General features: G+C 40.5%; 2 protein-coding genes across 3 annotated transcripts; both read right to left on the reverse strand.

The window, feature by feature from the left end:
- Nucleotides 1-2,869: 2,869 nt before the first annotated feature.
- LOC127003986 (uncharacterized transmembrane protein DDB_G0289901-like) lies at nucleotides 2,870-16,485 on the reverse strand. The gene is made up of 5 exons (XM_050871070.1): nucleotides 16,322-16,485; nucleotides 7,664-8,556; nucleotides 7,232-7,359; nucleotides 4,937-5,072; nucleotides 2,870-3,051 (listed from the first exon to the last, which is right to left on the reverse strand). Exons 1-5 carry the CDS (start codon nucleotides 16,332-16,334, stop codon nucleotides 2,926-2,928), a joined length of 1,296 nt encoding a protein of 431 aa, XP_050727027.1. The 5' UTR covers nucleotides 16,335-16,485; the 3' UTR covers nucleotides 2,870-2,925.
- Nucleotides 16,486-25,125: 8,640 nt separating this feature from the next.
- LOC127003987 (AP-3 complex subunit delta-1-like) lies at nucleotides 25,126-121,273 on the reverse strand. 2 transcript variants are annotated; one of them, XM_050871072.1, is made up of 27 exons: nucleotides 121,067-121,273; nucleotides 114,659-114,754; nucleotides 113,847-113,975; nucleotides 110,592-110,732; nucleotides 104,716-104,985; nucleotides 99,503-99,576; nucleotides 99,125-99,174; nucleotides 98,781-98,830; nucleotides 95,054-95,102; nucleotides 68,113-68,258; nucleotides 65,635-65,783; nucleotides 64,244-64,477; nucleotides 60,040-60,202; nucleotides 59,659-59,873; nucleotides 54,463-54,613; nucleotides 51,243-51,384; nucleotides 50,628-50,746; nucleotides 50,375-50,508; nucleotides 46,701-47,010; nucleotides 46,362-46,487; nucleotides 41,429-41,662; nucleotides 40,898-41,035; nucleotides 40,617-40,748; nucleotides 34,361-34,525; nucleotides 31,416-31,535; nucleotides 31,165-31,299; nucleotides 25,126-29,618 (listed from the first exon to the last, which is right to left on the reverse strand). In XM_050871072.1, exons 1-26 carry the CDS (start codon nucleotides 121,160-121,162, stop codon nucleotides 31,201-31,203), a joined length of 3,732 nt encoding a protein of 1,243 aa, XP_050727029.1. In that variant the 5' UTR covers nucleotides 121,163-121,273; the 3' UTR covers nucleotides 25,126-29,618; nucleotides 31,165-31,200. The 2 variants fall into 2 exon arrangements, with proteins under 2 accessions (XP_050727029.1, XP_050727028.1); XM_050871071.1 differs by having other exon boundaries at nucleotides 25,126-31,299.
- Nucleotides 121,274-121,896: the final 623 nt, after the last annotated feature.

Genomic DNA, 121,896 nt, shown 5'->3' on the forward strand with positions numbered 1-121,896 from the left:
ATGTTCGCTTTCTCTCCTTTATATAATTTCTCCTCCTCCTTCGATCCTTTAATTCTCTCTATCAAGGGACGCGCTCTACTTTTTCTTCTTGTGACCTCTTCGCTTTATATCGCTTAATTAATTCTTTGGTTTACCTCGATTTCTTTTTTTACATTTAATTCAATACGTACGCCACTATGCACGTTTTTGTACCTACCATCTTTTTCAGCATATTTCGACCCCCAAGCACACATATATTAACAATTAAGCTTTCGTAGGAGTATGGGGTATTTCCAGTAGTTGAATATATGGTCTTTCCGGTAGTTTGACCATTTTTCTGTACCGTGAACATGAAAAAATACTCATGAGAACGCATTTTCTAACTTTTTTTGGGGGGGCCTTTAGAAATTATTGATGTGAGAGCAGGAAGCGGTACCGAGGTTGTGGGGGTTGAAGGGGAAGTTGGTAGGGCTGGGGAGGAGGTTGTGGGGGTTGAAGGGGAGGTTGGTAGGGTTGGGGAGGAGGTTGTGGGGGTTGAAAGGGAGGTTGATGTGGTAGAGGAGGTTATGGAGGTGAGGGGTGGGGGTTGAGGAGGTTAATTGGTAGAGTTAAGGATCGAGGAGGTTGTGGGGGTTGAGGAAGTTCTGGAGGTTAAGGAGGAGGTTGTGGGGGTTGAGGAAGTTCTGGAGGTTGTGGGGGTTGAGGAAGTTCTGGAGGTTGAGGAGGAGGTTGTGGGGGTTGAGGAAGTTCTGGGGGTTGAGGAGGAGGTTGTGGGGGTTGAAGAAGTTCTGGAGATTGAGGAGGAGGTTGTGGGGGTTGAGGAAGTTCTGGAGGTTGAGGAGGTTGTGGGGGTTGAGGAAGTTCTGTAGGTTGTGGGGGTTGAGGAAGTTCTGTAGGTTGTGGTGGTTGAGGAAGTTCTGTAGGTTGTGGGGGTTGAGGAGGAGGTTGTGGTGGTTGAGGAGGAGGTTGGTGTGGTTGAGGAAGTTATGGAGGCTGAGGTGGTGTGGGGGTTGAGGAGGAGGTTGTGGGGGATTGAAGAGATTCTGGAGGCTCAGCTAGAAGTTGTGAGGTTAAGGTGAAGGTTGTAGAGGTTGAAGAAATAGTTGTGAGGGTTGAAAAAAGGAGGTTGTGAGGGTTCATGAGAATGTTCTGAACTTCTGGAGACTGATGAGATGGTGGTTGACAACGGAAAGGAGGCCGAGGGGGTTCAGGAGGATTATTTACTGCAAGGGTTTAGGTCAAAGAGGAGTTTGGAGAGGTTGAGGAGGTATTGTAGTTGTAATAGAGGGTGGGGAGGCCAAGGAAGTTGTGGAAGTTAATTCATAAATAAGAGATCCAAGGTAATATTATATGTAGCCAACGTCTCTCCACATAAATCCCTTAACTCTTGCTTACTGATCTTTCTATTTGTACACATGCACAGCAGAAGTTCAACAACACCAATAATTTGATGACAAAGACTGCATCGACCACAGCACTAAAAGTAGATTATTTCCTTCACTCTCTAAAAATAAGGGATCAGAAACGTCATCAATAAGTAAAGCCATCCAGAAAAAAATTGACAAACCAGATGTGTAGCTTAACTGTCCTACCACATTGCACTGTTTGAAGCTGAAGCCCATTCCAGCATCCCCTAAATCTGTTTCAGTACCCAGGGAGTGCTAGCATCCAAGGTAACCAAATACTGCTCTGGGCAAGGGAACACCATCTGCAGCATTAAGATGGGGAGGTGGAATTTAAAAACATGGTAGCAGTTTAAGCCAAGTCTATGGTTCAAGGAATGAAGAATGAAAGTAGAGGCTATAGATAATTAGAAGTGGTTTACCAAGTGCTAGGGAAGGTATTTTAGACGAATTCAGCCTACCATCATATATTTGTAGAACATGGGGCCCAGTTCTTATCAGACACCAAGCAGATATGTCAGTTATCAGCCTCTTAATCAAATTTCTCTACTCATCTTGATTTATATGCCATCATTGCTTATTTTTCATCTTTAAAGTACTTTTTTTTTTACACAGACAGCCAAGGGGAAAACCCACCTCCCCAAATGCAAAAAATGGTAGATCCAAATAGAAAATTCAAACAGCTGTAATGGTGTGTCTTGATGATCCCCTCTTGATTGTTTTAAAGCATATGAAGTGGGAATACATGAAAGGGCTAAAAGAAACTCACCGTGCTGTTCATCCTCTCTTTTGGGCAAGTTGATAAATGGGTACCTGTGGAGACCTGGGGGAGATAAACTATGGTAACACAGTTGTCACACTTGCAGTGCCCTGATGTGGTGGGTTTGAACTACCACTGGGTCATTGGTCATTTATACCGAGATGAGCAGACCACCTGCAGTTCAACATAGGTCAAAACTTTACATAACTAAACATTATTATGATGTGATAAAACCAAATCGACTGTGCGATTACTATTCAGAAAAAGGGTGTGCCCTATAGCTACAATAAAAATAAAAATTAGGATATGAGCAGAAATGAGTTACTTAAGTGGATGATGTAATTTGAACTCATAAGAGATTGGCTACAAATAAGATGTTGAAGATGTAAAGAGAAGTGGTCAAATGTGTGAAATGAAATACATTAAATTGTTTTGGACAGAGATGAAAATGCGAAAAGTTGAATTGGTAGAGGGTGAGTCTATGTGGAAGGTATGATATGATAGTAAACCAACAATAGGATGGAAGATTCATGCCCAACTTTACACATGCACAAATGCTTGACAGAGGGGGCAGGCACATACAAAGCAGAAAAAGGGGGATATTGATGTTGAAAAAAGGTATTGTATAACAGGAAGAACAGGAGGCTTCAGCTGTTTTCTTAGGGAACAAAATAGCAGAGCTATAAAGATACCTAATTCTTCAATTCCAGACTTCCTTAGGGATAACTGAAAAAGGTTTTGTTCTTTTTTTTTTAATGAACTTTTCCACAGTAACCACAATGTTTAGATGATGCCAATTTTGTTGGCCACATCAAGGGCATCGTAGTCAGGGGCAAGCTTCACGTATGCTTTCTTCAGGCCATCAGGTCTGTGGAGTGTGTTGACACGAGCAGCATCAATCTCGTACAGCTGAAACACACCAGTCATGAGTATAACATTCAAGTGCATAACAAAATTGTAAGGAGAAAATTCAGACAGGAAAAGATTATACATGAAAAGGACAATCTACCCATGACAATTCTTTATATCACTAGACTATTAAGTAAACAATGTCAAAATATAACAGGTCAATAGATTCTGATGGCTGTTGTGCAAAAATAAATAGTTGTCCCCCGACACCCACAGATACATATTATCATGACGTATCCCTTGAACATTATTAGTAGGAAACTAAGGAGTTCACAGGATAGCCACCAGATATGGCATACTGTTCACTATTTTGATGATTGTGGTCCTTCAGAAATAAGAAATGAGTTTTAGTGAGCTCATGACTAAGTAGATTGATGGTGCATTCATCATTCAGAAATTTTGTGAATCCATTTTTTTGTGAAATTACTGAGCTGGCAGCCACTATGTAACCCATTCCAACATATCAAAGATAATGCTCATTAAGACAATTTGATTCCTTTACTTTTAACCGGGATTTTTTTTTTATCACAGCAAAGGAAGCAAGCAGCTTAAGGACACAGAAAAAATAAAAATAAAATATAAAGTATAAAACAAGTAAAATAAGCTTGAAGTGGGAAGCTATGACATTAATTGTTCTGGAACTATTAATTATAGTGATGATGAAAAGGTGTATCTGTAATGAAACCAGATTGGCAAGATCATTTTTGTCTTGGCTTCCGCTGCTCCCCAACACCTATCTTTTCTTCTCAGTCGTTAGCTATTGGTAACATATGAGGACAGATAGGTGGTGGGACTGTGTGGCAGAGCGGCGGAGATGAAAAAGGCCCGCGGGAGCCAAGGCAAAAACAATCTTGGCAATCTGGTTTCACTATAATTGAATAAAATAATTATTCACTGTGGCTGAAACCAAGCTGTCATAGCCTAAGAGAACCATGTTTGGGTGCATTGGGGCAGTCAAGAAAAAGCAATTCCTTTTTTTTTTTTAACTATTCTAGCTACATTTCCTCTTATCAGACTTGCTTTACCTTTCAAAACAACAGCACCAAAAAATATATTTGTAGTAATATATATATATATATATATATATATATATATATATATATATATATATATATATATATATATATATATATATATATATATATATATATATATATATATATATATATATATATATATATATATATATATATATATATATATATATATATATATATATATATATATATATATATATATATATATATATATATATATATATATATATATATATATATATATATATATATATATATATATATATATATATATATATATATATATATATATATATATATATATATATATATATATATATATATATATATATATATATATATATATATATATATATATATATATATATATATATATTCAGAATTCAGACCAGGGCCTTTTTGGATCACAATTTATAATTTGGATCATTGGAATCCAGACAGACAGACTTTTACTATACCTGTAAAACAATTCATATCTCTGCATTTCTCTGTAAATTCTTTTCATATTTTCCATTCTTTTCACACTAACATTCATTCCCCGCCCTTTGATACATACTCCCTTCCCCCTTAGCAATTATTACTAGCTCACTCTTTTCTCACAGATATGAGCATTTACAGTGATGCTGGTACTGTGAAATATAAGAACCATGACTGCTGCTTGGGGGATAGGAATAGGGATCAGGAGAAACCCTGGACAGCGATATAAGCTGTGTTGCTCCAAGAGGATTTTTTGCAATTTAAAAAATAAAAAAAATTAAAAAAAATAAAATGTAATAGTGAAAAAATAACTAGAATATGATTATAATTTCCACAAAATAAACCTCAAGTATTTGTAAAGAAATACTTACTTTTTTGACAGCATACTTGATCTGGTATTTGTTAGCAAGGCGGTCAATGATGAAGACCAAGGTATTGTTGTCTTCAATCTTCTTCATTGCAGACTCAGTTGTAAGAGGGTACTTAATGATATTGAAGGCATCCAGTCTGTGGGAATTAATTCATGTAAAAGAGGCAATCTGTAGTGCTGACATATAGAGTCTGCATCATAAAAATTTGCACAATGAGGGAAAAGAAGGCTACTCAGCTTCAAGTAAGCAGAAAGACAAAATGATTTACCTGACTATCAGTCTTACATTTATGGGAAATTACAATTCTACTTGAAATCTAAAGGCTAAACTCTCTCAAAGACTGAGCAATACCCAGGCCAAGGAGCCCAAAGAAAAACAGCATTTTAAGATACGACAACAAGGACATACTTATGCAGAGGTCACACCACATCATAGAGGACTCATAGATCTTACATGACAATACCATATTTCCCACCATATAAGACGCACCTATAATTTGGCAAGATATATTTAGAAAATAAAAAACTCCACATTTTCCCTGAACTTAACCTGTATGCAGTATTACATTCGGCCATCTTACTTACAATTATGAATATGATACTGTATATTGCTCTGTGCCCTTCTCTGTGTTCAAAGTGTTACACTGTTGGTTGAAGAATTACAGTGCTCTTACCCCAAGCAGCTGACTTTCACCAAGCTACTGAGAGAACTAATAGGTAATACGGGGATGCTACGTTCGATGGGCAATCTTGGTCTTGATCTTGACTTTCAGGGACCGTATACCTACTTTCAAGTAGAAATAGATGTTGATTAATTTTTTAATCATATTATGTTTTAATATAATTATTTTTACGATGAGAAACAAAAATGTTTACAATAAACACTTTAAGTCATCCACGGATATTCGTTCTTTCGAACACGTATCACAAAAAACGTCAGCTGACCGGGCCACTGCACAGCAGAAATACCTCCAGACTAATCCTCCCAAATCCGCCCCACGATCACCTAACAGCCATGTCAGGCAGCACCATGCTCCATCAATATTGTTCCCGTGTAATAGCCGCTTTAACCATCACCGCCAAAGTACCCAGCACACTGGTGACTGGTGCGCCGCAGCAGTGTTGTGTGTTGCGTTTAGTGTTCACGACATGCCTTGGCTCCCACGTGTGGCGCGTCTTCGTCTTCTTGTGACCTGTATGGTCATGTCCTCCTCTCTTCTGCTTATTCAAACGTTCCTTTTCTATTGCCTCACACTATTCAATAGTTAAAAGTTTGGAAAGTTTTGTTTAGTCGGCGCAACATGTGTGGTCATATGCCGGAGAGAGACAGAAGGGGAAGGAATTATAGAAGAGAACAGATCCCAGGAGACGGGACACAATCCCCGACCTGGTACCCATTCACTGCTGGGTGGACAGGGGCATAGGGTATCGGAAAAGCCGTCCAATTTTTCCAAACCACCCAGGGAATCGAACCCGGGCTCTCTCGGTTGTGAGCAGTGTGTGCTAACTACTGCACCATGAAGCCCCCCCTTCATTAGTTAAATCAATTAAAATTTGTACCTTCAGTGTATACTGCGCAGGGATAACCTTTTTGGCATCTTGAGTGAAAATAAGTGTGCGTTACACGCCGCAAAATACGCCATGTTTCAATCTGGGGACATCTGGGAACTATTGTGTCCAATGGAGGTGTTCTGGGTGCTGGTTTCGTACCAGTAACAATAACCTCTAGGCCTACCAAAACCTAACCATAGGCGTATAAGACGCAGGGTGATTTTTCAAATCTTTTTTTTTTTTTTTCTAAGTGCGTCTTACATGGAGGGAAATACGGTACTTATTTTAACATTTGTGCCAAATGTGAGACTGACCAAAATATATGCTTAGCTAAGTAAAAGTAAAGTTGGGGGGGAAATATGCTGGGCTATGCATTGCATCAACACTCTTCTTCAACTTGGTCTTTGAGTCTGTTGTATTTAAGAATAAGAATCCATTATCCAGGTTACCACTGTTAACCTTCCCCAGGTACCCATCTGTCAACAAGCCCTAAAGGGAGGATGAACAGCTACTAACTAAATCTTCACTAACCAATTAGACTAAATACCTTATAATTATGTAATCTGATTTTCTTCAACTTTTCTCAAAAGTAACTTCTGCCTTGGTGCAATCCATTATTTATCCATTTTTATATTTTTTTGTGTTCTAAAAATAATCAGCCTCCACAGTCTGCTCCTCTTCCTCAAATTTAAAAACTAGGCAAAGATGTTTGCTTTTACATCTATTAAACCCATAACTAACATACTTGCTCTTCCTTGGCACTGAGCGGCGAGGGTACTTGGGGTTACGTGTAAGCCTCAGGGTCTTTGGGCGACGGAACCGGACAGTGGTTCTGATCTTCTTCACTCTCGTGCCATGAGCGCCCTTCACAATCTGTTGAAAATTCATACTCATCAAGTTAAGAGTTACAGCACAAGAAAAGTACTTACTGACAACTGTGAAAAAAGTTGAAATAAGCAAATAGCATAAACTGGAATATATTCATGATGTGTATTTTCTCCATTATAAGCACTGTAGTAAGGAGAGATAAGTGAAGCAGTAGGAGGATGGAGGGTGGCTGGAAGGAATCAGTTGTGTATGTTTGGCTTAAAATTCCTATGAACTAAATGTTTTAAATCTTTGTTGGCATGAACGTCCATAAAGTGAGGGTTGCCTAAACTAGAAAACTGTCACTAACCTTGAGAGCCACTTTAGAAGCCTTCTTCACGGCAACCTTTTTACTGGTCTTGAGTCCTTTGAGTCTCCTGTCCTTGGAGGCAGCAATGGTCAGCTTCTTGGCTCCCACTCTGGGACGTGCAGCCCCTTTAGCAAGAGGCTTCTTTCCAGTGGCACCCTTGGCAACTCCCTTGCCTGCAGTCTTCTTGGCTAGGCCACCCTTGGCACCAGCTTTGCCAGCGGCTGCTCCTTTGGCTCCTGGTTTCTTTGGGGCTGCTTTCTTGGGAGCCGCTGCTCCACTGGCTTGTTTCTTGGCAGCAGGTCCCTTGGCAGCAGACCCTGCTGGCCTCTTCGTTCCAGTTGTTGGTTTAGCTCCTGCACTCTGCTTGGCACCAGCAGCAGGCTTAGCAGCAGATGCCTTTGCTCCCTGCTTTTTGGAGCCTCCTGTAGCTCCACCTGCTGCCTTCCCACCAGCAGCTGCAGCACCTTGCTTGCCACCAGCTTTTCCTGCACCTGCTGTTGCCTTGCCACCAGCAGATTTCCCTCCTGTGGCTCCAGCCTTGCCACCAGTTTGTTTCCCTCCAGCAGCCGCTGCAGGCTTTCCTCCTGTGGCTGCAGGCTTAGCTCCTGTAGCTTTTCCTGCAGCAGCCTTGCCTCCAGCAGCTGCAGCTGGCTTGCCCCCAGTTGCTCCACCTTTTGCTCCAGCTGCAGGAGCAGGCTTCCCACCAGAGGCAGCAGGTTTAGGTGTTGCTGGCTTTGCACTTGCTGATGGTGCTGACTTTCCACTGGCACCTCCAGCTGGTTTAGCTCCAGTTCCAGATGACTTGCCACCGGCAGCTCCACCAGTCGGCTTGCTCTCCGAAGCCCCAGCCGCTGGCTTGCCACCAGTGGCTCCTGCTGCCGGCTTTTTTTCTTCTGCAAAGAAAGAACAACGATAACAACATGAAACATTAAATCATTGATGTACAACTTTTAAAAGGCCCTCTAATTTAAAGATCAGGAAACTAAGATGGTTCAGACATGTGATGAGAAGAGACTGGAGAGGTGCATTTAGTAGTGTGTCAGGCATCAAGGTGCCTGGCCAGACTATAAGGCACACCGAAGAAAACCTGGAGGAAATGTGTGGAGGACCTAGTTGCTCTGTGTTAATGAAGAGGCAGTTGGAGGACAGTCAATGTTGGAACGCAAAATAATAAACAGTAAACCCTCGATACAATGGACCCGCTTATAACGGATTTCGGATATAACAGACAAGGTCAGACGGTCAGAAATCCATTGATACCGACTGAGAATAATAGTTTTAGAACCACCCGCTTCTGGTAACTACAATAGCGTCTGCTAGCCACCTTGCCCTCCTACCTTTATCTGTTGCCCCCTCCTTTGGTTACCATAGTATTTTTCAGCCCACCTGACGAAATATTTTCCTCCTCGTGGTTTCCATTCAAATGAAGAACGTATTTATACCACAAGAAAGTCGTATGTATCAATCCAGGACGCAAATGTAATGGAAAATAGCCAAGTGTTTGTGAGTGTCGGTACTGACACAGCTTAAGGGGGTCGAGGGGGGCTAAGCCCCCCAGTTAGGTAGGTTAAGGTAAGTTATAATTGGTTAGTAAATTTATTCGGGACTCACTGTGGGGCGCGGAAATACCAGAGTTGCACCGATAAGCGATTTGGCCGATTTCCGATTAATCGGTTACCAATAATCGGCCGATTATTTAGAAATTGTAAATGTGATTGATCTTCATCAATTACGGTTATGGGTAAAATTTTACAAATGTGCCAATCTCACACTGGCAGGCGAAAGTCTTTCTTTTTGTAGTTTTCGGTGTTATGAAATATTATGTAAACTGTTCGTCAAAAATCATTAAATGATTGACTTTTCAATGCCTGTTGTACACTCGCCGCAGCTGCAGCTGCAAATAGCTTGCAGAGAGATGTTCTACTTGCTTACTGTTTAACATTTCACTCACCGCTCAAAGATCACAAGGGAACAAACTAGAACAAAACAAGGCAAATTAATGTTTTTTTTCTGCTGTGTATTCCCCCAGTGCACATGTGGTGGACCGCAAAGCGACTTCTTTCAGCGAGGAAGTATTACTCGCAACACCGGCCACCGAAATGGTCCATGCATGCCGATGCCCTGTCCCATCCCGCGCAGCATATTTCCGCCCACCCACACCACGTCCTGAATAATTTAAGGGGTCCGTTTCAAGGGTTTACCTCAAAAAAATCGTTTTCTGCGAAAATTACGTAGAATAACAGAAAGCATGGCCTTTTCGATGGTATACTATCATATATGTACATGGATAAATTGGGTCAGAAAAAATGTTTTATTACCCGTATTTACCGTGCCAGCACATCTCACGAGGTCTGAGGGTCCATGCGTGTACACGTGTTACTCTTAATAGAAAAATCACCAAAATTTGTTTTCTTCACAGATTTTTTTGAAATTTTCTACACCACTCGCTTATTCCTAGCTGGCAACTCTGGATCGTGAGTCAAGAGCCATGGGATGCTCTCTGCTTCCTCACATGTCTCGGCTCTCAACCCGTCTTTGTCACGCATGGGTATACAGCGTTTACCTGCAGAAATCTTGCAGTTTTCGTGCTTGAAAACATGCCATGACCTTCTAAAATGTCCCAGAGGAGGAGAGAATGTGCAATAGCTGCCAAGAGGAGGCAGCTAGAGACATGAAGAACCTCTACAACCACTACAACATCTGAGCCTGGTGTTGAGGGGGAGCTAGCACCTCCTGATACCCCCATCAAGAATGGATAATATACTTGTAAATGAAGGGGACCAGATGCCTGGGAGTAATACTTTATGCAGAAAACTCTGACCTATACAGCCTCCAGCACCGTTCATACAAAGTGATATAAATCACGATTTAGAAAAGTGGCTTTTTCTCGATTCTAAAGTTGCTCGCACATATTGCAAAAAACTTCAAAAGTTTTGAACGTATCTAAAAAGTTTTTTCACCAAAAGAAAGAGCGTAAAAAGATGGAAATATCAGAGCCAAATTTTTGCTCTATATATCTTCAAACATTAGTTATAAAATTCTCTGTAGAATTTTTGGGGGAGGATCTTTTTTCCCTGGCTCATATATATATATATATCTATATATATATATATATATATATATATATATATATATATATATATATATATATATATATATATATATATATATATATATAAAAGGTTTCCAAATGAAGACAATACAACAGTGTATACGTTGTTAGAAAATCATGTAACTTGGATAAAAACTTTAAGACTAGTTTCAATTTTTTTTAAGGGTGGAAAAACTGCAAAAAATGCAAAAACTGAAAAACTATTCTTCAAATTCCGCTGAAAATTGCAGACCCATCTCGGAACAACTCCAATTAATATATAATTAAACAATAAAAATTGTCCTAAAGGTAAAAAAAAAAAAATTTCAGTGAAACGGACATCTTAAACTAACCAAACACAACCCAACCTTACATAGCCTACCTAACTGGGGGGCTCAGCACCCTTCGACCCCTAAAGCTGTGTCAGTACCGACACTCACTAACACTTGGCTATTTTCCATTACATTAACATCCTGGATTGATGCATAAGACTTTCTTGTGGTATAAATATGTTCTTCATTTGAATGGAAACCATAAAGAGGAAAATATTTCATCAGGTGGACTGAAAAAGACTATGGTAACCAAAGGATGGGAAAACAGATAAAGGGAGGAGGGCGAGGTGGCTAGCAGACGCTGATGTAGTTACCACGAGCGGTTGGTTCGAAAACTATTCTGTCAGTCCCCGTGGATTTCTGACCATCTGACCTTGTCCGTTGCAAGCGAGTCCGTTATATCGAGGGTTTACTGTACAATGATTGTTCATCTTTCTCTTCAGGGTGTAAAGTATTCTTGACTCAAATATGATTGCCGATAACAATCCATTCCATTACCTTCTCCCCCTTATTTCTGGGGGGAGGGGGGGAGGGGCTGGACTTGCCCTAATTGTTTCCTAGATATGTATTACTCTACTCTCAAGCACTTTTCTACCAATCATTTGAAGCACCAGAATCATACAGTACTAAGTACCATAGTATGCAAAAATGAGTTGAGCATAGCACTGTATTTACCAAATATCCCTCTATCTAGCAAATGAGTCAGAGATACAGAATGCATGCTGTAATAAGGTCGAAGATCCCATGAAGTAAACAAAACTTTCACCCCTCCATTGCACAGCCTCAACTCAAGCTAAACTCAGATCTTGGAAATATAATGTATTAAGCCAGTGAACCCTACACTATGGACCAGAAACTTGCCCCAGCCCTGTCATTAAGCCGCAAATTTTGGAAAATCAAACGCTTTGGTGTGAATCGCCATAACTCCCTAATTTCTGGGGCTACAGAAATGTGTATGGTATCAATCGACGGCAAAATATATATATTTTAATATGCGACCAGGCTCAAAAACCGACTCGGAAGGGGGAAAATTTGAATAAATTAGCAAAAAAACGACTGAAAAAAAAAATTGAGTTCCCAGCCTTGAAACCCACTCATTTTTTTAGAATTTCAAAAACTTATATATTTAACAAATAATTTAGCCCTACCAATGTGCTTTCCAATATGATGCATAACATTTCCCTACTCCCAGTAGTTTCGTTGCTAGAGCTCGAAATGTAAACCCTTTTGAGAGCGATTTTGACGAACTCCAGACACTTTGCTGTTTTTGTCTTGTGTGGCATTGCTATTACCTCTAGAAGCCTGTAATTTGGCATGTAGCCCCTCTTGGCAATGTAGTTTGACCAGCTTGAAGGATTTTTTCATAGCTCAATTACAAGTTTGTCGTTGTGCCGTCACAAAATAGCCTGTTTTTCGGCCCTTTTGCCACGATTTGGACACGTCCTAGTTTTTAGCCTATAACTTTTTTTATTTATTTAGTGCTTTCCAATTTTTTTTCTGGTTATTAATCTGTATTAATAGAGCTTTCATTTGCCACCAATCACGCCTTCCTAGCTTCAGTAGTTTTTGCTCGAGCTTGACCAGAATTCACAACGAAAATTCACCGAATCCGACTCATTTCACGCGCCGCGACGAAAAACCTTCCTGACGCCACAAAAATTAATATATCTGCATAAAAAGTTACATATGAACACTGCAATATGTTGACTATCTAGTATTAACCCAAGAACGTCGGCAGACCCTTTTCTGGGCTTGCACGAGTCGTGGCTGTGGTACGGTAGACCCTAAAAAGGGCTCACCATAAAACCCATAATTCGAGCTAATTGTAGGCAGTGGAGACATAGAGCAACCCACCATACATGCCCTGGGTCATAGTGGTGGGTGAGTGATCTTGAGATGGGCTTTTTTGTCATAGGTGGTGCTGTAAGGTCATGGCAGACTGAATTAGCTATCCACACAGTAATCACTTGTCAAATTCTTTAAAGTAGACAACAAGCAACTCTAGGCTAGATGCCATGCATCACAAGACTGTTTAATTAGTAACAAACACCACCCAAAAAGAATGGAGTTTGAGTAAAAGTAAATATTTTTAACAGCTTTATGGTCATGAGAGGAGTACTCTGATGTACGTTCCATGCTCTTTTCTTAGTCTCAAAATGCAGTGTAATTTTGCCATTTCTCGGCTTTCCCATAGCCGAAGCCCACGGGGTAAAGCCATTTTAAGATATCTATATAAAAAGTTACTATTTTTACATAATCGTTTCCCAATATAAATCAACCTATATTAAGCCTTATTATACGTTATTTTTTTTTTTTTAATATTCAACCATATTTTTTCCCATTTATGAATAATACATTTAATATATATATATATATATATATATATATATATATATATATATATATATATATATATATATATATATATATATATATATATATATATATATATATATATATATATATGAAATGATAGAGGAACTAAAGAGAACTCTTTGAGAACTTCCCTTGATTTCCAGTGTTATGGTCTGTGGTAGTGTCTGTTTTGTTGTGTCTGTTACGTGCATATCGTATATTATGCTTTTAGAGGTTGGGGCTGTGGGGGCTGTTACTACGCTCTCAGGTTCCGTTGGTCGATGGTTCTTGGTGGTTGGTGGTTTCCTTGTCCAGTGGTTGGGTTGCTGTGGTGAGGGTTAATGGTGTGCTATTGTGGAAGGGTTATTGGTGTTATTGTTTAAAAATTAGGTAGGGACTTTATAGGTCTCTAGTATGTCCCCCCTATTTCTCTCTCATCCATGTCCTGTTGCTTGTCTGGTTCTGGAGTTGGCTGCACCTTTCTTGCTTTATTGTTCAGTGGGAGAGGGGACTCGTCGGGCCTCTGCCCCCTGCACCTTTTCTAGGGTTCTCTAGGGTGGTGTGGGGTGGGGACTTGGGCGCCTCAGGATCCGGGATCGGGCCACCAGGGCTAGGTAGAGAGGAGGAGGATCTTTTCGCTGAGAACTTTCTGTTGACCCAATGAATGGCTGTTTGATTGTTTGGGCTGTTGGCTATAGTGGCTGGTGGCTGGGCTGGTTTGATTGTTTTGGTCGTTGAAATTTTTTTTCTTTGACTTTTCTTTGGTTTTCTTGAAGGGTCTTGTTGCCGATGGTTGTTGAGGGAGGAGAGGCCAATGCATTGTTTTTTGTTTCTCGGAGTTAAAAGTTAAGTTAACTTTACTAGCTTCCAATCATCTCCGTGCACCATGTGTCCTCTCTGCAGAATTGTGTCCTCCCCTCAGGTGTCTGAGTAGCGTAGTATATTCAAGGCCATCAAAAAGAGGCTGCAGCGATTGATTCCAGACTGGTCAGCATTTTGATGTGGATGACAAACACTAGCTGGCCCAGAAACTTCCCTGAGAACGGGGAAGCACACAGGAAGCCATTCAGAGTGGTATATATATATATATATATGGTATCAAAAGAATGCAAATTAAATGTATTATTCATAAATGGGAAGAAATATGGTCGAATACTAAACAAAATAGAAATAACATGTATAATAAGGTTTAATATAGGTTGATTTATATAGTGAAATGATTATATAAAAATAGTAGCTATGTTGCATTGGCAACTCAGCACGGATCCATCAATCTCATTGGCATTTTGCAATCAAAAGAGACAATGCCACAGCAAATAAAAACAGTACATGATTTACATTACCAATCACAGCCTTTTATTTCATATGGGAGGAGGAAGGAGGCGAGATATAAATCAGTCCAAGATCATGTCTCGGTAAAGATTCATTTTATCAGCGTTACTAATTTTGAGATGCTGACTGCTTATTTCTGAACAAACTATGATGCTGTTAATCATGGATAGTATTTTTCTCTGGAAATCACTAAATGATTGATTTTCAATGCCTTTTGTGGACCCATCGCCGCAGCCACAAAATAGCCCGTTTTTTTGGGGGTGGGGGAGAATATTTAAATTACTCCAACTGAACTTTACATGACCTAACTAAAAGGGGGGGCACTTTGCCCCCCTGGACCCCCCACATGTATATGTGGCATTTCTGCGAGGACGCGAGCCGGTTGGACCGCCGCTGCGTCCACTGCTGCCGCATATGGGTGTACTTCGTCGTGCTTTAGCTTTCGTCAATAATATCAAACTATTAAAAAATCTCTATCATCATTTCTAGCAGTTTGCGACACATATATAGGGTTCAAAATGCATAGAATAATGAGATATAACTAATGAGAAGTGCGAGAAGAGACGGGGAAGAATGTATCCCAGTCCCTCCGTGACACCCCGAGGCAGCCGCAATAAACTCACTAACTTTTCAAAAATCGCAAACAGCGTTTCTAGCAGTTTGCGGCGCACATAGATGGGGTTCAAAATGCATAGGATAAAGAGATCTAACCGATGAGAAGTGTGAGAAGTACCGCTGAGATGGGGAAGAAAGTAGAATATTGTGAAATACAGAAACAGTAAGCAAGTTGAACCTCTCTGTAAGCTATTTTGCTGCTGAAGCGGCGGGTGCACAAAAGGTATTGAAAAATCAATCAGTTAGTGATTTCAGGAGAAAAATACTATCTCCATGATAAACAGCATTCTATTTTGTCTAGATATGAGAAGTCAGCGTATTGAAATTAGTAGACTACCCTTTCGTAAATAATCCCCCAAAAGTGTAATTTTCATTGAGGCAGGTGTGCTTCTGTAGTAATACCCTTTACAGCAGGTGGATGACTGCCCAATGGCACTATTCCTTCCTTCCACAGCCACGCGCTAGAGCCACCCAGACCCCATCATAAACAACGAGTAATTTACAAGACACAGATAACATAATGGTGGTCAGCACGCTGATAAACACATCAGTATAGAGTCGACCGCCTGGGCAGAGACGGGTGCAAGTCTGGAAACACCGAAACTAATGGCTGCTCATGAAACGAATGGACGAACGATATAAGACATTATAGTTTTCCGGTTCAGTTGCGAACAGCCGACTCTGCTTTCCTTAGACGGAGGCGGCGCAAACCATCGGCAAGTCCTGGCCGCAGCTGGCCCTCGGCGGGGCGGTGTGCGGCCTGGCGAGGTTGCACGTGGTTCCTTCACATCATTATTCCTTAATACTGGAAACGCAGCGCACTCATACCCCGCAGAACAGTACACCCGCACTCTACACCTCACTTTAGATAGCCGGGGAGGGTGAGGGATAGGCAAGTCAGGAGTAATTAACGAAAAATCTCTGGACACTCACTCTTGGGCGGCATGGCGAGTATTGTTACTCGAGGAAGGGACGCAAGGCATGATGGCCGCCGACAGCCGAGCCTCGAGATGCGCCGCCCGGGACACTCAAACCAGCCCCTGACTCTTCTTCTTTCTTCCTAGTCTCTCCCTTTCTGTCTCTTCTCTTCTTTTCTTTTCTTCCTTCTTCCTCCCTCTCTGTTTCCCTCTTCTCTCTTATTCTCACTATCTTCTTTCTCTTTCCCTTTCTGTCTCCTCTCGGCCGGGACACTCAAATCATTCTTGTCCCTGTCTTTTTCTTCTTTTTCTGAATCATCCTTGTCCCTGTCTCTTCTCTTCTTTTCTCTTCTTCCTCCCTCGAATTCTGTCTCTCCCCCTTATCTCTTCTTACTATCTTCTTTCTCTTTCTCTTTCAGTCTCCTCTCGGGACACTCAAATATCATCCTTGTCCCTGTCTTTTTCTTCTTTTTCTTTTTTTCTTTTGTCCCTTTTTGTCCTCCCTTCCTCCTTTCTCTCTTTCTGTTTCTCCCTATTAATTTTCTCTTCATCTCCCTAATTCCTTTTTTCTCCCTTTCCGTCTCTTAATTTATTTTATTCTCTTCTTAATATATTCCTTCTCCCTCCCCTTCTGTCTCTTCTTACGCTTTCTCTCTCCTTTTCTATTTCTTCTCTCTTCGCCTGTCTTCCTCCTCCCTCCGTTTCTGTCTCCTCGATCTCTTCTTACTATTTATTCCTTCTCCCTCCCCTTCTCTCGATCTCTTAATTCTCTCTCTCTCTCTCTCTCTCTCTCTCTCTCTCTCTCTCTCTCTCTCTCTCTCTCTCTCTCTCTCTCTCATTTTCTATTTTTTTCTCATTTCTTCGTATATCCTCTTCCTCCCTCCCTTTCTGTCTCCTCTCAACTCTCTTCCTCCTCCCACATTTTCTATCTCTTCTTCTCTCTTTTTACTATATCTTCCTTCTCCTCTCGGGACACCTGAATCATCCTTGGCCCTGTCTCTTCTTTTTCTTCTGTCTCTTCTTCTTTCTTCGATCTTCTCTCCTTTTCCTTCTCTCCCTCTTCTCTCTTCTCGTTATATATGACGTACGCTATGACGCTATATTATATCCTCCTTCTCCCTTCCTTTCTGCCTCTTCTTACTATCTTCTTTCGGTTAAGATTCGTTTTAGGTCCGTGCCAGCTAGTATCTCATCACCTACCTTATGAAGCATCACTATCTCTTCATATATCTTTTCTACAAACCTTCTTGCAATAGTCATGGAAACGCTTTGAAAATGGCGACGGCCGCGGCGACGCTGCAGCTGTTGTTGCGATAAATACCTCCTGGCTGGAATAAGTCACATATACATGTTGGGTGGGGGTTCCAGGGGAGGGCGTAGCCCCCCCCCCCCCTGGTTAGAAGGGGGGGTCGAGGGGGGCGCATCCCCCCCGTTAGTAGGTCGTAAAGTTCTTCGTAGGATTTGTTGCGCAAGGAAGGGATCATTTTCGTTGCCCGACGCTGAACACCTTTGCATGGTGGGGAGACCAAAACTGTACCGCATATTCCAAGTGGGGTCTGACTAAACTGTTGTAGAGCGGGAGTATTACATCTTTATTCTTGAATAAAAAGTTTCTTTTAATGAAGTCCAACATTCTGTTCGCTTTATTTGCTGCATCGATGCATTGCTGTGAGAATTTGAGGTTTGACGCGATTTTGACCCCCAAGTCCTTGACGCATTGAACGCTTTTGAGTTTAAAGCCGCGCATTTCGTAATCGAACTTCTTGGCTTTAAACTCAAAAGAATGAGAGAGAATAAGAATGAGAAAGAGAATGCGAGATAATGAGAATTAGAGAATAAGAATGAGAGAGAATAAGGAGAGAATGAGAATGAGAGATCGAGGGAATTAATGAGAAAACAAATGAGAGAGTGCAATAAGAATAAGCATGAGAGAATAATAATGAGAAAATGAGAATGAGCGGGAATGAGAATGAAAGATTTACATAGATTTACATAGAAAATCAGACCACACAGACCCCATGGTCCAGACTTGGTGGTCTGTCCTTAAACCTAAGTGATTTTACATTAATCAGAAGACTCCAAAACGTTGCATTTCTACTCTAGTTGATATTAAGTTGAAGGAAGTGACGGTCGAGCTTATTTTGAAGGAGTCAAACACTGGACCACTGACGGTGGAAGCTTATTCCATTCTCGCACTACAACGTTGGTGAAGAAAAATTTGGTGCAGTCTGAATTTACTTGGCTACATCTGAGTTTTACGCCATTGTTCCTCGTGCGCAAAGTGTCATCGATCATAAACAATGTTGATCTGTCTACATTCGTGAAACCATTAAGTATTTTAAAGAGAGAACATGTTAAGGGTAGAAAGCCTTTCTTCGTAGGATTTATCATTTCGTTGCCCGACGCTGAACACCTTCTAATTTAGCAATATCCTTTGCATGGTGGGGAGACCAAACTGTACCGCATATTCCAAGTGGGGTCTGACTAGACTGTTGTAGAGCGGGAGTATTACATCTTTATTCTTGAATACAAAGTTTCTTTTAATGAAGCCCAACATTCTGTTCGCTTTATTTGCTGCATCGATGCATTGCTGTGAGAATTTGAGGTTTGACGCGATTTTGACCCCCAAGTCTTTGACGCATTGAACGCTTTTGAGTTTAACGCCGCGCATTTCGTATTCGAACTTCCTCGTTCCAACTTGAAGGACCTGGCACTTGTCCATCTATCCGATGAAATTTTGTGCAAATCCTTGAGGCTTTGCCTGTCTTCGTCAGTGAGAACCGAGTTGCCAATCTTTGTGTCGTCTGCAAATTTACTAATGCGGTTATTGAGTCCAACATCCACGTCGTTGATGTAAATAATGAAGAGCACTGGGCCAAGGACCGAGCCCTGAGGGACGCCACTAGTGACCGGCGCCCACTCTGAGTTAAATCCGTCAATCACTACTCTTTGTTGTCTGTTGCTCAACCAATTCGCGATCCATTGGTTTACTTGACCGTCAATACCTATTTGCTTTAATTTGTAAAGTAATTTATGATGCGGGACTTTATCAAACGCTTTCTGAAATCAAGATAGACTACGTCCAGTGATTTGGTTACGTCATAAACAGTGAAGAGGTCGTTATAAAAGGTTAATAGGTTTGATAGGCAGGATCTTTTGTTTCGGAAGCCATGTTGTGAGTCCCCAATCAATGAGTGGCTTTCAAGGTAATTCACAATTTTGTCTCTAATTATGCCTCAAGTAGCTTACCTACAACCGAAGTTAGACTAATGGGCCTGTAATTACCTGGTACTTTTTGTCTCCTTTCTTGAAAATCGGTGTCACGTTGCCTTTTTCCAATCTGAAGGGACGATGCCTTGTCGCAAGGACATATTGAATACGGTTGTGAGGAGGAGAGTATTTCGCTCTTTGTTTCTTTCAGCAGAGTTGGATATACTTTGTCAGGTCCAGGACTTTTATTTGTTTTAAGTGAATGGAGAGCTAAGGACTTCATCGGTTGTTATTTCAAAATTAGGCAATGCATGCTCGAGATTTACAATAGAACTGGTGTTGGTGGTAGCGAGAGGAAGACTGTTAGTATTAAACACCGAGGAAAAGTAATTGTTTAAGAGGTTTGCAATGTGTTGGCTGTCAGTCACTAGTGCACCGTCGCTGTTTGTTAAAGGTCCAATACCACTTTTGATCGCCTTTCTGTTGTTTATGTAACTGAAGAAAGATTTCGGATTATTTTACAGTTGGCTGCAATATTTTCTTCGTATCTACGCTTTGCCTGACCTACTAGTCTTTTTACTCGTCGCCTGGCATCATTATAAAGTCTAATGTTTTCGGGCGTGCTTTGTTCTTTCTTTAACCTGTAAAACAATTTTCTCTCATTGAGTGATTGTTTAATTTCGCTATTAAACAACGGTGGGCTTTCTTCTCGCACAAGGGGACAAATGTGTTCTGCTGGTGAGTAAGTGATTTTTAGGCTTAGCCAGGCTTCCTCTACGTTGCCGTCATCTGATAGTTGTATTTCTGTTAGTTTTGTCGGATTTCTACGAAGTTAGCTCTTTTGAAATTGGGCACCTTTACTTTATTTTCAGTCACTGATGATTGAGCTTTAATGTCGACGCGCACTAATTTATGATCGCAAGAACCGAGGTGTTCTCCTACCGTGACACTACTGATTAGGTTATCTTGGGTCGTTATAACAAGGTCGAGTATATTATTTTGTCGAGTAGGCTCAGAAACCATTTGGCTTAGATAATTTTCTTCTAGAAATTCGATCATTCTATGTGACTCGCCTTCTGTACCTGACAGTGTCGCCCAGTCGATATGGGGGAGGTTAAAGTCTCCTAATATCAGTGAGTCGCTGTTATTAAGTGACTGCCTTAAGACGCTGTACATTTCAAGGTCGTCATCGAGTGATTGCCCGGGAGGTCTGTAGGTGACAGATATATTTAAGTTGACTTTTGCAATGTTTACTCGCACGCACAAATGTTCAACGTTACTGTTTCCCGGTGTTTTGTCAGTGGGTTGCAAATAGCTTTTGACATAAAGGGCGACGCCACCGCCTCTACGGTTTACACGATCTTTGTTGAAGAGTCTGTAGCCATCTATGTTGTATTCGGAACTTAAATCAATATTTGTGGTGTCGATAAATGTTTCGGTTATAGCAATTATGTCAAAATTTTTTGTTAAAGCAAGACATCTCAGTTCATCAAATTTGTTTCTTAGGCTACGCGCATTGAAACTAAGGATTTTTAAGTTATCTAGAGGCTTAGTAATAGAGGTGGTGGTACTTGCGGGATCACGGTTCCGGGTTTGTTGCGATCACGGTTCCGGGTTTGTTGAGAATGAGAATGAGGGAGAATGAGTTGAGGGAGAATGATAATGATAATGCGAATGACTGAATGAGAATGAGAACGAGAGGTAATGAGAATGAGAGAGAGAGAATAAGGGACAGAATGAGAATGAGACAGAGTGAGAATGAAAGGTGAGAGAGAGAGAGAGAGAGAGAGAGAGAGAGAGAGAGAGAGAGAGAGAGAGAGAGAGAGAGAGAGAGAGAAAATGTGGTTGAAGGCTGCTTAAATTGGTCCTATCACTATCAATTGCACTTATTTCACAGTCATCATGTTTTGGAAAATAATTAACTTTGTGCTCATAGCATTCCTGATAGCACCGAAAGACCTCTACACTCCAGCAATTTGATCTGTTTGTGTGTAAAAATCATGGAAAAGGAATTACAGATGATTTCCTTGAAATTACTACTAGGCAATCATTCGCATTCTTTTGTGTCGCTCTTTTTCTAGCCCAGTTTTGTTCACCTCTTAAGTAATATTTCGCCACAAAAAGCATTGTATCTTACTGAAGAAATGTTATGCTGCCATCCCTACCTCTATGGATATGCCCAAAGGCAGAGCAAGCCGGCATTGAGACAAAATGTTGAGGTGTGTGGGTGTCGCGCGTTCAGCCAGTCAGGTAATGTTTTGGGGGCGGAGGCAAGCTGGCTTCACTTTTGTGACGTCATGGCCTCTCCTTGTATTCTTCCTCCAAGGGAGGGGAGGCGTCTTGGAGGAGGAATAATTATTCTTCCTCCAAGGGAGGCGTCATGCAGGAAAAATATAAGGAGAGGGCATGACGTCACAGAAGTGAAGAAGTCTTGGGCTTCGCTCCGCCCCCTCCCTCAAGTCCACCCATAACATTGCCCGGCTGGCCAGATGCGCGACACCCACACACCTCAACATTTTGCCTTCATGCCGGCTTGCTCTGCCTTTGGTTGCGCCCACAGAGGCGGGGATGGCAGCATAACGTTTCATCGGAAAGATAAAATGATATTTGTGGTGAAACATTATATAGGATGCGAGAAAACTGAGCTTGAAAAAGAGACACAAAAGAATGCGAATGATTCCTTGGTGGAAATTTCAATGGCTTTTACACACAACAGGTCACAATTACTGGAATGTAGAGGTCTTTGGGTACTATCAGAAGTACAATGAACACAGCTTTTTTTCAAAACATGTAAAATAAGAGTTTAAACCTGGGCAAGTTACAGAGTCGATTCAACCCACGGGCTCTCATTTGCCTGACAACGTTAATTCTCATTCTCTCATTCTTATTCTCTCATTATCATTCTCATTACCTCTCTCATTCTCATTATCATTCCCCCTCATTTTCAATCTCTCTCTCTCTCTCTCTCTCTCTCTCTCTCTCTCTCTCTTTCCCTCACATTTTTCCTTTCTCATTCTTTCTCTCACATTCTCTCATTCTCATTACCTCTCTCTCATAATTACGAGTCTCCCTCATTCTCATTCTCTCTCATTCATATTATTCTCTAATTCTCTCTCTCTCTCTCTCTCTCTCTCTCTCTCTCTCTCTCTCTCTCTCTCTCTCTCTCTCTCTCTCTCTCTCATTATCATTCTTCTTACCTCTCTCATTCTCATTGACATCTCCACCACTCTACAGCCATTTCTCTCCCTAAAAACATGTAACCAACCCCTCTCAGTAATTGGTGCCTGACCTGTATGTTGCATTTTCTCCATTTACTGGTTAATATACCTCTAACAATGACATGCATGATTGTGTAACACGGTTGGTTGATGTCAAGTCAAATATGTAGACTATTATTTGCACATGGGTAAGTTTTTCTCCTTTCTGCCCCAATACTTCCTTCTGTTTCCTCGTAGTGAGTTTTTATCACATCTGAGACGCTCTACACTGAAGGCTGTACATCCTTCGAATATACATTGAAAGTAAGGCCATGGTCAATAAATAATGAATACTATACAGAGGAAGTGTGAGGGATCAATTATTAAGTAAGGTGTGGAACATTTCATCTCAGCTTTTACGGAATAAAGACAAGCGAAATGCTGGTGTTTTTTTTCTATGAAAACCTGTACATACATCCTTAATATATATATATATATATATATATATATATATATATATATATATATATATATATATATATATATATATATATATATATAAATATAAATAATATACTGCAGCAGTTGAATAAGTAAAACCATATGATATGCGGAAGAAATAAGGCAGACAAGCTCTCTCTTTTTTTTTTTTTTTTTTTTTGGTATTTCGTTGGGGATATACCCCAATGGAGGAAGGCAGAGCATGCCGCGCAACCCCCCAGACGGCCGGTAGAGAGATACCCAATCCTTTCAAGGAGGAGACCCAACAACGGGGCTGAGGGTGCCGGAAAGAGCTCACCTTTCCACCCCCATGGTAACTGATAGGTCTCGAACCCATATGCTCCAGGCACCACGCCGAAGCGCAAGGCCGAGACTCTACCACGGGACCACGGGAGCCCCCTTACAAGCTCATTTACTCTGACAATCTGGGAGCGAGAAAGCCAATGTTTTGAGTGGACTTGCTGGCTCAAGGCCACCGGCTAAGCTACGCCTACCCCTACCCCCCATGCTTCACCTCACAGTGAAGAGCGGCGCCCGCTGAGGGCCACTCCATGTATTCTTCCTCCAAGGGAGGCGTGAGAATGCTGTGTAAAAAAACAGCTGCTCTATCTGCAGCGGGATATTTGAAAGGTCAGCTCATTACTAAGTATTACAAATATTATTGGCCTGGTCATGAGTGTGAGTGGCTGTAAGTTGCATATTTTGTAAATCAGATTACCTGTGGAGTATGGTTGTGTCGGGATGAAACAGGGGGGGGAGTAGTGTTATACTCGAGGCCTACCCATAGGGGGCGGGGAGGGTGGGGGGGAGGACGACCCTCCCCGCATCTGCTAATAGGTCTACTTTCTGAAAGTCAAAATGAAAAAGTGGAGCAAAAGTCCCAGTTTTGTTTTGACAGCTGGAAAATGATCCCAGAAATGTTAATTTTTCAAAATCCTGAATCATTCCACCTGATTTGGCTCACTTCACTTGCCACTTGCCCCTCTTCAAGTGGCTACAAAGGTCCACATTCAGTGGAAAAGGACCCCCTTCCTTTTACAGCTCTGGGTACACCCCTGATACTGGTGCATTATATTAGTTCAGGGGAGTTCTAGATCAATTTACTTTGTTCATATGGGCAGACTCCACAGGAACCTTCAAGAGCAGTGGTTTCCAAACTTTTCTGGTTGTGACCACATATTCAGTCTTGCCATGGCCTGGCGACCCTAAATGCACAAACGTGCGGTAATATTTATTTCCAAATATTTTTTTGTTATACTTTCATCCTCTACCTCCTTGCTGTCTGCTCTGCAGATGACTATTATACGTAAAAGCTACTTGTATGACGTGCGATAATGTATGTGTATTGGTGCTTTATTACAATGCTGCTGATGTTAGTGTGTTTAAGAGACTTCATGCTGTGCTACTGAAGTTATTCAACTACATTACTGAAAAATCTAAATCTGACCTAACTGTGATTTAAAAAATCAGCCTTTATAATATGGCATAAATTATAATTGTCTATTCCCAAGACCCTCCAACGACCCTCAGAAACACTCTAGTGACCCTCATTTGGGCAGCAACCATGGGTTAGGGAACTGCTGTTCTAGAGAGAAAACGGGTATATAAGGGCAACTGAGGAAGCACAGTCAGTCAGTCATGGTGGCACACCAGTAGGACCTTGTCGGTTACTCACTTACAGTTGTGACTGTGACACTTGTACTGATGTGGGTCTCAGCTTTCAATAACCAAACACCTCCTGCTGGCTAAATTGTTTCCTGTGTGTGCAACCCTGCAGAACCCACTGCAAGCATACGCAAGGAAAAAATCCATTAACGCACATGTGTGACAGTATGTGACTGCATGTTCTTCATATGACTGCTACCATTTTCAAGTACAGTAGTATGTTTTAGGAGGACAGGTAAAGAGAACCATTATTATGAAATATATTTACACAAATTTTCAACAGTTCCTACTCCACCTTCTTAGTGCCACACTCTGGGTCCTCCTGCTGCCTCTGCCTTTCTGTGACAGCCACTACAACTCTATCTTGCTTCATCCTCGAGCACCTACCCAACAGTATCAAACTACCCCCATAGATACTTAATAGTACAGCCTACCTCGCCACATATTTATCACTTATGTACATTTTGGTTCATATATCCAGTATGCTTAAAGCACTATTTATATAGTAGGGTTTAGCCATTATGATAAGCATGAACAGACAAATGATTATAATGTGACATTACCCTTTCATGTGAATATATGTACATGCATTCACACCATTACAAACTGATAATGCTAAGTGTGTAATTACTGCCACCACTAAAAGGTGGTTCGTGGACCCAAATAACCAATAAATCAATGCCTGTCTATCAAAACTATATTAAAAATCTTAATCATAACAGTAAAAAATTATACACAATTGAAAACTGCTAGCATTATGCTGAAGATCAGTACTTTCAGAGATTCAAAGTATTAAAATTAAATTGGAATGTAATATTGTTACAAATTTAAGGTGATTATATAGCAAATTGAAGAACTCAATCATGTTAATCAAACATTAAGAACACTATTCTTCATAAGAATACAATAATACTTTTACAAATTAATGAGAAAATTACACAGGAGCCTGATAATACAGTAAATAGTTTAACATTGCATGTATTTTTAGTGTGAGTGCAGGCAGATAATCTGGATGGTTTATGCAAAAAACTACTGAACTAATCAGAACAAAATGTAATTGTCCCTGATTATGGTTTTGACATTTTTCTGGTAGTTTAAGTGCAAATAATCTGAGCACAAAAATACATTCTAAAATGTTTTCAATTCTAATGCATTAGTGAATGTCCTTGGATGCATCATAACTCGCACTAAAATCCTAAATGTAAGTATACATGCTGCTATATTCAGAAAGATATTTAATTAATTTCTTTCCAGTGTACTCATTCAACTATTAGTAAGCAAAGGCACAGTATTTTTTTTTTTTTGTTTCATATTGAAGGAAACATGATCGATATCCTCATGGCATTGATTATTGTTGCTGTCGTTCTCATTTTAAAACCACAAAATGCATAGAACTGTGGTTTCCGTATCTCCAGTTTTTTTGGTACTTTTAACCCGTACAGCATCGTGTGCGTAAAATATACACATTTTCATGGTCATTGGAGCATCGTGTGCATGTGGTGGCAGTGGCTGAGTGGTCAGCCAGTGGGCGTAGGGGATCCAGGTTCGCGTACCACCTGCCACTACAAGCTGATAATTTTCAGTAATCACTGAGTGGTCTAAGATTACCCACATGCTCCTGAAGACCCTTTATCAACCTGGACTCTAGATTCTCCCTAAAAGAGGATCAAAGATGAGCTCCACGGGCAGCATGAACCAAGTAAGATGGCACCACCATGAATACTTGCCTGCACCATTACAGGTGGGGCTGACCATCAGGCCCCACCAAGAAAATTAACTGGTGGAATGCAAAGAAAAAAAAAAAGCATTTATTTCCCATGTGATTTCCCACCATTGAGTGGGCTGTAGGTGGATGGGAAGTGTCCTACTCCATCTTAGGATGACTTAGTAAGGTTATTCAGGCCTATCAGTGTGTCTCTTGCCCCATGTAGCAGCATAGTGAAGCCCATTATGGAGGACACTACTGGTAAGGGGAGATGGTCAGGTTGTAAGGGAGACTTTGGGAGCGCAGGGATATATTAGACTTGTGGGGAAGCATTATTTTCACACTGCCACATCTACAGGTGTAACAAAATAGGGAGGTAGAGAGAGAACCGGAATTGAATGTGACATCAGCGGGCAGGGGCTGGAGTAGATTTCTGGGGATGGGAGGGTGGGACAAGAGTGCAGGGAGTGTCTGGTGAGTACTGATGGATGGAGTTAATAACTATATTACTAATATATGAAGGTTGCATAAAAATAACTACTCTCATCCAGTGTGAACAGACCACAAAGGAGAAAAAGAACACTGGTAAAGATTGCACACCTTTACAACTTTATGTTGCAAAAATAACAAAAGCAAAATTCACTTTTGAATTAACAATATATATATATATATATATATATATATATATATATATATATATATATATATATATATATATATATATATATATATATATATATAAAGCGTTACACTTCATACCAAGTCATTCAATGATGGGCAGAAAAGATGGAGGCTAGTGTATTAAACTACTATTAATGGATCTGCCTTTTCACAGAAATTTTCCTCTGCTCTAGCCAACAATGGGCCAAAGAGACAAGGTAAAACATCAGAATAATATATGCATTAGTTTTCTAATTAACACTTTACATTAAAATATAGTAAAAGAATTTCAATAACCACACTCCACCATATATCAAGAGTGGACAACCATAAATTCAAGTACTGATAAGAATTTGTTTTATGTCCACCTTAACAATCATACAATAATTTATAACTATCATCAATAAATCAGGAGAAAATAAGTATAAAAAAACAGCACCAAGCAACATTGCACTTGGATAGTGAAGCAAACTTATAACCTCGATAATTATATAATGAAATTAAGTGATATGGAAATTAGAAAGGAAAAATGTAATTTTGGAAAGAAAGTTTGAGTAGTCAGGGAAATGTATGAAGTAAGAATGCTTATGTATGGGAGGTAATGCAATCAAATGTTCCATACCGTGAATTGTAACCAAATGTTCACTTGCAGATGATAATTCTCAAATACAGTTTTCTTGAAAGTCCTACACATAGCATATCTACATTCTATTTGATTATGAAGCAGAGAAAAATGGAATAACACTCCAGTTCTTAAAAAAAAAAGGTGTTATCATGCTTCAGACACTCAAAAACTTTTCCTTTGATGAGAAATTGCCATGTTTAGTCTAGTCTTCTGTGCAGAGTATAGTTAAAACATGATACACTGCTTTCATGCAAGCGGGCATAAATCACCAGCCAAGATACACTACTGGAAGATTCTCACAACTTATTTTTTTTTATATTATACATAACCTCCCAAGATGGAACAGCTTTTTACTATTTTTTATTTTAATATACTATGAGCTTTTAGAATAAAAAAGTATGCATTAATCCACTATCTAATGCATTTTCAAAATTTTAATCAATATTGTATTAAATGTTGTCATGGTGTAAGGATGGAATACTTTGCCACCACGACTGTAGATCATTTTACTAGGCAAGGCACAGGAGATGCTCTCCCAAATGAAAGGTGTGTGTGTGTGTGTGTGTGTGTGTGTGTGTGCATCATATATATATATATATATATATATATATATATATATATATATATATATATATATATATATATATATATATATATATATATATATATATATATATATACACACACAGTCATCCCTCAAATAGTACGGGGGTTAGGGACCCTGGACCCCCGTACTATTCGAAAATCCGAATAAAATTAATGCCCCCCTTAGAAACACTAATAAGGGATCCGGGTCCCGCCTGACTCAGCTGTTACCCACGGGCCCAAGTTGCCAGTTATGCATTTTCTGCTGCAGTCACAGTGCAGTGTCTATATAATATGGAGTCATAATGTCGTATTTTTGAGGTGCGGAGTCAATCTCAAAAATTACCGTTTCGTATCTTATTTCAAGTATGATTTAGAGAGCAATAGAAACTGGTAGTAAGAGAGAGTGTGAGTGTATGACGAGGCTCGCTTGCTGACCCCTGCAACAATAAACTAGCAATCAATCAGGGAGTGCTGTCAGGATGGCTCCGTTGCCAAGCGTGGTAACACTACACCAGAAAATGCATACGTAACCGGCAACTCTGGCAGGCGAGTAGAAGCTGAGCCAGGCGGAACCCGGATTCAGGTGTTATGCTCTCCCTACCGTAACTGAACTCATACCAAAACGTAACTTCTCCTAAATCTGAATTCTTCTGCAAGGTGAATACCTTTCTCGAACGCTTTGTGGTGTTTTCAACAAGTGTTTTGGCTTGTCTCTTGGGTCTCATGTTCATGTTATGTGGTAATGGAGAAGTGTAGCTCAGGTTGTGCACACACATTCCCTCTTGTTCTTCCACTCGTTCATCAGAAAATCTTCAGTCCACTTTTTTACAGTCCCTTGTTTATTTATAATTCATAATGAGGTTACCCCTCTCTTCTCTTCTCACATGAGTATGGGTGTGAAACAATGTGACCAAATATAATGCATTGATTATTCCCTTCTCCTCTACCTGTGATAGTTTTTGAAGGCAAGGCATGATGGTATTACAAAAATCCAAAGGAGCCTCACATTATCATAAATATAATGCTAAAACTAAATTGTTAGGATCTAACAATATAAATTGTTTGCTAATAAAATGGGGCAGTTGTGATGTATTACATTAGACATTAGGATGGCTATTTTTATTGCCTTACTTCATCAGTCATTCTTCTGTGGAAACTTTCACTGAAAAAAAAAAAAAAAAAAAAAAAAAAAAAATGTTAAGCACTTACAAAGGAAGGACAGGCAATGCAACAACAAAGTAAAATGGTAACTGAATATAACAGCAGAAGCAGCACAAAGTTATTACAATGCCCACTAAAATATCTTATCATCATTCATAAGACTGCTATGATACGTAGATTAAATTGTTCAGCACTGATGACCCAAAGTTTATTACAACACCCATAGTACTAAAAAAAATTAAAGGATTCAAATATTGTTTTAATGACAGGCAAGGTGATTTGGCTAACCACTAGGAAATTCTTTTATGACACTGGAAGTAGACATAAGTTGTGTGACGGCTCTAGTGGGAGGGAAAAAGTGTTCCAGTGACTATCATCTGGGTAAGACTGTTGCTCATTTAAGAACCAGTCATCCAAGAGTCACTTCCCAACTGATATCATTTCTCTTGCAAGGTGCAAGATTTTCCCAGATATTGGCTAACCCATCAACACTCAATGAAACTCTTCATCAGCTGATGGTTCCATATTTACGGATTCTGTTGCCTCAACACATCTTACTATCTAGTGATAAACTTTGGCAATATATGTGAACTTTTTTTATCATAATGCTTGTCTTAGTACTGGTATGCTCTGAATTATAAAAAAAAAAAAAAGAAAAAAAAAATCTATATATGGTAGTGAGCATTTGCAGTTCACTATCCCCCCAAAAAAACTCTGTGAAAAGAAAAGAGCAATTTTTTTTTATTGAGGAATTACAATAAAGCCTTGACCTTTGTAAACAAAATAACTAAACAAGTCTATTAGGACTTTTAACAGAAGAAATGAGGAAGATGAAGTTTGTGGTGGTAGTGGTGGTGCTTATCAGGACAATTTTGCCTTTGTAATGTCCTTGCACATAGAGGAATGTGTTGGTATAGGCGACATTATTAATGATGACTAATGATGATATTGATGGATACCTACTCCCTTCTAGGAAAGCAAATAGTAAGTTCTGAAGGTGCAGAAAGTTGAGATGTGATGTACTAGTTAGTTATGTTTCCTTAACAAATGGCTGCTTATCCTAAGGTCCCTCACAGCTGAGATTTTCTGTGAGCAATGTGGTTAAGGAAGATGCAAAATCAAATATGCATATAGAAATTGAACCACAACAGATTCTGAAAGAACACTGTGGTGGCTCGGTGCATTGTGCAAGTCATGTATTTTAATTAATCATGAAAAATGGAATTTTATTTTTGGCACATTTTGCCTTAGATGAAAAAAAAAAAAAAAAAATTCAAAAGAATTTCCTAAACATAAATTAATCATTTACATTAACTAAAAAAATATCAAATTACATCATTCATGAAGAATCATTCCTGCCTTTGTCTAGACAAGGAGAAGCAGTGTGTGTGTGTGTGTGTGTGTGTGTGTTTTATATATATATATACTATATATATATATATATATATATATATATATATATATATATATATATATATATATATATATATATATAAAAAGAGCACCAAGTAATAGCATGTCTAAAAGTCACATTAATTTATATTTACATAGATGATCTTGAACTCCCCCAGCCAGCTGTCACACTACTTGGTCTGTGAAAGAGTACTCTTGAGGTGGTCCAGAGCATTAGAGAGCAATGTCCCCTCTGTGCTCTTCCCATCAACAGTTAAGCGGCCAGATGTCTGGAAAATAATGTAATGTTTAGAACACATGACAAAAGGAGCCACACTAAGATGCTGCATATTATTTGTATTGAAATCTTTAAACAAGAAAAAAACAAAACAAAACAGCCTGTTACCTGGTACTTGACAAGTACACACACGTGGTGGCCATGAAGGGAACGCCCATACATCGAGGCTGTCTGGTCCACACTCTCTACCACAGCTAAACTCCCACCTCTTGTCATTTCATCCAATATCTATAAAAAATAAGGAATATATATATATATATATATATATATATATATATATATATATATATATATATATATATATATATATATATATATATATATATATATATATATATATATATATATATATATATATATATATATATATATATATATATATATATATATATATATATATATATATATATATATATATATATATATATATATACAGTAATCCCCCCTCCATCGCGGGGGTTACGTTCCAGACCCACCCATGATAAGTGAAAATCTGCGAAATAGAAATACTCTATTTAACCCTTTCGTTGCTAAACAGTCGCAGCGAGCACTAGCGTAACTTGCCGGCGGTGCTAAACGCTCGCTGCGAGCTGCAGTCACACTCAAATTTCTCACACCACAGCATTGCCAATTCAGTGGGTTTTCCACAAAATTTGGTGGAAAATCATATCAGCCTAGCGCGGAAAATCTACGGGCGAGCAATTGGTGGATGTCGTTGTCCAATATAGCGGCATTTTTGCATATCTTCACCTATCACCTGACTGACATTTTGACCAAATAGTTGTAAATTTTGCAGTTAGCAATACTGCCCTGCCAGCACCCCATCATCAAAAGATCTAACTAAGTAGTTGCCTTACGGCTGACCGTCACACACGTGTAAATGTACGTCTTCACAGGCAACACCCCCGGAACGTGCCTGTACATTCGCAGGAGAGGCTCACATTACCAAATCTTATAGATTTTGGCCTCCTCTTTCCAATGGTGTTTTTGTTTTTTAGCTGTGATGAATAGTTTTTGAGATACTGAGGCTAAAAGAGCGAGCACTAGCGTCACTTGCTGGTTGTTCTAAAAGCTTGTTGCGAGCACCAGTCGCACTCCCAGCAAAAACCACCCCCTGAACGTGCCTGTATGTTCGCAGGAGAGGCTTTCATAACCAAATCTTATAGATCTTGGCCTCCTCTGTCCAATGGTGTTTTTCTTTTGTAGCTGTGATGAATAGTTTTTGAGATACAGCGGTTAAAAGAAATCCCCTTCCCCGCTGGGGTGCCCGAGCGCGCCTGAGGGGATAGTCTCGTTGCGAGCGCTTAGCAAGGAAAGAGTTAAAAACACCCTATGCATGTTTTTATAACTTTTATGGTACTTTTAAAAGCATTTTAAGGTTTTTAAACAGACTTTTAAAACAATAGAAACACGCCGTACACTGTAGGGAGACACACGGAACTGAGACAGAACAAGGCGAACAGCTTCTCTCCCTGCGAGATGCGAAGCAGCGAGATGCTTCTAGAACACAACAGCCAATCAGCGGCCGAGAAAACAATACCGACGCTCTGATTGGCTGAATCGGTACGTACGGCCATTCTATCGTGATGCGTGTGATTTAAACTCGTAACAATGCTGCATAATGCTGTGAAATGGGGAAAATATACGCAATATCAAAATTCATAGGTCTTACAGTAAAAAAAAAAAAAAAAAAGTGTAATACCGGGACTGCGAAAACTGAACCGCGATATTATGGTGGTTTACTGTGTGTGTGTATATATATATATATATATATATATATATATATATATATATATATATATATATATATATATATATATATATATATATATATATATATATATATATATATACAGTAAAACCCGATTATCGAAATGGAAGGGAAGCCTCTTTCGGATAAGCCGATTTTTCGGATAATCCGGATTTATGGCCGCCACTTTGATCGCCGCCAGTTTGATCGTCGGCATTGTGTTCTGCTGTATGGTAAGGACGACTTTCTTCCTTTTCCTGGTTTCTTTCGGCATGGTGATGTAGAAAGAAGTGAGGTCGAAGCACAGGTAGAACGCGATGCGACTGCCCAGTGTGAAGTGTGTGACGCGACTGCCGCCGACTGACGATGTAAACAATGAAACCAAACAAACTGCCACGCTAAACAAAGTAGTACGCTTAAAACATGTGATGTAAATGTTTTATTGTATGTTTCTCTGTGTGTCTCCTTGTCTGGACCAGTGTATGTTGATACTTGTGAGCGTTGCAGATCTGAATTGTGAATGTTGCAGAGTGCGATTGTGAATGGTTGTGCAAGCTTGCAAGTGTGACCTTGATGCATCGTGCAGGTGGAGACACAGTATGATGACTCATATTATCGTGCAACTCGTATGTTGGAAGGGGAATGTGGCATGGAGTGGAGAGGGGAGTCGTGTTTGTGTCGTTGTCTTGAGAGTACGGTGTGAGAGTAGTCGTGCAGTAGTTTGTTCGTTCGCCGCACCAACGTCCTTGCTGGTGCGAAGGTGCGGACGTGGTGTTGTTGAGAGTTTGTTTAATGTTTTTTGTCTAATACATTGATCTATTCGTTACAAGCTATTTCGGCAATACGTATTAGAAAGCATATTCATTTTAACTGTTCTTATCAATTTTAAATGTGTTAATATAGTACATATGTAGTTACTTTTATTTATTTTTGATGTTTTATAACGTTTTAGTATAGAAAAAAAAAAAAAAAAATTTTAATTGCATTATCCAGATCAATTTCGGATAATCCGGTTTTTCGGATAATCCGCTTTCGGATAATCGGGGTTTTACTGTATATATATATATATATATATATATATATATATATATATATATATATATATATATATATATATATATATATATATATATATATATGTATATATATACATAAGGAAAAAAAGTCCATTACATAATTTTACCCTATTTTCTGGGCATAATGAATATAGTTCAAGGTGATCAAGTGAACAATCTCAACCTTCTGTATCCTAGCAGCTAAATTCCTTTCTGTCATCATGGTGGTATATAAATGCAAACTTTACCTCTGGAAATGAAAGCTGACAATTGGGCACAGTGAAGGAAGATCTCGCAGTCAGCTGGCCTGAACCAAGCAGATCTGTGAAGGTGGAGCGGCTTGCAGTTTTGCCCGAGAGGAAGGTCATCACAGGAAATTCAAACCGCACATTTAACTCACTGCTTCCTCCTTCCTAAATACCAAGTAAAAAAATATTTCCATGTTAGATGATGTTTAGGTGTGGTATATACATATATTTAAAAGAGCCCACAAATCACTGCTCCTATAAAAAAAAAGAGTTAAGAGGTGTGGTCCCAAGTGAGGTCAATTTAGGGAGGAAAGGTGTCCTGATACTTTCCCCTCAAAAGAGTTCAAGTCGTAGGCAGGAGGAAATACAGATGAAGGAAGATTGTTCCAGAGTTTACCAGCATGAGGGATGAAAGAGTGAAGATGCTGGTTAACTCTTACGTAAAGGATTTGGACAATATAGGGATGATGGCAAAAGGTGTTACGAGGAATATTAAAAGGTAAATGTAAAGGCATACGCTGTAGCAGCACGTGGCCTCAGTGCTCAACTCCATAACATTGGCCCTTGAGCCTGTGGTGGGAGGGAGCCCATTACCCCGGGACACAGGGCCAGTGTGACATCTGGGTTACCAAAGTTTACCTTCCCAAGGTTTCCCCAGGTACTCATTTATCGACCAGCCCGAGATGGAGGATGAACAGCTGGGTGAGCTGCACGCTGACTGCCCAGGCCGGGATTCGAACCCGGGCCCGCAGAGTAGAAGCCAGGCACGCTGACCACTAGACCACGCGAAAATTAGGAGGAGGAATATTAGAAATGAGTGAATATGATATACCGAGGAGATTTATGCTTGTGATAATTATGAAGAATGGTAGGCTTGTGAAGATGGTTTATGTCAAATTTTAGGGCAGGAGTAGCTAGAAAAAATAAGATGGATTGAAAGAAATGAGAATTATACTAAAAAGGCAAAAAGTGTATGGGCAGGGAGAGCTATGACAGACAAGAGAGGCATTGCAAAGTATTCATGGGTGGGTGTGTATGACCCAGTGAGTGAAAAAAAAGGCAAGTTAAGGTGATGATACTTTTGGAGGATTTAGGTCAGTGTTCAAAAAGTTTTGGGAATGAAAGAATAACAAATTTTGTATTAGGAGACATAAATGCTAAAGTTGCAAGTGTGGAGATTGTGGGTGTGGTTGGGTGTCGCTGGAGAAAATAAGAATGGGCAATACCTTGTGAAGGTTTGTGCTGTGAAGCATTTGTTCTTGGCAAACATTTTCTTCCAGCACAATTTGATCCACGGGTATAAGTGGGGGAGAGGGAAATGAAGAGAATCTGAACAGATCATTTGGCTGTGGATAATAGGTTGAAAAATGATGTATTGGATACAAAGGTCTTGAGAGGAATTTTTGTTGGTTCTGGGCAATTTGCAGTAGAAGCAAGAATGAAGAAGAAATAGGAATATAAAAGGAATGAAGAAAAAGAAGATGAGAGGAGGAATTGGCAAATGAGAGATTGTATGACAGCAATAAGTAGGTGAAGGAATTACTGAAAAGAACATGAATAAGAATAGAAAACACTGCTGGAGTAAGTGAGGTGATCAAGACTTTTATGAGGTATTACACCTCCATGGTGCAGTAGTTGGTGTGCCTAACTTTGAATCTGCTGGCCTGGGTTTGAATCCCGGGCCAGGCATTCGGCATACAGCTCACCCAGCTATTCATCCTCCCTTTCAGGCTGACTAATAAATGGGTATCTGGGGAAACCTGGGGACAGTAAACTGTGGTAACCTGGATGTCACACTTGCCCAGTGTCCCGAGGTAATGGGTTCTTATCCACCACAGAGTCAAGGGTCAACCTTGAACTTTGGTTGGGATAATAGGCGCACCTGACATTACCAAATGTGGGGTACAAACTTGGCGGAGGGACTGTTTTTTGGGCGCCATTAAAGGTAATGGCTAAAGAGTAGCTTAGCTGGATATTTTGTTTTTATTTATTAATGATCCACGAGACATACAAGAGGTATATCAAAGTATGTGCTTATCTTTGTATTCATTCATACACACTCTGGTAATATTTCTGTGGAGTCTGATTCACTTATTAGAGTGAAATTCTATTGTGATAAACAGTCACAAATTCGTGTCACTAGTAAAAATGAAACTAGTAATTTAAGTTTTGCCACCATGAAATATACACAAATAGATAAATATGAAAGCTCACGAAGTCACAATGAGTGACATCACCTGCTTTACGCAGTAAAAGTATGCTATTTTAGGTATCTGACACCTGCAATATAGCAGGCTGCTGCTGCCTCGGCCACAGATTATTGCCAGATTGTCATACTCAGCCGATTATATTTCCCGACTTCCTGCCCCAAAACTGTCTTTTGGGCTCCAAAAATGAAACTAATTTATAGTTATCGTTAAAAGAGTAAGATTCTGACGTTTCTTGGCAATAGTTGGGCATCAAACACCGTTAAATACTATACTCTGAGTACGACAATCTGGCAACGGTAGCTATACATATTTTCATATTATTGTTCTTGTTCTGTTGTTTATTGAATGTTGTGTTAAAAAAAAAGAATATTCATAATTTTAGCTAGTTATTGGTTATAAGGATTCTTTACGAAATACACGTATAACATTACCTTCTTTAACTTAGGAAACGTCCTGAATCCTGGATCAGGTATGGTATTGTCAGGTGCGCCTATTGAAGTGGTAGTTAGAAATAAGGTGTGTAGAAAAAGAAAGAAAGGGAGTGGTGGACAGAAGAGATAAGAAACATGGAGTTGAGAGAAAAGAAGGATTTACAAGGAAGAGATACAAAGTATAGTAAACCCTCAGTTCTACGGACTAATTGAGGGGGAACTTAGTCAATTGGTAGTGGCAGAAATTTAAAAACACGTATGATAATAACGATGAACCTAATAAATGTAAATATAGTATTTATTGTGTATGTTGTCTGCATGTTGTCTATTTAGTATATAAGTATATGTAACTTGGATGTAAATACATGTAAAAATATAGATAGATGGATATTGTACTGATCCGTGCCGCACAGCACACTTAGTGAGGGACTGTGAGCCACTGAGGCAGGCAGGTTACCAGAGTGGCCCTGTGGGCAGCTACGGATTTACATTGAGGCTTATGAGGCTGCAGCCTCAGGCCTCGGACAATCAGGAATTAGGGGGCCCCTGATGATTAGAAAACAGATAATAAATAAAATGATAAATGAATAGAAATGTTAAATACAATAATCAAAAAAAGTCTTAGAACACTAATATAGGTAGGCTAGTACTGCAGGCAGCCATAACTCGACTATAGAGTCAGCAGGATTTGGTGACTTTATACACAACAGATGCAGGCATAGCACAACATGCTATGTTTGTGGGTGGTGTAGGAGATTCCACTAGCCAGCCAGCTCTGGAGAAGTTGCTTCCATCAGAAAATGCTGGCTAGCTCATGTACCATGTTATGTTTATGATTCATGCAGGTACAAAACAGTATTGTGTTGAACAATTTTGTTTAATATGTTACCCATTCATGAAGGTGCGGATTTCATGGTTTTCATATGTGTGCCTCCTCAATAAGCATTTTCAATGATTTCAAACAAGTGCTTGTCTGACATTTGGTCACACGGACAAACTAATCAGATGGACTCTGCTGACGAGATGGTGACATAACGAAGAGGGGTCTGTGATGCGTCAAGTTCACATACGTGGTTGTATATGGGTCTTGAGAAGCTCACTCAGTCTTGGTTATGTAATGTTAATGCAGGGAGTTACAGACTGCTGAACCTGACTTGTAAACTTTCACTGTTAAGTGTTCGGTCTGCTTAGCTCCAATAACATTATACTGAGTTTGTTATGGAAATATATACAACATGAGACAGAGTTTATAAAATGCAATTGGCAATTGATGCCACTGATTTCATGTATCTGCTGACTAGGTCATTTGTACACCTGGGATGAATATGTGAATTATACAGTAAAATATTTTCATTGTCTTCTATTGGTCAAGTTTGTAATCAAACTTATCTCTTTGTGACTGGAAAAAAAAAAAAAAAATACAGTATAATAACAAATCAGTCCTTTCAATATAAATTAACCCCTTTGTTACTGGACTTCTGAAATGTTGTACTTGTGTATAACATGACTGAATGTCTGCTGTGGAACTGGTGTTGTACATCCCAACAACATAATTATAATAGAGTGGATGGAGCCTTTCTGAAAATCTGTTCAGTATGTATTGGTGAACACTCATACACTGTATAGTAGCTTATGGCATCCAAGCAGTGACGTCATGCCACCCTCTATGGCACTGTAAGAAGGCATGAATATATTCCAAGTACTTACATTCAATTCATATGGCCACTATACCTTGTTTATTACTTTTCTATATACAACCATACCTCTGTTTACGAGCTTAATTCGTTCCGGAATTTTACTCACAAACCAAATAACTCATAAACCAAAATGAGAACATACTGTAGTGCTGAAAACACAAAGTTCACACACTAGAACACAAATGCAAGCAGACATGAGCGCACGAGTGCTACCTCTGCGAGTGTAAAAGACTGAGACCCCATTCCCATTGTTTTCCGCTCTGAGCGCTCTTGTTTTGCAGTGAAGAAACAGAACCCACACTCGCGTCAAGTCATCGCTCATAAACCAAGGCATTTATTGTGATTTTTTTTTGCTCGTAAATTAACACTCATAAAATTAGGCACTCATAAACTGAGGTATTACTATACATGCCTTGATCTGTATCATATATAATATACGTAGAAAATTACTGCTGCTGGCACCTCAGCCATGCATCCCTGAGTGGCAGTGCTGCCACCCAGGAAGACAGCAAGAATAGAGGCAAGCAGGAAGAAAGCCCAGCAGGATGAAGTGGACAGATTGGTGTACCTGTTACTGAGACCAGGAAAAGACCACAAAAGCAGTGCAGTGTGTCACAGACAGGACAAAGTGAAGTAGTCATGGAAATATTGCCCCTCATGCCCTGTTGCACCTGGTTTGGTTGCTCTGAGGAACACTTCAAGTCAAGATTTATCATTATTATCTCATTCTTAAAGTTCTCTATGTTCCTCTTGGTGCTTGGTCTGTAAATGACTGTGCAAGTTGCTTGTTCCACAGCCTTTTCATGAGGTAGCTTTTGCACATATTAAGCTGGTGTCACACTGGGCTTTTTTCTTCCAACCATGTTGGCAGTAGGTGCAACGAATGGATGTGACAAGGCAAAGAGTGAAAAGATCAGCATGACAAACCAGTGGGTAGGCTGTTTAGGGAGCACAGCAAGGATGAGAGCAAGTAAATATGATGTAGTATGAGAAGTGAGGAAGTGTGTGGCCGTCCCGAGCATATTGTATGGAATGGATGTAATTGCGTGGATTGAAAGTGTGATAGAAGAACTGGAAGTAGGACAGAATAAGATAGCAAGAATGGCACTGAATGCACCAAGGTTTGCAGCCGTAGAGGCTCTTAGAAGTGACATGGGATGCAGTAGTTTTAGGGAAAGACACATGAAAGCAACATTGAGGTATAAAGTGAGATTGGAGCAAATGGAGGATACAAGGCTAGCATGAAAAGTATACCTATGGAATCTTAGGAATAGTAAATGGGCAATGAGATGTGGACAAATGATAGACATAAATAGTATGCTAAATAGGTGGGTGCATCAACCTGCTGAGGCTAGGCAGAATGTGTCTGAATGGAAAATAACAAACAGGAATGGAGAGGGGTTTGAATGGGATGTTAGAAAGTTGAAGAATGTAACAGATAAAGCTGTGAAAGAGGATGCACTGAACAAGTGGAAGAATGAGATGGAGAGAAAAGAAACCCTTGACTGGTATAAGGAGATAAAGGCCCCAAAGTATGAGTGGTATGAGGGAAGCCTCGGATGTGATCTTTTTTTCCGAGCTAGGGCACAGTGTTTGAATGTGAATGCAAAGTCTCTCTCTCTCTGTTTGTTTGTCAGTCTGTCTGTCTGTCTCTCCAGCTGAAATGCACAGTGTCTGTATTCAATATATCCACATAACATCCGCATCCATGGTTGTGGATGCAGATACGGATGAAAAATATTATATGGATATCAGCGGAACCAAATGCAGATTCGGATATCCAGTCCACCTCTAGTAGTCCCATTGTTATGCAATAAAAAAAAAAAAAAAAAAAAAAAAAAACACCAAAATCAAATTGACTTAATATTTATGTTTTGAAAAAACTTTGGTTTAATTTTTCAAAGATTGGCAACTTTACCTGAGAATAGGAAATAAAACCCCTGAGTTTGTGAGGAATGGTAACGTCCTCTGCAGTGAGGGTCAGTTGAGCCTCTCTGCTCTCCTCTGAATTTAGGCTCCATGGAAAGCTGATGACATCTGATTGAAGATCCTGAAAAGAAATAACATTTTTCTACCACAATTCTTAAAAGCATATGAATAGTGAACACTAAAATAGCTGCAAAAAATGTAACATGAAATATACATACTCCTTGCAGTCACTGTTAGCTTGGGAAGACAAGAGATACAGCAGCACCTTACCATGCGGACCACCTTCATAGTGCTGGAGTCAGGAAGGTTAAGCCGAAGGTTACTGATGGTCTTTGGTGAAAGATTGACAAACTTAATGGACACTAGAATTTCACTCATGATCCCATCCATGGCTGCTGTTGTGTACATCTGTAGTAAGAGGAACTATAATCAACCAACATGCTCAGAATATCATATCATCACATGAGCAAAAGTATACAGAAAATCTGCTTTTGAGAGTTAAAGAAGTTTGCTATTGGCCATGTTAAAAAACTATCCCTGTAATTTTCCCTACCTTTTTTTCAGATGAAATAATATTTCAAATAACATTGCAAATAAGCAATGACTCCTCACTTGCAACATTCCTATAGTACTACTTCTACCTACCTATCTTTATCATCTCTCTCAGCAAGGATGGTAGTGGTAATGAGTTCCCAAGAAGAAATGTTTACATGATACAGCTGAGAGGTGGGTGAAGTTAAACAGACACTTTCAGGTTTACAAGCAGTTCAGAAACTCTTCCTTAAGTTTGACTCTACTCACCATCCTCAAAACAGAGTCCTCAGCTAATAATCTAATGAAAGGCAAGGGTTGTGTCCTTTCTGGTTCCTGAGACACAGTTCCATTGGTCTCCTCATATTCTTCCCTGTTCCGGCTGGATACTTCTGCTTCTTCCTGTATTCCTTCCCGACTTTCCTTCTTTTTGCTTCTCTTTTCTGATTTATCTTTTTCCTTTTTAGTTTTCTTTTCCTTTCCTTTTGATTTCTTAGGTTTTGCCTGTGAAAGAAACTTTCTGTAAGATTATAACTAATAAATGTGAGTATAAAACAAACATACTACAGGTAACTCTCGATTTACGCGAGTGTAGCGTTCTTGAAGAGGTCGCGTAATTCAAAAACAATGTAAATCAAACAAGAGGTAGGTTTCAGTCGAAAAATAAATACCGTAATTTTCGGCGTATAGCGCGCATTTTTTCACATAAAAAATGCCTGAAAATTTAGCCCTGCGCGTTATACGCTGAATGTACAAATTTTTAATGATTTTTTTTCTTCTTTGGGATGTTTTTAAGGGTCTGTTTTTCGTCTTATCCAATAACAACGTCAAACTTACCTTTATTATTGTTTATAATCCTTCATAGTCCGTAGCTGTCCTATAATATGTTACCATAGAATACAGGGCGATCTAATAACTACTATACAAAGACTAAATCGGTGGAAGATTGTCCATGCCTTGCTGTTATCCCGTTTTTCCGTCGGGCGCCATTTGTATGATCTTGATCTTGATGTCACAGGTGGCTTAAGATTGTATGACTAAGGAGCAGTACAAGCTACATAAAAAATCATATTGGAAAAAAATGTCCATGTGTTCATTATTAATTATTAATATTAGTGAGAATAATGGGGTGAATATGATATCAGAAACTGTACATCATGAGTCTTGTACGAGGAGTTATTTCACGCAATCCCAGCCTGGCCGCCATTTGCATTGTTTACAAACCACACAACCACACCCACACAACAAACAGCTGCATGCCTCGTGTCACCAGAACCGAGATATCCACTCGGGCACTCATTCTCAGCCTCTCTCGTGTATGGAAGAAATGAGGGACACCATGAGGGGCTGGCTAGTATTGGTACCGGTACCAAGCAGTCTGGTACCGGTACCGTACCGTATTGCTGGTACCGTTAGTACCGGTACCTGCCCACCCCTATTGTTGAGTAGCGTGGCAGCGTAGGTACTGTATTGTTGTTCAGTGGCGCGCGGGAAGAACTGAGCTCAGCTGTGTGGCCGTGTGAGTCCAGTTGCGTGAGACATCTGGTGGCCACTCCATAAAATATCGCGTATAAGTGAAAAAAAACGCCTAAATTAAACATTTATTTGGATTTTGGACCCCACGTTATTTAAAAAACGCGTAAACCAAACTCGCGTAAATCGAGAGGTACCTGTACATTTATACTTTTTTCCCACCAAAGGAAGCAATTAAGGGCAAACCAGTGAGAAAAAGAACCCACAAAAATAGTGCTCTCAAAAAGAAAAAGTGGTAGAGCAGTCTATTAGATTGTAAAAAATAAAATAAAAAGTTTGAGAAGTGTTTTGGTCCCCCCCCCTTAAAATAGTTCAAGAGATAGGAAGGTGGAAATACAGAAGAAGGAAGACCGTTTCAGGGTCCACCAGTGAAGGGGATGAAAAGAATGAAGATGCTGGTTAACTCTTGCATAAGGGACTTAGGGTCGCTTTCACAGTCGTCTGGTACGCACCCTAACCAAAGGCCCTACCATTCTGGTAACAGGCATTACCATCACCTCGATCCGCTTTCACAGTCGCTGTTTTCGTGGTATCGGTGACTACCAGTGTGGTAACGATCATGACAAGACGAAGGCGCGTGATTCGGCAGTGTTGGTATGCCGAAGTGGCGGGAAATGTCAACATTACATCAGCTGAGCGGAGGATTATGAAGGAGTAACATAAAAAATAAACGTACAAAAAGTAAACGTGAAGAATAAATATAAAGAGTAACTGTGAAGGATAAATATGATGAAAAAATGTGGTGCGTCTCCCTGATACACCGCTCAAATCTGCTGATGGCATAATATTTCCTAGGTGGAAAAGGTGAAATAATGGTGAGAAGTATTAATTAAAGTTCTCTTATATTGGCAGATGTCAGCAAGACAGACTCTTCACCTATATCAATTCCATTTGTTCATCATTCACACTTATTTATCAGACTTCACATTTATTCTTTACTTGATAGGGCTGATTTCATTATATATATGCCCTATGCAAACATATTAGGCTAACTAGAATAATATGAGTTTGACAAAGAAGGCATAACAGGTGAATAATGGTGACAAGTATTAAAGTCTTTCCTTCTTCTTTGTTGTGTACTTTTGCAACAATAAACCATCAATCAATCAAACTGAAATTCTCAGCAGGACGTTTACTGGTCAGCAGGTGAAGTGAGTTCATGTCATTCAAATTCTTCTAAATTTTTTCTCATATTACCATTGAAGCCGTGCAACGTGTTGCTGTATTGTTTAATATTTTTTCACATCTATTTAAAGAAATAATATAACTATTTGAGAGCAAGAATTTGTATTATTTGCTAATTAATGTCATTGGTAAGCTCCATTGGGGAGCCCCGGCGGCTACCAGAGCTCCGTTAACAGAGGGTCCAATCTCTGGTACTGATGCAAACAAACAGCGGCGCGAAAGACGACTGTGAAAGTGGATTTCTTGTTGGTAGCGGCGATCGCTCCTTATTGGTAACGATCAAAACAAACAAACATGACTGTGAAAGTGGCCCTTAGACAGCATAGGGGTGAGATAAAGCAGAAAGTCTTTTACAGTGTGGCTGCAGGAGGGGTGGTGGCATGTAATTATCAAGTTCATGAGTTAGCATGAAAATAGTGATAAAAATAGATGGAACACTGCAATGAAAATCAAAAGGTAGAAGAGACTCTGTGAGAGTAGGGGAGCTGATGAGGCAAAAAGCCTTAGATTCTACTGCCCAAAAGGGCAGTATGCATAAGATGCATACTCCATACAGTGGCAGGCAAGGTCCTTGTATATGGTTAGTGACTGAGAGGGTGAAAAAAAATTGCAGGGAATGATACAAAATGCCTAACCTCAAAGAAGCTGATTTACCAATGGTGAGTTATAAAGTTTCAAGTTAAGATTTTCAATTAAAGAAAGGCTGAGAATGTTTAATGTGAGTTTTATTGAAGAATGGGAGATTGGTCCGTTAGTGTTGAAAGTCCGTTATAAGCAGCAAAAATAAAATAAAAATAATAAAAACGTAAAATAATGACAACGAACCTCATAAACGTATGTATTTATATATACTTTATTGTGTAGGTTGTGGGCACGTTGTCTGTATAACCACACAGCACACTTGGCGATGGACTGCGAAGCACTGAGGCTGCCAGGCTGGCTGGCAGTGGGGCCATGCTAGGGGGCCGTATTGTGACGGGTATGAGTAAAATTTTACAAGTGCGCCAACCCCACACTTTCAGACGAAACTTTTTAGGGGTAGTTTTCGATGAGTTATGAAATAATCTGTTAACTGTTTTTATTACAAATCATTAAATGATTGACTTTTCAATGCCTGTGCTACACCCGCCGCACCCTGCAGCTGCAGCCGCAAAATAACTCGCAAAGAGAGATGTTCAACTTGCTTACAGTTTCTACATTTTGCTCACCACTAACAAAGATCACAGGTGGACAAACTAGAACAAAACCAGGCATATTAATACTTTTCCTGCCGTGTATTCCCCCAGTGCGCAAGCGTGGTGGACGGCAGTGACTTATTTCTGCGAGGAGGTATTTCTCGTAACACCGGCCCGTGCCGCCACCATGTCCCATTCTCCGCAACGTGTTTCCGCCGCCCCACACCCCATACTACCCCATGTTGTGTATTTGCTTGCTCCACACCTCGTGCCGAATAAATTTACTAACCAAACACAACGTAACCCGACTTACCTAACTGGGGGCGTAGCCCCCCTCAACCCCCTTAATTTGTGTCAGTACCAATACTCACACACACCTGGCTATTTTCCATTACATTTACGTCCTGCTGGATTGATGCATAAGACTTTCTTCTGGTAAAAATATGTTCTTCATTTGAATGGAAACCACAAAGAGGAAAATATTTCATCAGGTGGGCTGAAAAGAGTACGGTAACCAAAGGATGGGGCAGCAGATAAAGGGAGGAGGCTCAGGTGGCCGGCAGAAGCTATTGTAGATACCAGAAGTGGGTGGTTCAAAACCTATTCTCGGTCGGTCTCTGTGGATTTCTGACCCTTCGACATTGTCCGTTATATCCGAAATCCGTTTTAAGCGAGGGTCCGTTATATCGAGGGTTTACTGTATATTGTGTGTGTGTGTGTGTGTGTGTGTGTGTACACACACACACACACACACACGTTTGTATGACATGAATTACCGCATCGCCACTTGTGTTGCTGACGTTGACAACGCTGCTGTCTCTCCTGTCTCCATGGCAACAAGTCCCCCCACCCATCCTGCCCTATCCCCTTACCCTCCCTCCCACACTGACAGAGGAGCTTCCATTCACGCTAAAATACGCAATTACACGAAAACAATGAGACCTATTACAACTTTATTTTGCAAGTAAATGCAATGTCATCCTCCTAAGACACTGGAATGCTTTCTTTATTGATACTGTAACCGCGACCTTTTTTAATACTGCTGAACCACAAGGATAGCTCGCCACAGCCCAGTAGAAGTTTACTGGTTAATGAGTGAAAATAAGGTCAAAATAGAGGTTTCGTCCAATTTTTGTACCCATTATAACTTTCCCTAAATACTTATGAATTTACATCTAATGAATTCACATCTAAGGAGTTTTTTGTAATACCTATTACTTGTTAGATATGAGATCTTACTGTACACACTATTCATTGTCTAGGAGTTGTTGGAATAAACATGGAAAAAACAAAAGTATGTTATAACTTACCTTCTCTGTTTTTGCAGTCTGTGCTACACCACTCTCCAGCTCCACATCTTGCTCCTCCTTCCCTGCTGGCACTTCAGGTGCACCAGGCTCTTCTCTAGACAACCAGAAATCCAGATCATCTGCCATCTGTAAAGAAAACACTCAAAATCTAAACAGCATTCTCAAATTTCAATTTTTACCAGTACTCAAAGGCTACTATTGGATGAAGGTATCAGAATATCACTGAAATATAGTCAACAAACCTGAGGAGGAAAACAATATACAAAAATCAAATCCCCATGACCGATACGATATCAAATACTGATGGAAACGATGCAGAAGAACACTGACATTACTGACCTTCTCTTTGCTACTGTCACTAATTCCATTCATATGGGTATCTGCTTCTGGAGTCTCTAGTGTTTTTTCTTGGGACTGATCAACTAAGCCTAAAATGAGATTATCTTCTCCCTTGGACGTTTTTTTCTTTCTCTTTTCTTCTTTTTTAGCCTTTTTAGACTTCTCTTTTTTATCCTTTTTCTCTTTTTTACTTCTTGTCTTCTTCTGGCCTGCAGTCTCAGAAGACAAGGTTACTACTTCCTCAGCTGCTCTTTGAGGCTTTGCTTCATAGTGACTTCTGGTTGGCAGAACCTCATTTGGAGCCAATGGCCTGAGAAAAGATTATTGTTTTACCATCAATGCTCATTAATATAGAGGAGGGATATTTTTATTTGAATACCTAATCAATTTATATTGAGACCCTAAAATGTTAAATAATGATAAAAGACTAAGGTGCATATTCTTTAAGTCAGAAAACCATAATAAAAAAGGTCCACATTTCTTAATGAGGGAAATTATAGTCCTGAAGTAACAACCATCTGAACTCTGAGTCCAGGATATTGTACAGAAAAATAATTTACAGATTAAAGAACTTCTGATATAATGTTTACTTGATTCATGTCATGTGGCATTAAAAGAGGTCATATTTCAACTACTAGGCACCGAAACTGATAGGACATCAGCATTATCCTGCCAACTCTGTCATATGCATCAGAGACATGGACATGGAATGCAGCACAGCAATTGAGAATATGTGCAGTGGAAATAAGTTATATAAGAGGTGCACATGGTGTTTCAGGATGGGATGGAAAAGTTATGAAAGCATGTATGAGCAGTTTGATATGGGTGTGACAGCGAAAGGAGTGGGGTTTGGAGTGGTGGAGTGGGTGAAGTGTGGTTCTTTGAGATGGTTTGGACACGTGATGAGAATGGGGGAGAATTAATTTGTGAGGAGAGTGTTTGAGGGAAGGATTGAGGGGAAGACCACCTGTGAAGTGGATCAACAGGGTGAGTGAAAATTGGAGTGAGAGAGTTGGAAGTAGCAGGATTGAGTGTGCTGAGAGGGAGTGCCAGAACAAGGAGAGATGGAGACACTTCTGCCATGGCCACCCCCTGGAGGGAAATTCCCGCGAGGGAGCAGGGCGTCATAGATATAGATAGATAGACATCAGTATTTCCAAGACTAGAAACAAATTAAAAACTGTACTTTTACAAAACAGCTATGTTAACTTCCAAAATTTTGGTCTTTCATAACTATTATCATCCAAATTAGAATCAGAGGAAACCTTTTTCCCATCACTATGTACAGTAGAATGTTGATTTTTTATCTAAATAAAGTAATGAGAGGGTCATTGCAACACACAGACATAGGTACACAAGCACTTCACATGCTGGCTTTCATTCGACACTTGCCTTGAGCTTTCATTTTCCACACAAATAAATTTTTCATTATTTCATGCCATCAAAATAATTTCCATCCACATTTTAGTTTTCATTGGCAGATGGTGAACCTTATCCAGTGATATCATTGTCCATGTCAGTGTTTGGTGTAGAGTCTGGCCATGCTTTGTTGCTTGATAATGTATTATACACTTGACATGAGAAGAGTTAATGTGAGACATACTGATTTGAGAGAATCAATAGCTCAGAGGGTGAAGAAGCGCTAAAAGAGGGTGCTGATCACATGAAGAGAATGGATGTAAAAGTTGTGAAAAAAGTGTATATCAGTGAACTGGACTGCAGGAGTTGATGTGGAATGCCTAGGAGATGGTATATGGTAAATAAATGCAAAGAAACATGGAAGTGAGAGAAATGGTGCATATCAGAATGGAGTGGAAGAAATTTACAAGGTTGAAGATTTGACTGGAGGAACACATTATTTTTTATGAATGTATGAAAGTCAGTCAATATGGCCCTCAACCATGAATATATATGTGAAGGGACTCAATAAAACTGGAATAAAACTAATGGAGGGGACATGTGAATTTAGTTGGCTTGATTGGAGGGTAAGTGGGAATGTGACCTACTTGAGTGGACAATCTTTCCTTAGTCTATTTCATGAGTTATTATTATATTTTTTACAGTAAAGGAAGCAGATCAAGGGCAAAAATAAATAAAAACAAAGTCTCCTAGTATTGCTCCTATAAAAGAAAGTAGAGAAGAGTGACCTAGAGAGGTCAATTTCAGATGGAGTGTGGCATTATGGACCTACCTACTTTCATCCTTTGTTGCAGATGGAAATGGGACCTTGCTAATATTTGTATGTAAGTACAATGTTCCCTTGTTTTATGAAGGAGTTATGTTCTTGACATCCCCGCGAATGGCCAAAACCACAAATACTTGTGCCGCTTCTACGCTTGTCCACTATTACTATTAATTCTGTCAAGGTTAACACTTTTCTACTTCTAGTGAACACCTTGTCTTTAATGTGGCTGAACTATGTCTGGGAGCCATGTGGAGAGCTTGTGATGAGACAATGAAAATACTAATTGCAACACTAATGACTGAGTAAGACAACATGTGACTGAGGAGTGAGGCAGCAGCAGTGGTGGCATTGTTTACATTGCTACCAAACGGGTGATGGGAATTTTAAATCTACGTGTATGTTTAACCCTTTCCTTGAGCGCAGGACAGGACGTGACTATCCCCTCAGGCGCAGCCAGGCAGCCCAAATGGGGGTCTCTTTTAACCTCTGTAACTCAAAAACTATTCATCACAGCTAAAACCCAAAAGCACCATTGGAAAAAGGAGGTCCAGATCTATAGGAGTCGGTTATGTATGCCTCTCTTGCGAACGTACATGCACGTTCAGGGAGTGTTGAATGTTAACACTAACGTCGGTGCGTACGGGATGATCAGCCATATTGAGGGAACTGCGGACTTCAGATTCTGGCAAGGGAGTATTGCCAACTGCAATATTTACAACTATTTGGTCAAAGAATCAGTCAGGTGATAGGTGAAGCTATGCAAAAATGCCACTATATTGGGCAAGAACATCCACCAGTTACTCGTCCGTAGATATGCAGCGCTGGGCTGATATGATTTTCCACCAAATTTAGTGAAGAACCCACTCAATTGGCAATCCTGTGTTGTGAGAATTAGTATTGGAACGCTTTTATATGCTGGAGATTTGAGTGCGGGTGGAGCTCGCAGCGATTGTTTAGCACCACCAGCAAATACGCCTAACGCTCGCTGCGAGCGTTTAGCAATGAAAGGGTTAAGAATACTTCACATTTAAATTTTTTTAGAATAACCCCCAAATAATCAAATCCTCAAATAAAATAAGGGAGCAGAATGAATACATGTTGAGTTGTGTAACTGTATTCCTATTACACTCTGCTAAAGTGACACGAGGAAGATTTAAGAAGGGAGTTTTGTAGATGACAAGAATCTACCAAAATTAGGTAATGTAATGATGATGGGATTTGGCCAGATGTTTGTGGGAAGGAGTATGTGATAGAGGAGGGAATGCAGAAATACCAGGCACCAAAGACTGATCCCTTTAATTTGATACATTCACTCAACTTTTAAAGTGTTCTTGATTGAGAATACCGTCTTAAAACATCGTAAGTCAGTGATAAATCAATATCTTGTATGTATTTTTTTTCAGTTTTTGTTGTACACGAGCAATGTTTAAGTGGAAAAATAGTTTGAATATAATATAATAAGTATATGCAAATTGCACGAATCACATACTCATCCAAGTTAATATCAAGAGCTCTGTGCGGGTCATCCTCTGGCCGTTCATCTGCATCATTGTCATCAGAGTAGTGAGCTCCTTCTGGCATCTCCCCAACATCTCTATTTACAACATGCAATGGAGGTGATTCCTGCAATGAAAGAGGCAATAAAAATTACTTCACTCTCTAATGGGAACAATGTTCCTGTACTCATTAGTTCCAATCCAACAAATAACAACAGCTGCTTGAGTAATGAAGGGATGATTTACCTCATCACTACTGGACACAGCTCGGCCTTTCTTCTTGCTGCGCTTCTTTTGTTTCTTGTGCCTCTTTTTGGAGTCTTGCCAACCATCAACCATTTGGTATTTGTCTAATGATGTCATACCTGATGATTAAAAAAAAAACAAGTTATCTAATTATCATCATCATCAATTACCCCAATTCCTGTTGCCATGGTTGGGAGTTAAGATAAACTCTTTTAAGGCATGCTAAAAATCTAGTAGCAAGAAAGGGTAAAATACACAAAAGTCAAACTCCTGACTTGTCAAGAAAAAAAAAAGGGATACTTAAAATTTAACTTTGCAAGTAGTTTTAGTGGGCACATGAAAATGTGAAAAGGTGGCATAATGAAAGCTGAGTGCTGAAAGTGTTTGTAAGCAGTGAGATAGCTAAGGGATTATTTGTCCCAGCCACTCAATAAAACTGAGTCCAGGGACAAGTGTCAAACATTCATGATGGACATGGAACATTGATACAAAAACAAAAGAGAATGATACCTTGTATATATTACATGGAAAATATATAAAAAAGTATCATTTACAACTTCAAAACTAACAATAATCAGCTAATTTATTTAGTATCAATGGTGTCTAAATATTTACCTTGTATTTTCAGAGGAACATTCATGTAAATATTTTCTATAGGTATTTCATCTGGTCTGACAATCTGTGGTGGCAGTGCATTGGAATGGGACTTCACATAATATGGATTGCTAGCCTGCTCTGCTTTCCTCGCATCTCTTAGCTGGAAAAAAATAAATAAAATAAGTAAAAGAATACACAAAGTTAAAAGAAGACTAAATGAAGCCAGTCCTTCTACACATGGCGACTCCTAAAAACTATCTATTCATAATCTGTTTTTCTTGATCATTTACAAATCTAACCTCTTTCTGAAGATTTTGGATGTAATTGAACTACCAACATGATTGTTTAGACTTTAGAGCATAACACAATCTAAGCTTAGCAAGAACATTATGGGATTAGCAAAGCAAAATCTTGCCATTACACAATCTTTCCACAAAACCATGTTCAAGTAAAAACTGAACAGTGTGTAAATGCTACAAAATGATGGACCTAATAAATGATTTGTGAAATGATTCCAATCTGATTTTTAAGCATTTACCTATATTATCTGCATTTTGTCAAGAAGTCATGCCTGATACATTTCTTAAACTTTACCTTCACACTTTAACTCTTTCATGCACCAAAAGTTTAATAAGTTTCTCTTTCCACTGCGACATCTGTCTGGGGCTCCCTAGGGGGCCTCGCGGAATGGCCTGACCGTGCGGTGAATTTTTTTTTCATCATCAATTTCACCCACGAGTAATTTTTTTTCCTGGCATTATTATATATCGTTGGTTTTGGAAGAGATTATTCTGCCTTATGAAGGAAAAAATATCAAGAAATGCAAATAAATAGCGAAGTTTACCGACTCCGAAAAAAACACTGATTAAAGATAAATAAGAAATGCTTACGTTCACCACCTCGTAGCTCGAAACTTCTTGAGTCGACTTTTTATGATTTATATGCCAATAAAAGGGGATTTTTATGAGGATTCCAATGCTATCATTGGAATTTTCATACGACCAGTAGTTCTTGAGAAAATGGAGGAAAACTATATTTTTCTCTCTATTCTGTTCTCTCCAGTAGAAGAAACAGCTCAAGGACAGCAAACAAAACACAACAGGCAGATCAAGGAGGTCAAAATAGAAGTCAATTTTGTCTGGAATAGAGTTTTGATAATAATAACAAACATGACTATTAGCGCACCTATTTGCTGTCTGGAAGAACTTCGCCAGACACAATAATAATCATAGTAAACACCACTGAGTTTCTCTAACACTCTCTGCTGGAGTTTTTTCACTTTTTCCATCATCACCATCACTTTCAAAAGAATCATCATCATGCTCTGTACAAATGAGTCTCAAAATCTCTTCACTTGATAATTTCTTAGCCATACTTTCCAATAGTAACAGTTACTGGTCCCAGCGAATATATAACAAAATATTGTATCATGGCATGAACACTTACATCGGAAGTAGGAATAAATTTCACCAATTTCGTCTGACAACTGTAATCTAGGCTTGCCAGACTGCGGACACAATTTAACCCTTTCATTGCTAATCGCTTGCAACGAGACTATCCCCCCAGGCGCACTCGGGCAGCCCAGCAGGGGGAGGGGGATCTCTTTTAACCACTGTATCTCAATAACTATTCGTCACAACAAAAAAATAAAAACACCATTGGAAAGAGGAGGCCAAGCAAGATCTGTAAGATTCAGCTATATAAGCCTCTTCTGTGAACGTACAGGCACATTCAGGGGGTGTTTTGCTGTGAGTGCGACTGGTGCTCCCAGCGAGCTTTTAGCATCACCAGCAAGTGACGGTAGTGCTCGCTCTTTTAACTGCTGTCTCTCAAAAACTATTCACCACAGCTAAGAAAGAAAAACACTACTGGAAAGAGGAGGCCAAGATCTATAAGATATGGTCATGTAAGCCTCTTCTGGGAACATACAGGCACGTTCGGCAAGTGCAACTACTGAGTAGATGTCTTGATTGGGTGCTGGCAGGGTAGTATTGCCAATTGCAAAATTTATAACTATTTGGTCAAAATATCAGTCAGGTGATAGGTGAAGCTATGCAAAAATGCCGCTATATTGGACAACAACATCCACCAGTTACTCGTCTGTAGATTTTCCGCACTAGGCTGCTATGATTTTCCACCAAATTTAGTGGAAAACCCACTGAATTGGCAATGCAGTGGGGTGAGAAATAGTGTTGGAACACTCTCACACACGAGAAATTTGAGTGTGACTGGAGTTCGTAGCGAGGATTTAGCACCACCAGCAAGTTACGATAGTCCTCGCTGTGAGGATTTAGCAACGAAAGGGTTAGAGGGACGAACAGTCTGCGCTCACAGGCTGCCTGCTGAGAGGCAACTAAGCCACGGGCAATTATCACTTCAAATCCAACGGCACGATAGAGTTGACGATTAGTTTATTTTATTGGTCTAGCTTTATAGGTCTAGCTTGGAATTTTGATTCAAAAAATTTTGACGCGATTCTGAAATACTGTACTTTATTTTTGGCGGGTTAAAAAAAAAAAATAAATAAATAAATAAATTGACACGATTCGAGTCAAAAGCTCAGATGTAGACGATTCCGTTTTGACGCGAATCGTGTCATGGTGCATGAAAGGGTTAAGTTTACAAAAAATGTCTCTAGTGAGGCACTCTGTCAAACATTGACAACTGTTACTGCCCTGCAGCTGATGTCACTTAGAGAGCCATAACTTGACAAGTGGTTTATTTCCCTTCTGGAATACTGGGTCTACACCAGTCTTTTCAACATCATGAATACTGCCCAGTGTGAAGACTACTTAAAAAGTTGGCTATTGGTTTAAAAATTATATCATTGCCCTTTCAAAACAGGCAAAAAATATTAGCTGGGGTGAGTGATTAAGCATTCATAAGTTTATCCATCTTCTTACTGACCATTTCTCTAGTTATACTAACACTGCACTACACATTTTTATCACCAATGAATACCTAACCTAAATACATATAGTAATTATGATGTATACTCAAGTGAATATTGACAGGAAATGCTCATGCAACACTTAGACTACAGTCCTTATTACTAAGAGGCTCCAAATCTCCTGCCTCACACTTTAATCACATGCATCATAATGGATCATATTTAGCATACTGAATGACTACATAGTTTCTTTGTGCTTTCCATAAGTAATATTTCCTTCCTATACAAACTGGATGTACCTTTTTTCAATGAGGGAAATGAAAAAATCAAAGTTTATGATAGACAAACCTTCTGTAGCTCCTCCTCTGAAGGTTCATACTTCTCTTTTTTGTGCTTGCTGGAGGAGTCATTCTTTATGAATATTTCCCTTTTCAATGCCTCATCCTCTTCCTCCTCGCTCTCAGATGGTGGGTCATTTATCCATGCATCCAAATCAAGGCTAAATAAAATAAAATAAGATATAGTTGCTTAAACCATTCCCCTGTCGCATCAAAATTTCTGATATGTTCTTCAATTTGATACACTCAAGTTGATTACAATTCAATTTGAAACAATCTTAAATTATAAAATAATCAGTAACTTGACATGCTAGTTATCAAGGAAGAAAGATTAGGTTTATATATCATACAGTAGTACAGACTGAGCTTCCAAAATCTGAGAAGGTACCTAAAGGGTCCTGATTATAGCCTCTTAAGTGGAGATGCATCCTATTAGCTGGCAAAAATGGTATAAACTGCATTTTTTCCAGCTAAAGTCATTCATAGTAGTTTATTGAGCTTTATTGCAAGTTTCTTGTGAAAATACTGTTCATCACACATATATGGTTATGCTGTACATTTATTATAAGCATGTACTGTGCAGTGCAGAAGCATGTGTTATACGATACACGTTAGCAAATCTCTAACTCTTTTCACTGTATCTGTTGTGATGAGCTTACAGTAAGTAAGGTTAGAGATAATTGATGCATCATCCCACGACAGAGGTAACTCATTCCTGCTCACCTACTCTGATAGTGTATCTGATTATGTTGTATGAATCTTTTATGGGTTTGTTCATCAACTGTCCCCTTTGCAGATGTGGGTCCTAAGTGTGCTGGTACACCTGATTTTAGTGAAAGTTAGACGATAATGTGAGTGTTGAGCATGGGGCAGGATGGTCAGTTGTTCGCTGTGGTAGAATGCAATTTGTGAGTTAATGAAAGCACTCTGAAAAAACTGCAATACATGATTCTATTGCATCTGTTGGTGGTAGTGCACAGATGTTGAATGTGCATAAAGAGACCAGTTAGGATGGAGGATGAGGAACTATGTGAGAATAAACGTTAAGTTTGACGGCAAAATTCTTTTGAGAAAGCATGAAGCCCGTTCTCACACTTCAGCACTGAAATTCCAATTAAGCCACAGCCTGACACCTCCCCTGAAGACCTACAACATACATTAACTTTTCAAGTCAGCAAAGGAAGGACTGATCATTTCAGGAAGCAGTTATCTTTGAAAAACATACAACTCTCTGGAGAAATAGCATCAGTGGACAACGTGGCAGATGCAGCATACCACACCAAGCTAAAGAGGCTTCTTGAGAAGTGGTACGGGGAACCCCTTTATTTGACCATTCATTATTTCATATTTCCTTCTTTCAACATTTGTATTTACAAACCCTTTGTGTTGTTTCAATATGCAATACCTGCCATTTCAACAGCTGGCTTATCCAACTGGCTACATGTTTTATCAGCTGGTCTGCCTTTCCAACTACCCTCTCATCTTCATTCACTTGTTTTGGCTCCCAGTCACCATCATCAGACAATGACAAATGATTACCATCAGTATATATCTTTGATAAAACTTACTTGCAGTGGCAGCAGTGACATTGTGATGAGGCCATGGTGGGATAAGGAAATAAGGTTCCCCTACAAATCAATAGGGTTAGTTTATGCATACAGTGATGAGATTTATTGAGAATGATCAGCCTCATGTGTGTCAACACTGCTGGCCACATGATCAAGCCTGACCTCATAAACAAGGAACCAAATCCTTGGACTCTGCACTCCTTAACCCTGACGGCAGCACTGCCGTCTCATCTGTCTCTAAGGCTGAACTCTTTGCTCAAACTTTCTGTAAGAACTCCACCCTGGACGATTCTGGGCATATTCCTCCTACTCATCCCCCCTCTGACTCCTTTATGCCTGTTATTAAGATTCTTCCAAATGATGTTTTCTATGCCCTCTCTGGCCTCAACTCTCAGAAGGCTTATGGACCTGATGGAGTTGTTATTTTTTCTTTTTCTTTTTTGTTTTGTTTTACGTTGCGGCCTATTGCGCCGGTAGGCTTCTTCCCGTTGGGGCCTGATGGTCGGCCCAAGTCTTCTTAGCGGTGGGGCCTGATGGTCGGCCCAGCCCGTTCTGGCGCAGGCGAGTGTTTATAGTGGCGCCATATAGTGCCTCCTATTGTCCTTAAAAACTGTGCTTCTGTGCTGACACCCTGCCTGGTCAAACTCATTCGTCTCTGCCTATCAACATCTATCTTTCCTTCCTGCTGGATGTATGCCTTTGTACAGCCTGTGCCTAAGAAGGGTGACCGTTCCAATCCCTCAAACTATCGCCCTATAGCTTTACTTTCATGTATATCTAAAGCTTTTGAATCAATCCTTAACTGGAAGATTCAAAAGCACCTTTCCACTTCTAACCTTCTATCTGATCGCCAGTATGGGTTCCGCAAGGGGCGTTCTACTGGCAATCTTCTTGCTCTCTTAACTGACTCTTGGTCATCCTCTCTTAGCCGTTTCGGTGAAACTTTCTCTGTTGCGCTAGAAATATCGAAAGCCTTCGATAGAGTCTGGCACAAGTCTTTGCTTTCTAAACTGCCCTCTTTCGGATTCTATCCCTCTCTCTTGTTCCTTTATCTCCAGTTTCCTTTCCAGCCGTTCTATCTCTGCGGTGGTAGACGGTCACTGTTCTTCCCCTAAACCTATCAACAGTGGTGTTCCACAGGGCTCTGTCCTATCACCCACTCTCTTCCTGTTATTCATCAATGATCTTTCCATAACAAACTGTCCTATCCATTCATACGCCGACGACTCCACTCTGTATTATTCAACTTCTTTCAATAGAAGACCTTCACAACAGGAAGTACACGACTCCAGACTGGAGGCTGCAGAACGCTTAACCTCAGACCTTCCTATCATTTTCGATTGGGGCAGAAGGAACCTTGTATCCTTCAATGCCTCAAAAACTCAATTTCTCCACCTATCAACTCGACACAATCTTCCAAACACCTATCCCCTATTCTTCGACAACACTCAGCTATCACCATCTTCAACATTAAACATCCTCGGTCTATCCTTAACTCAAAATCTCAACTGTAAACTTCACATCTCCTCTCTCGCTAAATCAGCTTCCTCGAGGTTGGGCGTTCTGTATCGTCTCCACCAGTTCTTCTCCCCCGCGCAGTTGCTATCCATATACAGGGGCCTTGTCCGCCCTCGTATGGAGTATGCATCTCACGTGTGGGGAGGCTCCACTCACACAGCTCTTCCGGACAGAGTGGAGTCGAAGGCTCTTCGTTTCATCAGCTCTCCTCCTCCTACTGATAGTCTTCTACCTCTTAAATTCCGTCTTCTATCGATATTTCCACGCTGACTGCTCTTCTGAATTTGCTAACTGCATGCCTCCCCCTCTCCCGCGGCCCCTTATGCAAGAGTTAACCAGCATCTTCACTCTTTCATCCCTCACGCTGGTAAACTCTGGAACAATCTTCCTTCACCTGTATTTCCTCCTGCCTACGACTTGAACTCTTTCAAGAGGAGGGTATCAGGACACCTCTCCTCCCAAAATTGACCTCTCTTTCGGCCACCTCTTTTGATTCTTTCTTAGGAGCAGCGAGTAGCGGGCTTTTTTTATTTTTTTATTATTGTTTCCTTTTTCTTGTGCCCTTGAGCTGTCTCCTTTGTTGTAAAAAAAAAATAATAATAAAATAAAAAAAATAAATAAATAAAAACAAGAATTTGTAGCCTGTGTATTGGATGTATATCTAGAAGGCTAGGAACACCTTGCTGTTCAGTCATTAGTTCCACCAGTGTTTCCTTCCTGGAGTGAGGAAGTAGCTGCATAACTTTGGCCTGGAGTAAATGTTGTTTCTTATTAATAGTGGTGGACACCTTATAAACTTCAGTGAAATTGGTTATGTGCAGGTTGAATTTCTGCCTCACAAAACTACCTCCATCATCCAGCCCATGGACCAGGGTGTGATCCTGGCCTTCAAGGCAATCTACACCTATCCTGCAACAGTTGGTTGGGGCAATGGAGTATGATGCCACCTCTGGACTTCAGTAGAACTGGCAGAGCTTCAGCATCATACAGGAGGTCCCCACAAACAAGAAGAAAGAAACAGTGAATGCTGCTGGAAAATCTAACCAGTGCATGCAAGACAGCAAGGACTTCTCTCCTGATTTGGTGCATAATGCAGCAGCAAACAAGGGTGTGGTACTGGCATGGGTTCTAGGCAGGAGATTTGAGGACATGGAAGATAAGTTGTGGAGCTCCTAGTCCCATTCAGCACCCCTTAGAGACAAGGTTTTGGAGGAACACACTATGCCTGCCAGTGAGGAAGAAGATCCTGAAGCTTCTGCCATAGCTGAAGAGGAAGAGGGTGCTGGAGAACTTGTCAAACATCCTGCAGACACTGAAGGATGCTAATGACCAGGCCTACTCCCATGACCCCTCCATGGTGCAGACACTAAAAATTATGAATGCAGTGGAAACAGCCCCAATCCCATACAAGACCATGTTGGCAACATACAGAGGCACACAGCAGCATCTCATTATCATGTTTTTCAGGAGAGAGGTTGAACATTCCATAATTACAAAAGTGCACATCTGAGAGGCCCCAGCTGCAAAAGTGCCAGTCGCAACCCCATGGGACCCCCCCAAAGTTCAGCCGAGCCACCTCTGATGACAATCATGGTGACCTGACATAGTAGAGCTCACGTTCAGCTCATCCCACTGTGCAGTAAAGAACGTTCCTCCTCCTCTATCATGCACAGCACAATAAATTCATCATCATCTTTATTGTCATCACATTTGTGAATACTGTACGGTCAGACTTGTGTAAAACTGTATTTAAGTATCTGAAGTTTTCCTTCAGGAAATATTAATGCATAACTGTGCCTTAAAATTTATTGAATGATGTCTTATTTGTGGGGGCTCAGTCAATAACCCCTGCAAATAATGGAGATCCACTATAGTTACCCTCCCCCGGGAATAGGGTGAATCTGCGAATGGACAACATTCCCCCAAAACCACTATTTTTACTGTTTGTTATTCCCATTACTGACAACATGATTTTAAGACAGTTACATAGTAACAATTTCTGAAAAAAATTCCCCAGGCACAGAAAGTTGAGTTAAAAAGTGCCAAATTATTGGAACCTGAATTTTCAAAGATCAATCTGTACCATGCTAAGTCGAAGACTCCAACAAAATCATACTCACCCTTCAGGCAGAGGCACCTTCTTCTGAGCTTTGGGAGCCACTGGATTGAGTTCTCCCTGCATGAGGAGAGCCAAGTCAACACCTACTTTATCTCCATTCTTGTGGCACTTCTGCACATAGGTCACGATGTGGACAATGCATGAGGCTCGCTCTTGCACCTCCAGGTCACCTGAAGACACCAACACAGGAAGACGCTCCAGCAATAGGTTGGTAACCTGCACAAAGTAATTCACTTTAATATTCTGAGAAGGAGCAACAGCAATAAATATGCAAAGTGGAGTTACTTTATGTAATGCTATCACAAGTTTTCCTTTCTATGACCCTTAAGCACAATCTTTGGAAGTCATAAATTTCAATTGCCAACCCAGGATGAGAACACACCTCATCTATCATCTCAGTGTCATCCTCCTCTTCAGCTGTGGCTATGATGTGGGCATACAGTTTGAGCATGTTGTGCACATAGATGGCTTGAATGTGGCCAGGGAGGGACACAACCTTCCCTCTAACCATGGACTCCAGGGTTGCTTTGGGGTTAGCCAGCAATCTGAATGAGAACAAAGATCTGTCATCAACATAAAATGACAGTTAAACATCAGCAAAAAATACATATATATCTTAATAATAGTATATATCAAACAAAAATCTTACAGAAGAGAAAATCAGTGAAGAACAAGGAGGCTTCAGGAAAGGAAGGGGATGTGTGGATCAGATATTTTCCTTCAGGATGGTAGTAGGAAAAATAATAGCAAAAGGAAAGAAACTATACGCTGCCTTCATGGATTTGGAAAAAGCTTATGACAGAGTCGATTGGATTGCACTGTGGGATGTTTTAAAGATTTATGGTGTGGGAGGAAAACTGCTTAGTGCAATAAAGTCCTTCTATGAGGATGCATCTGCACGTGTCAAAATTACTGGAGAAACAAGTGAACATTTTGAGATAAAAGTGGGCTTAAGACAAGGGTGTGTCATGTCACCATGGTTGTTCAATATTTATACGGATTGGGTTATTTAATTTTTTTTTTTTTTTACAACAATGGAGACAGCTCAAGGGCACACAAAAAAAGAAAACAATAATAAAAAATAAAAAAAGCCCGCTACTCGCTGCTCCCAAAAAAAGAATCAAAAGAGGTGGGCGAAAGAAAGGTCAATTTCGAGAGGAGAGGTGTCCTGATACCCTCCTTTTGAAAGAGTTCAAGTCGTAGGCAGGAGGAAATACAGATGAAGGAAGATTGTTCCAGAGTTTACCAGCGTGAGGGATGAAAGAGTGAAGATGCTGGTTAACTCTTGCATAAGGGGTTTGGACAGTATAGGGATGAACATGAATAGAAAGTCATGTGCAGCGGGGCCGCAGCAGGGGGGGAGGCATGCAGTTAGCAAGTTCAGAAGAGCAGTCAGCGTGGAAATATTGATAGAAGATAGAAAGAGAGGCAACATCGCGGTGGAGTTTAAGAGGTAGAAGACTATCAGTAGGAGGAGGAGAGCTGATGAGACGAAGAGCCTTAGACTCCACTCCGTCCAGAAGAGCTGTGTGAGTGGAGCCTCCCCACACGTGAGATGCATACTCCATACAAGGGCGGACAAGGCCCCTGTATATGGATAGCAACTGCGCGGGGGAGAAGAACTGGTGGAGACGATACAGAACGCCCAACCTTGAGGAAGCTGATTTAGCGAGAGAGGAGATATGAAGTTTCCAGTTAAGATTTTGAGTTAAGGATAGACCGAGGATGTTTAGTGTTGAAGACGGTGACAGCTGAGTGTTGTCGAAGAATAGGGGATAGGTGTTTGGAAGATTGTGTCGAGTTGATAGGTGGAGAAATTGAGTTTTTGAGGCATTGAAGGACGTCGGCGTATGAGTGGACAGGACAGTTTGTTATGGAAAGAAGATCATTGATGAATAACAGGAAGAGAGTGGGTGATAGGACAGAGCCCTGTGGAACGCCACTGTTGATAGGTTTAGGGGAAGAGCAGTGACCGTCTACCACCACAGAGATAGAACGGCCGGAAAGGAAACTGGAGATAAAGGAACAAAGAGGGATAGAATCCGAAAGAGGGCAGTTTGGAAAGCAAAGACTGGTGCCAGACTCTATCGAAGGCTTTCGATATGTCTAGCGCAACAGAGAAAGTTTCACCGAAACGGCTAAGAGAGGATGACCAAGAGTCAGTTAAGAGAGCAAGAAGATTGCCAGTAGAACGCCCCTTGCGGAACCCATACTGGCGATCAGATAGAAGGTTAGAAGTGGAAAGGTGCTTTTGAATCTTCCGGTTAAGGATTGATTCAAAAGCTTTAGATATACATGAAAGTAAAGCTATAGGGCGGTAGTTTGAGGGATTGGAACGGTCACCCTTCTTAGGCACAGGCTGTACAAAGGCATACTTCTAGCAGGAAGGAAAGATAGATGTTGATAGGCAGAGACTAAAGAGTTTGACCAGGCAGGGTGTCAGCACAGAAGCACAGTTTTTAAGGACAATAGGAGGCACTCCATCAGGTCCATAAGCCTTCTGAGAGTTGAGGCCAGAGAGGGCATAGAAAACATCATTTTTAAGAATCTTAACAACAGGCATAAAGGAGTCAGTGGGGGGATGAGTAGGAGGAATATGCCCAGAATCATCCAGGGTGGAGTTCTTACAGAAAGTTTGAGCGAAGAGTTCAGCCTTAGAGACAGATGAGACAGCAGTGCTGCCGTCAGGGTTAAGGAGAGGAGGGAAAGAGGAAGAAGTGAAGTTGGAGGAGATATTTTTGGCTAGATGCCAAAAGTCACGGGAAGAAGAAGCAAGGTGTTGACATTTTCTATTACTGAAAGAAGTTTTGGTAAGTCGGAGAATAGATTTGGCACGATTCCGGGCTGAAATATAAAGATCAAAGTTAGCGGGAGTTCGAAGGCTCTGGAACCTTTTGTGAGCTGCCTCTCTATCTTTAATAGCACGAGAACAAGCATGATTAAACCAAGGCTTTTTAGCATGAGGAGTAGAGAAAGTACGTGGAATGTATGCCTCCATTCCAGAGACAATCACCTCTGTGATGCGCTGAGCACACACAGAGGGGTCTCTCTCCTGGAAGCAGTAATCATTCCACGGGAAATCGGAAAAGTACATCCTCAGGTCGTCCCACCGAGCTGAAGCAAAATGCCAGAAGCATCACCTCGGTGGGTCCAGAGGATATTCAGGAGCGATAAGACAGGATACAGAAATAAGGTTATGATCAGAGGAGCCCAATGGAGGGAACAGTTTGACAGAGTAAGCAGAAGGAGTAGAGGTAAGGAAGAGGTCTAGAATGTTGGGCCTGTCTCCAAGACGGTCGGAAATATGAGTAGGGTGCTGAACCAACTGCTCTAGGTCGTTGAGGAAAGCAAAGTTGTAGGCTTGTTCACCATGCTGGTCAGTGAAAGAGGATGAAAGCCAAGGCTGGTGGTGAACATTGAAATCTCCCAAGATGGAGATTTCAGCAAAGGGAGAGTGAGTCAAGATGTGCTCCACTTTAGAGTTCAAATAGTCAAAGAATTTTACATAGTTAGTAGTTAGGCGAGAGATAAACAGCACAGATGTATTTAGTAATAGAATGACAATGAAGTCTTAGCCAGATGGTGGAAAATTCAGAAATGAAGGGCAAAGTTGGAGTTGGAGTAAGAATGTTCGATGAGGGCAGGAAGTGGGTACTGAGTTCGATACTGTTTGCTGATGACACGGTGCTCATTGCAGAAAATGAAAGTGACCTACAAAATTTGGTCAGTGTTTTTGATGGTGTCTGTAACAGAAGAAAGCTGAAAGTAAATGTCAACAAAAGTAAACTGATGGTTTGTAAGAAAAGTAGAAGTGAGGTTGTAGATTTTGTATGCCCATATAGAGTGGGAACTGAATGTGAAAAAGAATGCAAAATAATTTTGAATGGTGAAGAAATGGAGGAGGTCATGAGTTTAAGTACCTTGGATCAGTTATGTGTAAGCATGGTGGTACGGAGGGAGAGATAAAAGAAAGGGCATTGCAAGGAAGAAGGGTGGTAGGGTTTTTGGGATGAATCATGAATGGCAGAAGTGTGAGCATGGAGGTAAAGTGGGATTTGAGAAATATAATAATAGTATCAACCCTCACATATGCAAATGAAATGTGGGCCTGGAATGAAAGTCAGAGGTCTAGAGTGCAAGCAGTGGAAATGAGTTATTTGAGGAGTGCTTGTGGTGTGAGTAGAATGGATGGAATGGGTAATGAAAGTATGTACGAGCATTTTGGAATGTGTCACAGGGGTGAAGGGAAGATGTGTGGAGTGGTGGAAGAAGTGAAGCAACAAACTTTAAAGTGGTTTGGCCACATGGAGCGAATGGAGGAGAGTAAGATGATCAGAAGGGTGTATGTGAGTGAGATAGCGGAAGGGAATGCTATAGGACGACCTCCAGTGAAATGGAGGGATAGGGTGCAAGAGTACATTAGGGAGGGGGGAAAGATCTTTGAGAAACTTCAAGCAGGCAAGGAGGGAGTGTCTGATTACAGAAAGTTGGAAGCTCTTCTACCGTGGCCATCCCCTGGTGGGAGCTCCTTGGAGCAGGCGTTGATGAAATGAATGAATGAATGGATCAAACAAATGAAAACTCACTGTGAGAACTCTCCACAGATCCAGGCAGCAGCATAGAGCACTTCAGCTATGGAAGAACGAGCAGCAGCAGGGCCAACAATAACATGTGCATTGTCCAACAGTAATGCCATCTGTCCCACAGTAAACTCTCGAACAGCCACCACACGGATGGCCACATCCATAAGCTGGTTGGCTATCAGCCCTCCATGCTGTGTCCCTTCCATGCGGCATAATTCCACCAGCACACTGATGTACCTATAAAAAAAGAGACAAAGCAGTGACTGAAGTTGTCCTCAAGCTATTTATAATATGGTGTTCCAGGAGTTAATTATAACTTGCAACAAATACTAAGTGTGTGCCAAGGAAGATTTGTGAGAAAATCTTGACAAACTACAGTCATCCCTCAAATAGTACGGGGGTTAGGGACCCTGGACCTCCGTACTATTCGAAAATCCATATAAAATTAGTGCCCCACTAGAAACACTCCTGGCCACTCTTACGGGATCCGGATCCCGCCTAACTCAGCTGTTACCTGCAGGCCGAAGTTGCCAGTTGTGCATTTTCTGCTGCAGTCACAGTGCAGTGTCTATATAATATGGAGGCGTAATGTCGTATTTTTGAGGCACGGAGTCAATCTCAACAATTATCGTTTCGTATCTTATTTCAAGTATGATTTGGTGAGCAATAGAAACTGTGGTAGAGAGTAAGAGAGAGTGTGAGTGTATGACAAGGCTCGCTCACTGACCCCTGCAACAATTAACTAGCAATCAATCAGGGAGTGCAGCCAGGATGGCTCCGTTGCCAAGCGTGGTAACACTATAGCAGAAAATGCATAACTGGCAACTTTGGCCGGCGAAAAGAAGCTGAGCCAGGCAGAACCCATATTCACGTGGTATGTTCTCCCTACCGTAACTGAACTCATACCAAAACGTAACTTCTCCTAAATCCGAATTCTTCTGTAAGGTGAATACCTTTCTTGAACGCTTTGGGGTGCTTTCAGCAAGTGTTATGGCTTGTCTCTTGGGTCCCATGTTCATGTTATGTGGTAATGGAGAAGCGTAGCTCAGGTTGTGCCCACACACAGACTTATGGAAAGCGCATAGGTTTCAATCTGGCAAAACAAGTGTTCCTGATGTTGTGCACACACATGGACTGAGGAAATGTGCATGGGTGGCAGTCTGGTGGAGCAGTGTTGCCACTCACGCCATGGCTACTTGGTGCAACGAACGGGAAATTAAATAATCCTAAAAAAATCTTCTATGACAATCCGTATAAAACCGAAACCGTACTATTGGAAACCATACTATTTGAGGGACGACTGTATTGATGTAACAAGAAATTATAAACAAAGAATAAGAAATAAATAAATCTTTTGTTACCTTGGGCCATAAACTGAGTGGGGGTCATCTTACCATTCAAAGTTTGTGATGTACTGGAAGTTGTTTTGAGAGCAGATAAGGATGATCTTCTGTAGAAGTTCATCTCTATACATAGTGCCTTCCGCCCTGTCCATGTGTGTCATGAGGCGCCGCACAATCTCCATCACAGTCTTCTTCGTCACCTGAAATACAACAAGCTCAATTTGGTAACTCAACACTTATTACACCATACAATATTTTTTGACTGTGTAGTTTTATAAAGAAATAAGTAATAGTATCTAACCCTTTCATGCACCAAAAGTTTAATAAGTTTCTCTTTCCACTGTGACATCCATCTGGGGCTCCCTATGGGGCTTCACAGAATGGCCTGACTGTGCAGAATTTTTTATTTCCATGTTATCAATTTTACCCACGAGTATTCTTTTTTCCTGGCATTATTATATATCGTTGGTTTTGGAAGAGATTATTCTGCCTTATGAAAGAAAAAAATATCAAAAAATGCAAGTAAATAGCGAAGTTTACCGACTCCGAAAAAAACTTGATTAAAGATAAATAAGAAATGCTTACGTTCACCACCTCGTAGCTCGAAACTTCCTGAGTCGACTTTTTATGATTTATATGCCAATTAAAGGGGATTTTTTTATGAAGATTCCATCGACATCATTGAAATATTCATACGACCAGTAGTTCTTGAGAAAATGGAGGAAAACTATATTTTTCTATTCTGTTCTCTCCAGTAGAAGAAACAGCTCAAGGACAGCAAACAAAACACAACGGGCAGGTCAAGGCAGTCAAAATAGAAGGCAATTTTGGCTGAAACAGAGTTTTGGTAATAATAACAAACATGATTATTTGCGGTCTGTAAGAACTTTGACAGACACAATAATAATCATAATAATTACCACTAAGTCTCTCTCCCTAACACTCTCTGCTGGAGTTTTTTTCACTTTTTCCATCATCACCATCACTTTCATGAGAATCATCATGAGAATCATCATCATGCTCTATACAAATGGGTCACAAAATCCCTTCAGTTGATAATTTCTTAGCCATATTTTCTAATAGTAACAGTTACTGGTCCCAGCGAATATAAAGCAAAATATTTTATCACGGCACGATCACTTAACATCGGAAGTAAGAATAAATTTCACCAATTTCGTCTGACAACTGTAATCTAGGCTTACCAGGTTCCAGACACAATTTAAAGGGACGACAGTCCGCACTCACAGGCCGCCTGCTGAGGCAACTGAGCCACAGGCAATTATCACTTCAAATCCAACGGCATGAGAAAGTGACGATTAGTTTATTTTATAGGTCTAGCTTGGATCTTTGGCGCAAAAAATTTTGACGCAATTCTGAAAGATACTTTATTTTTGGTGAGCGTTTAAAAGTTTTTTGACGCGATTTGAGTCAAAAGCTCAGATGTAGACGATTCTGTTTTGACGTGGATTGCGTCATGGTGCATGGGAGGGTTAATGCAGAGAAGTAAAGAGGTTTTTTTCTTATTCTATGTCCAAGTCTAAATGTCATCTCAAAGCCTAATTATTGCATAAGTTTACACATCATGTGGAATAGGTGAGAGAGGTTCAGAATGAGGGTCATAATTTGGATGAGGAAATAGAACAGGTGAAGAGGACTGGCACATATAGAATGGGAGAGGGAGAAATATTAAAAGTTCAAGAAGAGAGACCTGGGAGTGGCAATACAAGATAACCAACAGTCTGAGTCATGTAAATAGGATATTCGGTGATACGTATAGAATGGTAGGAAATATAGGAATAGCATTTCACTACATGGATAAGGATATGATGAAAAAGATTATTACCACTATGATTAGACCAAAGTTGGAAAATGTGGAAAGAAGAAACACGTGAAAAAACTAGAAAAAATACAAAGGATGGTAACGAAGATGGTTCCAGAACTGGAGGGATTGTCATATGAAGAAAGGTTAAAAGAAATGGACCTGCCAACATTGGAACAAAGAGGAGAAAAGGGAGACAATACTAATTTACAAATTGTGGAATAAAAAAGAAGTAGATAATGAGTTACTACTGAGAGTAGTAAGAAACACCAGCAACACATGAGGACACAGTAAAAAATTGAGAAAAGGAAGATGCTTGAGAAACAAATCAATATAGCTTCCCGCAAAGAAACATAAAGGTTTGGAATAGACTAAGGGAGGAAGTAGTATCGGCAAAGAGTGCACAACTTGAAGGAAAAACTAGACAAGTACAGATACAGAGACGGGACCACACGAGCATAAGCCAAGGCCCTGTAAAATTACAACTAGGGAAATACACAAATGTGTATGCACCCATGCACACTTGCCAATCTAGATCAAGTGACCAAGTGACTACATTTGAAAATATTATAAACAACCACAGATAAATTGTATTTGTGGCATTATGATGTTTTATTTATATTTAAGAACTTCATAGGCATGGATTCTGAACACAATTCAGGAACTGGGAAATTATGTTCACTTTTCTACAGAAAAAAGTGAGTACTTACCATTCCATACAGCAAGTCAAGGGCTCTGAGTCGTATGGATTCATCTTTGTCATCAAGGCACTGAAGCACAAGGTCTTTATGTGCCTGAACAGATTTGGGGTGCGTCTTCAAGATTTTGGACATGGCTAGCAGGCCCAGATACTTCACTGGAAAGTTTAAGAACATAAATCAATGTTAAAATAAAAAATTATTGGAGAAGTACGATCTATGCTATAAAGAATGACATGCAAGTTATTATTTTCTGGTACATGTACAGTTCATATGAAAAATAATTATCACTTAATCAACCTGAATCATGCTCAGTTGTGCAATTGTGTGTATGTGAAGAGCAGATATTGCTAAGTATATAAATGGTCACACAAAGAAGGGTTATTCATACGACAGACAATTTGTATATTTCAAAGATTGGAAGCTACAAATGTAATCGTAAATTAATAAACTTCAACCATCTGTGGGACAAGATTGATAGAGGGACTTTTGGGTAATATAGAGGACTGGCAAGAAAGCTTTTTACTGCAAGTGGATGGTCAATCTAATACAGAAACCACAGGGTAACTGGAACAGACAGAAATAAAATCAAATTCATGTTTTATGTGTAATTCTATCATGTTAATGCAAGATGATCTAAAACACACCCCATATTAAAATTTGAATATTGGTTCCACCTGCTCATTTGCTTTTGTCGGCCAGAAAAGTACCCACCTGGCACCCTCTATATAGAATATATATATATATATATATATATATATATATATATATATATATATATATATATATATATATATATATATATATATATATATATATATATATATATATATATATATATGCAGTAATCCCTCGCCATATCACGATTCACTTATCGCGGATTTTTAAATTGTATCGTATCGCGGATTTTTCGCTATATCGCGTGATTTTGTGGTAAAATAAGCATTTTCTAGCCTAAAAAATTAAAACGACATAAATCAACGCAATTAGGAACACACCTAAATAAGCACCTACATCACCTTCCTATTTTCCCTTTTCCCTGGTTCACTCCTCCCCCACTTCCTTTCTTTCTTCTCCCTCTCTGTCCTCATATTTTTCTCCTTCCTTCTCATTTCTTTCTTCTTTTCCTTTCACCTCCCTCCCAGTTTTTCTCTTTTAATCTCTTTCCCTCCCACTCACCCTTTCTCTCCCCCTCTTTCCTCACCTTTACCTGAGCCTCCCTACCTCTCTCTTTTAATCTCTTTCCCTCCCACTCACACCTTTTCTCTCCCCCTCTTTCCTCACCTTTACCTGACCCTCCTTGAGACAGATTAAAACACACATTAGGAGAAAGCAGGATGAGGAGAATGCTGTTAGGATTGGGGGGAAACACACAGGCAGTGAAACCTTCCAACACTATGTTAAAGTTTCACAGATGACTGACTTCACATATTTGAGAATGCACAGCTCGTGCTGGGACTCTGTATGCACGCGGCTGAGGTTAGGCTACAAATATCTGTGGCAGCTCGGGGTGGAGAAGGCAGAGGATGATATCTGCTGTAGACTTTGCAACGAGCGAAGATCCCACACCCTACAACACTACATCTTAAGAGTGTCCAATTCTGTACAGATTCAGGAACCAGCAAATTATGAACGTCACTGACCAACTCATCTGGATGTTTAATAATAATAAGATAGAAGAGATGACAGGAAAGTGTAAAGATGTTATGTGTATCATAAGGCAATAACATAATGGACATCAACTTGCTAGAATCAGTTCAGAGGAGGATGACCAAGATGATTCACGGGCTGAGGAACCTCCCATACCAAAATAGGCTGAAACATCTAAACTTACATTCACTAGAGAGACGAAGAGTGCGGGGAGATCTGATAGAAGTATTCAAATGGGTCAAGGGTTACAACAAAGGCCATATAAGTAAAGTACTGAGAATTAGCCAGCAGGATAGAACTCGCAGTAATGGATTTAAATTAGAAAAGTATAGATTTAGGAGAGATATAGGCAAGCATTGGTTTAGTAATAGGGTGGTGGGGGAATGGAATAGACTCAGCAATCACATAGTTAGTGCAGGGATGATAGCTTGTTTTAAGAGTAGACTGGATACCTACATGGACGAGGACGACAGGTGGCAGTGAGGTGTGGGTGCAGTAAGGTGGCAGGGTACTGGTGCGTGCCTAGTACCGCCGGTATAACGAGGATCAAGCCTCTACCTGTAACTCCTGTAACTACACCTCACCCATCGTGAGTAGTGGGGGGGACTTTGGAGCTGCCCTGTGTAGGCCACCCGGCCTCTAGCAGTTTCCCTATGTTCTTATGTTAACAAGTGTACTGGATTTGTCATAGTGTACGGACATATAATGTAATTTAATGTAAGGTAATGTTAAGGCAAAATACAGCAGGGTTGGGGTGAAGTCAGCAAAGGTACCTTCATCCTTTTGAGACTATATATGTATATATATCACACCCTTTATCTCCCCCTCTTTCCTCATCTTTACCTGACCCTCCCTACCTCTCTCTTTAAATCTCTTTCCCTCCCACTCACACCCTTTCTCTCCTCCTCCTCTTTCCTCACCTTTACCTGACCCTCCCTACCTCTCTCTTTTAATCTCTTTCCCTCCCACTCACACCCTTTCTCTCCCCTTCTTTCTTCAACTCCACCTGACTCTCCCTACCTCTCTTCTTTTCCCGTCCCATTTCCTCCACTCATTTCCCTTGTTTCCTCCTTTCTCACACCCTCTTATCTTTAATCTTATCTCTCACTCTATCACTTTTCCTCCCTTTCTCCTTCCCAATTAGATTATATGAACACACACACACACACACACACACGCACGTATACACACACACACACAGAAGGGGAAATGGGAAGGGTGTGTGGAGGGAGGGGCAGAAGTGAGTCAGGTCATGTCCTGACCAAAGCCCTGACCTGACTCCCTTCTGCCACTCCCTCCCCACTCCCTTCTCATTTCCCCTTCTGTGTGTGTGTGTGTGTGTGTTTACAACTAGGTAAACACACACACACACACACACACACACACACACACACACGAGGTGAAATGGAAAGGGTGTGAGGAGGGAGGGGCGGAAGTGAGTCAGGTCATGTCCTGACTGAAGCCCCTACCTGACTCTCCCTCAGGACCTCACCTGACTCTCCCTCAGGACCTCACCTGACTCTCCCCACTGTTCCTCCCTCCCCACAACCTTCTCCTTGTTCTCATCCTCTTTATATCTCCCTGTTTCCTCCACTACTTTTCCTTGTTCTCCCTTCTTACACCCTCTATCGGTATTTTTTTTCATGATTCACTTTGTCCCTCTCCTCCCTTTCCCCTTCCTTATTTACCTAATTGTGATATAAAAGAAGTGAGCTACGCTCATATTGTCCTTTCTCTGAGTATTCTTCCGCCCTGTCAAACTAATTCCTGCACGAAGTTCGTATTTACGAAGCAAATGTCGTAAGTCGAAACAAGAATTATAGAATCATTTATTGGGACCGCGTCGCAACAACGAAACGTCATATGAAGTGTTTATTAGAGTGTGGGAAAGGTCAACAGGAGTGTGGGAAAGATTTGTAAGAAAGTGGGGAGGGTTTATAAGGCCTTAAAATATTGTATATATAAATAATTAAAAAAACATAAGGACGCTACTATGCGGATTTTCGCCTATCGCGGGGGGTTCTGGAACCTAACCCCCGCGATAGACGAGGGATTACTGTATATATATATATATATATATATATATATATATATATATATATATATATATATATATATATATATATAGTCGTCCCTCAAATAGTACGGGGGTTAGGGACCCAGGGCCCATACTTATAAAGCTAACACTTCGTCTCAGGCTCGTCTTAAGAGCCCAAACCGGCCAAGTGGAGTCCTATATCCTGGGTGTTAATCTGAGACGCGGCGCGAGTAGCTAAAGTTGGGCCGGGGCAGGCATAAGTCCTGGGTCTTCGTCTGAGGCAGCGACCTTCAAATGTAAACATTGCCGGGTGTTGCCAGACAGCCAGCGTGCCTCATTAAATCGTTTTACATTCAAACACTCACTATAGTCTTACAAAACCTTATTATTATGGATATGATGTGCTTCTATTCAATACTTTCACCATTTTAAGGAATCTTACCCATTAATTTTCATATGAGATAACTGATCTCGCCGTTGTTGGCAACTTTACTTTCCCCACTACCCGTGGCGGCTGGAGCCCCAGCTAGGGTGCACACTCACCTCTGAGACGAGACATAAGTCAAACGCCTTACTTCTTTATAAGTATGGGCCCAGGACCTCCGTACTACTCAAAAATCCATATAAAATTAGTGCCCCCCTAAAAGCACTATGGAATCTGGGTCCCGCCTGGCTCAGCTGTTGCACATGAGCCCAAGTTGCCAGTTATGCATTTTCTGCTGCAGTCACAGTACAATGTTACCACACTGGGGAGGTTCGCCCCCCATTAGAGGTCAGGTTATTCAAAGTTCGGTTGGAATACTTTAAATATGAGTCCCTTAACTATATAATATGGAGGCATAATGACATATTTTGGAGGCGTGGAGTCAATCACCACAATTACCGTTTCGTATCTTATTTCAAGTATGATTTAGAGAGCAATAGAAACTGTGGTAGAGAGTAGGAGAGACAGAGTGTATGACATGGCTCATTGATAATGTGGACGGGAGCACTGCCAGGAAGGCTTGCTTGCCCAGTGTGGAAACACAAGCAGAAAATGCATATCTGGCAACTTAGGCCAGCGAGAAGGCGTTGCCCGGCAGGACCCTGATTCCGTAGGAGTGCCCACTCCTGCCCACCAATTTCTTGTTTAAGGTAAGAAAATGCCTATTTATGTGTTTATAATAGGTTAATTTATCAACAAACAGAAAAGGACGGCCTTTATCTCCACTATTGCAGCACTCTTGAAGCACTGGCAGTGACTGCAGCAAGAATTTATTTTACACTATGACAGATACAGCGAACACTGCTCTCATTCACATGGTATGCTCTCCCTACCGCAACTTAACTCGCACCAAAACATAACTTCTCCTAAATCTGAATTCTTCTGCAAGGTGAACACCTTTCTCAAACGCTTTGGGGTGCTTTTAGCAGATGTTTTGGTAGAACAGTGTTGCCACTCACGCCATGGCTACTTGGTGCTATGAGCGAGAAATTTAATAATCCTAAAAAGAATTCTTCCATGACAATCCGTATGAAACTGAAACCGTACTATTGGAAACCATACTATTTGAGGGACGACTGTGTGTGTGTGTGTGTATATATATATATATATATATATATATATATATATATATATATATATATATATATATATATATATATATATATATATATATATATATATATGTGTGTGTATGTATGTATGTATGTATGTATGTATGCACCAGATGTCTCACGCAACTGGACTGACACGGCGCCACGGCTACACAGCTGAGCTCAGTTCTTCCCACGTGCCACTTGAACAGCAATACAGTACCCATGCTGCCACGCTACTCAACAATAGGGGTGGGCAGGTTACTAACGGTACCAGCTATACGGTACGGTACTGGTACCAGACTGCTCGGTACCAGTACCAATACTAGCCAGTCGCTCATGGTGTCCCTCATTTCTTCCTCACACGAGTGAGGCAGAGACAGAGTGCCTGAGTGGATATCTCGGTGATATGGATATTCTCTCTCTCTCTCCACTGAATGTAGTGAATATTTAATTTTCGATAGAAACCTACCTGTTTGATTTACATTGTTTTTGATTTAAGCGACCTCTTCAAGGACACAATACTCGCGTAAATCAAGAGTTACCTGTATGTGTATATATATATATATATATATATATATATATATATATATATATATATATATATATATATATATATATATATATATATATATATACACACATACATACACAGTACCCTCTCGAGTTTCGTGCTCGCTTCGTTCCGAAGGTATAGCGCTAAACTTGAGGATCGCGAGACTCGAGGTATTGAAAACACTGAAAAAGCGCTTATCTGTTCCGACCTATGGCGATTTTTTTTTTTCCCCCCCCAAATGGGTTATGGTGCCGGTAGACTATCCATCTGGGCCTGATGCCCATCATGGTGCAGGCAACTGTTCATAGTGGAGCCATTATAATTGGCTCATGCTGCCCCCCAAAGCTCACTTTTTTTCCTCCTTTACTCCCTTGTTATCCCAAAATACGTACCTTGTAAAAATGAAGAAAACAGGAAGACAGAACGGGTCATTTTAAAGCCACAGATGAAGCCTTACGATTGGCTGAGCTCTGACAACACGCTGCCGCTCACCCGGTCAGCGGCCTCGCTGCCTAAAGGCAGTGTCACACTGGCAGTTTTCTTTTAACCGTTGTGGCAACTGGCAACGCCCGTGCGCCAATCCGGGAGCGAGTTGTCGGTTGTCCATAACCTGGTGTCATACTGGGCCCTTTTCTTCCCACCACGTTGGCGGCAGCTTGGGCAACTGGCAAATCCAACTTTTCCGGGTGTGTGTCACACACAGCCAAGGTCGGTTGCCCGTATCCACATCCACAACGTAAACAAAGCACTTGCCCTGTATCGACATGGTGTCGTCTGCTAAAGTAAGGGCTCTTGCGGTTTGTGCTGTCATTACCCAAGTTATGGACTTGTTGCTGCAGTTAAATGGAAGGAAAAAGCTGTAGTGGGTGTGGTGTGTCTGTGGTTCCTCTGTGCCAGTTGTCATTGTCATCACTGCGCGTGAGCGGCAAACCCACCCATCTAGACTCCGACCACATAAACACGTGGATTGAGTAACAACAAACACACACACACACACCAGACTCATCATGAACCATGGCAGATGTTTCTCACAAACAAAAATGGCTTCGCCATTTCCTAGAGTGTGTTAGAACTTATTTGGTGAGTGAATCATACAAACCAAACATACCCAATGGCAAGAAGAGAGCAGTGTTAAAGACAGCTGCTCTCTTCTTGCCAAGAGCTAGGTTTGGTTCATGTGAGCCACTCACCAAATACGTTCTAACACACTCAAGAAATGGTGAAGTCGTTTCTGTTTGTCAGAAACATCTGCAATGGTTCCTAGTGAGTCTGGTGTGTGTGTGTGTGTGTGTGTGTGTGTTGTTATTCGATCCATGTGTTTAATTGGTTGAGTCAAGATGGGTGGGTTGGCCGTGCACGTGCAGTGGTGACAATGAGAACTGGCATGGAGGAGCCACAGGCATGCCACACCCACAACTGTTTCTTCCTTTCATTTAACTGCAGCAACAAGTCCATAACTTGGGTAATGACAGCAAAAGCCGCAACTGCCCTTAATTTAGCAGACGACGCCATGTCGATACAGGGCAAGTCCTTTGTTTACATTGTGGATGTGGATATGGGCAACCGACCTTGGCCGTTTGTAACGCACAACCGGAAAAGTTGGAGTTGCCGGTTATCCTAGCTGGTGCCAACTCGGTGGGAAGAAAAAAGCCCTGTGTGACACCAGCTTATGGATAACCGTAAATTCACTCCCGGTTGGGCGTACGGGCGTTACCCGTAAGGCCGTAACCCCAACGGTTGGACGAAAACGGCCATTGTGACACTGCCTGAAGGCAGTGCAGCCGCTGATAGGGTGAGCGCCGGCGATGATGTCATCGGACTCCCAACGAATCACAAGCGTGTTTTCAGAACTGTCAGCCAATCGTAAGGCAGCCGCCTTCAACTGCAGCTTCAAAACGACCCGTTCTCTCTCTCTCTCTCTCTCTCTCTCTCTCTCTCTCTCTCTCTCTCTCTCTTTTGCCATAGCCACGTTTATTTTTTATTTTTTATTTTATTTTTTTTATTTTTTTTAACGTCGCTGCCTGTTGCGCCGGTAGGCATCTTCCTGGTGAGGCCTGATGGTTGGCCCAAGGCTTCTTCCAGGTGGGGCCTCATGGTCGGCCCAGCCCGTTCTGGCGCAGGCGAGTGTTTATAGTGGCGCCATCTTGCATTGGCTCATGCTGCCCCTCGGAACTCGTTCTTGATTCGCTTGGACGGCTTCCTCTAGAGTCCGGGTTGATGGGTGGTCTTCAGGACAGCATGTGGGTAGTTTTAAGCCACTCGGCGGTGACTGAAAAATCCGAGTGGTAGCGTGGGGATTCGAACCCGCGTCGTCCATCACGCGGTAAATGTGGGCCCAGTACGCTACCAGTTCGGCCACCGCCTACCCAGGAAAACGTACAGCGTGATACTTCCTTTAAAGGTAGCGTGCGTGACGCCGATGGTAAGTAAACGTGACCTGTTCATGTCAAAGCAGAGCAAAACTCGGGGTGATAATGCATGAAAGTCGGGATGGTAAGAATTAAGGACTAACCGCAAAACTCATGGATTGCGAAACTCGAGAGGGTATATATATATATATATATATATATATATATATATATATATATATATATATATATATATATATATATATATATATATACATATGTAGCTTGATATTGGTAACGAACCTGATCACGCTCTCCTCCCTCCTCCCCCCCCCTTGGGGGTGGAGGAGTGGGGACTTGTGACTTGACTGTAAGAGAAAGAAAAGTTTTTTCATTCATTTCATGTTTCGACTTCGCTAACATCAAATAATGACACACTTCTTCCTGAAAGGAGGAAATAAACAATGCAATCATCTGGGCAACTCTACTCTCAGAGCGGGGCCCACGTGTCTTCATCATCCAATCGTCTAAAGCAGCCATTGCTCTGTGTCAAAGCCTGTGGGCTATTATTGTGTTGCTGTTGTTTGTGTTGTTTACTGCAAGCGCGAGAAAAAGCAGTTTAAAAACAGTTTATAGTTAAAAAAAAAAAAAAAAAAAAATGTGATTGACATTATTTACATGCTTTTTGCTTTTTTAGGTTCGAATTTGCGATATGCGGCTAGCTTTGAACTTTGAACTTATATTATTCTAGCATCCCTCCCCTATATATATATATATATATATATATATATATATATATATATATATATATATATATATATATATATATATATATATATATATATATATACACAGGTAACTCGATTTACGCAAGTATTGTGTCCTTGAAGAGGTCGCGTAAATCAAAAACAATGTAAATCAAACAAGAGGTAGCTTTCTATCGAAAAATAAATATTCACTTCATTCAGTAGAGAGAGAGAGAGAGAGAGAGAGAGAGAGAGAGAGAGAGAGAGAGAGAGAGAGAGAGAGAGAGTATCCATATCACTGAGATATCCACTCAGGCATTCAGCCTCACTCGTGTGAGGAAGAAATTAGGGACACCATTAGCGACTGGCTAGTATTGGTACCGGTACTGAGCAGTCTGGTACCAGTACCAAGCCGTCTGGCACCGGTACCAAGCAGTCTGGTACCGGTACCGTACCGTACAGCTGGTACCATTAGTACCGGTACCTGCCCATCCCTATTGTTGAGTAGCGGGACAGCGTGGGTACTGTATTGTTGTTCATGTGGCGCACGGGAAGAACTGAGCTCAGCTGTGTGGCTGCGGCGCCGTGTGAGTCCAGTTGCGTGAGACATCTGGTGGGCACTCCATAAAATATCGCGTATAAGTGAAAAAACATGCAAATTAAACATTTATTTGGATTTTGGACCCCACGTTATTTGAAAAATGAGTAAACCAAACTTGCATAAATTGAGAGTTACCTGTATATATACAGTAAACCCTCGGTTATCCGGGGGCACCGTATCCGACCTCGCCCATATCTGGGAGTTTTGAAAAATATTTTATTTAAAAAAAAAAAAAAATTGGCGCGCGCCGCCAAAAGTTGTTCAAATTGCCCGTGCGGTGCCTCTAAACTCTGCCAGGGCGGCGTACTGCACCCGTTAGGTGCGCCCCAGCTTGCACGTAGCAATGATATTGACGTCCTGGTGCAAAGGTTCACAGGAAAGCTGTGTGTTTCGCAGTACAACTGGCACGTAAATGTTCTTGTCGAGCGCTGCAGACCATATCGAAGTGACGAGAGTCAAGGCATTGCAGGTTTAAATGGCAGGAGTGTCAAAGGACTGTTTAAATGAAACACACAGTGCGAACCCTAGCTTAAGCCTTGATGACTGCCTAAATCCAAACTGGACTAAGTGAGTAGGGCCCAGTCCCTGTGGAGAAGCCGTGTGGGTCCGCTAGCACTCGTGCAGAGGCCGGAATAAGAAATGCGGATAAGTACCGCCCTCGGTCCAACATGTGAAAGAAGGATTTTACCATGCTTACGGTAAGGCCCGCAGGGGTTCGGGAGTTCCGTGGGCCAGCATGATCTGGAGGTGCGGGCTGGCCGTAAATCGTGGTTACTTCTTGTGGCTGGCCTCCCCATGGTCCCGTAGGATGCACTGTGCTGGGGGTAACCCCCCCCCAGCTCGCAAGGGTAACACAGTATAACTAAACAGCCACAGATCACCGCACAAGCAATTGCACCAAGTTGTCGTTGACTCCTTGGTTATCCTCCCCACTCACACTCAGAGTGGGGCGGCCTGGCGTACTTGCCCGGCGCCTGTGGGCCTTCGGGCTCATTGTTGGGCTTAAAAGGGTAGCGCCCTGGGGTGTCTGCCCTGGCATCCATATAGAAGCCTGCTTTGAGCACTTGATGCCCATTGCTGGCCCGGACCGCTTCGGGTATTGCTCTGGTATGCCTTCTGGTTGACCCGGGTGGTAAAGCCCATGGTGCTTGTAGCCACAAGGTTGCTAATGCAGCTACGCAGCGATAAAGCCGCAGACACACACCTAAGAAGAGCACAGAGCGATCGGCCTTCCAGTTTTGTAAAACTGGACCCGTAAAAAGTTTCTTGTGGCAGTGCTGGGTCTGCTAGAAAGCCTACGTGGTAAACACGATGGTGCAGACTTGGGCGGTTAAGCTGCCACAAATACCTGGGCTTTTCTGTGTTGGATCCAGGCCCCGCTGCTGTGATTGGCCAGGCAGGGGAACATTAGCTGCTGCCTGTGAACACAGGGCTATAGGCACCCCAGCAATGGGTTAGTGGCTGAGGCTGGCGCACCTGATTGGCGAATCCCAAGTAACAGATCCCCCCAAGGTACAGCAGGACTGCGATAAGCCAGGGAGAGATCGCTGCGAGTGCTAACCATGACATCGCTGCTCGAACCTTTTTCTCAGCTCCTGGAGCATGTCAATCGCGCGCATTTCACTCCCTGGTGCAGAATGACTGCTACAAAGCCATGGGGCATACCATAGTATAAGTATGGACAGAAGCACCTATGCAGTACTCTGTCGTTGCTTTTACGGCAGGCCATGATCGAAACTTGGGTTTTCGAGTCCATAGACTTAACCTACACCAATCCGGGTGCCCCCATGGCTCTATTAACCCGGATACGAGAGTAATAGGCAGAAAATGGGAAGTGAGAACAGGTCGTTCTGAAGCCACAGTTGAAGGCGGCTGCCTTACAACTGGCTGGCAGTTCTGAATACACGCTTGTGATCCACGTGGTGTCGTCTGCTAAAGTAAGGGCGGTTGCTCGCGGTCACCCGTGGTACAGTTGGACAAACCTATAGCTTCTGGTAGTTTTCTGTGTGTTATGGTATAATCTGCTAACTTTTTCTGTTATAAATCATTAAATCACTAACATCATGATTGACTTTTCAACACCTATTGAACGTAAACTGCCGCCGCAATCGCAAAATAGCTCGCAGAGAGGTTCAACTTGCTTACTGCTTCCATAGTTCCCTCACCGCTCACAAAGACCACAAGCGGACAAAAAAGAACAAACCCAGGCAAATTAACACTTTTAATGCTGTGTATTTCCACAGCACGCATGCGTGGTGGACAGCAGAATGACTAATTTCAGCGGGAAGATATTTTTTGCAACACCGGCCAGTGTATAGTGGACCTTCTTCTTTTGACCTGTAATGTTTTGTATCGCTTCTTAGGTCCTCCTTCTCCACACTTTTATACTTCACAACATGCACTTAGGGCCACTTTCAGTCATTTTGTTTGTTTTGATCGTTATCTGTCGCGGGGATCGCCGCTCTGGTATTTCCACGTGAAACTGGCTGATGGGTAGTGATGTGATGTGATGGCGTCGGAGGTGTTGCCTTTACAACAGCACCTCGTGGCGGCTGCTGGGCTAGCCTCGCCCCGCACCTTACCACACACTGTCAACACCTGTCGCTTTCTCTGCAGCCATCACTACCCCATAGGCCAATTTCACCTGGAAAACTGTAGCGTTGATCGCCACCATTGGTAACGATCAAAACAAACAAAGTGACTGTGAAAGCGGCCCTTATTTACTTCACAGTGCGCACTTATACACTTCACCCTGAACTTAGGTGTTTTTCTGTTCTTTTCTTTCCCTGATTTTGGTTTTCTATGCCCTTTTGCTATTTTCCACTGTTACTTTTCACCATTGCTGCCATGCATTACAGGTCAAAAGAAGAAGAAGAAGAGGAAAACAACACTGGGAGATCTACAAAAAGTTTTTTGGACTGTGGTTTCCCAGCACGGGGTGTTCTCTTATCTTGTTAATCAAGTAGTAAGCAAAGCAGCTCTGCCAGTCCATTTTACGAGTCTCTTGGTGGGCCATCTTCCACTGCTCCTCAGCCACTGCCGTCGTCTGTTTGTTTACATGCAACATTCGGTACCCAAGAAACCTCGCTCGTACTCACAACCGTTTTCCATTCATACGGACAACCAACAACTCGCTCCCGGTTGGGCATACAGGCAACCACGGTTGCCCATAGCCCCAATGGTTGAACGCCGACGGTAGGTAAATGTGACCCGTACATGTCAAAGCACCGTGAACCTTGTGGATATATATATATATATATATATATATATATATATATATATATATATATATATATATATATATATATATACATATATATACATAAATATATATACATAAATATATATACATACATATATATACATACATATATATACATACATATATATACATACATATATATACATACATATATATACATACATATATATACATACATATATATACATACATATATATACATACATATATATACATACATATATATACATACATATATATACATACATATATATACATACATATATATACATACATATATATACATACATATATATACATACATATATATATATACAGTAAACCCCGCTGAAGTCGGACCCAAATAAGCCGGATATCGGATAAGTCGGACACTTTCAGGTTTTTTTTTCCGTCCTATCCCGAATGCACCGGTAGGCATTTTTTGCCCTTTGACTGAGTAATTTTAAGCCACTCGGCTTATAAACTGGCTAAAATACCCATGAGGTGCATTTGAGAGAGCGAATTGGGCCGCCCTGGGCGCCCAGATGACCCGGACCCCTCTATCAAACGCTTTTGTTCGCCTCTCAGTTAAGCCTCGTCGTTGCTATGGTAACAGCATCTCACTGGCAGCAAAATTGCGTATTGGCAACCCGAGCTGCGGCGTCACGTGTTTGAGAGGACCCGGGGCAGTCCGGGCGGCCCGAGTCGCTTTCTCAAACGCAGCCCTGATAGCTCTTACATCATCTGAGTCATTTGAGGAGTTGTCCGAGCTGTTGGAGACGCGAAACGGGTGCATGTGCTGCGGCACTGCCGCCGCCAAGATAAGTGTTTACACAGCTGACTTAGCAAGCGCGTGGCAGTGTCTCCCTCAGCTTTTGCTTGCTCTGTAGCCCTTATTGTTGCCTTTGTTATTCTACCATGGCTTCTAAGGGCAAGGCTATGTCTTCCACGTCAGTTAGGAAGCTGAAGATGCTGTCGGTGGCAGACAAAATGGCTGTTATACAGGACCATGAGAGAGGTGTTAGCCGTGCCGAGCTCATGGTGCACGATGCGCGCGTGTGTGTGTGTACGCCGTGTGTGTATGTGTGTTCGCGCGTCATGTATGTAGTACCTATTTATGTAATACATTACGCAGAACATTTCAACTGTTAGTGGTAACAGGAGTGCAAAATGTGAAAAAAAAAAAAATAAATAAAATAAAAAAATCCTCGGGTAACTCGGATTTTTGGATAACTCGGCTTGGCCTTCCCCCCAAATTGGTCCGACTATATATATATATATATATATATATATATATATATATATATATATATATATATATATATATATATATATATATATATATATATATATATATATATATATATATATATATATATATATATATATATATATATATATATCATACTTATTTGCAAATTTGCAGTAACTCATGAATGTTAGTATCTATGTAAAGTTCCAATACCTTGTTTCCTCTAAGAAGGCCATTCCAAAAAAGCCTCTAGTTATCAATTAATACAAATCATTTTTCGAACATTCACACCCAGCTCATATCTCTCCATATATTTCTCAGTTCTATCAATCCATGTCACCAGTGGTTTCTCTACCACCCTTTAACCTCCTATTGAACTCTTATACAACCTATTAACAAAATCATCATTCTGTATTGTCCTACCATTAACAAAGCATCTCAATGAATTAAACTTTACCTATTCTGTTACTCCACTCAAATGAATACTATATCTGTACACCATTTCCATGCCTACACCATCCCACCTTTCTAATCACATACTATCCTCAAGCAACTGATTTCTACCACACAAATCTGCGTCTACTGTGACTCATTCCATACTCATATTTTGGAGAAATTGATCATATAGCAGAACTGTATTATTTCTTAATCCCCTCTTTCCATAAATGCTTACATCTCTATCTCCCACAAGTCTCTCAAGACATAATGATCTGTCATCCCTTCACTGCCCTCTCCCTTCATGCTACCAAACTTAAACTGTTCCAAGATATATAAATTCCTCTCCATCCTCCAATTTTCCCCTACTTCATAGCTAGTTACACCTGGCCTACACACTCTATAGAGTGATGCAAAATCAATTATTTCAGCCTGATTTCTCTCGAAAATCATTACTGTAATGCACTAAAAGCATACTTCTCCTGCAACTACAAAATGCAATACTCCATGCATCTTATTCTCACTTTCTTCCTCCAGGATAGTGGTGTCTGCAAATAAAATTTCTACAAACAGCTACTCCACATCACTCGTATGCAGTTTTGCGCTGCTAGCCCAAACACTCTTTCATATCTTGTACACCCATCCACAATTTGTGGAAAACTTATCATACCTCCTATTTCAATAGGTATATTAAGTACTTTCAAAATCTCTTACAAAAAATATAGCACACGAATGACTTTATATGAAATGTTTTTTCCTATATGTCCATGTGTTACTGAATGCAATTATTGTTATATTGTACTTATTTATATTTGATGGCCCAAATCATACTAACTCAACAATGGGAAGTTGGGATGTTGAATGCTCTAATTCTCTAGAACAACTCTCTGCTTCCAAGCAATTCTATCAAAGGAATCCACTCAACTACTTTCTTTCCTCCATAATTCAGATTTCAGCTGTATACCACAGAGTTGGATATTTGCCATCTCTTAATCTCTCCACTGCTTTCCTTATCTCACCCCTCTATATCACCGCGTGAAGGAGTGATATCATTTGTCCACCACTCAGATACTTTATTTCTAATAAAAAGTAGCCTATGCTGAAAACAATAGTACTTATGAAGTGTGTGGTGAGAAGAGCAGGAATTCCCTTTCTCCTCACCACTGCCACTCCATGCCATGGTGATGCCACATGGGTTCACACTGTGTTCATTCACATATGTCAAGGCAGTTCTGGCAAGACCTTGGATGTTTCAGTAAGTGCACTTTAGTTATAAAGGGAAATTCTTAATTAGTGTAAGGAAGGTGGATTTCATTATTGTTCTATTGGCTTGCATGGAATAAGTCTGAAAATGTTATAAAAGATATTTTAAGTTAAGATTGGCAGTTAGACTAATAAAAATTATGTTCAGACACTTTCTGCACCATACTTTTATGAAACTAGAAATAATAAAAAAGCTAAAAAATGTGGAAATATGAAAGTAAATAATCTTACAGATACATACATACCTAAGAGTCCTAAGAGATTATCATACATTTTATTTGAGGAAAAAATTTCCAACATTAAAGAAAAAAATTACAGCAGCTTCATGCTCACTATACTTTAAAATAACTTTGGCATATTATGTTAATTTCTACACAAGTACACAAATGGGCATGCACAATTATATTAAAGAGAATATACAAAACAGATGGAAGTCTAGGACACACCTACTTTGTCTTTCTGAGCATCTACTACAGAGTATAAGAGAAAGAGAAAAATTACTAGCTGAAGGGGTACAGATTAGCCATTCATTCACACACTCATACTGAAATTTAGATATATATCATCACCTTAATTTCCACACACCCTTAACCCTAAGATGAAGTGATGCACCCAGATTTATACTGGATATTAGAGGCTGAGTACAAGGCCACATGAACAACAAATAAGCCAAGAAATTTTTTTTGAAAAGTTAATATTTAGGATCCACTGATATCTGGAAAGAAAGGTAACGAAATACTTTACATTTGAGAGCCCGTGAATGATCCAGTTGTAAATCATCAATTAGATAAATTTTTTTTAATGATTTACAGAAAAAAGATCAAGACTTTTTACAACATTATTGGTTATATTTCAATCACACTGAGATCCTAAATAAAAATAACTAATCTGTATACATACAGACGCTGCTTTTCATGGTTCTTAGTAACTTTCGATTGTCAGTTCCCTCACGCTAAATCTTCCACCTCACCACTACTTTTATCTTTTAAAATACATTCTCAGTCAGATTTCTGTAATTACTTCCCAAGATGTCATTACTAGCATTATTTTATGCATATTCAAATATAAACACCATACTGTGCTACACCACTTTAGTCAAAGTCCTCCTTTGCTCTCTCAGACATATTATACATAAAAAATCTTGAGGATATTTTATTATGGTATAATTCTTCATTAGCATATTAAATTCTGAAGGCTTGGTAGGTGTACATCTCAACGTCTGGGATACAAGGCCTGCAAGTGAAAATGTAATCTCCCTACTCTCAGCCACAACATGAAACTTACATACAACACCTCTACAAAGGGATGGAAGTATCTAATGAGGCTGGAAATTCTAAATTATGGCTGCTAGGGTCTAAAGATGGAATGTTAAACATCTACAAATTTTACAACTGTAAAATTTAAGCAATAGCTAAGGCACAACATAGCCACTGATATGGAACTTTTACATCAGGCATGTTATGGAAACATTACAATCAACATCCTTATCATACCCTTTAGACATGATTTATATACAGTTCATTTAATTCCACTTCCAATTTACAAGAAGCATTTCTTTCATCTTGAGCCAAAACTTTGCCTTTATATTAAAAAGAACACCTTAGTGCCTTACTTTATTTATTAGGTTACAGAATTATGAGAGTACAGTAGGATCTCCATTCTGGCGATTAATTGGCATTGTAAGAAGTAACACCAAAATTAAAATTAGCAAAATGGTGACATTACTTTAAATGTTACTTAGTTCTTATCCAAAAATAATCTTCTTTGTTTAGTAATATATAAAAAAAATAGCAATTATATTAAGTGATGATTTATATGAAAAAAATAATTTATGAGTAAATTTCACTACTCTTGGCAACACCGTGCTGCTGTAGCTCTTTCACTGCTAGGACAGACAAGAGGAAATGTCGTCTAGTTCCTCGTACTGTTGTTACTTTCCCCTCCTCATTGAAATTTTTAGTATAATGTTATTCACTCAATTTCTTGAAACACAACAATTTAGGCTCAAATGAGTATAGGGCAGCTTTCACTGTCTGATTTCTTGCCATACCTATCCATAGCACAGTGCCCTGAATTGCAGCCAACTGTATCTTCACACAGCATGGTCATGGTGAATAAACAACCATATCACTAAATGTGTACACAGTGTCCATTGCTCCACTGGGTCAGATCATAGCCATGGCCAGATCATAGCCATAGCACTAGACAGACCCAGTCAAATGAACTTCTTTATGGCTGTTGTCATATTGCACCGCAGTCTGCTGCATCTACGCATGGCTGCTACTCAGTCAAGTTTATGGTACTACACATAATGAAATGCACAAAAGTGACTACATCAGTATGACAAGTGATGAAACAAATATAAATCATCCATGGTCCCTCAATGAGCAGAAGCAAATACTATGGGACAAGAACTTTGATCACAAGCATCTCAACTTGACCATATCTGCTTGTGTAGTACATACCCCCAAAATCACGTCCACTTATATATTAATATAATTTTCCACATCAAAACTGAAAAAAATACAGATCAAAAACACTTGTCTTTATAGCATCTTTAACTGTAACCCATCACCACCCTATCTGATAAAACACTTTCATTTCTGTTGCATACACTCACATACTTGAGTACACACTAAAAATCTACTTACATAAGACACTTACTTGTATTGCTACATTTGGATAGGTACCCCTGATTTCCCTGGCTTCCCCCTTTCCTCCCTCATAAGTACACATCACCTTGTTTCAATCAATCAACCAGGGCATATGCTGGGGTGGGGGGGGTGGGGGGGGGTATCCCCTCATCCACACTGCCACACCAAACTCAGGGGTTCCTTCAAGCAAGTCTCCATGAGGCCCCCTTCCCATTCCAAGAACCTCATGACAGAATCTATCGATTTGCTCCAGCAACAGGCTCTATGGCCATCCCTTCGGCTTCCTCCACTTGGGGTTGTCTCTTACAGAAACAAGCCAGCTTCTGGGTCAGCTTCTGGTTAGCATGCCAAATGCCCATATAGCTGGAGTTAGCATTCTTGGACTGTGCAGGTGATAGGACTCAAATCAGTCTCAAGGAGTAATCAATGGTTTGACAAGTCATTCCAATGACATACCATGATTTTGTGTAGGTACTTTTTACCAAAGGTATCAATCCGCCTCTTCAGGTCACTATTCAGTGTCCATGTCTCCCAGCTATCGAGTAAGGCAAGAAGCACAAGCCACATGAAGATTTGGATTTTCGTCCTTCTGCATAGGTATTGACAATGCCATATGCTTGTACTGAGCGAGTACATAACACTATGAGCCAAGCCAATCTGCCGTAAGACTTCCTGATGAAACCAGCCATTGTTCTGAACTAAGCTACCCAGGTAAGAGATTTTACAAGATCTCAATGTCCTTGCCATATCCATGAAGAGAATGTCATGCTTCACCCAGTAACCCTCCAAACAACTGTACTAGGGTCATGGTCTAGGAGACAAAGTTCCAATGGCTTCAACTTTTATTGCAGTGCCTCAACAGCCATCAGTAGAACCTCTAGTGACTCTGTGAGGAAAACTACATCTTCTGCAAAAACAAAGTCATTGGCTAGTAATAATGGCAATAGATGCTCCAGTGACTTTGGTTCACAACTCTGCCTAATACCCAGTCCATGCGTGACATAACTGCACGTTGGTAATTGGTATTCTGCTTTCTTAAGGAGGATCCAGTCAACTCCACCAACATTTTAAATTGTTCTTTAGTCATCCTAAAGAATTCATAAAATTTCTACGGATTATTCACCAAATTTGGGAATAGATGTCCAAAGCTCCCAAATTCAGGTCTTTAAACATTTCATGCAGCCATATTCGTTGCTGATGCCTACGCCTACGCTGCCTCAGCCACAGCAATGCTGCTATTTCAGCAACAGCATATAAGTCCATACATGTGAAAGCCTGTCTTGGTACTGCCTTTTGAATGTTGATTCAGATTCAGTCAGTTTTAACTACAGTACCCTCTTGAGTTTCGCAATCCACGAGTTTCGCGGTTAGTCCTAAATTCTTACCATCCCGACTTTCGCACATTATCACCCCGAGTTTCGCGCTGTTTTGACACGTACAGGTCACGTCTACTTACCATCAGCGTCACGCAGGCTACTTTTAAAGGTAGTATCGCACTGGACGTTTTCCTTCAAACATTGTGGCTATGGAGAGAGAGAGAGAGAGAGAGAGAGAGAGAGAGAGAGAATGGGTCGTTTTAAAGCCGCAGTTGAAGGCGGCTGCCTTACGATTGGCTGACAGTTCAGAAAACACGCTTGTGATTCGCTGGGAGTCTGATGTCGTCATCGCCGACGCTCACCCTATCAGCGGCTTCACTGTCTTAAGGTGGTGTCACAATGGCCGTTTTCGTCCAACCGTTGGGGCTACGGGCGTTCAACCGTTGGGGCTACTGGCAACGCCCGTACGCCCAACCGGGAGCGAGTTCATGGTTATCCATAAGCTGGTGTCACACAGGGCTTTTTTCTTCCCACCGAGTTGGCACCAGCTAGGGCAACCGGCAACTCAAACTTTTCCGGTTGTGCGTCACAGACGGCCAAGGTCAGTTGCCCGTATCCGCATCCACAATGTAAACAAAGCACTTGCCCTGTATCAACATGGCGTTGTCTGCTAAATTAAGGGCAGTCGCGGCTTGTGCTGCCATTACTCAAGTTATGGACTTGTTGCTGCATTTAAATGGAAGGAAGAAACTGTTGTGGGTGTGGCATGCCTGTGGTTCCTCCATGCCAGTTCTCACTGTCACCAATGCGCGTGCGCAGCCAACCCACCCATCTTGACTCAACCAATTAAATACATGGATCGAATAACAACACACACACACACACACACACCAGACTCACTAGGAACCATTGCAGATGTTTCTGACAAACAGAAACGACTTCACCATTTCTTGAGTGTGTTAGAACGTATTTGGTGAGTGGCTCACATGAACCAAACCTAGCTCTTGGCAAGAAGAGAGCAGTCGTCTTTAACACTGCTCTCTTCTTGCCACTGGGTATGTTTGGTTTGTATGAACCACTCACCAAATAAGTTCTAACCCACTCTAGGAAATGGCGTAGACATTTTTGTTTGTGAGAAACATCTGCCAAGGTTCATGATGAGTCTGGTGTGTGCGTGTGTGTGTGTGTGTGTGTGTGTGTGTGTGTGTGTGTGTGTGTGTGTGTGTGTCTTTGTTGTTACTCGATCCACGTGTTTATGTGGTCGGAGTCTAGATGGGTGAGTTGGCCGCTCACATGCAATGGTGACAATGAGAACTGGCATGGAGGAACCACAGACACACCACACCCACAGCAGCTTCTTCCTTCCAAGCGCCAGGCTAAACACCTAGGCGCTGCCTCAGAGCAGGCTGGGCAGACCCCACTCCCACGAAGAAGAAACCTGCCTGGGCCATCAGGCACCATCAATGCCTACCGAAGGCGGCAATCGGCAAAAAAAAAAAAAAAAAAAAAAAAAAAAAAAAAAATTTAACTGCAGCAACAAGTCATAACTTGGGTAATGACAGCACAAGCCACGAGAGGTCTTACATTAGCAGACGACGCCATGTTGATACAGGGTGAGTGCTTTGTTTATGTTGTGGATGTGGATATGGGCAACCGACCTTGCCCATGTGTGACGCACTCCCGGAAAAGTTGGATTTGCTGGTTGCCCAAGCTGCCGCCAAAGTGGTGGGAAGAAAAGGGCGCGTGAGCGGCGTGACACCAGGTTATGGACAACCGACAACTCGCTCCCGGATGGGCATATGGGCGTTGCCAGTAGCCACAATGGTTAGAAGACAACAGCCAGTGTGACATTGCCTTAAGGCAGCGAGGCTGCTGACCGGGTGAGCGTCGGTGATGACGTCATCGGACTCCCAGCGAATCACAAGCGTGTTGTCAGAGCCCAGCCAATCATAAGGCTTGATCTGTGGCTTTAAAACAGCCTGTTCTCTCTTCCTTATTTCTTCCTTTTTACAAGGTACGTATTTTGGGATAACAAGGGAGTAAAGGAGGAAAACAAGTGAGCTCCGGGGGGGCAGCTGAGCCAATTATAATGGCGCCACTATAAACAGTTGCCTGCGCCATGACGGGCTCGGGGCCGACCATCAGGCCCAGATGGACAGTCGACTGACACCATAGCCCACTTGGGGGAAAAAAAAAAAAAAAATCTCCACAGGTCGGAACAGATAAGCACTTTTTCAGTGCTTTCAATACCTCGAGTTTCGCGATCCTCAAGTTTAGTGTTATACCTTCGGAACGAAGCGAGAGCGAAACTTGAGAGGGTACTGTATGCTGATTCAAAATGACTTAAGTCAAATGATTCTTCATGAATGGAATCGATCTGATTCGCTTGGTGTAAACACAGCCTTATGATGCATTGAATCAAGCACCTTTTTTGGGGACAGCATAGGCTGCAGCATCTCCTATTTAAAACTCATGTTGGTGCTCCATCAGTATGCGAGGCACCAGAATATGGTAAAATTGTAAAATCACCAAGTATGAATGCAACTGCTCAAGACTCTGTAATTTCAGCAGTTAACTGTAAAACTGAATGAAAAATAGATCAGCAAGCACTTTACTTGACACACTGGGTCGTATAATACTGCAGTAATTGTTTCAATCCTGACAGTCCTATTTCCCTTTCAAGATAGGGACAACTGCAACTGGCCCAGCCACTCTTCCAGTCAGGAGGAATGATAACAGACTGCCAACTGACAGTCAAGACTGCATGCATCCCATAGATCACGACTTCACCCGCAGTTTTTAGCAGCTCCACTTTGATGTTACTAATACTAGCTGCCTTTACACTCCTCAACCTTGCCAAAGCATCTCTGACTTTGTCAAGAGAGCGAAGTTTCATCCATTGGTGAGTCAGCATTCACATCTGTAATCCAGTAGATGGGAGCTCCCAGCTTAGAGGGTCTGACATGTACAAATACTCAAAGTACTGAGCCCAACAAGCCCTCTGTCCATCCTCATCTGACACATGGCAACCATTTACTGTTCAGACAGTGCTTTCCTGAGAGTGAAGCTTGGAGAAGAGCTCTTTCAGTATGGAAGTTCACTGAAATGGCCCTTGATGTCTTCAGCAAGACTCAAGACATGCCTCTTCTCGTTTCTCGTCAGGAGGAACTAAGTTCAATGTGACAGAGCCCTATACTGGTCCTGATTCCCATCAAGCCTGGAAGCATGACTTCTCAATATTTTCCAGCGTATTCCGTATGGCAAAACCACTCCTTGACCTAAGGTATTCCCTAATGTCCTCCTTTGCAGCTTGGAGACTTTCACATTTGAAGATACCCCACAATACTAAAGGATCCTGAAGGGTGCCAAGCACACAGACCCAACATGAGATTGTCAATGCAGACTCATGGATATTTGCAGTCTTTCAGTTTCTCTAGATGAAACACGGTATGACTACACCTATGGTCAGTTGCAAAGAACCCTATACTGTAACCTCTAAGTTATCCAAATAAATTCAACCAAGACCTTGACGAATAAATGGAATATGTGGATATTGTGGAAAGAATTTTTATAGCTGACCCTCCCAGAGACTGAAAAGAAAGAAAGAAAGAAAGAAGTTTTAACAGCCTAATTGGACCTTGTGAATTTTCTGTACTGATGTTATGTGAAGTTATGATCACATTTGCCACTCATATCCAAGGGCTGGAAGTCAGGTCAGCCTTGCCCAACTAGAGAGATTGATCAGTTGGAAAGGAAACTGAAGAATAAAAAGTAAAGAGAGGAATAGAATCCATAGAAGGGTAGTTTATAAAGCAAAGATTTGCGCCGGACTCTGAAAAGCCTTCAAGATGTCTAAGGTAACAGCAAAAGTTTCACCAAACAGCTAAGATAGGATGACCAGGAGTCAGTTAGGAAGACAAGAAGAACACCAGTAGAATGCCCCTTGCAGAGCCCATATGGTGATCAGAGAGAAGGTCAGAAGTTGATAGACGCTTAGGAATTTTATGGTTAGGGATTGATTGAAAAGCTTTAGAAAGACAGGAAAGCAAAATTATAGGATGGTAGTTTAAGGGATTGGAACAGTCACCCTTCTTAGGCACAGGCTGTATGTTAAGCCGTCATCTGGCGATCAAGAATTACCCTGGCACGAACAAGAATTACCCCAAATCTTGCAAAATTCTTGTGTTTCTTGTTCTGGCATGTCAGATTTTCAAGAAGTCCCCCAATTTTTGGCAAGAATCAGGGGCCCCACACAAGCTGCAGTGGGGGTGGATTCGGCTACTTTCTTGCTGGCCGGTGCAGCCAGCAAGAAAGGCCGATGGCGATGACCATTTCCTGAGCTTCCTATGGGTAGCCCTGCCAGGTGGGGGTGGATATAGAGCTTACAAGGTTACTGTTATGTTACTGCTGCACCACAGACCACTTTAAAGTATCACTGTAGGATATGCAAGAACTTCCCGGTATGAAAATATCATTGTCATCATTAGAAACAAGAAAGTGGAACGATGCCATTTGTCAATATTTTGTAGAGAAAAAGGACATTTTAACCCTTTCACTTCGGTGGCGCCGACGTCGGCGTTCGACGGCATCACCGTATGGAAAGGGTTAGTCCTCTTCTAAACATCTTAAGATGGAATGGAAGAGCATTAAGAGGAATTTTGAGGAGGATTGAGAGGTTTAGAAGAGGATTAATCCTCTTCCATTTCCTCTTGACCCTTTCCATACTGTGACGCCGACGTCTGCGTCATGAATGGAATGGGTTAAGAAATTCCGTCACATGCAGTGACACTAAGTAGCTAGGGAAATGTTCCTAATAAACTGTAGATATCATAATCGTGACTAATTTAATGCATGTAGTCTTTGATGAGTAAAAAAAAGAGTGTTGGTTCATCTAGTCATATGGACAAGAAAGCTCTAGCGCTCTGGTGGATCACGGGAGGGAGGTAGGAAAGTCTCAAGGCTGGGGGGTCGTTCTTGATTGCCAGATTATGCCTTAAGCTCACTTCCAGCAGGAAAGAAAGCTAGATGTTGAAAGGCAGAGTGCAAAGACCAGGCAGGGTGTCAGCACAGAATTACAGTTTTTAATGACAACAGAAGATATTCCATTGGGTTCATAAGCCTTCTGAGAATTGAAGCCAGAGAGGGTATGAAAGACATTGCTCCTAAGAATTTTAATGATAGGCACTGTGGAGTCAGAAGGGGAAGAGTAGGAGGAATATGCCCTGAATAAAGCTTTTTTTTTAACCCCTCCGCTGCGTTTCAGCTGGACAAAACAACTTCCAAGAAACGAATAGATGACCCCAATTCTAAGTCATGCAAAACAGAATGAATTTGTATATCATCGTCTCCACTTTACATCAATGCAGCCGCTTTTTTTTTTTTTTTTTTTTTAAATAGCGTTGGTCTGTTTTTTTGTTGAACAATAAACAAGGTTGTGGCGTGCAGCAACCTGCCTCCTCTTCCCCAAGGTGCCAACCTGCCCTTCCCTCCGCCTGTCACCCAATGCTTCTCTCCCTCCCTCCCTCCCTCTCTTTATCTCACGTCACAAGTCCGCTCAACAATTTCTCTCTCTCTCTCTCTCTCTCAATAGTTCTCGCTGCACATGATACCACCATACGTGAGTGTGTGAACTCAGGACCTGACTGACTGGTGATTGGATGGAGGTGGTGGTGATGGTGGCAGAGTTTGCAGGGATGAGGACAACTTCTCCCCTTCCCCTCCCTGGGGCATAGACTAATCTCAATGGCATGTGCTCTCTCTCTCTCTCTCTCTCTCTCTCTCTCTCTCTCTCTCTCTCTCTCTCTCTCAAGAAGGAAAAAGCAGACTATTTCATGCAATCACTTTCTACAATTGAGTGGTTATAAGGACGATGGCCACTACATACAGTAAGTAATTATAGCCACCACCCTCCTCACCTGACCTGAACTGACACACCTGCACCCCCAACCCTCTCCGTGGCTTTGTCCTTGACCTAGGCTGACATGAGTTGCCAGCCTCACCTGGCCTCTTAATTAGGGGAAAAAAAGGAAAAAACCAGTGGCCAAATCCAGTCCAACCGCAGCCTACCAGTGAAGGCCAGATCCGTGCCAATCGCAGTGGAGGGGTTAAGAGTTGAGTCCCCATGCAGATAAAGTTTCGTATAATGAAAATTTGGATAACGGAACTGACATTGCAGTTTTGAAGGATCCTTCAATAAGTACTAACCAGGATCTTAATCTCCTTAGCTACCTCTTCAAAATTGCTATACCAAGTCCAGCAGTGCAGCTCTGGTCACTAATACCAAGAATTTGCAATTTTAATCTTCTTGGATTTTGCGAAATTCAGAAGAGCTGTTGGTGTTCCTGATACCAGAGCCATGGTGATCAACACATATCTTACAGCCATCTCTCTTAGTGTCAGTAGCAGCAATAAAGTTACCCTGAAGGGGGCACTAATTTAATATGGAGTTGAGTGTGAAATAGATCACCACCTCCTTTACAGTTCCACACATCTAAGTAGAAGCATACACTGCAATAAGAGACAAAGTACATTGTATGCTTCATCCTGACTTGTTTTGTAAGCTCATTAATTAGAATAATTTCAACAACAAATGACTAGTTGACTGAAGATGCCTATAGTTACCTCCCTAAGACAGGTAACAATACCAATGCCAGGCTTCTTCATCTCAAGTCCTACAATATCCACCTTCAGTTTTTTTTAGCTCATTTGATAAGTAAGGCAGCCAGAGCTCCAATGAGAGGCTCAGGAAATTCTAAGCCTCCAAAGGTTAACTCTAGGTCTGGTTCTATGGGCAGGCACCACATCTGCACCAACCCAGCTTTCTCCTTAGCAAAAAGAGGAGCTAAAAGAATCCTCTCCCTAAATGGCAGGCTCACCAAGTGCAAATGCATCAAGCAAGCCTGCCAAGTTGTTAAGCATCCCCAGCAGAAATTCCTCAATAAATTTGCGTTGAACTGAGGGTCCAATGAACTGCATTTTCACCCCAAACTACATAACACCAATTCCATACTAAAACATGAGATGGTTGAAACATCAAATGAATGAAGATCATCAAAATCAGATGAAGATTCTCTAAAACATAAACTTTGACTCACTTGATACCAATACACAAAATAGTGAATTGCCAAATCAAATAATATCACCAATAATGAGATCCTACTGTACTCTATTGTTTAATCTTCATTCCCCAGCATTATATCATACTAAACAAATCTGCTCTTACATAGTCTACACACAATAATTGAAAAAAGCCAATGAAAGAAAAAAGGAATTACTTACAGTTCTGATCTGAATCTTCTATGAGGATCCTCAGCTTCTGGACACAAAGCTGTAAAGGAAACAAAACAAAGACTGAAATTAACATCTGCTTTAATAAGTAACTTTAAACATGGAGTCAAATTACGCTACCTACCTGAGACACACTCAAAATAACAGATGCCTGATATCAAAATCTCCTCACACCATGAGCCAAGCAAAAGTCATATACTATGGCAGCTACTAGAAATAAAATTAATCTGCACCACTAACAAGCAGGGGTTGTCCACCAGGCCCCTCAACAGAGCCTACTGTTGCTAAAGGCAGCACATAAGAAAAAAATCCATTTCTGACACCCACACCCACACACAACCAGACACACACGTATGCATGTACACACAGCGGTGTTACCTAATAGACGTGATCAAGACTTGGGCCTTATGGTATGTGATTTACTATTCAAAGAAAAGCAAAAAATGGCGTTCCCACTCTATGTGTGTGTCAGCCCTTCGGATATGCAGCCAGGTGTATTGATGACACTTGTTCTTCTCACTGTCCTTCCCTGCCTGCCAGTCTTGGAAGTGTTTGGTATCTGCCATATCATCATCTCTTAAAATCATTACTCCTGCATACAAGATAGTAGGAGCACAAGCAGAAATGATACTCAATGAAGCCCAAAATAGGGATGTTAATGACAGCTCCTGGATGCATATTATTGGAATGTATGGTCTGACTCTTCACTCCATCATCATTACTAAGGGAGCTGTAGCTAAATAAGGTCTGCTGTGGAAAAAAATAAAAATATCAAAGAAGTCAGAGCACTCCCTTTAACTCTCACTTCAACAGTGAAAGGTTTTGATTTCTGGACACCTGCTGGTACACATGTATTCACTCTGTCATGAAAGATTCAAAGGATATTAAAGTTGAAGGGACATTAAACCTGTAGACAGTGCTCTACAGGAATTCCCTGTTTACTGTGATAAAGACTTTTGATAGGCTGATAAAGGCCCAATAAAGATCAATTATGTTCATGACATCTTTCTTGTATAAGTAAAATGCAAAAATCAAGTCAATAGTATTTGTCTCTTCTAAAACTGTACTCAATCTGGCAGGACAGATTCTAAAATGTGTTTAACTTGTTTGAAGAGCATGACTCATGCAAGAACTTTCCCTGCAGTAGCCAATAAAGATGTGCCACAGCTATTTCCATGGAAAGATTTATCTCCTTTCTTTTCATACATGGATATGATGTTGGCATCTTTCCACTATAGAGGGACAGTTTCACTTGACCAAGCTGATAGTTGTTGGTGAAGGTAATTTTGACTTTTTAAGCTTTTTGTATTCCCCATCCCCTTAGGATCTCCCAAAATCCCTCTAACAGCAATCACGGAAACTAATATGATACATGGTTTATCAAGCATAGTATTAATAACAATTTAAAGATGAAACTTCATACCTTCAATTAACTGGTATACTCACTTTCATCATGCACCCCTGCCACATAGAAAGAGTAAGTTTGTTGCTACCTCTGAACAACAGTAAGTAGTGATATCTTTAAAGTAAGATTTGTCAAAACTTAAGAATATATTTATATGAAAAAAAGATCCCAAACAGGAAAACTGGCTGCAAAATAGAAGTGGCTCAAAAAACTTTAATACTTTGCTAGCTCTACATCAGAATATTACTGAACTGATATGAACTTTTGAATTAAGTGCTAAAGATTTGATGAAACAAGAGTTTGTATCCCTTCACCCTAACCACAAACAAGTCTGCTAAATAAAATACATTTTGAGGAACAAACACCACTCCAAATGACTTGTATCATATATATATATATATATATATATATATATATATATATATATATATATATATATATATATATATATATATATATATATATATACAGTAAACCTTCAATATAACAGACCCACTTATAACGGATTTCAGATATAACTGACAAGGTCAGTGTCAGAAATTCACAGGGACCAACCAAGAAAGTTTATTGAACGAACTGCGCCCGGTAACTACAATAGCATCTGCTAGCCACCTCGCCCTCCTCCCATTATCTGCTGTCCCATCCTTTGATTAATGTAGTCTTGTTCAGCCTACCTGATGAAATATTTTCCTCCTTGTGGTTCCCATTCAAATGAACATATTTTCACCACAAGAAAGTCTTATGCATCACTCCAGGGCATAAATGTAATGGAAAATAGCCAAATGTTCGTGAGTGTCAGTACTGACACAGCTTAAGGGGTCGCCCGTTTGGTAGGTTAGGTTAGGTTTGGTTAGTTTGAATTTATTCCGAACTTGATGTGGGGCGGCGGAAATATGGTGGAAATACACAGCGCAAGACGCAACAGGGCGGTGGTGTTGTATGAAATACCTCCTCACAGAAATAAGTCGCTCTGGTGTCCACCACACATGCGCACTGGGGGAATACACGGCAGTGAAAGCATTAATTTGCCTGGTTTTGTTTAGTTCGTCCACTTGTGATCTTTGTGAGTGGTAAGTGAAATAGAGAAACAGTAAGCAAGTTCAACCTCTCTCTGCGAGTTATTTTGTGACTGCGGCAACGGGTGTACAATAGGCAATGAAAAGTCGATCATTTATTGATTTGTGACAGAAACAGTTAGCAAACTATTTCATAACACATTGAAAAATAAAAAATAAAAAAATAAAAAAAAAAAAAAAAAAATTGTCTGGCAGTGCAAGATGGATGCACTTGTAAAATTTTACCCATACTTGTAACAATACAGCCCCCCGCAGGGCCCCACTGCCAACCTAGCAGCCTTAGTGTATTGCAGTCCGTTGCCAAGTGTGCTGTGCGGTTCTGCAGACAATGTGGAGTCAACATACACAATAAAATAAAAACTATATACCTACATTTATTAGGTTCGTCGGTATTATTGTACGTATTTCTAAATTGCCGCCACTTATAACGGACTAAGGTCCCCCCAATTAGTCTGTCATATCGAGGGTTTAATTTTATATATATATATATATATATATATATATATATATATATATATATATATATATATATATATATATATATATATATATATATATATATATATATATATATATATATATATATATATATATATATATATATATATATATATATATATATATATATATATATATATATATATATATATATATATATATATATATATATATATATATATATATATATATATATATATATATATATATATATATATATATATATATATATATATATATATATATATATATATATATATATATATATATATATATATATATATAGAGAGAGAGAGAGAGAGAGAGAGAGAGAGAGAGAGAGAGAGAGAGAGAGAGAGAGAGAATTCAATTGAGGCGACACTCTAACAAGCTGCTTCATGTGTTAACGCAACATGTGACAAGAATTACTGGTAACTGCATGTAATGAAACCTTCACAAGAGAAAATACACGATGGAGCAAGACATATAAAAGGCAATATGGCAAGAAAAATTATTGTGAAGTTCTTGAGGTCACAATGATAAAGTATGTATTATCATCACCATTAATAATACCTTTGAAATTACCTCTTAATATTGGTCAAATCATTGTTTTCAAGATATGTAAGAATGTGATGTCACAATTGTTACATTTCTACCAATATAATATTCATTTAATATTGACATTTATCCAAGTGAGCTCAAGAACCTCTAGATAGCACTCTTCCCCCACTGCACAAGACAAACACTGCTCTGAGTGTACCTGAATGGAGGCGTTGTGGTTGGGCATCCCAGAAGAAATAGAAATGAGCACTGTGAGCGAACATGGGGAGAAAAAGAAAAACATGTCAGTACACAAAAAATGTCGTTATACAGTATATACAATATTTAACTATGCATGAATATTGATTATGCTGCCTACAAAACAAGACAACATCCCATGTTTTCGTGAATATGTATTAGGGTGAAAACTGATTTATACCCTTCTTACTACCTAAACTCAGAGCAACAACACAAAATACATGACATTTCCCATAAGCACACTCAAGATGCACACTACTGCTAAACCATATAAGCCATACCCCCACCAGCACCAGACACACCTACCAGCAATGACAGTGTTGATGCACTCATACAACAGGGACATGGCTGAGGTGCTGCAACAGGGAACAAAATAACAGTTATAAAAAAATACACATTTCTGTAAAATATCTTTTGCTTTAAATATTTTCCCATTATATTTAGGACCCAAAATCTAAATATTTGTAATCATTATGACTAACTGATTAAATCTAATATTTATGGTGTTTACCTTTAATATTTAATCCTAAAAGCCAGTATACAAAGGAATATCACAGGTAAACCCAATAGAATGGATTCTTTCAACATTATGGATAACAAAGAATAGTTTTAAATTGAGCTTATGCATAAAATTAATTCATATGAATATATGTATATTTAGGAAAATTGCAGAATCATATTTACCTGTGTATCAAATTTGTGAGAGGTTCTATGAGCTTCTTGCCTAATCTGGGTTCTAGTGGCGTGAGGGCACCAAACTGTTAAAGGGATATAAAGCTCTTACAAGCAGCAACTTATATCAGCTACAGAGCATATGCTACAAGACATACAGCTTCAGGGGATGATCCGTATGTATATTTTTCTAATATATTGTCATCAAATTAGTGAAACATTTCAAATGACTGATTTGCTTGAACTCTACTGCAGAAATTATTAGAGGAAATTCCATAACATAAGAGAGTCAGCACCATTTAAATGTTCAACACTTAATATACAATATTTTGGCAGTTTGAAGACAAAGCTGTCAACCCAAACATTAGCAGTGACTAAACAACAAAGTAATAAGTACACTGTGCTGTATCTTATCCCATTCATGCACTTGTTGATGCCTTTTCCACTCCTGTTTCTTGCCTCCTTGTACAGTTTACTTAAGCTTTTTGTTACTTCCGTTATACCAGATTTAGCAATCAAGGAATCCACAGCTCTTTAAAAACCTTGGTGGCAATGTAGTGAGTTGTGTGTTCTATCTATAACCCACACTGGACAACCATGCTACACCAAGTGACTGAGTATAAGCAAACCATTTTATGTTCTATTATTTAATTTGCATGGACTTATCCAACAGTGTCAAGAAAATCTTTTTTTTTATAAATATTTTAGGCGGGATGAGAATGTGTTTGCACAGTCTGGCTATGGAACCAGCATGAGCAGCCATGGGCACTCTTCAGTATGGCACAGAGTCAGCTGACCATGTGATAGTATGAAGCAGCATTTTATTTTCAAGCAAATCTCTGCTTTTTTTTTCAAGGGCCCTTGCTTATTTCTTTGCTTTTGTATATTAATAAATTTATTTATTTATTTATTTGCTTTTGTATATTAATAAATTTATATTTAGTAATAAATGTTTCTTTTCAGTCCCAAATTTATAAATCCCATGTAAATTTAGGATGAAATTGCTTGGTATATATTTCACATTAAAATTAATCATGGCGGATTCATTTTGGGGCAGTGGGTTTGTGCCCTTGAATTATCCACCGTGCAAGGAGCCAGAAAACCTCCCCAATAGAGAACCACACCTGGTTGACATCTGGTACTCATTGGTCAGTGGACTGGGACATGAGTGTAAGCACTCATGATTTGCCCTATAACAGGCCTTGCCTCTGGGTAGAGAAAAAAAAATTGGAAAGAGTTCTACTCACTTCCTCAGATATCTCTTACCATCTTTTTGAATATGAAATTATATTACATACTAAAACAGAATAGTAGACAACCCATGACATTTTAATGCCAGGTGGATCATCCCCTTCAACCAATCCAAGAGAGTAATACATACCATGATCAATAACTTTTAACAGTTCCCAACAATACTGTACAGTAAGTATTACATAAACCACTGTAGAGACTCAATGGTGCAATAACAATGAAATAAAGTCTTTAGAAATTAATACCTGCTGATGATTTCAATGAGAGGCTCACTTAACCTCCTTCCTAGTTTGGGCTCAATACCAGTGAGAACCCCAAACTGAAATGTAACTCAAGGATTAGAAACATAGTTCTGTGTGTGTGTGTGTGTGTGTGTGTGTGTGTGTGTGTTTACTTAGTTGTAGTATGCAGAGCCTGAGCTACACTCATAATGGTCTTGTCTCCAGATCTATGTTTGTCTATTTTTTCCATAAAATTGACACACACTTTGCCTCCATCATTTCTTCTTCTAATTCATTCAAAGTATTTATATTTCTTTGGGGAAAACCGTACTTTTTTGTCATTTACCCATCCACTTTGGAATGGCCACCAGTGTCCAAACGAGGGTGGGTGGTCACTGGTTCTGTACGGCCACTAGTGTCTGTGACCCATGACCCCAAACTGAAGTAAATTGTGGGTCATGGTGACATGTGCCAATCCACCATACATTACCCAGGTCTAAAAACTGATCTTCCCTCAGAAACATGCCAGTCCTCATTGACAGACATATTTAGTCAGATTGGCTGACGTCAGCCAATAGAGTTGGTCTGCCAGTATCCTGCAATGGGCCTCTAAAAACTGGCAAAGGCCCATGCTCCTCTTTTTAGGAGGGAGCAATCCTTAACCCTTTCGTTGCTAAACCCTCGCAGCGAGCACTAGTGTAACTTGCCAGTGGTGCTAAACGCTCGCTGAGCTCCAGTTGGACTCAAATTTCCCATGTATGAGAGTGTTCCAACACTATTTTTCACCCCACAGCATTGCCAATTCAGTGGGTTTTCCACTAAATTTGGTGGAAAATCATATCAGCCTAGCGTGGAAAATCTACGGACGAGTAATTGGTGGATGTTGTTGTCCAATATAGCGGCATTTTTACATAGCTTCACCTATCACATGACTGATATTTTGACCAAATAGCTATAAATTTTGCAATTACCAATACTACCATGCCAGCACCCCACCAAGAGATCTACTCAGTAGTTGCCTCAATATGCCTGACCATTGCGCATGCACGAATGTATGTCTTCACAGGCAGTACCCCCTGAACGTGCCTGTATGTTCGCAGGAGAGGCTTACATAACCAAACCTTATAGATCTTGCCCTCCTCTTTCCAATGGCGGTTTTGTTTTTTAGCTGCGATAAATAGTTTCTGAGATACAGAGGTTAAAATAGCGAGCACTACCGTCACTTGCTGAACGTGCCTGTATGTTTGCAGGAGAGGCTTACATAACCGAATCTTATAGATCTTGGCCTCCTCTTTCCAATGGCATTTTTGTTTTTAGCTGTGATGAATAGTTTTTGAGATGCAGAGGTTAAAAGACTGAGCACTACCGTCACTTGCCGGTGGTGCTAAAAGCTCGCTGCGAGCGCCAGTCACACTCACAGGCAACACCCCCTCAACGTTGGTGCCTGTACGCTCACAGGAGAGGCTTACATAACCAAATATTATAGATCTTGGCCTCCTCTTTCCAATGGTGTTTTTGATTTGCAGCTGTGATGAATAGTTTCTGAGATACAGCAGTTAAAGGAGATCCCCCTCCCCCTGCTGGGCTGCCTGACTGCGCCTGGGGGAATAGCCTCGTTGCGAGCAATTAGCAATGAAAGGGTTCAACAACTGGTCTTCTCTGTTTTTGAGGAACATCTGGATGGATGCCAGACATCACAATATTTATTTTGTAACAAAAAACACCCAATAACAATTATAGGAGTGGAAAACAAAAATACTAGTAGTTGCATGGTTATGAGATGTGCATGCTTATGTACATTCCATGCTGCTTTGCCAGTCCCATATTTGGTCCATATTTAGCCATTTATGAGCCACTTTTAGTGTCAAGTTAATCAAAGCAGACAGATTAAGACATTTTCTTTCTCATTTTTTTTCTTCTTGTGTTCCCTTAACTCCCTTAACTGCACTTCCCCTTTTCAATAATAAATCTTTATTATCTGATTCCACTAAGTCATTCATAAGTTTATATATTGTAATCTGGTCTCCTCTCTCTTCTTTCCTCAAGTGTTATCAGCTGCATTTCTTTTAACTTTTCTTCATAAGTTAGGTATTCCAGTTCTGGTACAACCTTAGTGGTTATTCTTTGTATTCTTTCCAGTTTCTTCATGTGTTTCTTCTTGTGAAGCAACCATGTGACTTCTGCATATTCCGGTTTTACTCTAATCATTGTGGTTACAATTTTTTTCATTATATCTTTATCCAGCTTTTTTTTTTTATGTCAAAGCCTGTAGCACCTGTAGGCTTTCTTGAGGGGCCTGGTGGTTGGCCCGAGCACGTCTTGGTGCAGCAAAGTGTTTATAGTGGCGCCATCTTTTCTTTGCCCCCTAGAGCTTAATCTTGAATGACTTGGACGGTTCTTCTAGAGTACAGGTTGATAGGACAGCATGCGGGTAGTCTTAGGCCACTCGGCATTGACTGAAAAATCCCAGGTGGTAGCAGCAGATTCGAACCCGCGTAGTCCAGAATGCGGTGAATGCGGGGCCCACACGCTAACCACTCAGCCACCGCCTCCCCGATGGTGAAAGGCCATTTTCATATTCCTTACCATGTTGTATGTATCTCCAAATATATTGTTTACATGCTTCCCTAGTAACAAATCATCCTAAATCATCACTCCCAAGTCTTTCTCCTATTTTTCTCTTACCATTGTATAATTTCCCATTTTCTTTCTGCAACTCCTCCCAGTCCTTAAGGTTTCTTATTTTCCTCAATAATACTGAATCATCTGCAACTGTACACTCACTCCGGCATGTCATTTATATAAATTAAAAATATAATCAGAGCCAAAACTGAACCCTGTGGCACTCTGGCACTTTCTTCTACTTTGATCTTTCATCTCTCATCACTGTTCTCATTTCTCTTTCTTCCGAATAATTTTTGTGCTACTGGTGCTATTGTTGTTACATTGTCTCATTCTAGTGGTGATAGTACTGAGTGGTGAAAGTGTTTGTGTGATCTCAGAAGTTAGTGATAATATGGCAGTGGTGAAGTAGGCAGGCATTTTTATCACCAATTCTGATCATTATGGTTTTGGAGATCAGGAAGATAATGTGGCTACCCAGGCTGCCTCCTAGGTGATGATGGTGAAAATGGAAATACTGTTCACGAAAGTGCTGATGGTGGTAGCGTAAGTGGAGGGTGGGAGGTTATTACTGTTTTTGAAGGCCTGTCACCTTTCTTTCTGAAAGTGAGAGGGCCAGATGGATTTGTAATGCTGAATAAGCTTTATGCCCTTAATCACTTTTAACTCTTCCTTCTTCTTCTTTGTCTGGATATCTTTCCCCACTTCCATGTGGGGTCAATGTTTCTATGTGGGGTCAATGTATCAGAAAGAAATGGTTGAGACAAGATAAAACAAGAAAATATAAAAGTAACATTAATATTACACTATTTGGCTAATTAACTTAAATTGTATAATCTGTGATCAAAAGCCTTCAACTAGGAAAAAAAGAAGACAACTCTAGCTGAAAACTAATGAAGATGAGGTCATGAAAACATTGGTGGACTTTGTGCATACCCTCATTGGTCCTCTTTGTAGTGTATAAGCTAAATCTAAAACACCAACCCTTGTATCATAATAAGGTTCAAAAAATGCTCACTTCACACTCATTTCTCTCCCAGAACTATTAAACATTAGCTCATCTAAATAATTGTTAAGGCAATAACAAACTTAAGAATTTTAATCAATAACTTCCTGAATAGAATGACTCACCAGTTTGATGATTTTGATAAGCATCCAGTTGTTGGTAGACGAAGTCATGAGCTTGAAGAAGACAGGGGCAAGGCTAAGGTAGTTCTTAGGGTTTTTTCGTGCCAGTTCACAGATCACATTGACTGCTGCTGACTGCACTCCAGGATCAGGATCCTCTAGCTTTTCCTTGAGTCGAGGAAAGGCTGGCCTCAAAGCCTCAGGGAACTTAAGGAATACTTTGTAGAGGAGGAGAACTGCCTTTTTTCTTAGATAGGGCTTGGTTGATGCCAACTGTTATAGAATACAACATGGTTCTGAGTGCATCTTATTTGCCTAAATCATCCTCATTCAGTAATTCATTCAACAGAAGTGGCTAACATATAACAGTTGAAAAAAATTGCATTAGCTCTAAGCCTTAGAGTATTCTGAGTCTAAATAATCATGTATCAGAGTAGCACAAAATGACCATACTCTACAAGTGCATTTTACTTAAGATGTTATTTACCAAATTTATTGTATCATTTCCAGTTTTCAACATGCCCCTAGCTAAAAAGGACTACCAATAGCCACTTCTTGGGACTGCATTTGACAACCTGAATACAAATTCAAAAGAAGATAGTTAGAAAAGGCAAGCTAAGTTGAACAAGTCAATATTCCCGGGTATTGCAGGGGAACTCAATAGGTATATGACTGGTTGAGGAAGTGACATACAGTCAAGGACAATATCTTAGGTGCAGTAGTCTCATAGAAAAAAATAATTCCCACACTTAACATGCATAATAAACCTCCGGTACTTCATTGGGCATAGTTTCTTCTTTATTCACTCTTGGGAGTGACAATATTGCTAAAACAACTCAGGCACAGGTTCAAATACTTGTAGCTTATGAATCAATCAAGGTTAAGCCTTTATATGATCCACTTACACAGAATCAAGCCATTTCTTAATAACTTAGCAGTGTGATATGATGCACAATCCCTCATAAAACGTCAGTTTTTCAACTCTCAAAACAGTCTTTTAAATGATCAAATATGCGTGTTATGCACCTGTACGGGTGCCCTGCGCATCATTAATCCAGATCCAGTAGCTTCAAATACCAGTGAATTCACCCTACCATTCCTAGGTAATATCACGAATGACCCAACATGATACCCAAAAGCACCCCAGACCAATAATAATGAGTCAGGATGCTTAACAATACCCTGTGCACACTTTGAGTCATAGGGATCACTGCATGGCCATCATCTTTTGCCATCACAGTTCCCAGACAATTTGAATATGGCTTCATCACTCCATAATACTCATAGCCACTCCTCTACATCTTAAAGCAGATATTACAGCAAAAAGCAATCCAATTCATCCTCTGCTTAACCCTTTCATGGCTAAACGCTCGCAGCGAGCGTTAAGCATATCTGCTGGTGGTGCTAAACGCTCGCTGCGAGCTCCAGCCGCACTCAAATCTCCCGCGTATGAGTGTGTTCCAACACTATTTCTCACACCACAGCATTGCCAATTGAGTGGGTTTTCCACTAAATTTGGTGGAAAATCATGTCAGCCCAGCGCGGAAAATCTACGGACGAGCAACTGGTGGATGTTATTGTCCAATATAGCAACATTTTTGCATAGCTTCACCTATCACATGACTGATATTTTGACCAAATATTTGTAAATTTTGCAGTTGGCAATACTGCCCTGCCAGCACCCCATCATCAAGAGATTTACAGTAGTTGCCTTACGGCTGACCGTCACGCTTGTATAAATGTACGTCTTCACAGGCAACACCCCCTGAACGTGCCTGTACTTTCACAGGAGGGGCTTTCATTACCGAATTATATAGATCTTGGCCTCCTCTTTCCAATGGTGTTTTTGTTTTTTAGCTGTGACGAATAGTTTTTGAGATACAGAGGTTAAAAGAGCGAGCACTAGCGTCACTTGCTGGTTGTTCTAAAAGCTCGCTGCGAGCGCCAGTCGCACTCACAGCAAAATATACCCCCTGAACATGCCTGTACGTTTGCAGGAGAGGCTTACATAACCAAATCTTATAGATCTTGGCCTCCTCTTTCCAATGGTGTTTTTGTTTTGTTGCTGTGATGAATAGTTTTTGAGATACAGCGGTTAAAAGAGATCCCCTTCCCCCGCTGGGGTGCCCGAGCGCACTTGCGGGGATAGTCTCATTGCGAGTGCTTAGCAATGAAAGGGTTAAGGGTTACAATAGTTCTTTGTGAGTATTGTGGTGTAAAAACCTCAGGTTGTCATATAACTGAGTGTTGATCTCAGACACATCACAAAGTAAAACAGGTTTCTCTTCCTTTAACTGTGGTGCTGTTTCATGTGGATTAGCATGCATCTGCCTCCTCAGGACTTTCAGAGTACATAGAGTATTCTTCCTGGACCTCCCTGTGGACTTCTGTCATGATGTGTCAGCTCCCCTTACGTTGTGAAACTTTTTTTGTCTACCAGTATGCAGCGATGATCCAGTTGTATTAGATGCTTCCTTATTAGCTTTACTTCCATTACACAATGATGTACTAGATACAATTTGGTCACTTGTCAGCTTTTTAGCTTTAGCCATACCTTTTCTATGACCATAAACTGAACCTTTGACAGTGGTTTCTCCATTAAATATGGTGGAAAATCATATCAGCCCAGTGCGGAAAATCTACGGACAAGTAACTGGTGGATGTTCTTGACCAATATAGTGGCATTTTTGCATAGTTTCACCTATCACCTGACTGATTCTTTGACCAAATAGTTGTAAATATTGCAGTTTGCAATACTACCTTGCCAGAACCTCATGGAGAGATGTCCGCAGTTGCCTCAAAATGGCTGATCATTGCACACGCACTGATGTAAGTGTTCACATTCAACACTCCCTGAACGTGCATGTACATTCGCAGGAGAGGCATACATAACTGATTCCAATAGATCTGGGCCTCCTCTTTCTAATGGTGGTTTTGGTTTTTAGCTGTGATGAATAGTTTTTGAGATACAGAGGTTAAAAGAGACACCCCACTTGGCTGCCCGACTGCGCCTAAAGGGATAGTCGCCTCCAAGCCCATGAGCCGTGAAGGGGTTAACAAATATAATTTTACGGACTGGTTTTGTGGTTCACCGATAAATGCGCTCACTACAGTTTTAAAATACTGAACTTTATCTGCTTAACCATTCAGACAGCCAAAAACAGAACAAATGGTGTAAGTAAAGTTAGGTTTGGTTAGTGTAAATTTATTCGGCTTGCACTGTAGGGTAGCGGAAATACGTAACCCAGTGCAGGATGGGACACGGTAGCGGCAGTCCACTATACGTGGGTCAGTGTTGCAAGAAGTTCCTCCTCGCAGAAATGTATTTTCCGCCATATAAGACGCACTTTTTTTCAAAAAGAAGAGTCATAAAAATCACCCTGCATCTTATACCCTGATGGTTAGGTTTTGGAAGGCCTAGGGGTTATTGTTACTGGTACGAAACCAGCACCCAAAACACCTTCGTTTGACACAATAGCTTACATATGTCCCCAGAATGAAATACGTATACCATATTTTGCAGCGTGCACTTTTTTTCACTCAGAAAATGCAAAAAAAGTTACCCCTGTGCAGTATATGACGAAGGTACAAATTTTGATTGCTTTAAATAATGAATAGTGTGATGCAACAGAAAAGGAAAGTGTGAATAAGCAGAAGAGAGGAGGAGGACATGTGATGTGAAAAAAAAACACAGGTCACAAGAAGATGCGCCACACGTGGGAGCCGAGGTGTAGCGTGAACACTATACACAAAACATTATGAGGTATATTCATTCTTAGCAGGTGTCACTAGTGATAGGGTCACAGGGCCCACGAAGCTTGAGCTATTCTTTCAATTATCGTAAATTACCTGTGTTTCTCTGGGACTTGCAACAATTACACTTCAATATAATAAGTGTCACTATTGTTAATAAAAATGTAGGTGATTATTCCTGTTGTTTTATTTATTAGTAAACGAGAGAAAATATAAATGCTGTCCGGCAGCCTCTCCTCACCCAAAATTGTTCTTACATGAAAGCCCTGTGAAATCAAGCAGAAATGAGCTTTTAAAAAAATATTATTTACATTATATTATATGCTCAGTACCTGCTTTGGGTGCATCAGTGTCGCCTTCGGCAAAATTTATCAAAAACATTTGGTTGCCAGGCATCTCGGCAGAAAGTGAGCCTCCTTTGTTTTTTGTCTGTGTGCAACATTGGCTTCTGTCCCATAGTGTTTCCCTCCACCCACAACTCCTGGCTTTAAACGGCATCACCTTTGACCTGCCCACACTCCTGGTAGTGGCAGGCGTCCACCCAAGGTCTTGGTTCATCTCACACAACAACCAGCAGTTACTGGAGGGCAGAGTATAATATACTGGGAGCAGAAGCTAGTGACCTCACTGAGCCACAAACATTTGCCTTTCTATTGCTGTGAGTAAGAGGGTTGTCGAGATGCCTGATGCCCTAATGATTTTGATGAATTTCGCCGAAGGCCACACTGATACACCCACGGCAGGTACTCGGCATATAATGTGATGTAAATATATTTTTTAAATCACATTTCTGCTTGATTTCGTAGGGCTTTCATGGAAGAACAATTTTGGATGAGGAGAGGCTGCTGGATGGCATTTACATTTTTCTTGTTTACCAACAAATAAAACAACAAGAATGATCAGCTACATATTTATTAACAACAGTGTCACTTATTGTATTGAAGTGTAATTGTTACAAGCTCCAGAGAAACACCGGTAATTTACGATAATTGAAAGAATAGCTCAAGCTTCGTGGGCCCTGTGACCCTATACCTGCTAGTTGGCAACTCTGGAATGTACCTCATTCCACCGTGGCACGTCAGTCACCACTGTGCTGGGTACTTTGGTGGTGATGCTTAAAGCGGCTATTACATGGGAACAATATTGGTGGAGCAGGGTGCTACCTGACGTGACTCTGCTCAGCGACTGTGGGGCGGACTTGGGCGGATTAATCTGGAGCTATTTCTGCTGTGCAACGCCCTGGTCAGCTGACGTTTTGTGATACATGTTCGAAAGAACGGATATCTATGGATAACTAAAGTGTTTGTCGTAAACGCATTTTTGTTTCTCATTGTAAAAATAATTGTATTAAAACATAATATGATTGACAGAAATTAATCAACATCTAATTCTACTGGAAAGTAGGTATACGACCCCTGAAAGTCAAGATCAAGACCAAGATTGCCCATTGAACGCAGCATCCTCATGTGATTAGTTCCCTCAGTAGTTCGGCGAAAGTTACCACCTGCACACTGCACAGTGAGTGAATCTACCAACCAACCCTTTTGTTTACCATTGCAAAGTCACAGGTGCTCGGGGTAAGAGCACTGTAACTCTTCAACCAACAGTGGAACACTCTGAACACAGAGAAGGGCACAAAGCAACATACAGTACCATAGTAATAACTGTAAGTAAGGTGGCCAAATGTAATACTGCATACACATTAAGTTCAGGGAAAAATGTAGTTTTTAATTCTTTTGTAAATATATATTGCCAAATTATAGGTACGTCTTAAACTCCGGTGCGTCTTATATGGCGGGAAATACAGTAAGTCGCTCTGCTGCTCAATACGCATGCACACTGGAGGAATACACAGCGGGAAAAACATTAATTTGCCTGGTTTTGTTCTAGTTTGTCCACTTATGATATTTGTGAGCGGTAAGTGAAATACAGAAACAGTAAGCAAGTTGAACTTCTTTGTGTCTAAGATTTTGTCCTTGACTGTAGCACATTGTCAGGCAATATAGCATTCTGGGTACAAGAAGGGATAGCCATAACTTAAGTTACTGTTACTACTGGGTTATATTTCAAGAAACATCAGCAAAACAAGACCTCTGCCTAATTTAGATGTCCATGGCAAGACTCACCAGGGTCATGACATCATTGGCCAGGTCCTTTGCCAGGTCACCATTAATGAAGCATGCAAGGCCAGTGAGGGCCGTGCCTGAGTCATACATGTTGTGGCTATTCAGGTCTTTGCGAATCATGTTGGTGGTCAGCATCAGGACCTGAAAAAAAAAATATTATGTACTATTTACTAGTGGTCTCTAAATTTATTACACTGGACATTCAATTTTCTAGACTAAAAAGTGGGAGGTAATTTGAGAGACCCTGGAATCCAAATTTTCTGAATGAAATTAGTAAAATAAATTAATCAAACAGCACATTTCAAAGAATAATGTACTGCCTGCCATATTGACAATATGATTTTGAAGACAGCTGCCATAATTCATTATTGTCTGCCTTGAGGAAGGTGATAATGCTTTCACTTTTGTTCATGTCTTCATCACCAAACTTATATGAATTCTTTGGTAAATATCTCAAGCCAGTTACATTTTGGGAAAAATCTGGTGAAATTTGTTTGAATGATGGTGAATGAATAAAAAAAAATGAATGAATGAATGATTTAATGCAATCGTAATGAAAACCCACCAGCACTTTGAGGGCAGACCAGAGGAGGACCATGAGTGCTTCCTCTAATGACCCTGCCCTTCTCAGGGGTGATCCAAACCCATACTGATAAAATTCAATGAAAATTTACTGAATTAATGAAGGCAGCCATCTTCAAAATATCATTTCGGCCAATATGGCAAATGATGTCTATTTTTGGGGATGAATTCAGCCAATTTTTAGCATATTTTATTGGAAAGAAGCTGAACCACCACCCTGGGAAGCACTAGGGCAACAGTGGACGTAGTCATGGTCCTCCTCTGGTCTGCCCTCAATGTACAGTTGGGTTTTTCAGAATGGCTGCCCTATGTTATATAGTCAGTCAGCTTGGACAATAAATATGCCATCAATAGTTTTAATTGAATATTTTCCCATAAATAATTTAGATTGATATATTCAACTAGATACTTTCATATGAATTCGGTGACAATAGGTCAGTCCATTTTAGAGATATTTTGGTACCAGAGACAAACAACAAAAACATTATAACCCTCCTCAGGGTGGGTGATACAAGACAGTCTCGTGTAAAAGACTAATTTTTCTGTGGTGAACACTGACACTTTGTAGGTGCAATGTTTGTTTGCATGTAGCAGGAGGGCTGACTGCATGGCTTTTCCTGCTCTATGCTGAGAATGAAATGCTGTCCATCCAACTTCTTTGGAGTTATACACTTTAATGCAATGTTTAGATTTCCAGCTCATGGCTAAGCACAACAAAAACAATACAATAGACCCACCATTTAGTGTGTTGCTTTTTAAGGATTTCCTTATAATGTGAGATCTAAATTTAGGACACATTTCCAATGTAACACAGTTACCCTCCATATACCACAAATTAAATGAGAAGTATAATAAAAAATATGTGGCAGTGAGGCCAGTCAGTTAAGCAAAAAAACAGAGACAAAAGCGATGAAAATGTAGAATAAATACGATAACTGGTAGAATCCAATGATAAGCATGCATCAGGCAAGAGACTGAGTCCCTCCTGAACCCTCATTGGCATGGCTCAAGAGGAATGCAACTGCTCATTGGTTGATTTTATTTTTCGATCATATAGACACATACATGGAATAGTTCAATTAATTTTTAGTCATGGATTCTTTAGATTTGATGCATCAAATACAACTCATAACTTATACTCCTGAAACTAGCTTTCTCAGCACGCATGGCGTGCCTCGTGCTTTGCTTTGTTTAGAACTTTAAAAGCATTATCACCTTCACTGCTGCCCCCTCACTCTGACTGCCCTATTGTACCAATACTGTACTCGAGTCATATGAATTTATACTTATATGGCTTTGCTATACTTTAACTCCCGTGATACTTTAAACTTTTATGCAAGAATTAATTAGAATTGATTGTAAACTGTGGAGCAGCCTTGCTTTGTCTGTTTCACCTCCATCCTATGACATAAACACTTTCATGAACGGAGTATCTAGCCTTCTAAGTGAAACTGATGTTCTCTTTCAGCCACTTTATCTGTTTTCAGCTTGCAGGGACAGAACTATAGTGGTATAATTTTATATCTTTATTTTTGCTACTGAAAACTAAAATGGCATGGCCCAAATTGATAAATCTCATTGAAATAACACCTCCATTTAGTGTGCATTTCTTAGGTACCCATCTCACGCTAAATAGAGGGTATATTGTACTGAATCTGTATCTGACAAACATCCCATGAATTAGTCAGCTTTTGGAAAGTTTGTTTTGAAGCCACTGCTATAATCAGTTCACACAAGTCTGAGGTGTGCATTATCGTACGCTGGCAACCTGCTGTCACATGGCGTGTCCGATTGCATGAATAATATATGATAGCCTACGCGGAAACAGTCATCAGTTTCAGTAATATGCAGGCAACAATAACAAATACCGTCAATTATAGTTGATTTTGAGCTAAAAATTATCAGTACTATCACAAACAGCTATTTTGTGAAAACAAAGTCTGCTAATATTCTTGGTGGTGAACAGTGCCAAGGATGTTTAATAATTATAATCAGCGATCTTTTGAATTAACATAACAGCTGTTTGTGACAGTACTAATGATTTTTAACTCAAAATCGACTATAATTGATGGTATTTGTTATTGTTGCCTGCATATTATTGATAATGACGACTGTTTCCTATGCACAGGCTATCATACATTATCCACAAAATCGGACACGCAGGGTGACAGCAGGTTGCCAGCACACAATAATGCACACCTCAGACTTGGGTGAGCTGACTATAGTATCAACAATGTATAGATACTGATACAAAGTCAGTGATAAAAAAAATATGCTACTTTTTTCAATGCTTTTTTTTTCAAATCAGTGTTTTCGATATGTACCCTAGAATGTCAGATTTTGCAATATTTATATTAAATGCCATTACCAAAAATTAATTTAAATATTACTGACGGTTGACAGATGTTGATTCAAAATTAGTTCTGCCAAAAAAAATTTCAATATGAAAAAATTGCATAAAGAAAAAAATATGGAGCCAACTATAAATCTGCTATTTTAAGAGTCACCAATCCAGACAGCTTACTATTATATTAGGGGAAAAAAAAAACTATTATCGGAATCCCAAGTAAAATTAAGAGGTGAAGGAATGGAGGGAAAAAGGCACCCAATATATAACAACTTATATTGGAAAATCTTTCTGTACTACATACCAAACAGATTAATAACTCTTACCTCGGTGTCTTGGTGGAAGCACTGTGAGGCTGAGAGATATCCAATCCTCTTGTAAGTAAACTTGGGGGAGCTCATGACTTCTATTATATTAAACCCTGCCCAGCTGATGTCATAACCAAGCATTTGCAGCTATGATGAAGGGCAGAAAATTTGATAAAATCTAATTCACCAACAAATTATTTTTTTCATTAAATTTATAGTATACCTAAGTCATATTACATGGTCATTGGTCAGCATATTTGAAGATAAATATTAAACAGGCACATATCATAAAGTCATAAAATGTCATTAATGATTTGAAGAGGCAATGTACATTTCCTATAAACAAAGGAAAAACACGATGGACACCAATTGAACCTCATGTAAAATGTTTTGCAACTAGAAGCAATACACAGCAAACATTCTACCATGGGTGAAGAACAGCATGGGGAGGTTCCAAAATATGGTAGTATGGACAGGAAAAAATGCAGAACTGAGGATAATTTACATGGCAAAAGGGAGAGTTAGTAACAAAATATAGCTTCTGAAATGGGAAGAATGGAAATTTGGAGAACTTCATTTCTATACTATGAATGGTGCAACTGGGATGGGACAAGATAATGTATAGTCATGAACCTACATTTTATATAAGAGCATGGAGGTGTAACTATTTGAACTGAAAACTTTCTCAAAAAAGATAGGCATTAATGGAGTGTCTACACATACACAGCAGTTACTGAAGAAAATGCACAAACTTATGATATACCAGTATTTATTTTATCCCTATGACAAAGGTTTATGGGGACATTCTACTTAGTACACAGATGACTTACATAAGTAAGCTTGGCCACAGCATTGGCCTTGACTGCCAGGTTGTCCTGCCGCAGCTCTGTCTTGATTTCTTCCATACATTGTGATATGTATTTGGACTGAAAAAACAAAACAAACATCAACCATTAATATCATTATGAATACAGAGATGCAACATTTTAGAACAATCAAACAATTCTACAATTTGAAACAAGCATAGCTTACAGCAAGTGCTAATTATCCACAAATCTTTGTGAGGGGCAAGAGTTCTAATGCCTCATAAAGAATGTGTATGATTAAAAAATCATTTAATAGAAAACACATTTTCATGATAAACTTGTTTCCAATAATAGGTAAAATTAAGTACTGTAATAAGTCAGTGGACCCTGAATCTAACCAAATTGGGAGAAATTGGCGTTTTGGAAGATATGTCCAATCAAACAGTCTGAGGAATATTGGTATTTTAATATTTTTCATGCTTTTATTTTGTATTTTCTTGAGGATATACATATTTAATTCTATCATGGAGGATAATGCTAAGTGATATCCAAGGATGGTAAAATATATATATATATATATATATATATATATATATATATATATATATATATATATATATATATATTGAATCTAACACAATTATGTATCTAAAAAGCTATGTAACACAAAACCTGAATTTGAGACACATTTTCAATAGAACACAATCATATGATTAGCAAGAATCATATTAGGGATGTTATAAAAACACTCATTGCGGCAAGTCAGTCAGACAAAAAAATGAGAAACAAGCATTGAAAGTGCAAAATAAGCACAATTATATGTGCAGTGATACCAACAAGGGTGTGACAGGCTCCTTATTATTTAAGGGGAACAACAGTGACCGAGTCCCTCCTGACCCGTGTGCATACAAGGGATACAAGCCCTCAATAGAGAAACTAGAGACAAAAGTGCTCACATGTGTGCAAACAAGGGCAAGAGATGGCAAGCCCTGATGTATATGTGTATATACCTAGTTGTGATTTACAAAATAATAACACCTAGTTGTGATTTACAAAAAATAACCTACTATATCAATGTTGTCCACTCCCATCATTGTCATACTGTAATCATGTCATCTCTCTCTTCCTTTCAAGACTGAGAGCCCCAAATTAATCAGTCCTTCATTGTATAACAGATCTGTCTCCAATTTTATTGATTTTTCTTTGTATAACAGATCTGTCAGACTGAAAACCATATATGTTACTGCTCTTAGTATTCTCTCAACCTTATATATTTCTTTTAACTTGGAGACTAGACTACTGGCACATAATTCAACCTAGGGCAGATCAGGACATTTTATCAATTTCTTTATATGCCACTCAAGGCACTCATAATCTTACTTGTGTCTTTTCTGGATGACAAATTTCCCTGGACAATACTGTTTGGGGATTTAAACCCCTTTTTGTTGGAACACTAGCTATCTGCAGCTAACATGTGGTCTGAGATTATTTTACCTACTACTCATCTCGCTGATAACTGTGCCTAGGGATTTCAAATGAACATGCTTGATGAGGAACTAGAATCTTCCTCCAAGGGTCTTCTGATATCAGACTTATTTTTCCACAATCCACATCATTTGACTCATAATTTGTATTCATAAAAAATTCAGTAACTCAACATTGACATTCTGCTGATCACCTGCCAATCATGATCTCAAGAGACAATGCAATAAACCTCAGCTACATGATATCTCATGGGGAGGCGGTGGCTGAGTGGTCAGAGTGCTGGCACGGCGTTCACTTGCATATGTGAGGGTTGGTACTATTACTGTATTTCTCAAATCCCTCTTTACCTCCATGCTCACACTTCTGCCATTCATGATTTGTCCCAAAGACCCTACCACCCTTCTTCCCTGCAATGCCCTTTCTCTTATCTCTCCCTCCGTACCACCATGGTTACACATAACTGATCCAAGGTACTTGAACTCAATGACCTCCTCGATTTCTTCACCATTCAAAATTATTTTGCATTCTTTTTCACATTCAATTCCCACTCTATATGGGCATACAAAACCAACTACCTCACTTCTACTTTGCACACAAACCATTACTTTACTTTTGTTGACATTTACTTTCAGCTTTCTCCTGTTACAGACACTATCAAAAACACTGACCAAATTTTGTAGGTCACTTTCATTTTCTGCAATGAGCACCGTGTCATCAGCAAACAGTATCGAATCCAGTACCCACTTCCTGCCCTCATCGAACAGTCTTACTCCAACTTCTCCAACTTTGCCCTTAATTTCTCTAATAACACCATCTGAATAAATATTTAACAACCATGGTGACATGACACACCCTTGTCTTAAGCCCACTTTTATCTCAAAATGTTCACTTGTTTCTCCAGTAATTTTGACACATGCAGATGCATCCTCATAGAAAGACTTTATTGCACTAAGCAGTTTTCCTCCCACACCATAAATCTTTAAAACATCCCACGATGCAATCCAATCGACTCTGTCATAAGCATTTTCCAAATCCATGAAGGCAGCGGATTGCTCTTTTCCCAATACCCCAAAACAAGGGAGCTCTACGCATCGGCAACAATGCACCTCAGATAAACCTCACTGGTTACAATACTGCCACTGCGCTTTGAGTATAGATATGTATCTCATTGGCCAAAAACAGTAAGTAACAGCTCCTGATTGGCCATTACACATTGAAAGCTCCCACCCAGCCACCAACATTGCCAGATTGTCGTACAGGTAACTCTCGATTTACGCGAGTATTGTGTCCTTGAAGAGGTCGCGTAAATCAAAAACAATGTAAATCAAACAAGAGGTAGGTTTCTGTCGAAAAATAAATATTCACTTCATTCAGTGGAGAGAGAGAGAGAGAGAGAGAGAGAGAGAGAGAGAGAGAGAGAGAGAGAGAGAGAGAGAGAGAGAGAGAGAGAGAGAGAGAGAGAGAGAGAGAGAGAGAGAATATCCATATCACCGAGATATCCACTCAGGCACTCAGTCTCAGCCTCACTCATGTGAGGAAGAAATGAGGGACACCATGAGCGACTGGCTAGTATTGGTACCGGTACCAAGCAGTCTGGTACCGTTAGTACCGGTACCTGCCCACCCCTAATGTTGAGTAGCATGGCAGCGTGGGTACTGTATTGTTGTTCGAGTGGCGCGCGGGAAGAACTGAGCTCAGCTGTGTGGCCACGGCACCATGTGAGTCCAGTTGCATGAGACATCTGGTGGCCACTCCATAAAATATCGCGTATAAGTGAAAAAAATGTGTAAATTAAACATTTATTTGGATTTTGGATCCCGCGTTATTTCAAAAACGCGTAAACCAAACTCGCGTAAATCGAGTTACCTGTATTCAGCCTCTTATGTTTGCCAATTTCCAACCCAAAAACTGTCTCCTCCACCCCATTTACTGGCTTCATATGTAGCTATCAAAAAAATGGTTAATTATTGGTGCTTCTTGGCAAAAGTTATTGGTCAGAAATCGTTAAATATTGTGCTCAGAGTACTATAATCTGGCACCAGTGCATGGATGTGCGTGGCGACCACCCACGCACATCCAGGTGATACTCAATCGTGTCGTCCTCACTTCCTCAGCCCCTAACTCAGTGTGTGACGAGCGGTGAGGAGGAGGAGGGGAGTGCGATTGATTGTGCTTCAGTTACGTATGTTATTCCAATCTGAACATACTTTTTAGACCATTTCCGATGCTCAATAGATTAATCTGAAAACACTGAGGTATAAACAATATAGAGTATCTATGTGTCCCTTGTGCTTTACAGACCATGCCTACTCCTCCTGCATATTAACCTAATAACTTATCAACACTAAAGATAAGAGCCTATTAATCCTAAAATGGTAACGTATCACCACTTCACTAACTCTTGAAATCTCACAAACAAGTAACCTGATGGATCTTGATCTTGATTAATAATGCGCAGGGCACCTATCAGGTGCATAACATGCATATTTGTGTTGACTGTTAGGGGGACGGGGAAGCCGAGTGTGCAGGGGAGGGAAGTGAATCAAGTGTAATTGTTAGTGTTGGTGTGTTGTGGTGACAAGTGAGTGTGTATTTGTTTTCTTAATGAGTCTATTGTACTGCAGTCTAAAATTTGTTGAGGGAGGCAGTTCCAGTCACGTATGGTGTGTGGAAAGTATGAGTGCTTGTATGCGTCAGTGTTAGAATATGTTTGCTATTTATGGATGTGTGTGTTACGAGTACGTTGACTGTTTGCATTGTGTAAGTATGTATGTGGGTCAATGTCAATGTGTGTTTGTGATCTTGTACATAAGTGTAAGTCTGTGTGCTTGTCTGCATATGTGAAGAGGTTCCATGTTTATCTGTTGTTTGATCCGTGTTGTAATGCCAGGCATTCAAGTATAATTGTTTGTAATGAACCTAGCCACCTTGTTGATTTGTTCTAGCTTATCAATGTTTCTGTGTGTGTAAGGATCCCACACCATGGAGCAGTATTCAAGTGTTGGTCTCACAAGTGTGTCATAAGCTAAGTGTTCAATGTCAGTTGTGCAGTTATGTAAATTCCTCCTCAGGAACCCCAGTGTTCTGTTGGCTGTGGCACTGATATGGTCTATGTGAGTGTTGAATTTAAAGTTAGTTGAGAGAGGGATATCAAAGTACTTGTGTGTGTGCACTGATTCTAGTTCTGAATTATGGAGTGTAAATGTGATGGATAGGGTTGTGAGCTCAGGGGCGGGATTCACAAACATACTCACTAACAAAACTACGTACTATTGATGTAGCGACTGACGTTAACTTCAGATTCTCAAAGCAAACCTTAGATTGTAGTTACAGGCAGCAAGGCTGCTGATTGGTTGATGTCATTGGCCTTGCAGCGAATCACAAGCACGTTTACAAAACTGTCAGCCAATCGTAGGGAGCCCCTCCAGCTGTCGCTTCAAAACAACCCGTTCTCTTTTCCTATTTTTCCTTTTCAGGCAAACTGTACTAAATCAAAATCTAGGAAATTAGTAATTTCTTTATTTGCTGCACATTTACATCAAGGCAACTCTGCTGTTCGATGTCTTGTTATCTACGAGCATGCTCAAGGGGAAGAAAAAGAAGATATAGAGGAGATTGAGGCAGGAAGAAAGCAAAGAGAAATATGGGACAGATATCGAGGCAGAAAGGGACGAAGGAAAATTAAGACTGTCTTGCCATATCTGCAGCCCAACTCAAGGGCTCTCACCTGACAAAGGTCCATGGTCCCTCCACGGAGGGACAAATCTAGAGATGGATGGATGAATGGATAAGGTAGGAAGATGAAGGAAGAGGGAGGTCTAGCTTGCAATCCCCCAGCCAGGCGTCGGTGTTGCCATACCGCCCACACTTATAATATGCCTCTCAGTGTGTATTTTCTCATCATTTTACAAAGAAATGGGCTTCTTCTGCTCACAAAGTTATATTCCAAGTTGAAAAACGTGATTTATAAGCATTTATACGTCAATATGATAATATTATAAGGGTTTACTACACCTCCTAGGCAGTAGTTATTTAACAACAAAGTTAGCATCACACAGCACGACGAAAAGCTTCGTGAATCCACGCACTAAACTTGACGTCATCAATTAGTTCGTAGTTATTACCGAGCGAGCTTTGTGAATCTTAATTTTGTTGTTGAGGCCCAAAACTACACACTAATGCTTTGTGAATCCCACTGCTGGTGAATCTTAACAGTTTGCACTTGTCAAGGAGGAATTGCATCTGCCAGGTGTGCTCCCACCACTGGAGGGCGTCCAAGTCTTTTTGTATTAGTCTGCAGTCGTCAGTAGTCTTTACTGCTCTAAACAGCAAACTATCGTCGGCAAATAGTCTAGTGGAAGAGTTAGGCATTGAGAGGGGAAGATTGTTAATGTACAGGAGGAAAAGAAGGGGGCCTAGAACGGTGCAATGTGGGACACCTGAGGAAACAGGGACAGTGTCAGATGAAGATCCGTCAAGAACATGTTGAGAACTGTTAGAAAGAAATGCAGTAATCCAGTGTAGAATAGGTCCTGAAATACCATAGTATTTAAATTGATATCAGAGTATAACAGAGTAGTGACGACAAACACAGGAGTTGGGTGTACTTTTAGACAACTTCCCCTCCCTCTCTCCTCTGACCTAATCTGACAGGCCCCAGCAGGCCAGTGCATGCTCCAGCTACTTGTCACCACAGCACACCAACACTAACAATTACACTTTATTCACTTCCCTCTCCAGCACACTCGGGTCCCCCGTCCCCCCAACAGCCAACACAAATATGCGTGTTATGCACCTGTACAAGTGCCCTGCGCATCATTAATCCAGACCCAGATCCAGATCCAGATCCGGCAGGCCCCGTGACCCCCAACAGCCGCCAGCCCCTCAGTGCCGCGGCGACCCTCCCACCTCGTCGGCCAGCACGGCACGGGAAGCCTCTCAACTCACCTCTGTCTCCTTATTGTTGCGGATGCCTCTCACCAAATCCGTCAGGTTCTTGTCAAACATGCGTTCTAAGTTCCCCTTCACCTTCCTGAGCGCCATGGTGGAGGTAGGTAGGACACACACGCCAGAAACACTTCTACATGTCACGGTGTTGTCACAGCACTGCCATCACAGCTGTTGTCACTGGCGGCGGCCGGGAAGTGGGGAGCACAGGCAGTGGGTGATCATGTGACCTGTGACGTAGGCGTGTATGTTGTTGTGTCAGTTATACGGGATTTCGTGGGGCAATTATGATTAAAATAATTTAATAATGGCCTGAAGCTTATCATTATGCTATAAGAAATGGAGAGGGAACTTCGTTTGTCCATGCGGAGCGGTTAGTTATCGAACAAATTTAATGCAGTCTTGATAAGGTCGACCTTAATTGTTGGCAGAGTATTAATTATTATGATATAACGATAGGTTTCTCTCTTAAGTTAGGTAGAGTTCCTTAAAAAACAATTTTGATAGATTCCAATCAAAGGACTTATCTATATAGCTAGGTAGTAGAGTGTCATGCCGGTCAGCGGTCTGTAAAGTCCCGCCGATCCATAATTCAGATTTAAAATCAGTTCACACACACAATGTACCTTGGTATTCCATCTCTCAACTAACTTGAAATTCAACACTAACATAGACCATCGATCACTGCCACGTATACAGCCAATAGAACACTGGGGTTCCTGAGGAGGAATTTACATAGACTCATTCAGAGAACAAAATTTAATACACAATCACTTGTCACCACAACACGTCAACACTAACAATTACACTTGATTCACTTCCCTCCCCTT

The sequence above is a fragment of the Eriocheir sinensis genome, chromosome 27, assembly GCF_024679095.1.
Source record: "Eriocheir sinensis breed Jianghai 21 chromosome 27, ASM2467909v1, whole genome shotgun sequence".
In the NCBI taxonomy this organism is placed as follows: domain Eukaryota; kingdom Metazoa; phylum Arthropoda; class Malacostraca; order Decapoda; family Varunidae; genus Eriocheir; species Eriocheir sinensis.

Excerpts from the sequence above, each read along its gene's own strand:
- LOC127003987 (XM_050871072.1), bottom strand. The coding sequence starts at position 121,162 with ATGGCGCTCAGGAAGGTGAAGGGGAACTTAGAACGCATGTTTGACAAG. Across the intron at positions 95,103-98,780 it reads ACCACAACGCCTCCATTCAG|CTTTGTGTCCAGAAGCTGAG; the intron begins GTACACTCAGAG and ends TTTCCTTTACAG. Across the intron at positions 65,784-68,112 it reads TTGACTTGCTGTATGGAATG|GTGACGAAGAAGACTGTGAT; the intron begins GTAAGTACTCAC and ends GTTGTATTTCAG.
- LOC127003986 (XM_050871070.1), bottom strand. Across the intron at positions 7,360-7,663 it reads CTTCTAAAGTGGCTCTCAAG|ATTGTGAAGGGCGCTCATGG; the intron begins GTTAGTGACAGT and ends AATTTTCAACAG. Across the intron at positions 5,073-7,231 it reads TCAGTGCCAAGGAAGAGCAA|ACTGGATGCCTTCAATATCA; the intron begins GTATGTTAGTTA and ends TAATTCCCACAG.